Source organism: Camellia sinensis, chromosome 1, assembly GCF_055761805.1.
Source record: "Camellia sinensis isolate YWXY chromosome 1, ASM5576180v1, whole genome shotgun sequence".
Lineage (NCBI taxonomy): Eukaryota > Viridiplantae > Streptophyta > Magnoliopsida > Ericales > Theaceae > Camellia > Camellia sinensis.
In genome coordinates this window covers 220861540-221005718 of record NC_138961.1, presented here as the reverse complement: position 1 = coordinate 221005718, position 144179 = coordinate 220861540, and the positions used below count along the sequence as shown (strand labels likewise).

General features: G+C 38.5%; 1 protein-coding gene, 1 long non-coding RNA gene and 1 pseudogene across 2 annotated transcripts; all 3 read left to right on the top strand.

Moving 5' to 3' along the window:
• Positions 1 to 23062: 23062 nt before the first annotated feature.
• LOC114308969 (patatin-like protein 2) lies at positions 23063 to 32988 on the top strand. Its single transcript, XM_028254653.2, has 7 exons — positions 23063 to 23482; positions 23616 to 23797; positions 26162 to 26348; positions 26537 to 26698; positions 27892 to 28194; positions 30043 to 30218; positions 32688 to 32988. The coding sequence occupies exons 1-7, from the start codon at positions 23345 to 23347 to the stop codon at positions 32758 to 32760; spliced, it is 1221 nt and encodes a 406-aa protein (XP_028110454.2). The 5' UTR covers positions 23063 to 23344; the 3' UTR covers positions 32761 to 32988.
• Positions 32989 to 46168: 13180 nt separating this feature from the next.
• LOC114308957 (patatin-like protein 2) lies at positions 46169 to 131429 on the top strand (annotated as a pseudogene).
• Positions 78449 to 78932, top strand: LOC114311473 (uncharacterized). Its single transcript, XR_014344745.1, has 2 exons — positions 78449 to 78764; positions 78876 to 78932. It is a non-coding gene; the product is annotated as an uncharacterized LOC114311473 (long non-coding RNA).
• Positions 131430 to 144179: the final 12750 nt, after the last annotated feature.

Genomic DNA, 144179 nt, shown 5'->3' with positions numbered 1-144179 from the left:
GTCATCACCAAAGTTGCCTCGGCTCGGGAACTTGGGTACGATTGGGGAAGGTCACTTCGTGAGCACCCCCGTTCGCTCGATCAAAGATCGGCCTCTACTAACCATGATATCTATTTTTGAAAACATTACGTGTTCTTATTCCGGTTATTAGCCTAGATTTACTATGTGATGCTCACAGCATACAAGTATAGACTGGATCGCCTGAATTGGAACAAAACATTTCATGTTTGTTTGTTTGAAAATGGTTTGATGGTGCTACTCGTAAGTAGGCTAAGACATGGATTTGCCACCCTCGGGTGGGCTTAGAAAAACATGATTTTGCCATTATCTAGTGGGCTTTAAAACACACATTTGATTAATTGTTCTAATTCGAATAACCTAACCTTCACCCACAGGCATTCAGGCAGTTATATCACATAAGCAATTAGCCTCATGGTAAACATGCTATCATGGTAGTCACTCACACACATGCAAGGATGCTAAAGCATAAAACTTACCGAGTACTCCAAGCCAAAACAGAAACCAATTAGAAATCCATACATGATCCTAATTATACAGAGATGCCTAATGCAACACATGCAAAAACGCAACTATAGCAGGCTCGGCTGTTCTAAACATGGCATATGAAATGCTACAGCTAACATGTATTCAACTTGGAATTGAAAATACAATGCAGTTAGTATGATACGCCGAGCCCGGTGCATGCAAAACAGATGAATGAATGCAAACATGCTATCATACTGTATGCTAATTGAAATATGCCCTAATCTAACCATCATAAGCTGGTAAATAAAAGGGACAAAGACGTGGGGTTGGAAGACATACATCACACATACGCACACTTATTACAACATTGCCCTCGCGCAGAGGGTCCGAATAAATAGTACAGTCCAAATAATACAGATTCCTAATTAATTTACAAATTGACTAAGAAAAATAATAAACTGGCATGCAAGCCAGGGATTGCCTTGACTCTTCTTCAGATGATGAACGATGCATGTCCGGGTTGCTTTGTGCGGAAATCCACTGCGATGCCCCGGTTAGCCTCTGTTTTGCAATGATTCTTTGGAAAGCGCGCCAAGCCCCGGAAGACTGCTGATTCTTAATTTGTTGCAACAAAGAGCAGGAAAGGGGCATGGCAATGTATTTTCACAAATGTATGCATGCTTCGATCCTCGTGCCACCAATCACGCATCTCGATGCATGATGGTCGAGGAGTCGAATTGTGCAACTCAATATGAAATGAATGCACATATAAACACAGCAAAACCTAAACTCCATCATGGATAATCCGGAGTGTCAGTGACTGGGAATTGAGACACGTTCCGTCACTCGAAGTACGAAACGTCCCTCGTTTCCCATGCTCGGGCTAACTCCTATCCCAAGCACAATGTAATATGCATGACATGCATGAATGCAACTAATATACAACCTAGCATGCGCAATGCTATGAAATGGCATACACGATGCACGAGGTAACATGGCATACACAATGCGCTAACATACAACCTAGCATACGCAATGCTATGAAATGAAATGGCATACACAATGCATAATGGACTTACACCAACATGAGTGAACCTCAGCCACACTCACATAAGAGGCCATGAGATGAAAATGAGACACTCGAGATGCGTGCACGCATGCACGCAAACCGAGGACCGATCCTAAGGCACAAATGCCACTCTAACAAGGCATGGCAAGGCATGAAATATGATATGCAAACATACAAATTTCAGAAGCGAAATATGATGCAAAACAGCCCTGAATCATGGAAACATGGCACCCGATGCATGAAAGGTACCCGAAATGCAAAATTAGGCATACGCAATGACCTATAGCTATACAAAGCATGCATTATTTGAACATGAAATGTGAAGACAGATTCAAGGCAGCCCCAAAACAAGCATGTTTACAGTTTTAAGCAAGGCCAAACAATGAACACAAATGGGGCTAAGCTAGCATGCAAAAATGGCCCTAAATGTGAGATAAAGAAGAAAATCATGGCTGCTGGACCTAAATGGCCAAGAGCCCTTCAACAAAGTTGAAGAGGGGCTCAAAATGAATCACTTTACAATTTATGATCAAACCCAAAACAGTGCACAAGCATGCTCAAAATACTACGCAAAATAAGGTCAAAAAGAGAGCTATAACACAAAGTACAAAAAGGATGCCTCAAACAGTAAAAGACCCTTAATGAAACATGAAGAGGGGGTCAAAATACGGTCACTTATAGTTTAGACCAGAACCCAAAAACAGAAGCATAAGAGGCTAGCAAATCATGCAAAAATGGAGCCAAAAGAGAGATATAAAGGCAAGTGGTAAATGGAAGCCTCAAACAGTGATGAGCCCTTCAACAATGTTTAAGAAGGGCTCAAAATAAGCCACTTTATAGTTTATGACAGAGCTCAAAACAGTTTATATGTAGGCCAAAAATACTACACAAGAAATAGGCACACATGAGGGGTAATGAAGCAAGTGCAACAAGGAGGCCTCAAACAGTGAGAGGCCCTGAAACAAACATGAAAAATAGCTCAAAATAAGCCTAACTCCAGTTAGGGTCGGAGCCCAAAAATGTAAGCAAGCATGGCTTATAAATAAATCAAGAAAAGGCTAGAAAAGGGAAAAAGGAAGCTCACCCTTGAAGACTATGCCTTTGACAACTTTTGGACCAAAATGTAGCACTCCTAGGCTCTAAAGAACAACCTCAAACTGCTGGAATGGAGGATGGAAGGGTGGGGCTATGGGTTGATGAAGAAATGAGTGTAGGACTTGAGAGGTTTGGAGCTTGGAAGTATAGAGGGAGAGAGATACAACAAGGGAGCTCAAAGGGAAATTTTCTAACCCTCAGAACAAAGCTGGAGCTGCTGTTATATAAAAAAAGAAGGGTGGAAAAGAGGGGGGAAAACAATTCAAGTTTCCCCCCAAAAGGCCAAACCCTCGGACATAAGGCCTAGAGGAAAACAAAATTCACTTCTAGGACACTTGGGGAGGGGGCTATGGCCGGCTAGCTAAAAAGGGTAAAAAAATTCATTTCATCAGCTAGGTGGCCGGCCTGCTAGATTTTCTGGCCGGCCTGCTACTTTCAGGACAAAAAAAATGGGCTGCCGGAAAGAAAAGTGGCCGGTGGGTGATTGGGAAGTCCAATGGTGGCCGTTCAAGTGTCCAAATTGAATCCCCGGAAGTTATATTTCCAATGGCACAAACCTTGCATTAAAATTCCTCCTGTGGAAAAAGTTATGCCCTTTTTGGTGAAGCCGCGCAGATTTCGGTCCAACCGGAGTGATGCCCTACTTTAATCAACTATATCTCCCCCGTCCGGAATTGGATTTAGGAGATTCTTGAGTGCAAAGTATTATTTCAAATGGTGGTGGCCTCATAGCTTGATTCCAAGTATGCAAATGAATAGGCCCGATTCGGCGAGGGCTGTTCGACTCTTTCTTAACGGTTCATGCCCATTTTCTCTCCCAACTGGAATTCTTCCCTCTTCTCCTCTTTTCTTCTACTTCAAACCCCTAAGTAAGGTGTTTTGAAAGATTTTTCAAAGATTTCATCTCTCTTTCATTTATTTCCACTTTGCCCTTGCTCGGTTTACCGAAAAGCGCAACATTTGACAAAATGCGAGCCTCGGAACATCGTAAAAAACTTTATTTCAAAAATGTTTTGAAAGAGAGGGTTTTGAGGTCTAAAATCTTTTGATCAAAATTGTTTTGATCCAAAAAGGGGTATGAAGTTGAGCTTTGACTCTCTCATTGCCGAAGAAACTGAACCTTTCTCCTGCACACCTTTCTCCATCATGTAAACCATCAGTCGCGTCCAAGTCTTAAAGGCAGTCAAAAATGGGGTGTCTACATCAGCCCGGCGGAGTTCTTCGGTTAGTGCTGGATCCGGATGTAAAACCCTGGGAGTGGGCAAACCGACTTCTACTGGGATAACCGCCTCAGCGTCGTATGTTAAGCGGAAAGGGGTTTCTCCAGTGGGCGTCCAGGCTGTAGTTCGATAAGCCCAGAGTACATTTGGTAGCTCCTCAGCCTAAAGTCCCTTAGCAGCTTCTAGCTTAGTTTTGATGATCTTCAGGAGAGAGCGGTTGGTGACCTCGACTTGGCCATTGGCCTGGGGATGACCAGGGGATGAGAAACAAGGTTGAATCTAGAGGTCGGCGCAGAACTTCCTATACTTGGCGTTGTCAAATTGTTTACCGTTGTCGGAGATGATGGCCTGAGGAATGCCGAACCTGCAAACGATCGACTGCCAGATGAACTTGGTTGTGTTCCGCTCGGTAATGGTGGCGAGGGGTTCTGCCTCTACCCACTTGGTGAAGTAATCAATGGCGACGATCGCGAACTTGGTCTGGCCTCGGCCAGTAGGGAGTGGTCCGACCAAGTCGATCCCCCATTTGGCGAACGAATAAGGGCTGCAAAGTGTGATCAACTCTGTAGCGGGTGCATGGGGGATGTTGGCAAAACGCTGACACTTATTACATTTGAGCACGAAATCGGTCGCATCTCGATTTAGGGTGGGCCAGAAATAACCGGTACGGAGTATCTTGTGGGCTAGAGACTTACCGCCCGAGTGATTGCCGCAGATGCCCTCATGAATTTCTTGCATCACATAAGTTGCTTGAGTCGGATTGAGGCATCGCAGATAGGGGCGTGAGAAACCACATTTGTACAAGATGTAGTCGACGAGGATGTAATTGCACGATCGTGCCCTGACTTTGGCAGCGTGCTGGTGGTCATCCGGAAGTTCCCCCGCTGTCAGAAATCGAAGGATGTCCGACGCCTAAGGGATGGGCTCATTTTGGAGGAATTGTACTTCATGCTGGTCGGGGAAAATGGCGGGGTGGGATAAGTATTCGAGACGGACGCCACTGCTGAGGGCGGACTGGTCTGCGGAAGCCAGCTGGGCCATCTCATCTGCCTTGGAATTCTCCGCCCGAGGAATGTGCTTGATCTGGAAGGTGTTGAAAAGGCGAACCAGGGAAAGTGCAAGATCCCTGTAAGTCCGCATTGTGCCTTCCTTGGCGTCGAATTCGCCCGTGATCTGTCCGACGATAAGCTGAGAGTCGCTGAGCACTCGAATGTGGCTGACACCAATGTCCCTGGCTAGGCGAAGGCCTGCTATCAGTGCCTCATATTCAGCCTCGTTGTTACTGGCCTCAAACAAGAAACGGAGCGCACATTTGAAATAACCACCCTCAAGGCTGGTAAGAATGAGGCCAGCCCCGCTACCTTGCCTGCGGGATGATCCATCGACGTTGAGAGTCCAAGAGTGAGGGTCTTCTGGCTCGATGGGAGCTGACAGGGGTAGAGAGGCAGTGGTTGGGGTAGGATTAGTGAATTCCAAGATGAAGTGGGCGATAGCTTGTCCCTTAATTGCTGTTCGAGGGCGGTAAGAGATGTCAAACTGGCTGAGTTCCACAGACCACTGCATAAGTCTGCCGGAAAGTTCTGGTTGCTGCATGACCTTCTTCAAGGGTTGGTCGGTGAGGACCACTATGGAATGGGCTTGGAAGTAAGGACGGAGTCGTCTAGAGGCGGTGACCAAGGCTAAGGATAATTTTTCTAACAGGGGGTAATTCTGTTCTGCTCTCTTGAGAGTCCGACTGATGTAGTAGACCGGTCGTTGGACAGAGTCGTCTTCCCTCATAAGAGCTGCACTGACTGCGGTGCTTGAGACGGCCAAATAGAGGAAGAAGGACTCGCCCGTGATCGCTTGTGAAAGGAGGGGTGGATTGGCCATGCACTGTTTTAACTGCTGGAAAGCCTCTTCAGATTCAGTTGTCCATTCAAAAGTTTGCCGAAGCACTTTGAAGAACGGTAGGCACTTATCTGTTGCGCGGGAGATGAAACGGTTGAGGGCTGCAACTCGGCCAGTGAGTCTTTGGACCTCCTTGACCGTCCTGGGAGACTGCATCTCAATCAAGGCCTTGATCTTTTCAGGGTTAGCTTTAATGCCCCGCTGATTGATCATAAAACCCAGGAACTTCCCCGATCCTACGCCGAAGGCGCATTTCTCTGGGTTGAGCTTCATTTGGTACTTGCGTAACATGGCGAAGGTCTCCCGCAGGTCGGTCAGGTGATCAATGGAAAGTTTGCTCTTAACTAGCATGTCGTCAACGTATACTTCCATATTCCGACCTATTTGATGATGGAAGACGGCATTGACCAACCGTTGGTAGTTAGCCCCAACGTTCTTCAATCCGAATGGCATTACTTGGTAATGATAGGTACCTCGGTCGGTGATGAAAGATGTATGTTTCTGATCGGATGGGTGCATGAGAATTTGGTTGTAGCCAGAGAAAGCATCCATGAAGTTGAGCATTTGATGACCGGCCGTGGCATCGACCAGCAGATCTATGCGGGGCAGAGGATAGCTGTCTTTGGGGCAAGTTCGGTTTAGGTCAGAGTAATCGACACAAAGACGCCATTTGCCATTGTTCTTACGGACGAGGACCACGTTTGATAGCCATTTAGGGTAGTCGACATTTTTGATGAATTGGGCCTCAAGGAGTTTGTCGACCTCTGTGGTTATAAGAGTATTGCGCTCCGGATGAAAGATGCGCTGCTTTTGGCGGTAAGGTCGAAAATGAGGCTCAATGCTGAGGCGATGAGTTATAAAAGAAGGGCCGATGCCTAGCATATCTGAATGAGTCCAAGCGAATACATCATTGTGTTCGGTCAGAAGTACAGTAAGGTCGGCCTTGGCTTGGGGGGATAGCTGGCTGCCGATCTTAGCAGTTTTCATTGGGTTGGTGGGATCGATGGGAATCTCAACGAGCTCCTCCACCGGTTCGCCTCTGACCAGTTCATCCTCATCTCGGGCGTCACGTCCTTTAATGATAATGGCCTCCTTCAACTTGACTTCCTTGAGCGAGGCGACATAACATTCCCTGGCGATGGTCTGCTCTCCCCGTACTGTCCCGACCCCCTGGTCGGTGGGAAACTTTATGGCGAGGTGATAGGTTGAAGTGATAGCTTGGAAAGCGTTGAGGGCGGTGCGACCGAGGATGATGTTGTAGGCAGAGGGACAGTCGACCACAAGAAAGGTGAGTAACTTGGTAGTTTGCCATGGGTATTCGCCAATAGTGATGGGGAGGTCAATGGAGCCGATGGAGGTCACTCGATCGCCAGTGAAACCGACCAAGGGGCTTTGGAGAGGGGACATGCTTTCCTCCCCAATTTTGAGCTGGCGGAAGCAACTGAGGAATATGATGTCAGACGAACTACCGTTGTCGATGAGAACCCGCCTGACCTTATAGTTGGAGAGAAGGGCAGAAATGACGCGGGGGTCATCATGAGGATAACGGATGCCTGTACAATCGGCGTTCGTGAAGGTGATGGGCTCTGTCCACTTCTTGGGCTGCTTGGAAGGTCAGTCTACCGTGTCCACTGCTTTGTCCGAACCTTGCCTTATTTTCCTGAGCTCTGCTTTCTGAGCGGAGTGGGACGGTCTGCCGCAAGCAAGGCCACCAGAAATGACTCGGATTTCACCAACTGGCGGAGGGGGGTTACTTGGGGGCCGAGGCTGTTGTGGGAGGCGGTCATGGCCTTGGGCAAGTTGGGCTGGCTGCCGAGGTGGGGTACGTTGGCGGTTGTTTCTGAGGGGCTCGGTTCGTTGCCTCTGTTGTGGGCGGGTGTCCGTGAATCGGCTGAGACGCCCTTGACGAATGAGGGTCTCGACCTGATCCTTGAGGTTGATGCAATCATCAGTGTTGTGGCCGTGGTCCTGGTGAAAGTGACAATATTTGGACTGATCTTTCCGGTTGGAAGGGGTCCGTGAAAGTAGGGGCCATTTGAGGGGGTAATCCCGTTGGATTTGGTGGAGAACTTGTTCCATAGGAGAATTGAGGGGTGTGTACCGCTCAAACCGACCGGGGGGTCGTGCTGGTGCCGACCGGTCAGTGCGAGGAGGTCGGTCGGGATATTGGGGTGTTTGGCTGTTATACTGGGTGTTTCTTGGTTCCGAGTCTTTTCTCTTTTCTCTAGGGGGTGGGTTTTTGGATATTGGATCTTGGCGAGCGGCCAGTGAATCTTTCGCATTCATATATTTATGAGCTTTGGATAATAGGGCTGCCATAGAGGTCGGGGGTTTTTGGAGAGGGAGAAGAGGAAATCGGACGATCGCAGCCTGGCCATGAAAGCCGTAAGGATGACCTTATCGTCATTCTTCGCTACTTGTAGGGCTTCGGTGTTGAAGCGGGTAACGAAGCTACGTAGTGACTCCCCCTCGGTCTGACGGATGTTGAGGAGTTGGGTTGTAGGTCGGCGTTGGCGTTGGGCTCCAATGAAATGGCTGAGGAAGGAGTCGTTGAGATAATGGAAAGTGGAGACAGAGTCCGTTGGTAACTAACTGAACCACAGTCGGGTTGACCCTTTCAGTGTCACAGGGAAAGCCCGACACATAATCTCGTTGGGGAAGGCATGAAGGATCATGAGTGTACGATAGGTCTCCAGATGGTCGACTGGATCTGTCGTACCATCAAAGGAGTCAATGGTGGGCATCTTGAATTTGGCGAGCAAAGCTTTGTCCCGAATGGAGGCAACAAATGGTGAATTTGCCATGGTAAAGGGCTTATGCTGAATGTTCTGGATGACTCATTGGAGTTGGAGCTTCATTGCTTGGAGCTCGGCGTCCCAGAGTGGAACGTGGTCCCCCTGATCAGTCAGTAGAGGTTGGATGCTGCTGGCCTCCCCTTCAGGGGCTGGTGCTACGGCCGACGGGTGTGGGGGTAGTGGTGGCGGATTTATGTGTGGGTGGGGAGGTTGCAAACCTTCCAGGTTGGGTAGATGAAGTTGGGGGGCAGTATGGCTCGGGGTTCTTTCTTGGTTGAGGGGAATATCTAGAGGTGGTGGAGGGGGAATCGGAAGGTTCCTTTGAAGTAAGGCATTTATCAAGGCCTGGTTTTGTTCAGCCATGCGGTTGATGCTGTTGGTAAGCTCGATAAAGTACTATAGTGGGTTGTTTGGATTGGGGGGGTCGTCTTGATGGTCGGTAACATTATTGTGAGAAGCCATGGATCTAGTCGTGACCATGCACTTTGACGGGTAGAAGAGAGAGGTTGTTGGAACGGGGCCTCCGGTGATAGTGATCACAACTGGCGCGAGGAGCAAAGCGTTCCCACAGACAGCGCCAACTGTTGATGCTGCTCGTCCCAGTGAGTGGATCAGACAGGTCCAAGCTCCTCCAGCCCGTGTCCAAATGATCAAGCCCACCAGTTAACCTGCAGGCCAGTTCAACGGGGAACGGGGTAGTCCCCTAGCGAACTCTCCGACGAGCAAGTTAGGAAGAGAAGCAGAGTATATGTGAGAAGATTAGAGATAGAGAACTTAACCTTTTTCTTGTCTACAACATTTGCTTATATCCTTTTGCCATCATTTCGCTGTCCCTTTCGACCTGCTCTCCTTGCCGAAAGCCTATGCTGTAGCTTATCTTGCTCAGGGTAAGGGGGTCCTGTTCTGACGGAGATGTGTTGTCGTAATAAATGCTGTGATGGACTACATTAATGGTGATGTGTAGTAGTAATAACTTTGCAGATCTTTGTCTGCTGATGTGGCTCGTCCTCCACCCGCCGCGTGTCTGAATGCTGTTGGTTCTTGGTGCCATATTGGATTCCAGCTGTTCCAGACTCCATCTGCAGGGTTATGCATTGGGCCCCAAATGATGGGCTCGGGTTATTTATAGTGGTTCATAGCCTTTGTGGACCTGTCCATGTCATTAAACATCCTAACAAATAATAAATCCATGTCGCGTATCCTACTCACAATTGTCTTTGACTCTCTAAACATAAAATAAAATAAAATTAAGAAAACCCTAGCAGCCTTGTGCTCTCTTAATTTCAGAATGTTGAATTAACAATAAGGCTAGTTTGTTTGTTTGTTTTTTTTTTTTTTTTTTTAATGAAAAATACAGCTAGCTTGCAAATTGAGTAATAATACTACTGTGCCAAGCCAAGTCCTTTCATTGAAGTTTAGAATTAATTTTAATTTCCTAATGATAAATCAACATCCAATCAACCAAAATTTTCATAAGCATGTGGTTCACGTCACGTGAATCTCACCGACCCCCTTCACGTCAACAAATCTCAATCATTAATCCACTTTTATTTTTTAATAAATCAATTTCCTTCCACTCTCGCAGGTTCAAGGCAATGCTCTTCGTAGAGAGTTACCAGAATATTTTATTGTCCATTCTGAATAAGAGAATATAACTTAAGAACTTACCCAATTTCCAAAACAAGTTTTGCTTACGTGAGGACTTGCGTAGTGGGAGAGTATTGAATCCATACCAAATACTGTAGTAACAACAACTTGAGATTTAATTTCGTAACTAACTGTGCCAACTGCATTCAACCAAAAGGTTGACTTAGCCTCCGTTTGGGAAGTGGGTTGGCTTTTTGGCTTTTTGACTTTTTTGGCTATTTTAGCCTGGGGCTAAAAAGCCTGGTTTGGGAAGGGCTTTTTAGCTTTTTTGGCTTTTTGACTTTTTGGTGAGGTGGTCTCCTGTTAATTTACCAAAGTGCCCTTGATCCACATGTACCTGTAATTCAAAGATTTTGGCATCCACGTCAGCTTCCCAAACGGTCCACCAATGTTGTTTTTTTTTTATTATTTGTTTTTTATTTTTCTCTTATTTTCGATTTTGATTTGCCGTTTTTTGCTACTTTTTTTTTTTTTTTGGGTTTCGATTTGGGTATTCTGCTTAAATTTTTTTATTTTTTATTTTTTTATTTTGGGTTTTATTTTGGTGTAGTTTGGTAAAATATTTTTTTTTTAATTTTTTGCTTAAATTTTTTTTATTTTTTTTAAATTTATGTTTTTGTCATTTATATTTTTTTATACATTAACTAGTTCTTGTTCTTTAATTTACGTTCTTTAAATAATTTAAAATGTTAATATTTTTAATTTAAAAACAACTCGATACTCAAATCGTAACTAAATATATAAAACAAAACTTAATTAAAATTTTATTTTAATTTTATTTATATTTTTTTTTGTATTTTAAATATTTAAATAATGTAAATATTCTAAAAAATTTACCTTGGAAAAAATTTAAAATAAATATTCAAAAAATTTACATCGTAAAAATTTAAATAATTTAAATATTCAAAAAATTATTTTAACAAACAAATTTAAATAATTTAAATATTCAAAAAATAAAAATAATTTAAAATGTTAATATTTTAAATTTAAAAACAAGTTTACACTCAAATCGTAAACAAACACGTAAAATAAAACTCAATTAATAAATTATTGTTAATAATTTATGTATTTTAAGTTCCTTTTCTTTTTTTTTTGCAAATATTTTTTCATGCATTTTTTATTTTTATTTTTATTTTAATTTTCGGTGAAATGATAAAAAGTGAGGTTTTATTTTATTAGGATGTGTATTTTAAATAATTTAATTTTAATTTACTTTTAAATATTTAATTTAATTTGAATTTGAATTTTATTTTAATTTTTATTTTAACTTTAATGTTATTTTAAATATTTAAATAATGTAAATAATCTAACAAATTTATTTTGCAAAAAATTTAAATATTTAAAAAATTATTTTAACAAAAAGATTTAAATAATTTAAATATTCAAAAATTTTAAATAATTTAAAATGTTAATATTTTTAATTTAAAAACAACTCTACACTCAAATCGTAACCAAACACATAAAATAAAATTTTATTAGTAAATTATTTTTACAATTCATAACCAAATACATAACTCGAAACTCCATACTACTTTCATATCTCTACACTCAAATCATAACCAAACACATAATAAAAAAAATTTAAAATATTTACAAATATTTTTATAAATAGAGTTTAAATTTATTTTTATAAAATATTTTAACAAAAACCAAAAAAACGTTTTTAATTTTTTTTTTTTTGAACGTCCTGTGTATTTTTTTGAAAATAGGTGTTTTTTGGGAAGTGACTGTGAAGCTTTTGTGGTGATGCCCCTCTCTCATGTGGGGGTAGATTTATAAATTTACCTTGACAATGGTTGGTGGCAAGTGATTATGAAATTTTTGTCTCTACGTGGCTAAAATCAACTTTTTTATCTTTACATGACTAATTTAGCCCAAGAAATTCTTCCCAAACACCACCTTAAAAAGTTTCAAACATGAGACTTGGAGTGCTTATAGATCATATTATGACCATTACCTAACTGCATTTCACAAGAAAGATTACTTTATTGGAAGACGGGTTCTGATGTGTGGCTTGGAGGAGTTTGATATGTTTTTTCAATGATTCGTATCATTTGTATTATAGAATTTGTTAAGTAAATTATTCATAAAAGAATCATGTTAATTTATCATTTGTAACCACGTAACAATATTACATTTGTCTTTTAAAAAAGGTACAGTAAATATGATTTTAATAATAAATTATCTTTAAAAAAAAAAAGAAGCAATTAGGACCTAATTATATAGTTATAAATGTCTCATCAATTTGATTTTTTTTTTCGTGAATAAGTTGTTTGATGAATCTTATAATATGAACAATTCTAATTATCAAAGTAGGCTAAGAACAAGCCTCCATCCAGCGGTGACTGTAGCACAAGAGCAACTCCATCTCTTCTTTATTGGTCTTTTAATAATAATTATTATTATTTAATTAATCTAGCTAATTGGATTTTAATTTTTACTGCGCTTACTGTCATTAGATTTAGGCCAAGTTTGGTTACTACAAAATAATTCATCTTTTTATCTTTTTTTCATCACATCACCTTTCTACTTTTCTGCACATCTTTTCGTAAAAATACAAAAAGTATACTTATTTAAGTCATCCCAAATAACCCCTTAGTCATAGATTTCAAACACGGGAAATGGGTGAAATTGAAGTGTGCGGTTGTATTTTAATTTATGTTTTTTTAATAATATATATTTATTTATTTTTGTTTTTCAGGCTTTCGGAAACTAAAACAGTTAAACATTTCAAAACCCACTACATTTTGATTTTTGTGCAAAACTATTTTTTTTTAATTTTCTTTTGAAAAACTCTATTAATACATAAAATTATACAAAAATTCTATAAGAATAATGTAACAATACCATTTTCGAAAATAAATTCATCTTTGTAATTGTTTTGTTTTAAGGTAAATGGTGCACATTAAACTATATCATTATATATGAAAATTTTTATATGAATTTTTTCTATTTATATATCATTACTTGCATTTTTTCAAAATTTTCTAAAATGTAATTTTTTTCAATTATTAATATATATTTTTTTCAATTAATAAAAGAGTAATTAAAAATATATAACTACACTCTCCATAAGACGAAAACTCACAACTTCACCCAACAAAAGGTATTATATAACTATTACGCCAAATGGCTTGGTTCACACAAGTCCAATGTTAAATGAATAAAACCAATTAATCATATTCATAATGAGTGATGATCCTTTACAAATTTTTTTTTAAAGGATCCAATTAAAACTTGTTAAACAGTCGTGTTTGATACAGGGCAGCCATAAGGTTGATAATTACCAAAAAAAAAAAAAAGACATGACATGACAAAACATGTTTAAAGATTTAATTAATGTTAATAATATTGTAAAAACTACACAAGTCACATCTTATTTGTATTTTGAGTATTGTTAGAGATTTATACATTTGATCCACAAATGCATCTACATGTGGTAAGACGTTAGACCCTCAATCATTAGATGCGTAACAAATAAAAAATTAATACCTATCATAATATATCATTATGAGTAAAATTGTGAGATTTTTTTTAAGTCTCAAGCATTTTATTTTATTTTTATTTTTAAATATATGGCATGAACAAGACTGCCAACCAAAATATTCTATAATCTTATTTTATTTTCGTTGAGTCATTTGAATACGTTGTGTTCAATGAGAGAGTAAATGCGCATGTTTTAAATATATGGCATGAACAAGACTGCCGACCAAAATATTCTATAATCTTATTTTATTTTTGTTAAGTCAACGAGATACATGTGCATGTGCATATGCATGTGCATACATAACTGTTGGCTTATTTTTCCTACGAAGGAAAATATCATAAATGCGAGCGTGCCAGCAAGGATTGAAAAATCCTTACAGATTAAATTCAAGCCAATTATCAAGCGATTGTGTTGACGGTTCTTTTGCCTCAATGAAGAGGACTTCAAATTTGCCAAGTGTAGAGAAAAGAAAAAGTAAAAGAAGAAAGAGGGACGGAGAAAGACGATTGAGTGAACAATCAAAGTAATAATTACTTACCTCTACTCCTATGCTTCGAAAAGAAATTGCATGAAATGCTTCGAAATGGAAATACTGAAAATAAATGCTTCGAAATATAAATCTATGTTAAACTACTCCTAAGATAAGGAAAATGACAAGAAATATTGAAATCAATTGTCTTTGATTTATGAATTCTGGATCCTTTACAATGTAGCCATTAATGGCTATTTATAGAAGAAAAAATACAGCAATAACTACTTAGTAACTACCCATTTCTTCCATCTTCATTCTTGTCTTGCCATGTGTCATTCCACTCATCCACTTTGTCCTCCCACTCATCCACTTTGTCCTTCATATTCTCCATTATCTCTATAACTTCTTTTAACTTCCAAATGAATAAGAGGATGCCACGTGTCCTGCAATTATATAAATAATAAATAATAATAAAAATTACAGATTTATGGTGTTAACAATAACCAATAAAATCTACAAAATCATTATCACGTGTACATGTGTATTACCTAACCAGTTGTACTCTCACTGCTGTTCGTCACTTGACCATTCTGTGTATATTTTGAAAAAAAACCCCACTAATATGGTTACTTGTAATTCAGCCTTATCCTAACTTTGAATCAATAGTTTTGACAAAATCAAATAATTAGAAAGTCAAGCCTCTGTGGTGACATATGAAATTGACCCACAAACAAAAAAAAAATTTATACAAAATTTTGTATTAAAATAATGTGACATTGCTTTGATGAATTTTTATTTTTAAAATGAGATAGATCCCAAGACTGTTTGCAAACAGTTTTTGAAAACTGTCTGCAAAATAAAAAATGAAAAACGAAAACAAAAATGACCAAACTGGGTATTTTTCAAAAACTGAATGTTAGATAAATTGATATAGAGAGAAATTATATAAATTGATATAGAGAGAAATTGTATGTATTATAATTGATTGATGTATTGTGCTATGTTTACAATTCCTATATATAGAAGAGAATGTGGTAGTAGGTGTAGGTGGTAGGTGGAGTGAAGTGGAGGTGGTAGGTGGAGTGGGTGGTAGGTGGAGTGGATGGTATGTTTACATTTTACAATTTACATTTTACATTAACAGCCCCCCTCAAACTCAAGGAGGATAGGAACTAACCAACTTGAGTTTGAAGAGAGTAACAAAACAGAAAAATAGGCTGACAAGTAAAAATGGGATAGGAGACACTGTATGGTCGTGTCGGACCGTTGTAGCAGACAATTTACGGGGTCATGTCGGACCGTTGTAGCAGACACTGTGTGGTCGTGTCAGACCGATGTAGAAGACAGTTTATGGGGTCATGTCGGACCGTTGTAGCAGACAGTTTACGGGGTATGGTTGTGTCAGACCGTTGTAGAAGACACGGTATGGTCATGTCGGACCGTTGTAGCAGACAGTTTACGGGGTCATGTCGGACCGTTGTAGAAGACAGTTTACGGGGTCATGTCGGACCGGTGTAGCAGACAGTTTACGGGGTCATGTCGGACCGTTGTAGCAGGACAGTTTACGGGGTCATGTCGGACCGATGTAGAAGACAGTTTACGGGGTCATGTTGGACCGATGTAGCAGGACAGTTTACGAGGTCATGCCGGACCGATGTAGAAGACAGTTTACGGGGTCATGTCGGACCGATGTAGCAGGACAGTTTACGAGGTCATGCCGGACCGTTGTAGAAGCTGACCGGAATCAATGTTGGGACAGTTTATGGGGTCATGTCGGACCGTTGTAGCAGACACTGTGTGGTCGTGTCAGACCGATGTAGAAGACAGTTTATGGGGTCATGTCGGACCGTTGTAGAAGGTTGTGGTGGTGCACCAAGGGGGCGACTTAGGGAGTGCGCCATGAGCGACTTATACATGATACTGTGTATAACCCCCCCTCAAACTCAAATAGGGGTGAAGATAGAAACCTATTTGAGGTTGAAACAAAAGAATTGATAAAGCTGACCGGTGTAGAAGACACTGTATGAGTGTGTATATAGGCTGCCCAAAAGATATACATGGATATAGATATCGAGCCCTCAAAAGTCGTGCCCTCAAAAGGTGTGCCCGCACCCTCAAAAGGCGTGCCATCAAAAGGCGTGCCCAAATGCATCAAAAGGCGTGCCAGGTTGTCGGCGAGCGCCGAGCGGCGCAGGATGCGCGTGTCTGCCTTGGCTATATAACCAAGACGAAGGCAGAGGCTGAGGCAGAGACTGAGACAAAAAAAAAAAAAAACTGAGAGAAACATCTGAAAAACTCTTCGTGTTCTGAGAGAGAAACTCTGTAATATTCTGTAACACTCTGTTGCCCAGAAAATGGCCTCTTCGTCCCGCCCTCTGCTTACTCTCTTTCCCGACCTCAACGAGTCCACAAGAGAGAGAACTGGTGCGGTGTCCCGTGAACCTCAACCAAACACCACTGGGTTTGCTCCGTTGAACTTTCCGATGCAGTCGGTGGAGCAAAAAATGGCAGTGCAAACGGATGTGGAGGCTAATCAGTATACTTTGAAGGCATGTGTGGAGTCCATGACGGCGGTCACAAACTTGTCGCACCGGCTGCAGAGTAGGACAAATGAGGTGCAGCAATTAAACGCCCAACTGGCTCTGCTCCAACGCATGTATAAGGATGCGCGAGCAGAGATAAGTGTGCTAAAGGCGGAAAACAAGGAGCTGAAGCGGAAGGCCACCGTGATGTTCCGATTTGGAGGGCCGCCATATGCTGCAGTGGAGGAGCAGGGTGGAGTGATCGTGCCCAGTGGAGTGGGAAACACGGAGGCAGCACCGTCAAGGGCCGCCCAGGACGGAGGCAAAAAGAAAAGACCGGCGGCAGAGTAGAGAAGAAGTGAGGTCGATGTATGGCCGCTGCAGAAAAGAAAACAAAGCTTGTGTTGTTGTTTGTTTGTTTGTTTGTTTGTTTTTTTTTTTTTTTTTTTTTTTTTTTTTTTGTGTAGAAATGTGATGGGGGTTAATTCCCTGTCATGAATAAAACGATGTGTGGTGTGTTTTGGTTTATGATTTGTGTTTTTTTTTTTTTTTAAATAGATATGTGATAAAATAAATGAAATTATAAAATCAATGGGGAACAGGTTGGCAGAAGAAAAGTTTAAAAGAAATGATGGGAAATATTAAAAGAAATGTGGGAGAAATGATGAGTGTAATGTGATGATGATAAAAGAAAATAAAAATCAGGAAGAGACATGCCACGTGAGTTGAAGAATAAAAAATAAAAAAGGAAAAGGTTGAAAGATTAAAAAACCAGAGGTGCATGTGTGAGTGTGTGGGTCTCTTGTTTATATTAAAAAAACCAGAGGTGCATGTGTGAGTGTGTGGGTCTCTTGTTTATTTATTTATTCTTCCAAAACTGAAGAGAGAGGGATGTATGCCGTGTGTGTGAATGGTGTAGCAGTGTAGTGTGGGTCTGTTGAGTGGAATGTTAGAGAGAGAAGAGTGAGTGCCCCCCATGTGGTTCAGCCGAGAGAGAGAGATTTGTAAGTGTTGTCTGTGTATGGTGGTGCTACAAGATAGCCGAGGGAGAGAGATTTGTAAGTGTTGTCTGTGTATATATCAGAGAGAGAAAGAGGGCTGTTGTGTGTGTGCATGGAATGATGCATGTGTTGTATCTGTGTGTTTGTAGCTCAGATCAAGAGTATGGAGAAGAAGGATCCATCGGGCATTGTTCGGGGTCCAAGTCCAGTGACCGTCGCGAGTAGAGACACGGACGACGGGGTGAACAGCGTGGTGGCGGGTCGGGGCACAGGGGCGCTTTACAAGGCGGCGTCGGGGCCGAGGTCGACGGCAGTGGCTGCCGCGAGTGGCGGCGTGGTGGTTGGGAAGTGACACGTGCCGATCTGATAGAGGCCGAGGTTATGGTTTGTAGCGCTGGCGGCTGTTGCCGGCCGTGATGGGGAGGAGAGGCGGCGGATGTGAATGAGGAGGTGATGACGTTGTCGGCGAGAGAAGTGAAGGAGAGGAGGCCGGTGCGGACAGTAAGGGTTGAAGACGGCGATGGCGATGTATCACCACCAAGGAGCTTGGCACTGTGATGCGGTCTTTGGGACAGAACCCAACAGAAGCTGAGATTCAGGACATGATCAATGAGGTTGATGCTGATGGAAATGGGACAATTGATTTCCCAGAGTTCCTCAACCTGATGGCCCGGAAGATGAAGGATACTGACTCTGAGGAGGAGCGTAAGGAAGCTTTCCGGGTTTTTTGTTTTTGACAAGGACCAGAAAGGCTTCATTTCTGCTGCTGAGCTCCGCCCTGTTATGACAAATCTTGGTGAGAAGCTCACAGATGAGGAAGTGGACGAGATGGAAAGATATGTGTAGAAAATAAGCGGAATAGGTTGAGGTCCGGCGGGCGGCCAATGCGAGGCTGCCACCCGCCGGTGAAGCGAAATTACTAGGTTCTCAACCTCGCTCTGATACCATGTTAGATAAATTGATATAGAGAGAAATTATATAAATTGATATAGAGAGAAATTGTATGTATTATAATTGATTGATGTATTGTGCTATGTTTACAATTCCTATATATAAAAGAGAATGTGGTAGTAGGTGTAGGTGGTAGGTGGAGTGGGTGGTATGTTTACATTTTACAATTTACATTTAACATTAACACTGAAAATGAAAAACACAGCCATAGATACATATTATATACTTCAATTGAAAGAGTCTAAGACCAGTGTGTACTAGATTTGTTTGTGCTCAGCTCATATGACTTCAGCTGTTTTGATAATTGATTTTTTAGTAATTTTTTTGACTTTTTGTAAAATGATAAATAAATAAAAATTAATTTTTTGGTAATGATTTTTTAATTTTTTAACCGAATTTTCAACTTTCCAAAACAACCCTTCACAGCAAAGTAAGACCATTGTATAGTTTTTCTTTGAAAACTTTTTCCCAAATGCATGCACTTTTTTCTCTCCCTCTCTCTTTTTTTTTATTTTTATTTTTTTTTATTACAAAAATCACGTTGAAATCGATTTTAATGAATTATACAATAAATTAATTAAAATCATATTTTTTAAAACATAAATTTACAAAAACATTAGTTTGGAAAATAAATTCAAAAGAAATTCACAACTGCATACTATACTACAGAACATGTGTAAATCAATTTCCTTCAAAATTAACCCCAACACAGAGGACCTTTTACCAAGGCTGCTACTATTTAGTCCCGAGTAAAAATAAATGTGCGAACCGATTAAAGCCACGAAAACATATCTTGAATTAGATCAGAAATCTAGGTCTTTTTTGACATTGGACTAATATAGTTAAAAAAATTATTATAAATTATCATATCATTCTCTCTACTTTTCTATATATTTTTTTGTAAAAAACCAATTAAAATGATCAATTATCCCATAAAAAAGACCGATTTTAAATGATCAAGGTATGATTATTCTTGTTGAGCTGCTCTTCACACGAAAGGAAATTGGCAAAACTTCTTTCTCACTTAATTGTGTAAACCACTCGTGCAAGTTTTATGACTTTCAGCCTACCAAAAAATTTAGAAAAAAACAAAAAAAGTTTGGATACATACGTTTCAAAATGAATTGTGACATAGATTAACATATCATGTTGTATACTTTATTTCGGGTAGTTTTTCCTAGGTTTTTTCATTCGGTATATCGCATTGTTATTGTTAAATATAGAAATTACATATTTTGTCTATCATACATATTATATTATATACATTATCATATTTAGATTTCTTTCCTCCTATATAAAGAAGTCTTATATACATTGTTACATCATTTAATATAATACAGATTTCTCTTTCTCTCTCTCTCTTTTAAATATTGTAATATAGTATCAAAACTATAGGTTAAGCTCTTGGTGTTCTTCACCTTACCGACGGGCAGCAACCTTGCCTTGGCCGCCTTCCGGACCTCAACCCATTCTGTTGCCATATTTTCCTTACGGTGATAAAACTCTCCAATCACCGCCTTACATTGCCGACTTCTTTTTGGCCATTGTCTTCTTTTTCGCCAACTCCACTCTCGGCCACCATCTTCTCCTCTGTTAGCTATCAATTTGCATAGTTTTTTCCATTGTTGCCTCGGTTTTTAGCTCTCTCCGGAGTATAAATTTTTATTTATCTTTTCTTCTTTTAGCTCTGTCTTTCCCACTACTTCAATTTCTAATAGGTTTCTATTTTTAAACTTATTTGAGTTTGAGAGGAGGATTATACCTATATTATAGTGTGCATGGTTATACACCATGCAAACCACCCAAGCCGTCCTCTTGGTGCACTACCTAAGATTTCTTCCTTGGCGCACTACCTAAGCCGCCTCTTGGGGCATTTTTTGTTTTTTTCAATCTGCCTCTTGGTGCACATGGTTCTTTTCCAAGCTGCCCCTTGGCGCACTTGTTTATCTGTTGCCATCATCATTCAACACCACGTCGTAAGTTATGTTTGTGCCATATTTGCTGGTTTAACACCCATTCTTCTTCTACAATGGTTCAACATGACCATAAACTGTTTCCTTGCATTAGCTCTGTTAGCTTCAGCCCTGTTCCTATAACGGTCCGAACCAACCATAAATTGTCTCCCGAGATCTCCGATAGTGGAGGAGGGAGTGAAAGCCCAAGAGGGTCACGTGGCCCCCTTGGATTTTGAGATTTTTTTTTAAAATTTTGCAAACATAAAAAAAAATATTTTAAATAAAAAAATATTATTAGAGTGAAATGTTAATGACATTTTAAAAATTATGAGAACAATAATGGTTATTTTAATTGAAAATGAAGCGACTACTATGAATCATATTATTTATGAAATTTTTTGAATGTAACGATGATGTCATTATTATTGACATGCAAGTATAAGTAATCTCACTACAAAGATATGGAATTTATTGGATTGTTAGTTACATTTGACATGTAAGATTCACTCTCTATGTGTTTATGTACTATTACTTGGTGATATCGCATATCAATGATGACGTGGTATTACTATTATATTGAATTTTTAATCAAATTTTATATAAAAAAAAATTATCATTATATAATTTATTTTAAGTCTTATATCCATATTTTTTTTTGTATTATCCATGATATACCAGTTACAAATAACATTATTTTTATGATGTTTCTCGAAATTAATCGTAAAAACTTGTGTGAAATATTTTTGTAAAACTTTTTGATATTGTAATTACTAAAGGTGTGTTTGGTAACGTTTACGTTTTCAGTTTATATTTACAAAAATTTTATAAACTGGTTTTTGTTTATTTTTTGTTTATTTTTAGAAAAATATAAACTACAAACGTGTTTGGTAATTGACAAAATGTTTAAAAAAATTTAAAAATATAAAAAAAAGTGAGATATGGCAAGTAGTGGCAAGTGGTGGCAAGTGGCGGCGAAAGACGGTGGTGGAAAGTGGTGACGGTGGGTGGTGGGTAACTGGTGGTGGTGGGTGGTGGCGGGTTAGTGGTGGTGATGGGTGGGTGGGTGACGGTGGCGGGTGGTGGGTGGTAGCGAGTGGGTGGTGGTGGCGGTGGGTGGTGGTGGCAGGTGGGTGGCGGATGGCCGGTGGTGGTGGCAGGTAGGTGGCGGGTGGTGGTGGTGGGTAGGTGGGTGACAGTGGCGGGTAGTGGGTGGTAGCGAGTAGGTGGCGGATGGCGGGTGGTGGTTGGTGGTAGCGAGTGGTGATGGTGGGTAGATGGATGATGGTGACGGGTGGTGGGTGGTAGCGAGTGGGTGGTTGTGGTGGTGGGTGGTAGCGAGTGGGTGGTTATGGTGGTGGTGGTGGCGGGTGGTGGGTGGTGGTGGTAGGTGGGTGGCGGGTGGTGGGTGGTGTTGCCGGATAGGTGGCGGGTGGTGGTGGTGGTGGGTGGGTGGGTGGGTGACGGTGGCGGGTGGTAAGTGGTAGCGAGTGGGTGGTAGCGAGTGGGTGGTGCGTGGTGGTGGTGGTGGGTGGCGGGTAGGTGGTGGGTGATGGTGGTGGTGGTGGTGTTAGGTAATAGTGGCGAGTGAGTGGCAGGTGGCTGGTGGTGATGGGTGGCTGGTGGAAGCAGGTGGCGGATGATGGTGCCAGATAGGTGGTGGATGGTGGTGGCAGATAGGTGGCGGGTGGTGGTGGCGGGCGGTGGATGGTAGTGGCAGGTGGTGGGTGGATGGTAAGTGGGTGGTGGTAGCGAGGGGTGGGTGGTGGTGGCGAGTGAGTGGTGGTGGCGGGTGGGTGGTGGTGGCAGGTGGTGGTGGGTGGTGGTGGCGGAAGACGGTGGTGGAAAATGGTGGCAGGTGGTGGTTAGTGTTGGGTGGTAAAAAAAAAAAAACTGAAAACTCAAAATGGAAACACATTTTTTGTGTTTTCATTTTTTGGCTAAATTTATAAACTGAGACCACTGATTTATAAATCAAAAATTTTACCAAACAAGTTTTTATTTGAGTTTTTAAAATTTTCGTAAATATAAACAGAAAACTGAAAACGTAAGTGTTACCAAACAGTACCTAAGTACCTCTTTAATTTAACTTTCTGGCTTCGCCACTGAGCTCCAGCCTCTGATCTATCTCAAGTGCCCATATGCTCCTATCTGGACTTTGCAGTCTATTTGTCTTGGATCTATCTGTTTTATTTTATTTTAAGTTTTATTTCATGTTTAAGTTTCTTTTTTCAAATTCAAGTTGATATCTCTACTTGAGTTTGAGAGAATGTTAAATATAGTAAATATATATATTCTGTCTATCATATATACCATATTATATTCATTACTATACTTAAGTTTCTCTCATTTTATATAAAAAATTGTTATATATACATTGTTACAACATTTAATATAAGATTTTTATTTTCTCTCTTACATATTGTAACAGTTATTATCTTATTATAGACCAAACTATTATTCCGAGAAAGACTCAAATCCAAGCCACCATTCCACCTACTCAAATCAAATTCTTTTACGTCTGCTGCCCAATAATTATAATAATTAGATAAAGACATTTACCAATCAAATCGATTGATTTTCCTAACATGTACCCATAAAAAAAACATGTTTTACTTCTGTGGATCAACTTGATTATAAATTTAACGCGGTCTTCTTGAAACATTAGTTCTCTCCATTGGCATTCCAAGTCATCAACCTCTCAAGCTTCACTCATCATATTCTTGTTTTGAATTTTTCCAATTAAAATAAACCACAATGGAAAAAGCAACATCGCACTGTCAAATTCGTCCGCCCACTTATGGCAAACTCATTACGGTTCTTAGCATTGACGGAGGAGGAATTAGAGGCATAATCCCCGGAGTTATTCTCGCAAACCTAGAATCACAACTTCAGGTAGTGTCAATATTTTCAAGGTCATACATAAATGAGTTTGTAATTTGGTTGTTTTAATTTTGAAATTGACACTCTGTGATAATTTTCTAATTTGGTTGTTTTAATTTTGAAATTTGTACTTTGTGATAATTAGGAACTAGATGGCATGGATGCAAGGCTTGCGGATTACTTTGATGTAATTGCGGGAACAAGTACTGGTGGTCTAATAACTGCCATGTTAACTGCACCAAACAATGATAAACGACCTTTATATGCTGCAAAAGATATAGTGCCCTTTTATCTTGAGAACTGTCCAAAAATTTTCCCCCAAACAAGGTAAGAAATAAATAACATGAAACTTAGATATGTAGAGGCTTGATGGTCCGGTGGATGAGACAATCTCTTACCATTTGTGCTTTCCCTATTCCCTTTCTACGGTTATACAAAAAAGGGCAAAAAAAGAAAGAGAAGATACTTGATGGGTTTATATTCAATATCATGATACCGACTGTATATTCATACATATAGATTTTGTACAACTTTAATAATTATTTCTAAGTTTCACCACTATTTGAGCAAACATGGATTTTTAGTATGAGTAAAGCATTTGTTTCTTTATTGGAAACAACTGGAAGTGTCATGCTTTTTGTAAATTAATCTGAAAAGTTACGTATCTTGAAAAGTATGCCAAAAATAATTAATTAAAAGGGAAAGTAACTTGAAAGTGGTTGTTAGGGAAATTAATTACAAAAAAATAATAAATATTAACAATAAAAATCATAATTTTTTTAGGATAAATTACACTTACACCCCTAAGACTTGGGTTTAATACACATCATCCTCTGATGTTGTCATTGTAATTATTTAGACGGAATGAAAATATTAAATTCATACACTCTCTCTTTTCTTACTTTGCTTTACTTTTTCATTTTTTTTCTTTCCTTTCTTTTACTTTTTTTTTTTCAATATAATTTTTTCTATTAGTAGTTGTTATATAAGAAGGGGATTGTGAAATGAAATTATTAACCACAAGGGTAAGAATGTAATTTTCAAAACATTAGGGGATGAGATATAATTGGACCAAGTCTAAAGAGATGTTAGTGTAATTTACTTTTTTTTTAATTAATGTGTAATAATTTTTAAAAATTACCACTGATTGGTAATTGTCCCTAATTAAAAGGGGGTGCGGGTGCAACACTTTTTATGAATTTTTTGCACAGAAAGAATTGCACCCCCATGTTTATGTAATTGATTTTGATATCTTACCTTGCATAGCAATTTCCCCAAAAAGTATTCAAAAAATAAAATTATGATATAAATTCAAATTTAGCGTAGCCAAGGCAATAAATAGAAAAAATTTAATTCACACATTTCATTTTCAAGGTATTGTTTGAAATGGGATCCATGCTGTGACTCTAAGTGGGACCTGTTCTGTGTGCATTTTCATGATCTAAACCTTTTATGTTGAAAGATTTGTTGAGCAGATCAGTAAGGTAAAAAATCAATTTTATAATTCATTGATGGATATATAATTATAACACATTTGTTTTAAAATAAATAAATGACAAATATGATTTTTAAAATACATTATCAATTTATTTTAAGATAAATATATTCTAATCATGAATATGATTTAAAATTATTTTTTTACATGAATAACAAGTTAAATGACTAAAACCATGAAAATGTTTATAGGACAACATGGACCCACTCATGGCAGGGACCTTGGTTTAGATGCACTGTCGGTTTGAGTTGAGTGAAACTAAAAAATGGCTTACATTTTGGGTGTGTTTGATTGGAGGAATAAGAAGGAGATTATTTATTGTGCGAATTGTAATTTATTGGAAGTATCTAATTCAGTGTTTGTTTTTTTTTAGTCTGTTAGACATGGAATCTGGTCAAACTTCATATCCCTCGTATGAGGGACTATTGCATCCTAGGGAGAGGGTAAAATTATTTTCATGGGACTATTTACTGTTCGAATTAGGTGGTGAAATACTATTTTGACCATCTACTATTTAATCATGTCTTATATTTAGTAAAATTTAATAAAATTTAAATGTCTCAATTTAAAAATAAAATAATTTTATTCAACTTTTTATTGATGTTTTATTTATTTAATTTTTTGAAATAATTTTTTATTGATGTTTTATTTTAAAATTTTGTTTATATTTTATTTAATTTCATTATTTAAATTTTAATAGATGTTTTATTTAACTTCAAAATTTCATTATTATTATTTTTTAAAATAAATTTATTTAAAATTTTAATTAAAAAAAATAACATATATTTTTATTGATATTTTATTTATTTAAAAAAAATAAATTTATTTAATTGTGTAAAAAATTAAATTTGTTTATATTTAATCTAGCTAAAAATAATTAAAATATTAAAAATATGTTTAATATTGCTATTATTTAGTAAACAATTGAAAAAGTGGTAAAAAAGTCTTTTGCTTATTTATCCTATCCAGTCCGTCTAACCAAACATTAGATTTACTAAAACTAGTCCTACATCTAATTCCATGAGAAAACAAACACGGTATACACATTCAAATCCGATGAATTTTAATCCCTCCTTATCTAGCCCGTCTAATCAAACACACCTTTTCTGTATAGTTCATCTCGTGTAGCTTAAACTAATACTTATATATGTTTTTTTTTTGTTTTTTTTTCATTCCTGGATCTTGGAAAAACACAGAGGGCCTTTTGCTTGGATGGTGAATATATTTAAAGCCATGATAGGACCTAAGTATAATGGGAAGTATCTCCACAAACTGATAAAGGATATATTAGGAGACACAAGGTTGCACAACACCCTAACAAGTGTTGTCATTCCTACTTTTGACATCCAGAATCTCCAGCCTACTATCTTTAGCTCATATCAGGTCAGTTTCTATTTTTAAATGTTTTTGTTTTATGTCCCAATACTCTTGTAATGATTTGAATTATAAATTTTTACATGGTTCAACAATTAAAAATGTATTGAAATTAAAAAACAAAAATTCCTTAACCCATTTTGACAATTGAATTTGTCAATGACCAACCCTAACAATATTATTATTTCCTTATGCAGGTGACAAGCAAACCGATAATTGATGCCCTACTATCAGATATATGCATTAGCACCTCCGCAGCACCTACTTATTTTCCTGCCTATTATTTTAAAAATCAAGACGAACAAGGCAATGAGAAAGAATTTAACCTTATTGATGGTGGTGTAGCTGCCAATAACCCGGTATGAGGTGCTTTATATATCATGATTTTTGAATTTTGATAACCTATTACAATCTTATGAAAAAAATGGATGTGTTTCCATTCCATTAATGAAATTGAGACATTTTCTTTGGAGTGTAAATAATATTTAAAAAATAATAATAATAATTAAGGATGTTTAGGCTCTGTTTAGTTTTGGCTTTAAATAGATAGATCTGTTTTTACAATTAAAGCTAAAAAAAAAAATTGTTTGATTTTGAGGGAAAAAAAAAATATAACAAAACAAAAATTTTAACAAGATCCATCCTATTTCACAAGTGATAATTAAAAAAATATTTTTTCAAATATTTTTAGTCTTTATTATTATTATTATTATTATCATTATTTTTTCCTTTTCAGGTCTTTCTAGTTTAAAAAGATTTAAAAAGTAAGAATAATTCAAAAATGATTCACTAAAAACAAAAAATAAAAATTCCAACCTAAGCCAAACTTTTCAAACAAATTTTTTTTTTTTTTTTGAAAACATTTGCCACATCAATTGTTTTAGCAACAACCTTGTTCTTTTAAAAAAATTAATTTCAAAAACATTTGTCAAACCATCCTTAGTGTGTGTGTTAATTTTCGACCACACTGCGAACTAAGTATTCAGCTGGAGAATACCGGCAAAATAAGTTAATTCCGAACAACCTGCAACATAAAGAAGAGATTCCGGTGGTAGTTCGTCCACCCGGGACACTCCGACGATCAAGTCAGTTATCTCTCAAAGATAACAAAAGTGCTTAGCTCACTATTCAGAACATAAAAAGCATACCTTAGACCTATGAGTGTGCCTCTATTTTATAGCCAACACAAACCTAGTCCCAATAGAAGCCTAACTTAAATAGACTTAGGATTACTGCTAATCTTGGACTTCCAGTAGGATTAGGATAAACTCTCTAAGAGTCTTATCTTTACCCAAACTGAAGTCTTCTCCCATTCTAGGACTCTTGTCCCTTATCCGCTTATGCCAAATTCCGATATTTTTGCAGATAACCTCGCCCTAGCCGAGATTATCTCGGCATCATGACCAAGACACGTAACACCTTGGCTGACATTTCGGTGTCACTTCGGCCACGTGTTGTCATTCAAAAATTATGTCCCCACACTTAGTATGAAAGTATCCAAAACTAATGGGAACCTGTTGGTTCTGCATGTATTGTGTCATAATATTTGCAGGCTTTGGTTGCCATTAGTGAAGTGACCAAACAAGTTTTCAAGCAAAACACAGATTTCTTTCCAATCAAGCCTATGGATTATGGCCGTTTTCTGGTAATCTCAATAGGGACAGGCTCGGAGAAGACAGACCACAAATACAATGCTAAAATGGCGGCTAAATGGGGGGTTCTGGGCTGGTTGTCTAACAATGGTTCTACTCCACTAGTTGATGTGTTCAACCAGGCAAGTGCAGATATGGTTGATGTCCACCTCTCTGTGGTCTTTCAAGCTCTTCATTCTGAAAATAACTACCTTCGTATCCAAGTAAGCTTCAAGCCATAAAATGTTTTGTCTACGCTTTTGCTTTTATGATAAAGAAAAATGTTACTCTGAATTTTTATGAACAATATTCATGAGCATATGCTTGAGTCAAGGTTTATGCTATAATACTTGTGTTGTGTTTAATTCATAAATTTAGATCGAGATTTGAAAATAAAAAGTGAAAAAATAAGTGAATTATGAATGAATTCACACATTTTTTTCTTTTTATTTTTTGAATCCCTACTCAAATTCATAAATCAAGTCTTTATGGAATTAATGGTGAATCGTGGCATATTAGATGGTATTCAAATTTGGTAATCAAAATTATGTTTTTGTCAGTAACGGTTGAAGAAACAAGAGTTTTTTTTTTTAAAGCAAAAATACTTTGGCTAGTGTTGATTTAGGTGACAAAAAAAAAAAAAAAAAAAAAAAAAAAGCCATTGTTTTAACAAGACCCACCTTTTCAGATAAGTGTTAAAAATGTCATATTTTTTAAATTAAAAAATTATTTTGTCAGATATTTTTAATCTAGAATGATCTGGAAAGTAAAATAATTTTTTTTTAAAAATCATTAAAACCAAAAATATTTCAAACCCATATGATTCTTTCCAATAACAAACTTTTTTAGCAATAATTTTTTTCTAAAAAATTAAAAAAGTAAAAAAAACACTAGACAAATAATTATCAAAACAGTACTAATCCTTAGTCATGACGACTTTATTTTAAAAATATATATATAATTAACACACGTAAACTCTTGAAAAATTAATTTTTAAATCTTTGTGACGATTTGGTTGATAGGACGCAAAAATGACACCTTGGTTTGCTTATTAAAATTAGCGAAGAAAGAGAGAAAAACTTGTGAACAAGAGCTTCCTCTCGACCAAGAATGCCAAAAGAAATTAAACAAATAATCTAGCTTATTAGATAGAGACAAAAGACAAAATAAATTATTTTAGTCATAACAAACAAAACATCACATCCAACCCATAATCATTACACTCTTTTCTCACAAAAAAAGTCAAAAAAGTTAAAAAGTCCTTCACAAATCAAGTTAAGTAAAAAAGCCAAAAAGCTAACCCACTTCCCAAACAGAAGCAAATTGTGTTTGTCAGTGTCACCTCCAAGCTCAAATTCTTCCATTTTTATTTTTATTTTTTTATTTTTTTATCATCATGCACTTAAATATTGGTTAAAATTACCACCAAACCAAACTTTTGTGATGAACCAAGCCGCTCTAACTTAGTTGGTTAGCTCTTTGACTACCAAGTCTCTTTTAAAGGGAGGTCTTGAGTTCCATTTTTAGAAGTAAAATGTGAGGATAAGATTTTCTTGCAAGATGTATGCGTTTGAGTTTTAATTCCATTGAAGTGCTAATCTAACAACTAATAATTGATTTTCGTTAAAAAAAAAAAAAAAAAAACCAAACTCTTGTGATGTGATTGATTCTCAACTATCTCTTCAAAATTCCAAAAATACCATTTAATTTTTTTTTTTTGATTTCATGTAAACATAAATAAATATTCGAAGGGTAATAATACAGGTGTGTGTGATCGTTAAACTTTTCAAATTAAAACATTCTAGACTTCTAAAAAATAACAACCCACGGAGAGAGAATTTATGAAAGAATTTGCAAACTATAATTATTTATAAGAAAATTTTTGATACACACCCCTCTCTACGTATTTTTTTGTTAACATGCATGCCAATCTCTTTTAGCTGAAATTTCACACTAAAGTGTCCTGATAATGAGGCATAAAAATTAAATAATTAAGCCAGTCATCTTATATGCAGTTTGTCAAGATTACATGGCATGACTTGATATATTTGTGTTGTTGTATATGAATTTAGGATGATTCGTTAAGTGGGACGGTGTCATCCGTTGATGTATCTACAAAAGAAAACATGAAAAATCTCGTACAAGTTGGTGAAACTTTGTTAAAAAAACCAGTTTCACAAGTCAATATAGACACCGGTGACTCTGAACCACTCCAAAATGGTGGCACTAATGAGGAAGCCATTAAAAGGTATGTATATTTCCTTCTATACCATACTTATTACCAAGGACAGAACTATTTAGAGGGTCCATGGCGCTCCTGTCCAAAACAAACAATGCTACTATGATGATAGGCTATGTTGCCCAAATCTTTCTCGTTATTACAAATGGCCCTTCCTTGCCTAATTTATGAATATTGGAAACTTCATATTTCGTAATAAACAAGTTTCTATGTACAAAAGAATTGGAACACCAAAAAAAACATACCTCTAATTTTTTTAAATTATTTAGTACAATCATAATTTAACAGCAATAATACATTACTTATATTTCTTTTATCACATTTTGTTTATAACTTGATGAAGCATACTCATGATGATGATAAAATATTAATGAGATTCATATGAGATCCATTGAAAACTTTCGAAATTTGAACCTACAAAAAACGCAGTGACTTTTAGTTTAATAAATAATTGAGTTGGCATATACAAAAAAAATCAATTAACTTATGATTTCTCTTTTATTTATTTGTTTAAGTTGAATATATATGACTTCACTTTTGATCGCGTTAAGACTAAATACAAAATATTTTTTATGTATTATTTTAGTATCATATCTTAGTTATTTCCCATTCTTGAATTGAAAGATAACAATACATAACTATTGATATAAAAAAGAAAAAAATTATTCATACCTTGGTTCCTCCGAAGTAAAATTCTGGTTCCTTACTTATCACAATACATATCATTTGTATTATTTGGATATCAATTTCAAAATAAAATATAAATGTTCCAATATCAACTTTCCAAAACAAAAGTCTATTGTTTGAACAAAAATTATGTTCAATAGTTGATATCCGAATAAAAATCTTGAAATTAAAACATTGGTATGTTTGGTAACGTTTACATTTTCAGTTTATATTTACAAAAATTTTATAAACTGGTTTTTGTTTATTTTTTATTTATTTTTAGAAAAACATAAACTACAAACGCGCTTGGTAATTGACAAAATGGTTTAAAAATATAAAAAAGAGTGAGAAATGACAAGTGGTGGCAAGTGGCGGCGGAAGACAGTGATGGAAAGTGGTGACGGTGGATGGTGGGTAGCTAGTGGTAGTAGGTGGTCGCGGGTGGATGTGGGTGGGTGGGTAGGTGGGTGGATGACGGTGGCGGGTGGTGGGTGATAGCGAGTGGGTGGTGGTGGTGGATGGTGGTGGTGGCGGGTGGTGGTGGTAAGTGGGTGGCGGATAGCGGGTGGTGGCGGTCAGGTGGCGAGTGGTGGTGGTTGTGGGTGGGTGGGTGGGTGACGGTGGCGGGTGGCTGGCGGTGGCTGGTAGCGAGTGGGTGGTGGTGGTGGTGGCGGCGGGTGGTGGTGGCGGATGGCGGGTGGTGGTGGGTGGTGACGGGTGGGTGGTGGGTGGTGATGATGGGTGACGGTGGCGGGTGGTAGGTGGTAGCGAGTGGGTGGTGGTGGTGGCGGGTGGGTGGCTGGTGGTAGGTGGTGGCGGGTAGGTGGTGGTGGTAGTGGGTGACGGTGACGGTGACGGGTGGTAGGTGGTAGCGATTGGGTGGTGGTGGGTGGTGGTGGCAGGTGGGTGGTGGGTGGTGGTGGCGGGTGGGTGGCAGGTGGCTGGTGGTGGATGGTAGTGGCAGGTGGGTGGTGAGTGGTGGTGGCAAGTAGGTGGCGGGCGGTAGATGGTAATGGCGGGTGGCGGGTGGTGGGTGGTGGCGGGTAGATGGCAGGTGGGCGTAGTGGTGGCGGCGGCGGTGGCGGCGAGGGGTGGATGGTGGTGGCGAGTGGGTGGATGGTGGTGGCAGGTGGTGGGTGGTGGTGGTGGAAAATGGTGGCAGGTGGTGGTTAGTGTTGGATGGTAAAAAAAAAAAAACTGAAAACTCAAAATGGAAACACATTTTTTGTGTTTTCATTTTTTGGCCAAATTTATAAATTGAGACCACTGATTTATAAATCAAAAATTTTACCAAACAAGTTTTTATTTAAATTTTTGTAAATATAAATAGAAAACTGAAAACGTAAGCGTTACCAAACAGCTTTATATTTTATTCACAATTTGGTATTTGAACGGTATAAATATTGTGCACCAAAATTAGATGTGCAAATAAAATGACCTATATGCATTAGTCATTGTTTGAAAATTATTTTTTTAGTGCCATTGATTTTTTATTTTTTAAGTCTTGTTTGGCTAAGATTTTTTTAGCTAACAACTGTGAAAAAAAATTAACTTTTTAAACAAAATTCATCTCCTTTAGCTGAAAATAAACAAATTTTTTTGTTAGACTTAAATAGCCAAAAAAGAAAAGAAAATAATTTAATCAAAACCAAACATAGCATAAGCTAAGTAGCTAGTCATCTTTCTATACTTTTAATTTCATGCTGTTAATGAAATTTTTCTTTATTGATCCAAAAAAAAAAAAAAAATGCTGGGTTGTAAGTTTTCACACCCTGTGCAAAGTCAAACTGATAATTATTTTGATAATTACAGGTTCGCGAAGTTGCTTTCAGATGAGAAGAAATTCCGGGAGTCAAAATACATTGACATGAAAGAATCTAAGTAACTTAGAGAGTTTGTGGTTTTGGTTATTTATTTATTTACTTTTATTTTTTTGAGACAAGTAATTTGTGTATTTGTGTTTGTGTTGTGGTCTGTCTTTAGATTCAAAGTTGATGTTCGTTGAGAATAATAAGAACTCATTATGAGAATAGCCAATATCAAACTCATGTAAAAGGCCATTATATAAGACATTTGAAGGACAATGCTTATACAAAGTGAGATTTTTATTTTATTTTTTTGGAAGTGCCAAATCAAATTTGTCATCAGTTAAAAAAATCAAATATTATATTAATTTTTTAGGGTAAATTATAAATACATCTCCTGAGATTTGTTTAAAGTACAAATTACCCCTTGTGGTTTAGAAAATTATAAATATCTCACTGTTAGCATTTTTTATTTAACAGAATTAACTAAAAAAATAAAATTCATAATTGCTCTCCTATACAATAATAAAATTGCCTAAATTATTCATTGAAACATATTTATAATATCATTAAAAACTATTAATTGACTTGATGATTTATTAATAAAAGGGCGATTTGTTATCAAATTAGAAATCTCAGGGGATGGAATATAATTTTCAAAACCACAGGGGCGATTCGTACTTTAATCAAATCTCAAGGGGTGTATTTGTAATTTATCTAATTTTTTACTTAAAATTAATAACTTTTTAAACAATTTCTTATATACATTAGTTTTTTTAACTACTAACAAAATATAATAAAAAAAAAAAATCATGCCCAAAAAAAAAAAAAAAAAAAGAAAAAGCTAACCCGAAACCAACCCTATATATAGGCTTCGTTTGGGAAGTTCCTATTTTAGTAGGCTATTTTAGTCTTTGACTATTCTAGTAGGCTAAAATTTTTGTGTTTGGAAAGATGATTATATTTTTTTATGGTTGGATGTGATGTTTGTGAGATAAAAAGTGAAATGATTATGGGTTTGATGTGATATTTTGTCTTATTAGCTATTTTAGCCTATTTTGTCTTTTTGTGAATTTTAATCTAAATTAAGTTATTTTTTTTCTTCCCAAACACTCTCATAGTGTGTATATATATATATATACATAAATTAGTAACATTTAGGAAAATTTTGGAGGGACCCCTAGTGCCCTCCCTCCGCCCCTGGAAATGGTAATGTGGCACTGGCAGTGACTAGATTGCTTGGGAATATGTACAAGTACATGCGTTGTTGCTGCCTTTGGGAGAGAACACATTGATTTGGAAACGTGTAAATGGTGTTTTTCAACTTATTTGTGACTCATACAAAGTGGGATTTCAAAAAAATTTGAGAGTGCATAATCGGCTTTCGGGATCATTACATGAGATATAAAAAAGAAAATTGAGATTAGATACATGGGTAATGCTAACAAGTGTCTCTTGAGCACTAATAAAATGCATTTAATGTTGTTTTAATTCGTCTTGATAATTTTTATTTTAACCACTCATTAAATTGAATGTATTTATTATTACATGTTTCACTGACTTGAATTTTAATATAACTACTTTGTAATTAATAATACTTTACATTATCATGCATAATAATAATAATAATAATAATTATTTAATATTTAAAAACTCTAAAACTCATTAAATATAATAAAATATTATTAATTATTTCATAACAACAATTGTTAGCATGACCCCTTCCTTCAAACCTGGAAATGGTTAATGTACGGGAAACAAATATTCCGCAGAGCCTGTACTTCTTTCCACCAAACTCCTTATCCGTTTGATCGACCTACGAACACAACGGCGGTGAGCTACCCGGAGGTGTGTGGCCGAAAAATCTCTCCGACGGTCAAGTTAGCACACACTCAGATCTAGAGAGAGAGTTGAGTGTTTAGGTTGTTCTCACCAAATTATGTTCCATCCCAACATGGGGGGCGCAGACTCGCTTATATACTTTCTGCGCCCAGGTCTGCTCCCATTAGTCTCTTGACACGTGGTGCTACTCTCCTATCTATCAGCACAAATCCTGCAGTCACCACCTAACCAAACCGTCAGGCTATGCTAGCGGAGCCCGGCAGACCGGCAGAACCACCTCGGCCTTTCACGACCGCTGTGCAGCGTACCCGAGTGCTCCATTCGCCGAACTCCATACAGCCGAGCTCGGTAGCATTCCGGCATAACCGAGCTAATCGTGCTCCCACAAAACCTGGGTAGCTGAAGCCTGTCTCGGCAAAGGTGGACCTCGGGGATGGGCCTCGATCGAGCAAGTTCCAATCCGGGGAAGCTCGGTCCAAAACATGAGACCGTCCTCAGGCCCTGGCCACGACCGAGCGAGATTAGCCCCAGGTAAGCCCAAGTTAGCTAGGCCCAAACTTACTCGACCCCATCCTATCCGGCTTCTTCCACGGCCTAAAGCCAGACTATAAATCTCCCTCTCAATTGCCCCTTAATTCTGTCCGCAAAAGCGTGACTGGGATTACATGATCCGACCGGGGTAGATTCTTCCTTGGTCCATAACTTGCAAAGCCTCAACCGTGCTAAATCCTGATCTCGATTTATCAGTTTGCTCAGCTTCCGCCTCGACTCGCCTTCCTGTCTCTTCAATTCTGACGCCGCCGTCGATTGGGACACGCGTCAATCATTTACTGGCCCTCGAGCAGCCAACCCAACTGTCCCTTCATATTCAAATTTGGGCGGCCTTTTCACTCCTATAAACATGCCAACCCTGCCTTCACTTTGTTCTTACTAACTCTCCTTCATTCCAGGCGTCTTTGAGCTACAGTGCTTGACCTCTATTCTTGTTCTTTTTCTTCGTTCGTGCTTGAAGGGGTAGCCTCTGCCTCCAACCTGGTAAGTTCTTCAAATCCTCTTTGTTGCTCTCTTTTTTATTTGGTATTTCACATTCTAGGGCATAAAGTCCATAGGTTTTAGGATATCCCCCCCCAAAGACCCTCTCCAGCCCCTGTTCTTTTCACTGTTCTTCAATTCCAGTGATGAACACAAGAAGATCTGGAACGGACCGGGCTCCAAGTCTTCTTTTGATCCCAAAAAACATCAAAATCGCGCAAATTGCAAGTTTGCAAAAACCCCTGTAGAAACCGAGGTAGGCAGAGGACTTGACCGCTCGACCGGGCTAACATCTGGTCCGCTTGAGCGGCCGAGCTCCTATGTTTACCTTCGTGACCGAGGTGGTCTGGCACTCTACCTAACCGAGCTAAAGTTAAGCTCGTTTTGCGCGACCGTGTTCCCACTTACACTTACCCTCCTTTTCCTGCAGAGTCCAAGGGGACCACACACCAATATCAAGGCTCTCAAAGACCGAGCAGCCACCAAACCAGAGTTTGTGCCAAACCACCTCAGCCGCGCTAAAGCCAGCCGGCCACACATGGGGCGCTACCGTTTCTTGGTCGACACGCCAGTCGCTTTAGCCGCGTTCCGGGAAGAATATGTTTTCCCGGACGATGTTCACCTAGAGCTCGGTGCCGAGGACCCGACCCTGTGGGGCAGATTAGACCAGTGCCCCTTCACCGTGCTTTCCATCATAGAAGGTGGCTTCCGCTTCCTGGTTAACTCGTTGATCTGCGAATTCTTGCGGCGCACCGGGCTAGCTCCAACCTAGGTCTCAACCAACACCTACCGCATAATTAACGGAATCCACGAGCTGAACAATCGGCTAGGAACCAACTTAGGAATGGCCAAGATACTTCGCCAGTATACCCTCGGGCATACAGGCGATGGTCTTGCCTATTACTTAAAGATAAGACCGGGCAAGGAGAAAATAGTGACCGGTACCCCAGACAAGGACTTACATGACGACGACTTTTTCTGGATATCTGGTAATTATGAAATAGCCAACGTGCCGGGCTGGTTTATCAGCAAGAATTTCGACGAAAGATGTAAGCCATGCTAACTGCTCGGTTAGATTACTTTCCTTAACCATTTTGTACTAATGTGCTTTGTTCCTTTCCTCTTTGTAGCGATCGAAGCTTTGCAAGCCAACTACCGTTATCCCAACGAAGCATCCATCAGAACCGTGCTTCGCTATTGCAACCGGGATTGCCACGAACTCCTCGGTTACGTGCCAACTTACAGGTACTCAGCTCCACACCGGAGTAAGGTTACAGACTTCCTCTGTGCACCATCTCCCCCTCCCGATCCCACATTGCCAGACGTGCCACTTATCCGGTTGACCGAGGTAGAAGAGATGGCCAAAAGAAGTCGCATCAAAAACCTCATCATTGCTACCTCCACCGAGCTATCGATCATCCCCCCCCGCACTGCCGCTGTCGGTCAATCGAGCGGGACCGTGCTTGCACTGACATCTCCTGCCGCCGGGTAGGCAAGCAAAGAAAACCGCTGAGCTGGGAAAAGGCCATGTACTGACCCTTCTTCTGAGCTAGTTGCGAAGTTGAACACCGAGCAACCAGTGGTGACAACTGACCCAACACCGCCATGGAAGCCACAGCTCAAGCACTGGGGTAACGAGATCCCGGCGACTGCCTCGGTCAAAGGTGACAAGGAGCATCTACTCGCCTTTGACCTAACCAAAGCCTTGCTATTACCGAGCGACGTGGTAGGCAGTGACTACGTACCGGACACCCGGCTAGTGAAGTCCTCGGTCAAGTCCATGACCCGGGTAAGGACTCTGCGTACTTTGGTCAAATTTTTCCAAGTGTTTGCTCGGTTTTCTTCCTCTGATAAAGTTTTCTTCTTGCAGGCCATCCAAAAACAACACTTGGTGCTGGAGAGGATCCACCGACTCCAGCAGAAGGCAACCAACACTGCCAGCCAGGTTGAACACCTTCAAGCCAAGCTCGGACGATCCAAGGCTTCGCTGGAAATAGCGAATTCTGACAACTCCAAGTTGCTCGGCCAGCTTGGTGTCGCCGAGCAAGAAAGGGACGCCATCCGGACCGAGCTGGAGGCGTTGAAGCAGTTAAGGAAGGAGGAGCTGGAGGACGCCAACAATGCCGGTTTCAAGGAGGCCGAGGAGAACTACACAAAGCAAGTCCATGCCACCCAAGACATCTTCTTCAAGGCAGGCTGGAAGGCTACTTGTGAACAACTCGGTCAAGGATCTGGGACCGACGTGTTTGCCTCTCTCCCAACTGCCTTCCTGCCGACGTACATTGTGCCATATGCCAACGACATCTTCAGCGCTTTGCAGGCTAAGGCCGAGGAAGAAGAAGCGGAAGATGCTGAGGAAAATGCCGAGGGTGACAATCGCCTAAAGCAGGCTGGCCAAAAGCAGACCGGTGTCCAAGAGACCATAACCACGGTCGACTTGGAGGCGACCACGACCGGGGATGAATTCACAGACCTTTCCCCTTTAGTTTAGTTTTCTTTGTCTTCTTTCTTTTTCGTTTGAAAATGTAACCGAGCTAGTACCCCACCTTTTGTAATGTTATTCCTCATCAATGAAAAGTTCTATTTTCGTCAAGTGTTTGCACAGTGTTTAAGCTAAACAACTTCAGCCGGGCAAACGACCTCGGCTAGACAAACCATCGACTCACCCTTGACCAAATTACCAACTTATTCAACCGGAATAAAACATCTCGGTTGCAATCACAAAGTTGCAATCACAAAGTTGCAATCACAAAGTTGTAAAACATCAACTTTTTCAACCGGAGTGAAACATCTTGGTTGAAATCTCGAAGTTGAGTAGAACATCAACTTATTCAACCGGAGTAAAAACATCTCGGTTTCAATATCAAAGTTGAGCAAGCCATTAACTCAATCAACCAAAATAAAACATCTCGGTTTGAATCTAAAAGTTGAGTATATCATCCACTCGACTAACCAGACTAGAACATCTCGGTTGGAATCTAAAAGTTGAGTAAATCATCAACTTTACCAACCGGAGTAAAACATCTCGGTTTCAATATCAAGTTGAGCAAGTCATCAACTCAATCCACCGGAATAAAACATCTCGGTTGGAATCTAAAAAAGTTGAGTATATCATCAACTCAACCAACCAGACTAGAACATCTCGGTTAGAATACCAAAGTTGAGCAAGTCATCAACTCAATCAACCGGAATAAAACATCTCGGTTAAAATCACGAAATAAGCATCGAAAACAACATATTGCTTCAACAAAGGTAAGTCACTTCTATTATATTGACAAAAAGAGTATTACATTCTGAAATGTAAGGCAAACAAGTCATCGCTCAAAAGAATAACATAAAAACTATGAAAACTAAAAATAGTACAATTTGAGGTTGGCTACATTCCATGGCCGGGGTATGCCTTTGCCGTCCAAATCTTCCAAGTGGTATGCCCCATTGCCTGCCAGACCAGTTATCCTGTAAGGTCCTTCCCAGTTTGCTCCTAGCTTGCCTTTTCCTGGCACCAGGGTGTTGTCCATGACCTTCCTTAAAACCCAGTCGCCAACTTTAAACGGTATGGGGTGCACTGTTTTGTTGTACTTCCTGGACAATTCTTGTTAGTATGCAGCCACGTGAATCAAAGCATTTTCGCGGCGCTCTTTAGTAAGGTCCAATTCTAGGGCGACTGCTTCAGAATTCAGCTCGGGCTCAAAATTTTCACTGCGGATGGTAGGCATGCCAATTTTCAATGGGATGACAGCCTCCATGCCATACGCCAGGGCAAAAGGAGTCTCCCCGGTAAATCGCCTCGGGGTCATCCGGTATGCCCAAAGGACACTTGGGAGTTCCTCGGCCCATTTGCCTTTGGCCTGCTCAAGTCTTTTCTTCAATCCGTTAAGAATGGTCTTATTTGATGCTTCGGCTTGGCCGTTGGACTGCGGGTAAGCCGGGGTGGAGTTGTAGAATTCAATCTTCAATTCTTCACAAAATCCTCTGAATAAGCAGCCATCAAATTGGGTACCATTATCAGAGATCAGAATCTTGGGGACGCCAAACCGTGTTACCTGCCAGACAAACCATTTGACGTCCTTCTCTTTGATAGTTGCTAGGGGCTCAGCTTCAACCCACTTGGTGAAGTAGTCCGTAGCGGCAATGAAGAACTTCCGGTTGCCCGGTGCCGTTGGGAGTGGTCCCACTATGTCTAGTCCCCACATCGCAAAAGGCCAAGGGCTTGTGAGGGGAAGGAGTTCTCTGGTCGGTTAGTGAATTTGGTGGGCGAACTTCTGGCACTTCTCACATTTGCGAACATATTGTCATCTTTCAGGAAGAGGACAATAGGGTCCATCCAAGAAGGGCCAAGCTCGATGCAGAGTACTTCTGTCTGCTCCGGTTCCTTTATACTAGGCCTTGGAAGAAACTCAATCAGGAGAGGACTGGGAGAGGTTCGGTCGACCATGGAAGCCAGACCGGCCAGCTCATTCGCGCGGCCGTTGTCTTCCCGTCCAATTTGTTAGACCCTAATCGGCTGGAATCGCTTGATGTGGTCCCTTACCAGGGCTTAGTACTTCGCCATTCTGTCATCCTTAGCTTCGTAAACCCCAGATACTTAGTTGACAACCAGTTGGAAATCGCTGTAGACCATCAGCTCGGACGCCCGCACCTGGAGCGCGCTCTTAAGTTCGGCCAATAGCGCCTCGTACTCGGCCTCATTGTTTGATGCAGGGAATCCGAGGGTGATAGAATGCTCAATGGTCAGACCATCTGGTGAGACCAAGACTATGCCTAGCCCAGCACCTTGACGATTCGAGGCCCCATCTACAAAAAGTTTCCACATTTCGCCAACAAAGAACTTTCAACATTCTGAGGGGCCCTGGGAGGCTTGAAGGTTGATGGGATCACGGTCGCTCGGCTGTTCAACTTCAAGTTCAATGCTGATCGGTTCCACTTCCTCCTCCCTCGGCGATGCGGCATCGGACCCAACAAGTTGGTCTGTTATGCCCAAGTCCGTCATTGTATCGCCGTGCTACGGTGACATGCCAGTTGGAGGTTCTATGGCGGGGCGCGCAAGTTCCGCGTCGCCAACACCGCCCTGCTGTACAATTTCGGTGGATTCTTCGTTGGCCTCCTCGGCGACCGTGGTGAGATCCACCGGACATACTTGGTGAATCCCGGGTGAGAACTCGGCAACAAAATCTGCCAATGCTTGACCTTTTATGGCCGTTCGGGGTTGAAACTTAACGTCAAATTGTCCCAACTTGACTGCCCACTTTAGAATTCAACCAGAGAAGTCAGCCCGTTCGAACAAGGCTTTGAGGGGAAACTCGATCAAAACGATGATTGTGTGGGCGTGAAAATAGTGTGCCAATTTTCTGGAGGCCATCTTCAATGCTAAGGCAAGTTTTTCCAGCGGCAAGTATCTCGACTCTGCCGGTAGCAAGGTTTTGCTCACGTAGAAGATGGGTAAATGCTAGATACCTGCTGACTGGACAAGCACTGCGCTAACTGCATGCTGGGATACGGCCAAATAAAGGTAAAGTTCTTCGCCGGGCTTGGGCGTTACCACTAGTGGTGCAGAAGACAAATACTCTTTGAGTTCGGCCAGAACCCGGGCACACTCCTCGTCCCACGAAAACTTGGATTTCAAGGCTCGAAAGAAAGGGCGGCATCGATCTGATGACCGACTTATGAATCGGTTAAGCGTGGCGGCCATCCCGGCCAGATGCTGCACGTCCTTAGTCGAGTTGGGCTGCTTCAATTCTTGTACGACTCTGATCTGTGTGGGGTCTGCCTCGATGCCTCATTTTGTGACTAGGAAACCCAAGAATTTTTCGGATCCCATGCCAAAGGCACATTTAGACGCATTCAGGCGTAGTTTATGCTGTTTGAGGATGGAAAACATCTCCACTAGGTCGGACAAGTGGTCTGCTTGATGCCGGCTTTTAACCACCATGTCATCGATATGAGCCTTCATCGTCCGGCTTAGCAGAGCAACAAACATTTTGGTCACCATCATTTGGAAAGTTGCCCCGGTGTTCTTCAAACCAAAAGGCATGACTCGGTAGCAGAAAAGTCCCTGTGGAGTAGTGAAAGAGGTGATCTCATGGTCGGGGCCATGCATGGCAATCTGATGATATCCGCGGTAGGCATCCAAGAAACTGAGCCTGTTATGTCCGGCCGTTAGATCCACCAACTGGTCTATTCTGGGCAGAGGAAAGCTGTCTTTAGGGCATGCTCGGTTGACGGTTTTGTAGTCAACGCAAACTCGCCACTTCCCATTCTTCTTGGGCACTACGACCGTATTTGAAATCCACCGAGGGTAGTGCACTTCCTGAATAGCCCGAGCTTCAAGCAAGTTTTTTACCTCCTCTACGACTACCTCGGCGTGGTACCGCACCGATCTCCTGGTTCTCTGAATGATCGGCCTTGCACCGGGGAAAAGATTGAGATGATGACAAATAAAGCTCGGGTCGATACCGAGCATGTCGTAGGGCGACCATGCGAAGACTTCGATATTTGCCATCAAGAATTCTACCATCTCGGTCCTTTCTTGGGCGGTAAGGCTTGAGCCGAGCAAGAAGAACTTGTTCGGGCTTTCGGTGTCAATCCATACTTCTACCAACTCCTCAACAGCTTTGTCCTCAGCCTTGGTGCCCACATCTTCAAGGACTCCGCGGTCTTCCGGTCCTTCAATCATTTGGACGAAACCTTTGGCAGCTCGGCTCCCGTTCACTGCCACGAAGCATTGTTTCGACATGACTTGATCGCCTCAAACTTCCTCAGCCGAGGGGAATCTCATAACTTGGTGGTAGGTCGACGCCACAGCCTGCATAGCGTGAAGCCATCTTCTACCGAGGATCAAATTATACGTAGACGGGACCTGCAATACCCAGAACTCCACTTGCTTGACCACGGATCCGGCTTTGACCGGTAAAATTATCTTTTCCAAAGGCCACTCTGATTGCGAGTTGAAACCAACTAGTAGACAAGTTGCCAGAGCCAAGTCTGTATCTCAGAGTTTGAGTTGTTTGAACGCGTCGTAGTAAATGATCTCGACCGAGCTTCCCTGGTCGATCAGGATGCGCTTGACATCAAACTCTTTGATGCGGAGTGTGACCACTAAGGCATCGTTGTGTGGCGTTTGAATGCGCTCTAGGTCCCTTGTGGAGAAGCTAATCACGTCTTTTTCCTCGGTCTTTCCCCTTTTGATCGCGGGCTGGACTGATAGAACTTCCCTCATGTGTTCTGCCTTTTTTATCATTCCTCGGAGCTCGCATACACGTGCCAGCTCCACTATGCCGTGGATCCAATTGACCACTCCCTGAGGGGGCACCTCCAAGTCATCTGGTCCATGCTGATCAGTCGGGGTGAGATGTGCGGCCTTAACACCTCGTCAATGTAAAGATCCAAGTGTCCGGCAGCGACTAACTCCTCTAGGTGTTGCTTTAGAGGCAAACAGTCCTCTGTCCGGTGTCCTTGCTCCCGGTGATATGTGCAGCGGTACCGCGGATTGAAACCCTTTTGTGCGTCGCCTAACTTAGCAGGAAACCGGATGTAATCCTCGTCACGGATTTCACTAAGTATGCGATTGACTGGAATCTTAAAGACCATGGTGATGCCTATCCGAGCTTTCAACCTTCTGTTGGCATCAGCTACGTCATCGCGGGGGTAGTCATCTCGGTCATTACGACGACCCCTTCCCCGGTTTCGATGATTTGAGCCTCGATCAGTGTCCTTTGCGTGATCATTTGGACGGTTAATCTCCTGTCCGACCGCGTGTACGTTGCCAGCCGACCTCTTGTCTGTTGCCATCAAAGTTGTCTTCGCGGTGGATGCTGCCGCATCATCCTCTACCTGGATGTGCTCGTTGATGCGCTGCATTAGTTGGCCCATGGATGTCGGCTGGCTCATAGTAAGCGAGTCCCGCAATCTATGTCCAACCGGGAGACCGCGCTTATATTGAGTGATTGCCAGGTTGATCGGGCAATCTAAAATCTCATTGAAGGTTTCCTAGTATCTGGAGTTGTATGCCTTGAGTGTGTCGCTCGACTCCATTTTGACACTGAGAAAGTGGTCCACCTCCTTCGGCGTTTTAGTGTTTGTTTTGAAACGAGTTACAAAGGCTTCCGCCAACTGCTGCCACCTTTCGATACTTCCCTCCGGCAGCCTCTCAAACCATTTCAAGCCCAGCTCACCCAAACTCGACGGGAAGATTAGGCACATAAGAGCGTCATTCCGCCTATGTCCGGCTATGATCTGTCGGAAATGGCTTACATGCATGTATGGATCGGTTTTCTCGTCGTAGAGCGTAAACTTGGGCTGGTGAAAGCCCGCGGGGAGCGACGTTGTTTCTATCTCTAGGGAAAAGGGAGTGGCACTCAGTCTCGCCAAATCTGTGTCTAGAAGGAGGGGCACGCTCACTGTGGCATTATGACTTCTTCACTGGCATGACCCCCGTAAGATAGACGTTTGAGCGCCGGCACCCGCTAAGTCTCTCGCCGGCGAGCCCACTTCTTCAAGACTGCCCGCAAGTCCTCTGAGCAAGCGAAATAGGAATACCTCGACGTCGTCGCCGGATGTGAGGGCTGATAGGTACTGTCTTACGCGCTAGACCTCTTTTTAGGCGCGGCGGACTCTCCAACCCTGTAGCTTCTAGTGATAGAAAGGGAGGGAGTGTGCCGTTGGCTCTGACTGCCTAAACGGCGTGGTTAGGTACGCTCACTGTGGTCTCCCACCCTAGCAACACCCTTCCCTTTGACGTGCCGTTTGAGATCTTCCATCTCCGTCACCATTCTTCGGATGACGGCGTCTTGGTCCCTTAACTTGTGCTCCAGACGTCGGGCGTGTGATTCTCTCCGCCGTCAGTGTCCGTCTGGGCTCCGAGAGTAACCAAAACTCCTTCCGCGCTTATCCCGCGCGTCTCTTGAATGTCCTCCTAGGGAAGTCTCCAAGTCCGCCATGGGTAGAATGGCGGGGAGTCCGTCTCTCCGTCTGGCTGACTTCGGGGTAACTCCATCGATGGCGAACAACGGTGTCCCGTCGTTGTTCGCCATGGAAGGTGATCAGATGAGCTTGGAAGACAAGGTTTTGTCTATCAAGTTCCCACAGACTGTGCCAATTGTACGGGGAGCAAATATTCCGCAGAGCCCATACTCCTTTCCACCAAGCTCCTTGTCTGTCCGATCGACCTGCGAACACAACGGCGGTGTGTGGCCGGAAAACCCCTCTGACGGTTAAGTTAACACACACTCAGGGATCTAGAGAGAGAGATGAGAGAGTTGAGTGTTTAGGTTGTTCTCACCAAATTATGTTTCATCCCAACATGGGGGGCGCAGACTCGCTTATATACTTTCTGCGCCCAGGTCTGTTCCCATTAGTCTCTTGACACGTGGTGCTGCTCTCCCATCTGTCAGCACAAATCCTGCAATCACCACCTAACCAAACCGTCAGGCTATGCTAGCGGAGCCTGGCAGACCGGCGGAACCACCTCAGCCTTTCAGGACCGCACTGCGCAATGTACCCGAGTGCTCCATTCGCCGAACTCCATACAGCCAAGCTCGGTAGCATTCCGACATAACCGAGCTAATCGTGCTCCCACAAAACCTGGGTAGCTGAAGCTTGTCTCGGCAAAGGTGGACCTCGGGGATGGGCCTCGAACGAGCAAGTTCTAATCTGGGGAAGCTCGGTCCAAAACATGTGATCGTCCTCAGGCCCTGGCCACGACTGAGCGAGATCAGCCCCGAGTAAGCCCAAGTTAGCTAGGCCCAAACTTGTTCGGCCCCATCCTATTCGGCTTCTTCCACGGCCCAAAGCCAGACTATAAATCTCCCTCTCAGTTAATATGGCAGTTGGAGAATGCTTGTGAGTAAATCTAAGTACATGTGTTGTTTATTGGCTTTGGGAGATGATAATATATATTGGGTTTGGAAAAGTGTAAAGATGGTTTGGCTCATTAATTAATTAGTGTGTTTTGGAAAATTGTAATGCTGGCTACACGTACTCAAATTGAATTATATTACGTGTGCCCAATAAATCTAATAATTAAATGAAGAATAGATAGTTTTGAAAAACATATTTTTTGAGGACAAAATTACACTAGTATGCTGTTATACTTTGGTTGTCATGTCATTTTAGTTTCTATAATTTGAATTAATTTGATTTTGACTATAAATTTATGATTTTATCTCAGTTTAATCTAATTAATTACGATTATTAGCATTTTTTATTAAAAAAATAATAACACGAAGGGGCGTATATATCATGCTTTTATTTGAAATAAAAGTTTAAATTTACTCGATTGAGTGATAACCAATTGAACGATCATTTTACGACAAAATCTTAATGGACTTTATTGATTGTACCAAATTAATACAAAAATCAAAATTGAATATCAAAATCAAAACAGTTGAAAGTGTGTAAACTTAACATGTACACATAAAAAAAAATAAAAACCATTACGTTTTAGTTGTGTTGATGAACTTAACAATTATAAAAATTAACTCGGTGTTCTTGAAACATTATATATAAAGTTTTTCTCTCCACCGGCATACCATAGCCAATAAAAGTTTCTTCAATCAACGCATTCTTGTTTTGCTTTTTTTTTTTTCCATTAAATTCAATAAAATCACAAACAATTAAATGGAGGGAACAACAACAATAACAACAACAACAACAACAACAACAACAACATCGTACTGTAAAAATCGTCGACCACCCACTTACGGAAATCTCATTACAATTCTTAGCATTGATGGGGAAGGAGTAAAAGGATTAATATCTGGAGTCATTCTCGCAAACCTAGAATCACAACTTCAGGTATAACCTGATTATAGCATCAATCTGTGTTTGTAATTTGGTTGTTTTTCATAATTTTCGGTGATGATGATAATTAGGAACTAGATGGCACGGAAGCAAGGCCTGCAGATTATTTTGATGTAATTGCAGGAATAAGCAGTGCCGGTCTTTCAACAGCCTTGCCAACTGCACCAAACAATGATTAACGACCTTTATTTGCTGCAAAAAATTTAGTGTCTTTTTCTCTTGACACCTCACCAAAAAATTTTCCCCAAACAAAGTAGGAAGCAACATTAAACTTGAATGTACGGTTGATAGTCTAATGAACAAAGTAAGAAGCAACATCACTCCTCTGTGCCTCTCAAATTCTGGTTTGAGGCTGTAGCTACAGCCAATTACTTGATTAACAGACTTCCTTCCACTCAGTTGCATCACAAATCCCCTTTTGAAGTCTTGTTTCATCATGTTCCTGATTATTCTTTCCTGAAGGTGTTTGGTTGTCTTTGCTAACTTTGGCTCCAACCATACTCCTCAACTAAACTTCAGCATAAATCTCTTCCTTGTATATATCTTTCTTGGCTATCATCCGTTTGCTAAAGGATACAGATGTTTTGACTCCACTTCAGGTAAAATTTTTCTTTCCAGACATGTCATCTTCAATAAGTCTGTTTTTCCTTTTGCTACTGTTTTTTCTACTTCTTCTTCTCCTCTTATTTCCTTACCTCAGATTCAGTCCTTCTTTTTGTTCGCTGTTTCTCCATCTCTCTTATATCAGTCTTCTTCTTCTTCTACATCTGTTTCCTCTATGAGCCCTACTTCCTCCAATCCTGGTTCTGCTACTATCTCTCAATCTACTACTCATATTCAACATATCACACAGTCTGCTACTGCTATTCAGTCTCCTCCTATCCTTCATACTCCTTTTACTCCTCTTGTTTCCTCTCATGTACCTGTTCAATCTTTTTCTATTCATTTACCTCTTTCTCCTCCTTCTACCTCTACTTCTAATGTGCATCCTATGCTTACTCGATCCAAGTCTTCTTCTCAGTGTTTACTTTACACTCATCCCCAGCCTCCTCATTTTTATGCTGATATTGAACCCCTTTCTCATAAGGAAGCCCTTCTTTCCCTTATTTGGCATAAAGCTATGCAAGAAGAATTTGATGCTTTGTAAAAGCAGCATACCTGGTCATTGGCTTATTTACCTTCAGATAAAAATGTCTTTGGTTGCAAATAGGTTTTCAGAGTTAAGAGGAATTCAGATGGGTCAATAACTAGGCATAAAGCTCGACTTGTTGCCAAGGGATATCTTCAACAAGACAGGGTGAACTTTCAAGAAACTTTTAGTCCAGTGGCAAAGCTTCCCACCATCAGAATTTTGCTTTGCTTGGCTCTTCACCATAACTGGTCATTAAAGCAGTTAGACATTTCTAATGCTTTTCTTCATGGTATTCTAGAAAAATAAGTGTTTATGTTCCAGGCACTTGGTTTTGTTAATTCAGTTTAGCCTCAACATGTCTGTCATCTTAAGAAAGCTTTGTATGGTTTGAAACAGGCTCCCAGAGCTTGGTACTCCACGTTTTCAGCCTATCTTTTGTTTCAGGCCTTTCATAACAGCAAGTGTGATTCTTCCTTGTTCATTCAGAGATTAGGCACTACATTTACTATTCTTTTAGTCTATATTGATAATACATTGCTTACAGGAAATAATCCTTCCCATATTCAGTCCCTTATCTCTCATATGCACACAACTTTTTCTATGAAAGAATTGGGTGACCTGTCTTACTTTCTTGGCATTTTTATTTCTACCACACCTACAACCTATGTCTTATCTCAAACCAAATATGCTCAAGACATTCTTAAAAAGGCTAGTTTAGCTGAGTGTAAACCTTGTTCATCTCCTATTTCTGTCAAGCCGAGTGTTCCTCCCGATGCAGATCTTTTGTTTCCTGATCCTGCTCTTTATCGCAGTCTAGTTGGTGCTCTCCAATACCTAACTATCACTCAGCCAGACATTTCTTTAGCTGTCAATCAATCTTGTCAACATATGCATTCTCCCATAGTTGGCCAGTTTGCTGCAGTCAAAAGATTACTTCGATTTGTCAAGGCCACCATTGCACATGGTCTGACTTATTCTCCTAGTACTTTTGATGTTCATGCTTTCTCAGATTCTAACTGGGCTGGTGATATCATTGACAGAAAATCTACATCAGGTTACTACATTTTTCTTGGCTCTAATCTTGTCTCTTAGTCAGCTAAAAAGCAAGCTACAGTTTCCAGATCTTCTATTGAGGCAGAGTACAAGTCTCTAGCTCATACTGCAGTTGAATTACCTTGGATTGGTATGCTTCTTCAAGATCTATCTGTTTCTTCTCCTGTGCCTCCTACTCTCTGGTGTGACAATGTCTCTACTATATGAGTTTATTAGCTTTCTTGATTGCTCAATGATACAGAGTATCTTATTTATATTACTCACTAAATCTATACAACAAATATGTATATAATATTCTAACTAACTAATCTAACAAACTAGCATGTGTGCTAATGACTTGGAACAGAACCCCTAACAAACTTTCTAACCACCATAGGTGTTGATAACAAAGCAGCTAAACTGCATCCAGGGCTGCTTTGACTCTGAACTGATATTGAGGGACTACTCTGACACTGTAAGAGAATCTGTGAGGAGCTGGTAGAGCTACTCTTGAGCTGTGGAAAGCTAGTGTGATCTAATGGAGGAGAGGCAACTGATTGAACTGATTTAATATCCTCAACATAAACTAAATTTTTGTTCTATTTTTAAAACATTTTCTTCTTTTTTTTCACAAATCCCTGTCTGATCCCAAATCCTAATTTTTTCCAATGTCAAATTCTAAATTCAAATAAACCTAAATGAATTTTTAGTGACAACTTCAACGTGTCACTAAAATGGGAGATTAGGTTATAACACATTTTTAGTGACGATTTTTTTTTAAAAAAAAAATTAGTGACAAATTATATACTTTTGTTGACAATTTTTTTTGTCACAATAGCTCAATTTGACTTGATTAATTTTTTATGTAAAAAATATAAACAAATTATTTAGTTGTAACTTGTAAACGATGGAACAAGGAGCAACAACAAATAAAAAAATCTAGAAAGAAAATCCTAACCCTAACAAGAGTTAACAAAGGCTGGTCAGTTAATTGTTTGGGTTCCACTATGACAATAGAATTTGTCCAAGCATTTGTTTGTGAAGTGACTTTTTTAATGATTTTTTTGTTAAAATATGAGATAAAAAAAAAATTGATTTGTTTGGAAATGACTTTTTTTATTTTTTACAGAAAAACATACAAAAACTAGAACAAATGATAAGAAATTTTGAATTTTTTTGTATAATTTTTTGACTATTTTAATCACTTTTTTAAATAGACAATCCCAACCCTAACCGGAGTTGGTTGGTTGTTTGGCTACATTTTGATGGTTAGGATCCGTTGTTTTCAAATTTCTTTTTTTTTTTTTTTATCCCAATGCTCTTGTAACTATCAAATCAATGATTCACATATATTTAATTTTTACATGAACTAATGATTAAAAATGTATTGTGACAAGAAAACAAAGAATACACAACCCATTATGACAATTCAATTTGTTAATGACCAACCTAACAATATATTTTTTTTCTCGTGTAGGTGACAAGCAAACCAATCATTAATGCCCTACTATCAGATATATGCATTGGCACCTCCACAATACCTACTTATTTCTCCCTCTATTATTTTAAAAACCATGACGAATAAGGGAATGACAGAGAATTTAACCTAATTGACGGTGGTATCGCTGGCGATTACCCAGTATGATGTGATAATTATACATCATTGATTTTGAATTTTGAAAACTTAACAATCTTATGAAATAACATAAAGATTATCAAAATTTCTTTGTCAATTATTTTCTTGGGTACGTACATAACATTTTTGTAAATAAAAAACAACAAACATTTGTTGGTTTCAACTTAAATTGCCAATTTTGTTTTGCTATTTAAGCCAAAAATATTTTAGTTGTTTCATTACTACTAATTTAGCTAACCATTGACCCAAAAACAAAAAAATTTTTTGTTATCACAATCCATTATGCCTGACTAGTTCTAAAAACTACATTTTTTCCCCTTGTTTTTTAATTATCTTTATTTTTTTTTCTTTTCAGATCTTTCTAATTTAGAAGGATAAAAAGGAAAAAAAATTCAACCCCTACCTAAACTTTTCTAATAACAAAAATCAACCTTCTTTTAACAATAACTTTATTTAATTAAAAAAGAACTACAAAAAAAGAGAGCATTTGTTAAGGATTAGAACAAGGTCTCAAAAACTAATTGGAACTTGGTGGCTATGGATGTAAATAACAAATATTGTGCCATAATATTTGTAGGCGTTGGTTGCGATTAGTGAGGTGACGAAACAAGTGTTGAAGCAAAACCCGAATTTCTTTCCGATGGAGTCCATGGATTATGGCCGTTTTCTGGTAATCTTGGTAGGGGTGATAAGATACAAGAGGTAGAGGACTCTAAGGTGCTGGCACTGTGTCAACTACAGCAGTAGATGCCTCAAGCGCGCTTGTTAGCTCAACATCAGACTGTGATGCTGGCTAAGTCACACCATTGTAATATTAGTACTTTAGCACAATACAGTTGTGCTAGTATGGTTAGTTAGTTAAAGAGTTTGTGCTAGTATAGTTAGTCAGTTAGAGAGTTTGTTAGTGAATTTAGTTATAGCATTTTCTATATATACAAGTTCTGTAATACAATCATTTTGAGATATGAAATAATACAATCACTTTTTCTTCATGGTATCGGAGCTACAATAAAGCTCCAACGAGCAAGGTTCATCAATGGAAAATTCATCTCCTTTACCATCAAATCTCAATCTTCTCATCTCAAATTTTGGATCGTTGGTCACTGTCAAGCTTGATTCTACCAATTTCTTGATATGGAAGAATCAAATGCAAAACATGCTACGTGCTATGAATCTCTTAGGCTTTGTAACAGGATTGATTCAAAGTCCTACTTCGGAGATCATGGATTCATCTGGAAAATCAATTCCAAATCCAGATTATGCAAACTGGCAAACAATCGATGGACATCTCTTGAGCTGTTTGACTACTACACTATCTCATATTGTTTTTTCATCCATTCTCCATCTTCAACACAGTTTTGAGGTATAGAAAGCTCTTGAAAAACGATTTACATCTTTGTCTAGATCACATATTCATCAATTGAAAAAGAAGCTTCAAAATATCTCCAAGAAAACCTCATCAATGAAAGAATATCTTTTCAAAATCAAATAAATTTTAGATCAATTATCACTAGCCTCTGCACAAGTCGATGATGAGGGTTTGGTTTTAATGACTTTGAATGGCCTTCCTAGTGAATATAATGTATTCACTATTGCTATTCGCGCCAGATCTGAAGCTATTTCTATGGATGAACTATGATCATTATTATGTTCAGAATCAGTTCATATTGAGGCTAAGATGAAAGGTTCTAACACCAGTAACGATCTCAATGTTGCCTACACGACAGCTAAGGATAAATCAACACTATTCGCACTCTGGATTTGATTCTCAATCTTCCCACTCTGGATTTGGAAAAGGTGGTTTTTCACAATCTAAAGGTCGCAATTCTTATCAAGGACGAGGAGGCAGATATATGTAATCTTGAGGAATGTTCAACAATCAAAATAGAGGCAGATATGTTTCATCTTTAGGTTGTCAGATCTGTGGTGGTCTCAATCATTCAGTTTTTGACTGCTGGTATCGTATGGACCCAAATTTTCAACCTATAGCATCACAGACTTCTTAGTCCTATCAGTCCTCAAGCTTTGGTCCTCCTAAAGCCTATATTGCCTCTGCAACTCATATTCTTGCATCTAAATTAACTTCACACAAATCAAGAGTGCCTTGGTACATTGATTCTGCAACCACCAACCACATGACAAATGATCTTGCAAATTTATCCTTGTATCAAGCCTGTCTAGGACATGATCAAGTCACTGTAGGTAATGGTACTTCCTTACCTATTCATCATATTGGACAAGGTCTTTTACCTACTCCTACTTATTCTTTTCATCGTAACAATCTTTTTCATGTTCCTTCCATTTCTTCTAATATTCTCTCTGTGCACCAGTTGACCAAAGATCACAATTGCATTGTTATTTTTGATGCTCAGTCTTTTGTGGTTCAGGAAAAAGTCACAAAATAGGTTCTGCATAAAGGAGTTAATAACAATGGTCTCTATTAGTTCAGTGGTTCTTCTTCTTCTTGTTCACCACATGCTTATCAATCTTGCTTTTCTACTTCTGATCTGCTATGGCATAAAAGGCTAGGACATATTTCTCATGAAAAATTTCAATGTTTAGCTCCTCATTTACTTGTTTCTTCTTTTGGGAAAAATAAAGCTATGCGTTGCATTGATTGTAATATGTCCAAAACACATAGATTGCCTTTCAAATTGTCCAATTCTTCTGTGAATTCTTCTTTTTCTTTAGTTCATAGTGATGTATGGGGACCATTTGTTACTGAGAATGCCAAAATTTGGTTCTATGTTTTATTTGTTAATGATTACACTAGATTCACTTGGATATATCCTTTACTTTACAAGAGTGAAGTTTATGTTAAGTTTCTTGATTTCAAAAGCTATGTTGAAAATCAATTTCACACTTCACTCAAAATTTTGAGAACAGATAATGGGTCTGAGTTTGTGAATAAAAGAATGGATTCGTGTTTGTCTTCTGAAGGCATCATTCATCAAACTAGTTGTCCCTATACACGGGCTCATAATGGTATTGCTGAAAGAAAACACAGACATGTTACTGAAACTTCCATTGCTCTTTTTCACCATTCTTCTTTACCTTTGTCTTTCTGGTTTGATGCAATTGCCACAACTGTGTTTCTTATTAATCGCATACCCAGTTGTAACTTGCTTTTCGTGCTCCTTTTGGATACAATAGCCCTGCAGTTTGGACTCTCGTGGTTCTAAATATGATCTCACAAGTGCAATTTGAAATAGATAAACACAAAAGAGTCCAAATCTAGCAAATCTTTTTGAAAAATCAATTTTGAATCAAAATGTAAAAAATGGACTACTTTGCCAGATTACAGAGTCGCCATCTAAATATTTTGGAAAAATTTAGGAAACCCGAGACTCGTGCCAAAGGCCACTTATCCGTCATCACCAAAGTGTCTCGGCTCGGGAACGTAGGTATGAGAGAGGAAGGTCATGAATTGAGCACCCCACTCGCACGATCAAAGATCGGCTTCTACTAATCATAATGTGATTCTTATTTACATTATATGCTCTTGTTCAGATTTATTAGGCTATTGTTTCTATGCGACGCACACAAGTATAGACTAATTTGCAAAAATTGGAACACTTTGATTTCATGTTTGTTTGAAAATTGTTTTATATATGTACCACTTGAAAAAGTGATATCATATATACAGTATCAAATTATCCCAATTAGCTTTCATCTACAGGCATTCAAATAGGTATAACACTTAAGCACTTAGCCTCATGGTATTCATGCCTTGACGTGGCAATAATCACACGCATGCGATATGCTAAAGTAAGAAATGCTCACCTAGTACTCTAAGGCGAGCCAAAAGAAAAGAGTTAGAGAAATGCATGCTCTAACTATAATGACTAATGCAACATATGCAATATGCAATCAATAGGCTCAGCTACTAACATGGCATGTTAATTGATTTGATAGCATGTGGTTTAAACACCTATTTAAAAAAGGAATAAATACAATGCTTTGTTAGAATGATGCGTCGAGCCTCATGCATGCAAGACAATGAATGCAAATCATGAGAAATGCTAAGTAAATATGATGCTCTATACTATCCAATATAAGCGGGTAAGTAAAAGGGAGAAAGACATGGGGTTGGATGACATACACATTATTACATTGTTGCTATCGCGTAGGAGGGTTCGAATAAATGGACTAGCTAATTAATTACCTAATTAACTAACTATTACAATACCCAAAATAAATTATTTACTAATTATTACAACGCTACAAATTAACTAATTATTCTAGCTAATTAATTAAATACAACACATAACTAACTATTCTAGCTAATTATTACAATACCAAAATTAGGGAATTGAACTAATTAATTACAAATCTACCATTTAGGGGGTCCTGGGGATCAATGAAAAGACTTATGCATGCAATCGGATCTTCCACCCGAAAATGCCTCTGTTTTGCTGCCAAGAGGGTTCTGTTTTGTAGCCAGAAACTTGCACTGTTTTGCCTCAACCTCTGCTCTGTTCTATAAAAAAAACAAGGTACTGCCTGGTGGACAAAAGTGGTCGACAGGCCAGAAAAAGTGGCTAATCGCCCACTAATAATGGCCTGCCACCCAGAAATAGGCCACTAATGTTAGGTTTCTCCTACTATAACAGAAAACAAACAGAGCACAAACAGAGCATTCTCAGGGGATGTCTATCCACCCTACCTCTCCTTGTCATCAGACAGGTCAAAGAAGGAGTAGGCTTGGTTCGCAAGCCATCAATTAGCGTAAATTCATTGCATGATGACTTATGAACCAAGGGACAAAAGCTTAATAAATGACAATAGAAGACCCACAAACCTCCTCCCTATCATGGGACTTGATCAAGGGAAATGGTTGACCTTGGAAACTTGAACCATTTCATCACTAACAAGTATGAAATGACTCAAGTCTCCATGTGCTTAATTAACGTTCAATTGAACACCAATTTATGTTATTATCTTGTTACCTCTTTTAAGCCATTGATTACCTCTCTTAGTTACCTTTCCATCCATTAGCCATTTTAGTCCAAAATGAGCATTAAGTCCACTAAAAAATGGAAATGTCAAACCAAGTGTTTTTTTATGCATGAGAAGGAGATCATGCTATTAGTAATGAACCTCCGAAGAGATTAAACCATTAGGCACAGCAAGCTCTATCTCAAGCTTAAACAAACAATCGGTTTGAAACGACTCTCAAAACAAAGGAAAAGCCAAGAAATAAGGGAGGTTGCAGAGATGATTAGAGATCAACACAAGTATGGAAAGCTTGAAATGAATGCTATAAACTCAAATAGGTTGGTGTTTAATGCCTAACCACCAAACCTATGAGGACTATTACGCTAAAAGCATGCTATACAACGCATAAATGAAACTAACATATAAAAATAGTCCCATATTAGCTCAAAAAAATGCTAGAATTAAAGTAAAAATAGTTGAAAGAGTAAGCTAAAATAATGGAGCAATTAAGTTAGTAAACAAGCCAAATGAGAGGTGGCTAACCCCTCCATTTTTTGGGACTCCAAAACCACTTTTTTAGTCTCTGAAAACCTCTGAAAATCAATGGTAAAAAGCTAAAAAAAAGTTGATGAAAAGATGGGAAACACAAGGGTAAAAGCCTAGGAAGTAAGGTTCAAAGAAGGCTAGTCAACCCCTCTACCTTTAATGGCCTTAAACCACAAGCTTCAGCCCATAAAAATAATTGAAAAATAGTTCAAAAATAGCAAGAACATATAGGAGGGAAGTAGTGTAGAGATGCTCAAAATTATACCTCTTGAAGCAAGGTAACTCTTTTGTTAACAAACCCACAAGTTCTCACTCTCAAGGGCTGATATTTGAGCTCAAGAACTCAGCAAGAAGAGCTAAATTTTTGGTTTAGGAAGTGTAGAGAGAGAGTGTGTAGGTTACAAGATAGAGAGAGAGAGTGCTATGCGAGTTTTAGAGTTTTTGGAATTTTTTCTAACCTAATTTCAAGAGGGGAGGTCATCTATATATAGAAAAACATGTTACTATCTCCAAAATATTTGTATATAGACAGCTGGTGCTGTGCATGCACCTATGGGAGACAGCTGGCACAAATATATGTAAAAATATATTTTTTGACACAAGTGGCCGGGCAGACAAAAATTTGCTTTTAGGCCCGACTTTAAACGGGCATATCTCCCTCATCTGGACTTGGTTTTAGGTCATTCTTGAGTCTAAATTGAAACCCTGGAAGTCTAATTTCTAATGGTGGTGGCCTCACATCTAAAGTATAAGTGTGCAAAGAGATATGTCTATTTTAGTGAAGGTTGCTCATTTCTATCCTAACGGATTGATGCCCAACTTCTTCCCCAACTAGTTTTCTTCCCTCCCCTCCTATTTTCTTCAACTCCAAACCTATAAATAAGATGTTTGTAAATATTTTTGAAAGAGTTCACCTCCCTTTCATTTATTTCCACTTTTTCCTTACTCGGTTTACCTAAAAGTGCAATATTTAAAAGAAATGCGAGCCTCGGAACATCGTAGAAACATTTGGAAAAATATTTTTAAAAAGAGGGTGTTAAGGTCTAAAATAGTTTTGGTCAAAAATGTGGTGTAAGGTTGGGATTTAGAAGCTCTTCTTTTTGAAGAAATCGAATGCTTGTACAACATAACTTTCATCATCGAGTGATCAACCTGAGGCGCCCAAGTCTTAAGGACAGTCGAAAATGGGGTGTCTACACCAATTCTGTTCTTGAAAATGTGTCTCCAGTTGAATCATTATTTCATTATGTTGCTGATTACTCTTATTTTAAGGTCTTTGGTTGTCAATGCTTTCCATGGCTTAAGCCATATGTTTCTTATAAACTCCAGCCAAAGTCTATTCCATGTGTCTTCATTGGATATCATCCTACCATCAAAGGTTATAGGTGTCTTGACCCCATTTCTGGTAAAATCTACATCTCTAGGCATGTTCTCTTTAATGAGTCATGTTTTCCCTTTTCTTTATCATCTTATTCATCTCTTTCTTGTTCTATTTCTTTATCTTCTTCTATTCCTTCTTTCTTTTGGTCTTCCTCATCTTCTCTATCCTCTTCTCTTCCTACTCCCTCTAATTCCTCTGTGTCAACAAATTCTGCTTCTCCTTCTTCTAGCTCTTCATCTATTCACCATTCTCCCACTTTTGTTCCCATCAATTCTATTACCATTGATCTTTTACCTGTCTCCTAGCCACCTGCTCCTCCACTCTCATAGCCAACTGCAACTCCCGTCTCCACTATCTCTCTTAATTCTCATCCTATGACAACTCAGTCTAAGGCCAGAGTTCCTGTTTGTTTAAAGGCTACATCTGGTTTTGATCTCTCTATTAAGCTTCTTAGTACTGAACCTAGTACTGTTAAGGAAGCTCTTCAATCTGACGTCTGGCTTAAAGCTATGCAAGAAGAGTATGATGCTCTTCAAGTTCAGGGTATCTGGGATATTGTTTCCTTGCCTTCTTCTAAATTGGCAATCGGCTGTAAATGGGTCTTTTGCATTAAACGTCATTCTGATGGTCGTATTGCACGGTACAAGGCCAGACTTGTAGCAAAAGGCTATTTGCAACAGGAAGGGATAGACTTTCATGAGACCTTTAGTCCTATTGCTAAGAAGCCTACAATTCGCATCTTTATCTGCATTGTTCTTCATTATAACTGGCCTATTACTCAGCTCAATATCTCCAATGCATTTCTCCATGGCTCACTTGAAGAGGAAGTATTTATGGCTCAACCTCAAGAATATGTGGATCCTTCTTATCCTACTCATGTGTACAAACTCAAGAAAGCTCTTTATGGCCTTAAACAGGCTCCTCGAGCCTAGTATTCTACTTTCTCAGGTTTTCTTCTCTCTCAAGGGTTTCATAACAGTTTGTCAGAGACTTCCTTGTTTGTTAAAACGACTCCCACTAGTCTTACCCTGTTGGTTGTGTATGTTGATGACATACTCTTAACTGGTAGTGATTCTGTTATTCTTACTCAGTTTCTTCAAAAGATGTACTCAGTATTTTCTATGAAAGAACTTGGGTCTTTATCTTATTTTCTGGGCATCAATGTCATTGCTCAAGATTCTGGTTATTTTATGTGTCAACAAAAGTATGCTACTGACCTTCTTCTTAAAGCTAGTATGGTGGATTGCAAGCCTTGGTCTACGCCTTTGGCTATGAAGTCATCTACCTCTCCTTTAGATGTTATTCCTTTTGCTCAACCTTCCCTCTATCGCAGTTTAGTTGGAGGTTTTTCAATATTTTACCATTACTAGGTTGGATTTGTCTTTGGCTGTTAATCAAGCATGCCAACATTTGCATGCTCCTACCAATGCCCATTTTCAGAATGTTAAACATCTTCTTCGTTATGTTAAAGGCACTGTTTCTCATGGGTTGAGTTTCTCTTTTGGTCCGTTCCCTCTTGATGCCTTTTCTGACTCAAATTGGGTAGGTGATGTTCTGGATAGACATTCTACCTCAGGGTACTGTATCTTTTTAGGCCCAAATCTGATTTCTTAGTCTGCCAAGAAGCAGCCTACTGTCTCTCGTTCCTCCACTGAGGCTGAATACAGGTCCTTAGCCAATACTACTGCTGAACTCAGTTGGCTTCAGCAGTTGTTTAAGGATTTTTCACTTCCTACTTCTCCTATTCCAACTTTATGGTGTGACAACTTATTGGCTATGACTTTTGCTTCCAATCCAAACTTTCATGCCTGGTCTAAACATGTTGAAATAGACTGTCATTTTATTCGCGAGCGAGTTGTTTCCAAACAAATTGTTCTCAAATATGTTCCTACGTCTGATCAATTAGCTGATTTGTTCACCAAACCGTTGTCTGGTTCTCGGTTTCATTATCTCAAAGACAAGCTTATGCTCCTTCCTTCTCCCATCAGCTTGAGGGGGGCTAATAAGATACAAAAGGCAAAGGACTCTAAGGCACTGACATTGTGTCAACTGCAGCAGCAGATGCCTCAAGCACACTTGTTAGCTTAGCATCAAACTATGATGCTGGCTAAGTAACACCATTGTAATATTAGTACTTCAGCACAATACAGTTGTGCTAGTATGGTTAGTTAGTTAGAGAGTTTGTGCTAGTATAGTTAGTCAGTTAGAGAGTATGTTAGTGAGTTTAGTTATAGCATTTTCTATATATACAAGTTCTGTAATACAATCAATTTAAGATGTGAAATAATATAATCTCTTTTTCTTCAAGGGGCAGGGTGGGCGAAGGATGCCCACAAGTACAATGCTAAGTTCCGTTTAAGTTAGGACTTGCGCAGCGGGGGAGTATTGAACCCACACTAAGTATTGTGGTACCAACAACTTAAGACTTAGCCCCCTAACTAACTGCATTACACCCATGAGATTGGTTCAAGGAGTTTCAAACTTGAGACTTGCGGTGCATTATAGATCATATCATGACCATTACCTAACTACATTTCATAAGAAAAGTTATTTTATTGGAAGACGAATTCTGATGTTTGTTATATTTTTTCAATGATTTGAATCGTTTATATTGTAGGATTTGTTAAGTAAATCATTCATAAAAAAACCATATTCATTTGCCATTTGTAACCACATAACAAGATTACATTTGTTTTTGAAAAAAGAAAAGGCAAACATGATTTTGATAATAAATTATCTTTTGAAAAAAAAAAAAACAATTAGGAGTTGATCATATAGTTATAAATGTCTCATCAATTTGATTTTTTTCGTGAATAAGTTGCTTCAAGAATCTTATAATATAAACAATTCAAATTATCAAAATAAGCTCGGGATAAGCCTCCATCAAGCGATGACTGTAGCACAACAACAACTCCATCTCTTCTTTATTGGTCTTTTAATAATAATCATTATTATTATTTGATTAATCTAGCTAACTGGATTTTGATTGTTACTGCGCTTAATGTCATTAGATTTAGTCATAGATTTCAAACACGGGAAATGGGTGAAATTGAAGTGTTTGGTTGTGTTTTAATTTATGTTTTTTTTAATAATATATATATATATATATATATATATATATATATATTTGTTTTTCATGCTTTCGGAAACTAAAACAATTAAACATTTCAAAACACACTACGTTTTGATTTTTGTGCAAAACTAAATTTTTAGTTGTTTTTTGAAAAACGCTATTAATATATAAAATTCATACAAAAAACTCTATAAGAATAATGTGACAATACCATTCTCGAAAATAAATTCATCTTTGTAATTGTTTTGTTTTAAGGTAAATGGTGCACGTTGAACCATATCATTATATATGAAAATTTTTATATGAATTTTTTCTATTTGTATATCATTACTTGCATTTTTTCAAAATTTTCTAAAATGTGGCTTTTTTTCAATTATTAATATATATTTTTTCAATTGATAGAAGAGTAATTACAAATATGAAATTGCTCTCCATAAGAGGAAAACTCACAACCTCACATAACAAAAAGTATTACATAAGCATTACGCCAAATGCCTTGGCTCACAAGTCCAACAAGTTAAATGGATAAAACCAATTAATCATATTCATAATGAGTGATGATCCTTTACAAAAAAAAAATTAAAGGATCCGATTAAAACTTTTCTAACAGTCGTGTTTGATACAGGGCAGCCATAAGGTTGATAATTAAAAATATAAAAAAAAAAGACGTGACAAAACATGTTTAAAGATTTAATTAACATTAATAAAATTGTAAAAACTACACAAGTCACCTAACACCTATCATAATAAATCATTATGAGTAAAATTATGGCTTCTTGGAAGAGAAGGTTCTTATCATTTGCTAGTAGATTGACACTGATAAAATCTATGCTTTCTAATTTACCAATTTACTACTTATCTTTGTTTAAGATGCCAGCGGGAGTTACAAAGGACATAGATAAAACTCAATCTAGATTCTTATGGAGAGGTGATGAGCTTAGAAGGAAAATTCATCTGATCAATTGGGAGGAGATTTCATAGAGTAAAAGCCAATGAGGCTTAGGAATCAAGAGGCTTACACTTATGAATGATTGTTTTCTTTTGAAGTGGTGGTGGAGGTTTGGTTCTAAAGATGGTGCCTTGTAGAAGCAAGTGATTTGTAATAAATACAGTGAGGTTGGTAGGGGTTGGTGGCCTTTACCTGTGATTAATTCCAGATCTTCCCAGATTTGGAAAGGTATTATGGGTGTTGCCTGGTTTAGGCTTGAACTGGTCGACTTCTTCAAGAGCAAGATAAGTATAGTTATTGGGGATGAAAGGAGAACTCAATTTTGGGAGGATCACTGGATTGGCAATGTCTGATTGAAAGAGGAATTTCCTAGACTGTATTCCTTATCAGTGGACAAAGCTGAATTTGTGAATTTGGCACTCAGTAGGAGGATTGGTTTTGAGGAGGGCAATCTTTGTTTCAGAAGAGTTCTATACCAATGGGAGGGTGAGGATTTGAGGAGGTTATGTGAGATGGTTTACAATACACCTGCTCTTAGGGTAGGGGCTTCTAATAGGTTGAGATGGGCTGCAGATACGTCAGGGCTCTTCTCTGTTGCCTCTGTGTATGAGGGGGTGTGAGTTGAGTCCTGTTAGAAATAGTAGAATTGCATATTTCATTTGGAAAAACGTCTCTCCACCCAAAGTTCAGTTCTTTGGTTGGTTAGCTTGGAAAGGTAGGATTAAGACTTCCACCTATCTCCCAGAATTGGAATTCTTAGTGGTGGTATTGATCTTAGATGTATTTTCTGGAAAGATGAGGAGGAGAGTGTCAATCATGTGTTATTATTTTGCCTCTTTATTTGGAGGATTTGGTCTAGAATTTTACACCGGTGGGTATACAGTAGGTAATGCCTAGGTCTGTCAGTTGTCTGTTAAACTGGTGCACTGGTATTAAGCTCAAAAAACAAAAGAAGATGATCTAGAGAGCAATTCTCCTGGCAGTGCTTTGGTTGATCTGGAAACAGAGAAATGACAGTACTTTCAACAATGCTTAGGTGGATCTTCATGGGTTGTGTGAATCCATTAAGGTTAGGATTACTTTGTGGGTTAAATTTTCTTGCCCTTCTATCAAGTACTTTGTTAATGACTTAGTTCATAACCTTCAACAAGTTAGAGGCTGCATTAGGGATAGATCTTGACTTGTTTGGGAGTTTTCTTTCATTCTTTTAGTGGAGCATGTTGTAGCTGCTTGGTGCTAGTTGGTTTGCTAGTGTGCTCACAGATGGTTGTGATGCCTTTGGTTTTTTTTTTTTGTTTTTTTTTTTTCTCTCTCTCTTTCTCTCTTGTTGGTTTCTCATCAACTCTTTGATTGTGCTAGCAAATGATTGGGTGTCCTTCTTGGTGCTAACTTAATTGGGATTGAGAGGTGTACTTTGATGCTTTCTGTACTTCCTTTTCTTTATTAATGTTTTTTCATATGTAATGTATGTCTTTTTATTAATAAAGTTATTTTTTTGCTGATAAAAAAAAGAATAAAATTATGATTTTTTTTTTAAGTCTCGAGCATTTTTCTTGTATTATTTTTTTTTTTTTTGTTAAAAATATGGCGTAAACAAGACTGCCAACCAAAATATTCTATAATCTTATTTTATTGGGCAAATTACATATACACCCCTCGAGGTTTGGTTAAATTACAGATACCCCCTGAGGTTTCGGAAATTACATCCCGCCCCCTAAGGTTTGTATTTTCATAACAATTTGCCCCCTGAGGTTTATATTTCATAACAAATTACCCCCTAATTTCTTATGCAAATATAGCATTCAGGGGGGAATTCGTAATTTCTCAAACCTCAGGAAGACATCTGTAATTTAACCAAACCTCAAGGAGTGTATATGTAATTTGCCCTATTTTATTTTTGTTAAGTCATTTGAATACTTCGTGTTCAACGAGCATACCTAACCAATATTAAATCATTATAATGTGTACATGTGCATACCTAACTATTAAGTTATCATTGCTGTGACTTGTACTCTCACTGTTGTTCATCAGTTGACCATTCTGTGTATCTTTTTAAAAAACCCCACTAATATGGCACTTGTAATACAACCTTCTCCTAACTTTTGTTTTTGATCAAGACCTTATCCTAAACTTTGAATCACTAGTTTTGACAAAAGTAAATACTTCCTCCGTCCCATAATATTAGTCCCTTATTTCATTTTTTATTGTTCCAAAATATTAGTCCCTCTTCAAAAATCAAGTACAAAAATAATATAAATTTCCAATTTTGCCCTTCTTTTAAATTCATAAATAATATAAAAAGTACAATTATGACATTGATATTCTCAAAAAAGTGTACTATCGAAGGGTAATTTTGGAAAACCAACTTTTCAAAAGTACAATAATTGTACTACCAAAAAAAGTTAGATTCCCCAAAAGGGACCATTATTTTGGGACGGAGGGAGTAATTAGAAAGTCAAGCCTGTGTGGTGACATATGAAATTGATCCACAAAAAAAAAAAAAAAAAAAATTATACAAAATTTTGTATTAAAATAATGTGACATTGCTTTCTTAGAATAATAAGTCCTGTTGATGAATTTTTATTTTTAAAATGAGATAGATTGCAAAATAGAAAATGAAAAAACGAAAACAAAAATGGCCAAACGGGGCTGAATTCACAAAGTCTCTTTCTGTATTTTTGAAAAACTGAAAATGAAAAACACAACAGTAGACAGTGGCGGAGCCAAAAATTAGCACTTATTAATTACAATAATTTTTACAAAAATATTTCAGTAAGTGTTTACGATTGATTTCAAGAAACGTAAAAAATAAATAAATAATAATAATCAGTGTGTTTGGTTTTAATTTTCTGAATTCAGTTTTTTGAAAATTGAGTTTTTTTATTTTTCGTATTTTTTTGTTTTTAGTGAATATTTTTTGAATTTTAAGTAATTTTTTTACTTTTTTAGATGCACCTTACTTAGATATGTCTACATAATAAAATATTTGTGAAAAAGTATTTTAAAAAATTAATAAATACACAAAAAATATAAAAAATATACTGAATTTTTGTATATTTTTTTTGGTATTTTTTGGTATTTAATTTATTTTTTAAATATTTTTTTCATAAATATTATATTTTTTAATTGTAATTATGTTAGGTGTGTCTAAAAATTAAAAAAAAAATTGCTTAAAGTATTAAAAAAATTCATTCAAAACATTAAAATACGAAAAATAAAAAAGTAAAATTTTCTGAAAACTGAAAACAAACAAGGTGAATGTTATTTGTAACTAGTGTATCATGGACAATACAAAAAAATATATGGATATAAGCCTTAAAATAAATTATATAATGATAAATTATTTTTTGATATAAAATTTGATTAAAAATTCAATATAATAGTAACACCACGTCATCATTGATATGTGATATCACCTACTAATGGTAAATAAGCACATACAGAGTGAACTTTACATGTCAAATGTAACTAATAATCCAATAAATTTCATATATTTATAGTAAAATTATTTATACTTGCATATCACTAATAATGACATCGCCCTTACATTAAAAAAATTTCATAACTAATATGATTATTTATAGTAGTCTTTTTATTTTCAATCAAAATAACCATTATTGTTCTCATAATTTTTAAAATTTTATTGACATTTCACTCTAATAATATTTTTATAATTTTTTATTTAAAATATTTTCTCTATATTTATAAAAAAAAAAAAATTCAAAATCCAAAAGGACACGTGACCGCCTCCGGTTCCATGCTCCCTCCGACACTGACCATAGATACATATAACTCCAATTGAAAGAGTCTAAGACCAACCAGTGTATACTATGTAGATTTGTGCTCATATGACTTCGGCTGTTTTGATAATTGAATTTTTAGCGACTGTTTTGATTTTTTTTTTAATAGAAAAATATATAAATAAATAAACAAATAAAAATTAATTTATTTGTAATAACATTTTAATTTGTTTTACTAAAATTTCTACTTTCTAAAACCACCCTTCATATCAAAGTAAGACCATAGTTATTTTCTTTGAAAACTTTTTCCCAAATGCATGCACTTTTTCTCTTTTTTACAAAAATCACGTTGAAATTGATTTTAATGAATTATACAATAAATTAATTAAAATCATGTTTTCTAAAACATAAATTTACAAAAACTTAAGTTCAGAAAATAAATTCAAAAGAAATTCGCAACTGCATACTGTACTACAGAATATGTGTAGATCAATTTCCTTCAAAATTAACCCCAACACAAAGGACCTTGTACCGAGGCTGCTGGTAGTCTCCGAGTAAAAACAAACGTGCGAAACGATTAAAGCGACGAAAACATACCTTGAATTAGACCAAAAATTTAGGTCTTGTTTGACATTGGATTAATACAGTCAAAAAGTCACTATAAATAGCCACATCATGCTCTCTATTTTTCTGTATATTTTTTTGTAAAACGTCCCCCCCCCCCCCCTCAAAAAAAAAAAAAGACTGATTTTAGATGATCAACATATGATTTTTCTTGTTGAGCTACGCTTTACACGAAAGGAAATTCGCAAAACTTATTTCTCACTTATTAATTGTGTAAACCACTCGTGCAAGTTTTATGACCTTTTCAGTCTACCAAAAAATTTAAAAAAAAAATAAAGATTGAATGTATACTTTTCAAAATGAAATGTGACATAGAATAACATATCATATCGTATACCTTATTTAACGTAGTTTTTCCTAGGTTTTTTCATTCGGTATATAGCATTGTTATTATTAAATATAGAAATTGTACATTTTATCTATTATACATACTATATTATATATATTATCATACTTAAATTTCTTTCCTCCTGTATAAAAGAGTCTTGTACACATTAATACATCATTCAATATAATACAGATCTCTCTCTCTCTCTCTCTCTCTCTTAAATATTGTAACATGGTATCAGAGTTATAGGTTAAGCTCTTAATATTTTTGGCCTTATCAGCGGGCAGTAACCTTGCCTTGGCCGTCTATCAGACCTCAAATATGGTCTCTCCATCCGGTTTCGCTCTGTCTTTCCCTCTGCTTCAACCTTAAATATGTTTCTATCTTTAAACCTATTTGAATTTGAGGGGAGTATTATACCTATATCATAGTGAGTATAGTTATATACTATGCAAACCACCCAAGCAGCCCTCTTGGCACACTATCTAAGCTAACTTAAGCCACCTCTGTGGCGCACTACCTAAGTCACCTCCTTGGCGCACTACCTAAGCCACCCCTTACAGCATTTTTTTGTTTCTTTCCAAACCGCCTATTGGCGCACATGATTTTTTTCCAAGATGCCCCCTTGGCGCACATGGTTCCCTTCCAAGCCGCCTCTTGGCAAACTTGTTCATCTGTTGCCATTATTGTTCAGCACCATATCATAAGTTATGTGTGTGCCACGCTTGTTAGTTTAACACGTGTTCTTCTTCTACGATGGTTTGACACGGCTATAAACTGTTTCCTAGCATTAGCTCTATTAGTTTCGGCCATGTTCCTACAATAGTCTAACACGATCATAAACTGTCTCCCGACATTGGCCCCAGCCTCTGATCTATCTCAAGCACCCATGTGCTCTCATCTAAACTTTGTAATTTATTTGCCTCAGATCTAATCCATATTTTATTTTATTTTCAATTTTATTTCATGTTTAAGTTTCTCTCTCCAAACTCAAATTGGTATCCCTATGAGTTTGAGGGGGGGTGTTAAATATAGTAACTATATATTTTGTCTATCATACGTACCATATTATATTCATTATCATACTTAGGTTTCTCTCATCTTATATAAAGAAGTATTGTATACATTGTTACATCATTCAACAGAATATTCCCATTCTCTCTCTTAGATATTGTAACAATTATTATCTTATTATAGACCAGAATGTTATTCCCAGAAAGTCTCAAATCCGAGCCACCATTCCACCTATTCAAATCAAATTCTTTTACTTGCACCGCCTTATAATTAAAGAGAATGAATATCTTTTGTATTGGATGAATAGAATTGTTACAGAGAGAAGATTTATTTATACACTCAATGAAATCTAACCATAACTACCTAACCTTGAATCTAACTATTTAACCCAACTGCAGTTAACCTATAACAGTTAACTTGTAACAAACTACCAACTTATGTACAGCTGTAGATTATTACACAAGTGTGACTTTCTCTGCAGGTGCAACTGCTAGAGCTTGAACTGTATCAGTTGGAGCTCAAGCTTAAGCTAAAGACTCTGATGGCTACTGCTGTAGTTGTTGTGGCTGTGTGAGCTGTTGTTATCATGCCCCCTCAAGCTCAGTGGACTGGGAAGGACATTAAGTTGGTCTTGAAGATATTGAAATCGTGCCATAGATAAGGGTTTAGTAAACACATCAGCAATTTGATAAAAAGTGGGAATATGATAGATCTGAAGCTTCTTGGAGGCAACCCTTTCCCGAACAAAGTGATTATCTACTTCAATATGTTTAGTACGAGCATGAAAAACAAGGTTGTTACTCATAGCAATTGCAGATAAGTTGTCACACCATAAAGTAGGCACAAGAACAGAGATATGAAGCTCAGTAAGTAGCATCCCAAGCCAGCTGAGTTCAGCTGAAGTTTGAGCTAGAGCTTGATATTCAACCTCAGAAGATTATCTAGACACAGTTGGTTGTTTCTTGGTAGACCAAGATATGAGGTTAAGACCAAGATATACACAGTAACAAGTGGTGGACCTTCGATCAAGCACATTACCTGCCCAATCTAAGTCGGAGTATGCATTGACAATAAGAGGTCCAAGAAAGAAATGAAGGCCATGAGATAAGGTGCCTTTAAGATACCTTAGTAACTGTTTGACTAAGCTAAAATGACTAGTCAAGGGTGAGTGCATGAACTGATAAAGATGATTAACCACAGAGGCTAAATCTGGTCTGGTAAGAGTAAGATATTGAAGTGCACCTACCAAACTTCTGTACAAAGCTGGCTGACAAAAGGGATAATCATCTGCTGTAGTAAGAGAAGTGGAAGTGAACTTAGTAGCCATGGGAGAAGAATAAGATTTGCAGTCACTCATACCATCTTTGGCCAATAATTCTGAGGCATACTTTTGTTGAAAAAGGACATAACCAGAAGCAGTTTTGATGACAGAGATTCCCAAGAAATAATTGACAAAGCAAAGCTCTTTCATGGAAAAGGTTGTATGCAAGTAGGTGATGAGAGAGTTAATATAAAGGGGATCACTTCCTATAAGAAGAATGTCATTTACATAGATGAGAATAATGGTGACAGCAATAAAAGTTTTCTTCATAAAAAGAGAAGAGTCACAATGGTTTTGAACAAATTGATGAGTGAGAAGAAAATTGGAGAAAGTAGAGAACCAAGCTCTAGGAGCTTGCTTTTAAACCATAGAGGGCTTTGTGTTACTTGTAAACAAGCTGAGGCTGATTAGATTGCACAAAACCTTAAGGTTGAACCATGTAAACTTCTTCTTCAAGAACACCATGGAGAAAGGCATTAAATATGTCAAGCTGCTTGATTGGCCAATCAAAGTGAAGAGCAAGACATAAAAGAATTCTGATAGTTGGTTGCTTAGCCATAGGACTAAAGGTCTCATGATAGTCCACCCCTTCAGTTTGAAGAAAGCCCTTGGCAACTAGCCGAGCCTTATACCTAGCTATAGTACCATATGAATTCTTCTTGATTCTATAAACCCATTTGCAGCCTATGCCCTGCTTGCCAACTGGAAGAACAACCAAAGAATAAGTGCCTTGTTTTTGTAAGGCTTGAAATTCTTCAAGCATAGCAGATTTCCAAACAGAGGAAGAAACTATTTACTGATAATTTTGTGGCTCAGACTGATCAAGAGAAGAAGGAAGACTAGCAGTGAGAGAAGAATGAGGAAAAGTTGATTTGGATCTGGTAATCATGGGATGAGCATTAGAAGGAATACAAGGAAGATCAATAGAAATTTTAGAAATAGGAATCTGATCAGAAGGAGCTCTGGATAGTAGAGGAACAGAAACAGGGAAAGAAGATACTGGCTGAGCTACTGAGTGAGTTTTAACAGTAGAGGAAGAAACTGGCTGGGCTGCTGAGTGAGGGACAGCAGCAGGAGAGGAAGATGGTTGAGCTGCTGAGTGAGTGACAGCAGTAGGAGAAGAAGCTGGCTGGGCTGCTGAGTGAGGGACAGCAGCAGGAGAGGAAGATGGTTGAGCTGCTGAGTGAGTGACAGCAGTAGGAGAAGAAGTTGGCTGGGCTGCTGAGGTAGCTGTAGTATGGGATGAGGAGAAATGAGGAGGCCAAAAAAATTGTTGTAAAGAAGCAGATGTTGCAGAAGAAGACAACTTAGAAGAAGACTGGAAAGGAAAAGAAGACTCATTAAACACCACATGTCTGGAAATGTAGATTTTGCCTGTGATGGGATCAAGACACCTATAACCTTTGATTGAAGTTTGATAACCAAGAAAGGCACATGCAATAAATCTAGGCTGGAGCTTATTAGTGGTGTATGGTTTGAGCCAAGGATAGCACCTATACCCAAAGGATCTCAAGAGCATATAATCAGGTTTGTGTTTGAACAAAACCTCATAGGGAGTAAGATTATTAAGCTTGAGAGTAGGATGTCTATTGATCAAATAGACAGCAGTGGGAAGAGCATCAAACCAATAAATCAAAGGAAGAGAAGAATGATGCATGAGAGTAATAGTAGTTTCAATGAGATGCCTATGTTTCCTTTCAGCTACACCATTTTGTGAAGGTGTATGTAGACAAGTTAATTGGTGATTAGTGCCTTTACTTTTGAGAAAAGTTTGAAATAGTGTACTTAGATATTCTCCCCCATTATCATTTCTAAGAATCTGAAGAGTAATGTGAAATTGTGTCTAAACAAATGCTTTAAATTCGAAGAATTTAGTGAAAACTTCACTCTTATAATGAAAAGGAAAGAGCCAAGTAAATTTGCTAAAATCATCAATGAAGAGTACATAGTACTTAAAGCCTGAAACAGAGGAAGCAAAAGGGCCCCAAACATCTGTATGGATAAGAGCTAAAGGCTTATTAATAGATGAAGGCACAACAATGTTCGCATAAACTAGAGCCTTTATTAGACAAAAGTCTAGAACCTAAATGATTATGAGAAAGAATATGATAAAGCTTCTTAGATGAAGGATGACCAAGTCTGAAATGCCAATTAGGTGAAGCTGCAGATGATGAAGAACAAGAAAAGCAAGCTTGAGAAGATTGAGAAGATGTAGATGTAGCAGATGTGAATGCAGCAGAAGGAAATGCACTTAATGGATAAAGTCCATTTGAGTAGCAGCCTTTATACAAGATTTTCTGAGTGATCTTGTCTTGAATAACAAAAGAGCTCTCATCAAAGGTGATAGTACAGTGATTATCCACAGCCAATTGGTGAACAGAGAGTAAATTGGAAGATAATATAGGCACATAACGTAGTTTTGTAAGATGAAAAGGAAAAGAAGGGGTTGAAAGAAGACCTGTTCCAGTGTGAGCAATGAAATGAGTACAACCATCACCAACTACAACCTGATCTTGGCTATACTATGGCTGTGGAAAAGATAGCTGACTTAGATCAGGTGTCATGTGACTGGTGGCTCCGGAGTCAAGAAATCATTTATCAGACTATGACTGATTTGAAAATGATACAACATAAGCTTTGGATTGTGACTGAGTGAGAGAAAGCTGCTGAAAAGTTGTGTCTAACTTGTACCAGTAGTCTAGAGCAATGTGATTGCCTTTTCCACAGATTTGACGGATCACATTTGAAGAATTAGTATTAGTAGTAGCTTGAGGATTGTAAGTATTGTAGATGGATCTGCCTTTCTGAGACTGTGAGCCTCTTTGATAATGACTCATCTGTCCTCTAGGCCTACCTCCATCTCTACCCCTGAAAGAACTTCTGCCTCTATAATAGCCTCTAGAACCTCCTTGATTAGAGTGATTTCCTCTGTGTGTAGTATAAGCAATGGAACCTGGAAGATCTGAGGCATGAGTATGTTTAAGAGAGGACTCCACATGAATAGACTCTGAACAGAGTAAAGAACATAGTTGATCTAAGGAAATAGGATCTGATCTTGTGCGTATAGCAGTTTTTGCAGCATTGTACTTATCTGGCAATCCATTCAAAATCAAGAGAACTAGGTCTTCATCATGAACAGGAGATGATGCTAGAGCAAGTTGATCAGATAAGATCTTGAATTGATTCAGATATTCTTCCATTGTTGTTCATTTCTTAACAATCTTACTCAATTTGTTCTTTAACAGATGTATGTGAGATCTGGAAAGTGAAGTAAACCGTTTGGCAAGAACAGTCCAAACTTCATGACTGGTTTGGCAATGAATGACAGTAGTGAAAATAGATGGAGACAGAGTTGCAGTGATGCAGCTTAATAGATGAGCATCAACAGTAGTCCATACGACATGATTTGGATTAGAAATTTCAAGGTTATTGGAATTTAACACAACTGCAGGATGACAAACCTCTAATTTGTCTGCATAGCCAAGAAGCTTTGTGGCTCTCAAGATGTTCTACAACTGATTCTTCCAAACTATGTAATTGGATGAATCAAGCTTTGTAAAAACAAAAGTACTAAGATTGAAAATCAATAATGTGAGATTAGAAGGTAAGACAGTAGATGAACGCATCAAGGAAGAAGAAGCAGCAGTTGCAAGTGTGGAGTTTGGAGAAGCCATTGATGAAGCTCTGAAACTTTCTTACTCGTAAGAGCCTAGGGCTCTGATACCATAAAGAGAATGAATATCTTTTGTATTGAATGAATAGAATTGTTACAGAGAGAAGATTTATTTATACACTCAATGAAATCTAACCATAACTATCTAACCTTGAATCTAGCTACTTAACCCAACTGCAGTTAACCTGTAACAGCTAACTTGTAACAAACTAACAACTTATGTACAGCTGTAGATTATTACACAAGTGTGACTTTCGCTGCAGGTGCAACTGCTGAAGCTTGAGCTGTATCAGTTGGAGCTCGAGCTTGAACTGAAGACTCTGATGGCTACTACTGCTGCTGCTGTGGCTGTGTGAGCTGTGGCTCTGTGAGCTGTTGCTTATCAATAATTACTCCCTCCGTCCAAAAATAATAGTTCTTTTGAAAAATTTAACTTTTTTTAATAGCATAGTTATTGCATTTTAAAAAAATTAATTTTCTAAAATTACCCTTTAATAGTACATTTTTTGAAAAATATTTATTGTCATAATTATTCTTTTTGTGTTGTTAATGAATTTAAAAGAATGGCAAAATAAAAAATTTATATTATTTTAGTTCTTGATTTTAAAAAAGAGACTAATATTTTGTGACAATGAAAAATGAAATAAATTATTAATATTTTGGACAAAAGGAATATAATAATTAGATGAAGACGTTTGCCAATCAAATCGATTGATTTTCCTAACATGTACCCATAAAAAATAAAAAAAATAATAAAAAAAAAGAGACATGTTTTACTTCTGTGGATCGACTTGATTATAAATTGAACTCGGTCTTCTTGAAACATTAGCTCGTTCCATTGGCATTCCAAGTCATCAACCTCTCAAGCTTCACTCATCGCATTCTTGTTTTGAATTTTTCCAATCAAAATAAACCACAATGGAAACTCATTACGGTTCTTAGCATTGACGGAGGAGGAATTAGAGGAATAATCCCTGGAGTTATTCTCGTAAACCTAGAATCACAACTTCAGGTAGTATAAATATTTTCAAGGTTGTACATAAATATGAGTTTGTAATTTGGTTGTTTTAATTTTGAAATTCGTACTTTGTGATAATTAGGAACTAGATGGCATGGACGCAAGGCTTGCGGATTACTTTGATGTAATTGCGGGAACAAGTACTGGTGGTCTAATAACTGCCATGTTAACTGCACCGAACAATTATAAATGACCTTTATATGCTGCAAAAGATATAGTGCCCTTTTATCTTGAGAACTCTCCAAAAATTTTCCCCCAAACACTACAAGAAATGAGGTTTTATAACACAGAAGCATTTGCGACGGCATCACTTACCGTCGCAAAAAGTGATTTTTTGAGATGGCACCACATGCCGTCGCCAATAAATGGGTTTTTAGCGACGACACCCCTTCCTGTCACAAAAAAAAATGACTTTTTGAGACGATAACAACTGCTGTCACAAATAATGTGCATTTTTTGCGATGGTAACCTATGCTGTCACAAATAAAGCTATTTTTTGTGACGGCATGAACTGCAGTCGCAAATAAGAGAGTTTTTGCTACAGTAATAGGTGCTGTCGCAAAAAAAAAAAAAACGGTTTTGATGAGACGGCATTAGAAGTATTAGGGACAGTATTTTGCCATCGCAAAAGACTAAAAATTTTGTAGTGTAAGCAGAAATTTTGCTCAATTTTCTTTGCCTTTTTTTTTTATATTCCAAACTCCTACTTTAATCCATGATTTAAATATAATAATTGAGATAATAACTTGTTAAGTATTTTTGTTAAAATTATTTCTCTGGTAGAGATTGAATTACATGGGACTTGGATCTCCCCAGTGAAAATGAAATGCCACCTCTCTTTGTTTGAAGCCACCTAAAAGGAAACTAACCATTTAAATTGGGGCATCATTTTAGGTCCCAAACATTAAACACTTTGCCATATTTGATTTATAAGACTAATAGTGAGGTATTAAAAATCCTATTAAATTAGTGTGGTATTCACTATCCTACCCATACCCCATTACTAATAATCCTACAAATTTGTTGGATTAATTATTCATTAGATTAATAATCCTAGACCAAAATGTCAAAACAAACATAGGATAATTGGATTGACGGATTAATAATCTCAATCCCATGCTTTAATCCTTCCAATCAAACATGCCCTTTAATCTAGTGTTCATGGCAATGACATGAGTGCCATGGCCAAAATCAACTTCATAAAATGAGAATTATGTCCTTGCTTGTTTTTGTCCATACCTATTTTTTCATCTTCTTGTCTTTCTGTCTCTCTCTATCTTTCGCTCATCTCTCTTCTCTTTCTCTTCTCTCTCTCACTCATCACTCTTTCTCTGTTTGTCTGTGTCTTTCTCTCTCTCTGCGACATTGTGCTCGCATTGCTCACTCTCTTATTCCCCTCTTCTCAATTTACTGATCTCCCTCTCAATTATCGATCTCTTTTCTCTCTTTTCTCTCTCTCTCACTCTCTTCTTTCAATCGCTCAGCTCTCATTTCTCTTAATCACTTGTCGAAAGAGAAAAAAAGTCAAAAAATAAAATGGGTCTCTCTCTCGCTCATCTCTCTTCTCTCTCTCTCTCTCTCACTCATCACTCTTCTCTCTAGCTCTCTCATCTGTCACCACTCTCTATCTCTCTTGCTCATCTTTCTTTTCTTTCTATCTCTCTATATATATCTTGCTTATCTCTTTTTGCTGTCTCTCTTTCTCTCTCTTTGTCTATCTCTCGCTCATTTTGTTTCTCTCTCTCTCTCACTCTCTCTCTTTTTCTCTCTCTTACTCACTCATTGCTCTTCTCTCTGGCTTTCTCATCTCTCTTCGCTCTCTATTTCTCTTGCTCATATTTTTTTTCTCTCTCTATCTCTCTATATATCTCTTGCTCATCTCTTTTTGCTGTCTCTCTCTCTCTCTATCTATCTATCGCTCATCTTGTTTCTCTCTATGTCTTTCTCTCACTCATCTCTCTTCTCTCTCAATCATTCATTTCTCTCAATCACACTCATCTCTTTCTTTGAGCCCATTGTTGTTGAAAGAGGAAAAAGTCAAAAAATGAAATGGGTCTTATAGCGATCCCGGGTTTACCCTTGTTGAACAGTGATCCGGACATGTGTCCGTGGATGTTGGTAGTTGTTTATTATCTTGTTTGCATCCTTTTCTTCGTATTTGAGTTATAGGATGTGTTGGGCAGGTTTGTTACAGGTTGGTTGTGTTTGGGAGCCTAGTATTGCTGCCCAGATTTTTGGTCCTTCGCTCGAGCGAGGAGTTTGTCGCTCGAGCGAGAGTTGAGTTGTGTCTGGTGGGTCGAGCCAGAGTGGCTTCGCTCGAGCGAGCGATGGCGTTTGGTTCTGGACCTGAGAGTTGCGTTTCTTGGCTCAAGCGAGCTTTTCTTGGCTCGAGCGGTCTGGTTTGTTCTTCGCTCGAGCGAGAGGTCTGTCGCTCGAGCGTGCTTGTGGTTGCAGACCTGAGGGTTCGAGTTGTTGGCTCGAGCGAGCATTCCTTCGCTCGAGCGCACTTTTGAGTTTTTTGGCTCGAGCAAGAGTTTCTTGGCTCGAGCGAGAGTTTTCTGTGTCTGGTCGCTCGAGCGACAAAGGCTTCGCTCGAGCGAGCGTGTTTTATATCAGCGGACAGTAGCGATTTTAAACATCACTTTTTCACTTTCTTTTTGATCCAAAACCTAGATCCGAGACCCTCTCTCTCTATACTTATTTTCTCTCTAAGATTTGATCTCCCTAGAGTGTGAATCTAGCCTAGGGCCTTTGTTAAAAAGATAGAGGGTGTTGAGAGCTTTGTTTTAATCTGAAAAAGTTTGGATTTGGAGTGCGTTGGTCTTCGAGTCTTCATCTCCTTTGTGGCTCAAACTTCGAGGTAGGGATATCCTACTCCTCTCTATGGGTTTTGTCTTTAAATTTTGGTATTTTGAGATGTTGGGCTTGGTTTGGTAATTTTGTGAAAGTTTGGGGCTTTTGTGTAATTTTACAAAAGTTGGGGTTTTGTTCATAATAAACCTAGATGCATGTTTGGAATAGAGAAATGGAATAAATGTTAAATCATTGATGAGAATGGGACCTAAGGGTTGGAATGTTAATTATGGGAATTGACCTAATTACATTGTTTGATTAATTGGGATAATTAATGGTGAGAAATGAGGAAATGAAATGTTGATTGAATATCCATTTGTGCATTTATTTTCTGTTTAGAAATAACTGCTTTGGGCTATCGGTGGAGGATAGTCGTGATTATTGTAGACAATGCATGATGATTAGGCAAACTGAAACTAATCAATGAAATGTGTCATGGAACTTGACGGTTGATAGAATACATTAACTGTATGTATTGGGTGATTGTGTATAGAACCATTGTGTTTGTATACGTTATGTGTAGAGGAGGAGATAGGGGATGTACTCCGCGGTTTAGGGGAAGATAGGGGATGTACCTCTAAACCGGATAGTGTTGGGAGAAGATAGGGGATGAACTCCGTAGATACAGCTCATATGCTTGTCTAGAGAAGTGAAGATAGAGCTTATATGCTTATCTTGGTAAAGTGTGGATACAGCTTATATGCTTATCTGAATGTGAGATATAGTTTTTATACATATCTGTGGAAATGATGATAGAGCTAGCATGCTTATCTGTTGAAAAAGGGAAAATGAAAGGAAACTTGGACTCATAAGTCGTATGACATAAATATGTGATTTATGTGATTGTATCAGAGTTGGCCATCTATCAATTGCTAATATTTTAGTCATTGTTCATGGTTGGTTTAGTGTATTTCTACTGGGCTGTGGCTCACCCTATATGGGAATATCATTTTCAGGTGCAGGAAGCATGCCACCTCCAAGGACATAGCTGGGAGGCTAGAGGCGGACATATTTTTGTCGCTTAACTTTTGATGTATTACATGTAACTTCGAGCCAAGGGCTTAATGTGTAAACGAGTTAGTACCCTTTTGTTGTAACCAAGTGTTAACTTGGAAAGCTGTAAGCCCGTAGGGCATTTTGTTTTGATGTTAACATGTAATACATATGTGTATGGAACTCTAATGAATAAAAGAATGTGGTTGGTTTGTATGTAAATGCATGTCTTATCTGATGGGTTAATGTTGTTATTTTGAGGGCGTTACAGGTCTCTCTCTCTGTCTCTTTCTTTCTTTGTCTCTCGCTCATTTCTCTTCTTTATCTCTCTCATCTCTCTCTGTCTCTCTTGATCATCTTTTTTTTTATGTCTCTCTATATATATCTATCTCGTTTATCTCTTTTTTCCCTCTCTCTCTCTCTCTCTCTCTCTCTCTCTCTTGCTGATCATCTCTTATTTTTCTCTCTCTTTCTAGCTTTCATTACGCAGCAAAATGAACACGGGGGTTTTTGGCAAAAAAATGAGTTTTTTTTTTGTTGTTACGACAACCTTCCCTCGACGCAAATATAGGTTTTCGGCGACGGCAATACCCTTGTCGCAAATAAAAAAAATTATTAAACGAGCCATGAATTCATTGTTTAGAGCCTGTTTAGTAAACATTTCGTTTTTAGTTTTCAATTTATATTTACAAAAATTTACAAAACTATCATAAAAGCGTGTTTGATAATTTTTTTGGTTTATAAATGGTTGTCTCGGTTTATAAATTTGAGAAAAAATTGTAAACTCAAAAAATGAGTTTACGTTGATTTTGAAACTAAAATTTAAAATTTTGACTAACAAATTTTTTTTAATTAATTTTTTTTTCAAATATATTTTTTTTCAATTAATTTTTTTCCAATTATAATGTGTATGATCCCATTGTCATAAATAATAAAAAAAATATATAAATATTTTAAGCCTAGACAAACATGTTTTTTTTTTTATGTTTTAAATTTTTTTTAAATATTTTGTTCAAACTAAGCGCATGTGTAATTTATGTTTTTCTAAAAATAAACAAAAACTAATTTATAAAAATTTTATAAACATAAACTAAAAAGGTAAACGTTATCAAAAAGCTACCTCAAATTTTCATTTGTGACCAGAAAAACCAAGGCACCAAAATGACAATTAATAAGCGCCAAATAAGAAGATAAGAAATTTTCAATACCTAAAGAAGTTAAAATATTAGAATAGGAAAACCCTCCCTCTTTCTCTCAATCGCCAATCGTTGCACCAGTTTCTGGGGTTCCAATCTCCACACTCATACTTGCGCACACACAAATGGAGCATCAGTTTTCACAGATTAGACACGGCCTTTAATCGATCTCAGCCTCGGCTTGGAATCTAAAGACAGAAAGTATGGCGGAGGATGGATCGGAGAGAGAGAACGGGAGGCTATCGACAATGGATTCGATTGAATCTCAATTGGTATTTCAGGACGAGGACAAGTCAGAGATCGAGGACGAGGAGGATGATGAAGATTTGACACCTCGAATAGGCATGGATTCGGACAATGATGATAATTCCGAGCAAAGACTCATTCGGCAGGCCCTCGGATCGATTCCTTCGATATCAAAGCACTTGAGGTCTCCGAAACACAACGGAAAGACTTTGAGGTACAAATTTTTCTTTATTAGCAAATTTTTTCTGATATTTCACCGAAGTTCATAGCACGTTATGGTAGGATTGATGATTGCACATCTACTAATTAAATGTCTGGTTGGGCCTCATAGTTACCGTGCAAAACTATCTAATTTTTTCTTTGAACTTCATTGTCTGTTTATCATGTTTAGCAGATATGCATGCACCATTTCAAATATGTAATTACTAATGGAGACTCTAGACTAGGTTCTTACTTCATTGTTTAGGAAATCTGGCTGGTAATGGAGCCTATCAAGTAGATTTTTTTAGCTATTTATATTGTGAACAATATTTTTAGGTCAATTTTTGGAGTTTTTTTTTTAATAAAATTTTATTCAAAATTGTTCTTCTTAGGCAATTGAAGTTTTTATTTTTATTTAAATTTTTCTTTATGTTGGTGATAAGCTAGGCAATTGAAGATGATCCCAAATACTGGAAAGCAATATCATCACCATTGGCAGTTGGTTGGCTAGATATTGCGGTTAGTAGTCTTATCCACAATATTTATTGATGTTTTGCTTGCTATTGTGAGAAATAACGAAAGATGTTCAGTTTGTGGAATATGCCTAAAATTTCTAGTTCTTAATTCTAGGTGAAAATGTTGCCCTTGCATGGATCGTATCAGCTTGATCAGCTTGGTAACCGTGAGGTTCGTAAGAGAATACTAGTTCATTGAATGTGGGAAATATGAACTTGAGTATTAACTCATGCCATATAGTCTCAACAACGTAATTTTAGCGTTGATGTTTTATTTACTAGTTTTAGGTTGACTATGCAAATTCTTCTTGCTTGATCATTTACATTAGGTTGTATATTCCACTTATCATATTTCATATACTATTTTATTATTATTCTCCCAGATTTGGATTGTGCAAATTTTTTACCTTTTAGCCTTAGATTCTTTATTTATTTTAAAAAAAATTCTGTTTTGTCAGGCAAGATTTTCTTTGAGTTCACCTTTGTACTAGAGTCCTAACTCATTAATGGTTTGTTGATCTTCAATTATTCGAGTTGGGTTTCAATTTTCACTCTCTTTTTATTAATCCTTGAAAATCTTGGTCCCAAAGGAATAGCTTGACAGTAATAGCTAAAGTGAAATTTTGATTATTCTTTCCATTCAATTTTTCCCAGAAAATAGTGATCAAGATTATCAACTTCTCTCTGCTACCTTGCTTTGAATTTATAGTCTTGTATTTGATTCTGCAAAAATGGATTTGAAGATTGGTGGAGGAGATAGTAGCACACAAAATGGGGGAGTTGGGGTTGAAGGAAAAGGATGTGGGAAGTATTAGTAGTAAAGATATGTTTTTCAAAGCAGATAAGATTCATTTCAAGAGTTGGGATTTACAATTAGAGAAACACTTGAGTCGAGTCTGGTCGAGGGATAAGGAAGTTCATTCAAAGAGAGAAGAGTGGGAAATTGATTGTAACGCCCTCAAAATAATAACATTAAACCCATTAAAAGAGACATGCATTGATATCCAAACGTTCCATATTCTTTCATTTATCAGAGTTTCATTACAATAAGTATTACATGTTAACAACAAAAGCAAATGCCCTATGGGCTTACAGCTTTCCAAGCTAACACTTGGTTACAACAAAGGAGTACTAACTCATACACATTAAGCCCTTGGCTTGAATTTACATGTAATACATCAAAAAGTAAAACGACAAAAGTATGTCCACCTCTAGCCTCTCATGCTATGTCCTTGGAGGTGGCATGCTACCAGTACCTGAAAATGATGTTCCCATATAGGGTGAGCCACAGCCCAGTAGAAATACACTAAACCAACCATGAACAATGACTAAAAGATTAGCAATTGATAGATGGCCAACACTGATACATTCACATAAATCACATATTTATGTCATACGACTTATGAGTCCAAGTACCTTTTCATTTTCCCTTTTTCAACAGACAGGCGTATAAGCACTACCCACATCCTCAACAGATATGTATAAAAACAATATCCCATATTCACAGATAAGCATATAAGCTATATCCACATTCTCAACAGATATGTATAACAACAATATCCCATATTCACAGATAAGCATATAAGCTATATCCACACTTCACAAAGATAAGCATATAAGCTCTATCTTCACTTCTCTGGACAAGCATATGAGCTGTATCTACGGAGTTCATCCCCTATCTTCTCCCAATACTATCCGGTTTAGAGGTACATCCCCCATCTTCCCCTAAACCGCGGAGTACATCCCCCATCTCCTCCTCTACACATAACGTATACAAACACAATGGTTCTATATACAATCACTCAATACATACAATTAATGTATTCTATCAACCGTCAAATTCCATGACATATTCCATTGATTAGTTTCCGTTTGCCTAATCATCATGCATTGTCTACAACAATCACGACTATCCTCCACCGATAACCCAAAGCAGTTATTTCTAAACAGAAAATAAATGCACAATGGATATTCAATCAACATTTCATTTCCTCATTCCTCACAATTAATTATCCCAATTAATTAAACAATGTAATTAGGTCAATTCCCATAATTAACATTTCAACCCTTAGGTCCCATTTTCATCAATGATTTAACATTTATTCCATTTCTCTATGCCAAACATGCATCTAGGTTTATTATGAATAAAACCCCAACTTTTGTAAAATTGCACAAAAGCCCCAAACTCTCACAAAATTACCAAACCAACCCCAACATCTCAAAATACCAAAATTTAAAGACAAAATCCATAGAGAGGAGTAGGATATCCCTACCTCGAAGTTTGAGCCAAAAAGGAGATGAAGACTCGAAGATCAACGTGTTCCAAATCCCAACTTTTTCAGATTAAAACAAAGCTCTCAACGCTCTCTATCTTTTTAACAAAGGCCCTAGGCTAGATTCACACTCTAGGGAGATCAATTCTTAGAGAGAGTATAAGTTTAGAGAGAGAGGGTCTCGGATCTAGGGTTTGATCAAAAAAGAAAGTGAAAAAGTGAAGTTCAAAATCGCTACTGTCCGCTGATATAAAACACGCTCGCTCGAGCGAAGACTTTGTCGCTCGAGCGACCAGACATAGAAAACTCTCGCTCGAGCCAAGAAGTTCTCGCTCGAGCCAAAAACTCAGAAGTGCGCTCAAGCGAAAGAATGCTCGCTCGAGCCAACAACTCAAACCCTCAGGTCTGCAACCAGAAGCACGCTCGAGCGACAAACCTCTCGCTCGAGCGAAGAACAAACCAGACCGCTCGAGCCAAGAAAAGCTCGCTCGAGCCAAGAAATGCAACTCTCAGGTCCAGAACCAGACGCAATCGCTCGCTCGAGCGAAGCCACTCTGGCTCGATCCACCAGACACAAACTCAACTCTCGCTCGAGCGACCAACTCCTCGCTCGAGCGAAGGTCCAAAAATCTGGGCAGCAACACTAGGCTCCCAAACACAACCAACCTGTAACAAACCTGCCCAATGCATCCTATAACTCAATATACAAAGTAAAGAGGATGCAAACAAGATAATAAACAACTACCAACATCCACGGACACATGACCGGATTACCGTACAACAAGGGTAAACCCGGGATCGCTATATTGATTTAGCTAAATTGGATATAAGAAATGTCATAGCTCATAGGACATATGGTACCGTGTACCGGGGGACTTATGATGGCCAGGATGTTGCAGGTGATTCAACAATTACCTATGCTTCATTTTGTTTAGTCAAGCTGGAATTAATTTCATTCTCATCAGATTAAAAGATGTGTTAAATTCACAACCTATACTCTAGCTACTTAATGCTTTCAATTTTGAAGAGGTTGTGATATGCTTATTTTCGTCGTAATTTCTTGAATTAGTCTACTTTTTGGTTGGTTTCTTTTTAGTAGGATCATTGAATTGATAATTTCATTCTCCATGATTGCAATTTTTATTTGGTTTCCCCCCTGCTTTTCTTCAATGATTTCCATGTGAAAACGTTATTTTGTAATAGGTCAAATGATACTTGATTTTTGTTTTTTGTTTGAATAATAATGATATTGTATATTTTTTTCTTCTTTGAATAGCAATCAAAATGGAACAAAATAAGAAATTGCCTTCCTTACTTCATTAGAGATTTTGTCTAGAATGTGTTCTCCTACGATCCCCTCAATCCTTTTCTTTTAATGCTAGATTAGCCATTCAAGTAAAAGGGTGTTCAGATTTATCTATCTTTTTTATATATAAAAATCACACTTCAATATTTTATGCTTTGTGATCTAAAATATATGAGCACTACTACTAGAAAATGTTAGAGGGAGTTCAATCTTTTGAATGCATAACAATGATAACATCGCTTATCTATTGCTCTACTTACACTCAGTTCCTGTTTCGATAAATGGATTTCAAATGAAGCATTTGAGGTTATTAAACTTTGTAAAAATCAATAAGAGATTGACCAACTAAATGGAAGATAGAATAGAGCAAGAAGGCAAATATTTTGCCATTATAATCATTAGCATGAAGGATTTCAGATAACTAATTTGATATTGTCATTTCAAATCCATCATAATAAAGCTCTCAAATTCAATCTTGAAATCCATATCTAAGTTCAAGTTACTATTATTTTTAGTTACGCCATATTGAATATGTCTAATGATTAGTTTTACATCATCTTTATGTAGATGTATCTATAACATATGTTTATACTTATGTTCATGCCTGTTAGGTATATATAATCTATTGTAAATTTTTTTATGTGTATGTAATCTGTTGTAAATAACAATGTACTGTTGATTATCAACATGTTTAATTCTTTCAGATTTAACCTTGAAATTGCATTTATCTAGTTATTATCACACATTTTTGTTTATATCAATATTCTCACAACTATGTCTTTCATAATATAATAGGGAAGGTATTGGATTAGGGTGAGGATGGTATTGCCACAGCTGCTGAAACTGCTGCTCTTCGAGCATCGTTTCGGCAAGAGGTGGTTGTTTGGCATAAACTTGACCATCCAAATGTTACAAAGGTAAACCTTTTTCTTTTTTCTTCATCTTCTCTTCCTCCTCATCTTTTTGTAACATGCATGCGAAGCCTGGTGGTTCTATATTGCAATACCACTTTATTCTTCCATATAACCTAATGACTTTGCCTACTAATTTGTAGTCATCATACACTTAAATTTTATTTATTTTTTCTCTCTCTTTTGATAAATACATTTAAATTGCTTTGTTGTCTGAGACTGTTCCTCATCTTCTTCCTTTTTAAGGCTTGTGTGAAATGATTTGTTTTCTCTCCTATATGTTTTTATATTATGCTTAGTCATTTTCTTTATAGTTCATTGGAGCTTCTATGGGAACATCAAATCTTAAGATTCCTTCCCACAACACTTCAAGTGATGCTCATAATTCCCTTCCCTCCCGAGCTTGTTGTGCCGTTGAATACCTTCCGGGTGGAACACTAAAGAAATACTTAATTAGGAATTGGAGAAAGAAACTTGCCTTTAGGGTTGTGATTCAACTTGCTTTGGACCTTTCTAGAGGGTGAGGCTAGTTTCTCTTATGATTGGATTGAAATCCAAATGGAAATTTTGTTTACATATGTTTTGAATACTCTCTTTTTTTCTTTTTTATAGCTTGAGCTATCTTCACTCGAGCAGGACCCTCCTAGAGCCTTATTTTGTTGATTTAAAATAATTATGGTTTGTTAAATAGTGATAAAGTTCTGGTTTGGAAGATGCTCAGTGTGTTTGTTCTGGTTTCCCTCTTTCCCATAATGGCTGATTCTTTCGAAATAGTATTTTTGTAATATCGTTCTTCATTCAGTTGCCATTAATCATGAAGAAATAGATGATTTTACTGTGGCACGAATGATTTTATCTGGAGAGTTAAATAGTGATGAAGTTTGTGTTATCCTATAAGGGCTCGTTTGTTTTGAAGGATAACTCATGGGATTGGACTATTAATCCGGAGGGATTAATAGTCCGTTGTTTGGTATAGATTTTTTGGTCCGGATTAATAATCCCCTCGGATTATTAATCCGGGATTCATTGGCTTATTCTATCCGGGGGGGGCCTGGAACAGAATTCATGGGACAATGTATCCCATGGGATTAGCCAGGTTTATTACATCTTTGACCCTATCTCTTTCTTTTAGCTTTTCTCATATTGCTTTCATTGCAGGAGCTTCATTTCACTGCAGGAGCAGGAGCAAGAGCAGGAGCTTCATTTCATCTTGAATCTCCGATTTGTTGAACCTTTGCATCCGATCTTCATTCAGGTTTGAAACTTATTCTATTATTTTTTGCTAAGCTTCATTCTATTTGTTTTCAGCAACTTCATGCTATTTATTTTTAGCAGATTTTTTCTATATTTTTTCCAAATTTTCCGATCTTCTATTTATTCCAGATTTTTTTTTCCAGATCTGTAACCTTTATCTTTGTTGGTTGATTTTTTTGTTTTATTGATTTATGTATCTTTACCTTGGATCTATGGTAGATGGCAAATATACAAAAGAGAAATCCATTCAGTTTAGATCTGTAACATTTCATCTTTTTTTTGCTTTGTTTTTTGTTTATACAAAGAAAATCCATGCTCTGTTTTGAAAAATCCATGCTCTGTTTTTTCCCACATTTGATATGCAGCAACACCAGCCATTCTTTTCTGCAAATTCCACATGTTAAACAAATCTAGCATGAGTCCAAGTATAGTGAGAATTAGTGGGTTAGGATTGGTTAATTCTTTGCACAAATCTAAGCCTGAGTCCAAGTTTAGCTTAAAGAATTTTTTTTTTTTAATAATAATTTTTGTTGTGGCACGGATTGTCCAAATTCAAATATAAAAAAATTTATATTTGATTTTTATTAGGCTCTTTTTTTTCCCTAATTTTTATTACATTGGTTCACATTTGAGGACTAGTGTTTGTAGTCAATTCACATTTGCTCTATTTTATTACATTGCTTCAAACACTAAAAATGGAAATGTAATTTTTAAAGCCCACTCTTTTTGTTGGAGCATCTATAGAAATGCTCAAAGCCCACTCAAAGTCTATCCTTCAAAGCCCTCTTTTTTTTTTCCCTAATTTTTTATGGTGAGTAAAAAGTTATGCATTTTATAGTGAGAAAAGTTATGCCATCTTATAATTAATTTTATGAATTTTTGTAATATAATTATGAAAAAATATATCATTTGCATTTTTTTGGGGTGTGTGATTAGGCTATGCTTGGATGTTGGATTCATCAAGTAAAAGGGAAATGTTAGAGAAATGAAATTACTTATACAATTTCAAGATCCAAACACTGCATTAGTGCACCCAAAAAAAAATTGAGATGATGTACAGAAGTAATGATCTCATGGTAGCAAAATACAAATATTGTTAAAAGGACATGGCAAAATGTAATCCATTCTTCCAATTACATATTTCAAATCCACTAGAAAAAAGCTCATCTGAACCACAAAAAGAGAGCTAAAACATAATACCCATTTCTCATTTATAAGATACAAAAAAATTAAATAAAAATAACTTTCCTCTTAGAAAATAATTAAGCCTCTAAGCTGTGGCCTGGGGCAACAAAATCAATCTTCTATGTAGTATTTAATTATCAATAGATTCTCTGCAACCAGGCTTTAAAGGTCCATTTTTAGTGTAATAGCTATCATCCTATTATAGTGGTGGCCAAGAAGTTCATTACCTCCCCAATGTAACCACACAGGCTGCATCAAACCACGAAAAGACCAATAATATAAAACATTAATTTTGTTTATTTTCCAATAAAATAATCTATTTATTTTCAGCAACTTCATTCTATTTATTTTTCGATCTTCTATTTATTCTCCGATCTATTTAGTAAATTGTTTATGATTTGCCGTTATGTTTTCTCCTTTACTTAATTTATTTGTAATTTTAAATATTTTCTTCTATATAAAGGTGGATCAAAATATCAATGATTTTGATGATGAGAGTAACGATGAGCTTGAATTATACGTAATGTTGCAAGCAGTAATGCAAGAACTACATGCCTTATGCGTCGTAGCTTTTGTTGTCATTGAGGTTGTCTTGAAAAGGTATTTATCTAAGTATCGCCATAACCTTATTAGAGAGCCCAATCGATTGCAAAAACAAATGGACTATATTAACCGTTTAGTGAGAGAAAGTGACATAACATGTGTTGAACAACTCCGTATGGATCGGCGTGCTTTTATGACCTTGTGCAATATGGTTCATATGATAGGTGGGTTAGAGCATTCAAAATATGTCACTTTAGAAGAGAAGGTGGCCTTTTTCCTCTTCATCTTGGCACAACACTTGAAAATACGAAATGTTAAGTTCAATTTCTATAGGTCTGGAGAGACTGTTAGTCGGTATTTCAATGATGTCTTAAAGGCTGTGTTACGTCTGCAAGCCAATTTACTCGTCACACCAAATCCTATAAGTGAAGCAAGCACCGATTCAAGGTAGAATTGCTTCCAGGTAATGGATTTGTAAAATTTTGGTAACACTGCATTACTTTTTTTTTTCTTATTTCTTTTATTAAATCTTTTTTACCAAAAATAAAAATCATAACTATTATAATGTCTATTGAATTGTTTTGTTTAGAATTGTCTTGGAGCACTCGATGGCACCTATATTAAAGTTCGTGTACCTGTGGCTCATCAAGCAAGGTATAGGACAAGAAAATGAGATATTGCTACTAATGTTTTGGGAGTTGTCTCCCAAGACATGAGTTTCATATATGTGTTGCCGGGGTGGGAAGGGTCAGCGGCCGACTCTAGGGTTTTGAGAGATGCAATCAATCAACCTGTAATAACCCTCACCACTGCTTACCGAATGAACACTGATTACCATTGAACTAAACTGATTATGACTGATAATTGAACGGATTAAAGCACTGAACTGACTGATTGAAAACTGGAACTGAATTGACTAAGTATGTATGTTAATTTGGATTCTATCTGTTTGATTGTTTATTTGATCTGTTCATGTTTTATGTTCAAACTGCTAATTGGAGGCCTTATCGGCGGCCGAACCGGGAATTGATTGATGTTTTATGACCCTCCTAATTAATGTGATTTTATGGTGTAATTATCTAAAAACTGATTAGGTATGATTAAATTAGATTAAATATTGATGGATTGCAAGTTTTGGACTTAATTACCAAACTAACCCTCACTGGACCTCTATCTCACACATATTTGAGCCTTATACTTGATATGAACATTTGCTCAGCCATTTCTTTTGAGCACATCACCGACTAGAGAGAGGGAAATAGAGAGTGAGAAATTAAATTGGATTCATCTTGAAGAATTGCTTAGTAATTGAAGCATAGATTGCATATTTGAGCTCTTAGTCTCCTAATTCAAGACTTAGGTAAGGATTTCATCTTCTCATTCTTGTGTTTGAGCTAATTCTTGCATGGTCCATGTTAAATTGTAGAACTAAGTCATGTTTTAGTTCATACATGTTAATATAGAGCATAATCCATGCATGCATGTTTGAATTGTTGGATTTTGAGTTGAGTTCATGGCAAATTGTCGCATGCATGTCCATGATTTTGTAATGGTCCATGTTTTCATCTTGTTTTTGGATCAATTGGCTCCTTAGAGCATCAAATTGAGCTTTGAGTTGTTTAAAATTCATGCATGTTTGCATGTTCATCCTGTTCTTGAAATTGGTTTGAAATTGGGTTTGAATTAAACACCCTTGGGCTTTGATTTCTCAAATTGAGTTTTGAATCATGTTATTCTATGTGTTTACAAATGTTTTCTGGAAATTCAGCCCAAGAGGTCGAGTTTTGAGTTGTTAAAACTTGGTTTTGGCTTGGAGGTGCAATCTGGGTTTTCCAGATTTTGCACTTCCGCTCGAACGGGGACTAGTGACGCTCGAGCATGGAATCCGAGCATCCAGTATTTTCTCGGCACTGTTTTACAGTCTGCTCGAGCGGAGGATTGGGAGCTCGAGCGGAGGCATGTGTCTCACGATCGAGCGGGTGTCGAGCGTCCGTCGAGCGGAGATTTCACCCATCCAGTACTTTTACAGTATGCTCGAGCGGGAAAGTTGACGCTCGAGCGTGTACCTTTGTTGCATGACCGCTCGAGCGGGGAAACCTGAGCTTGAGCGGGACTCTGTTTTTCTGAAACTTCTGAAACTGCTTTTTGAGTACATCTTTGCATCCTCATCCCATTCTAGGCATTCTTAGGCCTAGTTTAAGGCATCTTACTGAGGATATAGATGTAGAACACACCGAGGCAAATTAGGGATTAAGTTATTATCTTTCCCAGCTGTGTAGCTTAGTGTGTTCAATCTGTTAACTGTGTAGGGTTGGCGGCTGGGAAGACACGCTCTAGCATACTGTAGCCCAAACTCTGTGAGTAACGATTGTGTAAAGATATGTTCACAAATGATTGTTTTCTGAACAACTAAACTGTACTGCTTTCTGAACTGACTACTGTTAATTGAATGAATGTATGTCCTATATTCTGAACTGTATTGTGGCATCCTTAGCACCTACTGTTTACTGTTACTGTTACAGAGATCTCTGTCGGTTCCCTTGTTGAAACCACTACTGTTACTGACTGATGGCCATCATTTACTACTCGGTCTTTTAAGACCTACTGTTTACTGTACTATTATGCTAATGGATGTACCACATATGACTGTACTGACTGAATGACTGAAATACTGTTTAATGAACTGTTTTCATACTGTAAGGACATTCATTCTTAACCTCTTTACGCATTATGTTATTCACTGGGCTTTAGCTCACTGCTCATATATATATGTAGGTGTACAGGCACCAGACCGCGGCTAGGAGCGTCAGGGTTACTCCAGTTTTGTCAAGCCAGCCTATGTGCCTCACTGCGAGGTTCCGAGCCTATCATGTTAAGGCTTAGGGGTGTTTTACAATTCCCCCTTCTGTACTGTCTTACTGTTTTGTATAGACTGAATGTTTGCTGTACTGTGATGTATAGGGATTAAGTCCCTATTCTGAATGATTGTATATATTGTGCATACTGTTCTGTACTGTTTGTGTATATATGTATGAAAAGTCTTTTTGCATACAAACTGTCACAGCTCATTGGACATTGTTTCTTTACTGTATTGGCTTCCGCCAGGCCCTGTACTCTGTTTTACTGTTCTACTGTTCTGCAGGCCTTCGGTAATCTCGGATTACTGGCCGGTTACGGTGCTAAACCCATAGGGCCGGGTTTGGGTCATGACACAACCCAATGGCTTAAGGATCCCAAATGGTAATACAAAAGTACTTAATTTTTTTTAAATTCATGAATAAAAATTTAATCTAATGTATAACATTCCACGCACAGGTTACTATTACCTAGTGGATGCGGGGTATACGAATGGGAAAGGATTCTTAGCACCTTACCATGGTCAGCGATACCATTTGTCTGTTTGGAGAGAAGGAGCAATGCCAAATAATTACCAAGAATATTTCAACATGAAACATGCATCAGCCAAGAATATCATAGAAAGGTCTTTTGGAATGTTGAAAATGAGATGGGCTATACTTCGCAGTGCATCATTCTATCCCATTAGAACCCAAAATCGAATTATCACAGCATGTTGCTTGTTACACAACTTCATTCGATGAGAGATGGTAGTTGACCCTCTAGAGGATGATCCAGACTTAGCGGATGCCTTAGAAAATCAACCCCCAATGGGAGATGATTTTATTGAGACTGTTGAGACATCTAATGAGTAGACTGAATGGCGGGATACATTTGCAATGCAATTGTACAATAATTGGTTGGCTAATGGAGGGGCTGGATAAAGATAGCTTTGTGTTTCTACTTTGCTTTGTTGTTAAACCATTTAAATTTGTGATGTGTCATTGCTATGTACGTTTATGAATAATTGACATTGTGGATGTTGAATTATATTTGCAATGGTTGGTATTATGATATATACGTTTGTGAGTTATTTATATTTTATGGTAATGCATATGAAATGTTCAATTATTACTGTAGGCATGGATAATGAGGTATCCAGTTCTCGTAAGAAAAAGAATGACAAGGTTGATTCATTAAAACAAAGGCGAATATGGAGCCCACGTGAAGAGGACTGTCTAATTTCAGCCTTGTTGTTCATTGTGAATAATGGAATGAAAGTTGACAATTCTTTCAAGGCAGGCTATCTTATGAAATTGGAGAATAAAATGGCGGAGTTGTCACCTGGGACAGATTTACGTGGCTCTCACCATATTGAATCAAAGATTAAAATATGGAAGAAACAATACAATTCTGTGTCTGGTATGCTTGCTACTAGTGGATTTGGATGGAATGATACTGAAAAAAGAATTGACGTAGAGAGTGATAGTGTATGGGAGGCATATGTTCGGGTAAAGTTATCTCTTTTTGTTATTTACGTACTATTTCATATATGTATTTTAACCTTATGTTGAAGATATTAATTGGGATTAGTTGGTCATTGTAGAGGGACAATGATGCAAAACACCTGAGGAACAAAACTTTCTTACATTTCGATGAATGGATTCAAATATTTGGCAAAGATCGAGCTACAAGAGAGTTTGCTGAAGACCTTGCTGATGCAGTTGAGGCTATGAATGCTGAGCAAGATGTGTTGTTGCATGGCCTTGCAGATAATGACACTTTTTTGGAACAAATGGGATTAAATAGTCAGACTGGTGAAGTAATGGACTATTCAAACTCAGCAACTCAACGGCCTTCTGATGGTTCTACCAAAAAGAAAGACAAGAAAAGACCTAGAGCCAATGATGAAGTAGTTAAAGGGCTGACCATGTTTGCTGACAAGTTGGTGGATGTCTTGGGAACAACCAATGATAAGCTAGAATTCATTGGAAAAAGAATAGGGTATTCACATGATCTTGCATCTAAACAGGCATCACTAAACGATGAACTTACGAAGTTGCCAATTACTGTAGATGAAAGGTTAGATGCTTGTGAAATCATATCCCATGATGTCCAAAAGCTTGACATGTTCTTCAGCTTGACACATGATGATAGGCTACGGTGGGTGATGAGGTTGCTAAGTAGGCATGCTCCATAATAAACTTGTTGCATTTCATTGGAGTATTTTCTTTTTGGCCATGATTTGATATGCATGGTAGGGAATGCTTTTTATTAAGTCTATTATAAACTTGTTGATAGACTTAATTATTGCTTCTTTTGTGTACAAGCACCCGTATTTTGTTAACTATAATTGGGATGCTTTATTATATATTGTTTTTGTGGTTGGCTTTATATAGTATCTTTGCTTTAGACTTCGGATCATAATAGAAATTGTGAAGTGTCCTTATTAGCTCTTTTCCTTTATGGTGTTTATATTGCCACCTGATTGAATAATTGAATAATTGAAATTGTATATATTGCCTTTATGGTATTTATAATTGAATAATTGAAATTTAAATTGTATACATTTTATGGTGTTTAATTGAAATTAGCTTTGTATTGTGTTTCCAGATTTCTGGTTATGACAAAGCAAAAAAAATCTGATAATAACATGACAAAGCAATATATATCACAATTTTTTTATGTAAGGGTGTTCACAAATTGTGTTTTCAGATTTTTTTGCTTTGAGGTTATCATTTGATTTTTTATGATAATAAAATTGTGATTTTTTATATCAAGGGTTGTGATATATATTCTTTTTATACAAAAATCTAGCTACACTAAAAATCTAGCTAGATGTTTAGTTGAACACTTGAAAAAATTAGCATGACAAGGTAGAATTAGGCATGAAGTCAAAAAAATCTGTGACGCATGAAGTGTAACGCCCTCAAAATAATACATAAAATTCATCTCTTTAGACATGAATTAATACAAAGAAATGAACCATCTTTCCATTTATCAGAGTAGTTCTTACAAAAGTGTTACATGTTAACAACAAAAGCAAATGCCCTACGGGCTTACAGCTTTCCAAGTTAACACTTGGTTACAAAAAGAAGAGTACTAACTCAATACATATTAAGCCCTAGGCTTGAATTTACATGTAATACATCAAAAGAAAGCAAACAACAAAAGGAGTTTGTCTGCCCCTAGCCTCCCAAGTTATGTCCTTGGAGGTGGCATGCTACTTGTACCTGAAAATGATATCTCATAAAGGGTGAACCACAGCCCAGCAGGAATACGCTAAACCAGCTATGAACAATGACTAAAAGGTTAGCAGTTGATAGATGGTCAACACCAATACACTCACTTATATCACATCCCGGTTTCATGACATTTAAGTCCATGTTATATTTCATTTCTCATTTCTTTTTCAACTTTGAGTTTGAAAACAAGGCTCAAAACTTAGCCAAATAATTTGATGAGAATAAAGCTCATCTTAAAACACTTTCGAATTTCACGGTGGATACACATTTTGATGCTGTATCAATAACACATAAATCACTTCCATACTATACGAACGATACACATTTTGGTGCTGTATCAACATAACATAGAAACACTTCTATATCTCACAATTGATAACGATATACATTTTAGTGCTATATCAAATCAATATAAACACTTCCATAATCAACACTTGATACACATGGTAGTGTTGTATCAATGTCACACACAATTCGGCTTAGAGGTCCATCCCCTATCTTCTCCTAAACCGTGGAGTACATCCCCTATCTCTTCCCACACACACAATGTATATAAACATAGATCATATACACAAACAATCAATACATAAAGTCGATGTATTATTCTAACCGCTATATTCAATAGCATACTCAATCGATTAGTTTTAGTTTGCCTAATCATCATGCATTGTCTACAACAATCAAGACTATCCTCCACGATAGCCCAAAACAGTTATTTCTAAACAGGAAATAAATGCACCAAATGGATAAAATATCGACATTCAACCTAGGTGAGCGATTAAATGAATCCAACTACACCCTTTAATCCCATAATCTTTCAATTTGAATATTCTCAATTCAATTTCCCATTTCTCAAAATTAATTATACAAATTAATTTATCCAACTAATTAGGGCATTTTTCCATAATTAACATAACAACCCCAAGGTTCCACTTTTATCCATAGTTCATCATCTATATCATTTCTCTATGCCAAGCATGCATATAGGTTTAATCATAAATAAAACCCCATCTTTTGTAAAATTACACAAAGACCCAAGCTTTCTCAAAATTACCCAACAACCCCCAACATATCAAAATGCTAAAATTCAAAGACAAAGCTCATAAAGAGGAGTAGGATATCCCTACCTCGAAGTTAGAGCTCAAACGGGGAAGTTGAAGAAAACCAAAATGCTCCAAACTCATGGATCCACGGATCAAAATGGAGCCCTCAACGATCAACACACTTTTTACAAAGGCCGAAGGATGGAAAGACACCCTAACTAGATCAAACCCTAGAGAGAAGGGAGTTTCTAGAAAGAGGAGCTCTCAAAATATCATTTTAGAAAGTAAGAGAGAGAGAGAGAGAATGTAAAAAGTGATTTTAAAACACTCAGCTGCTAACTAATATACGACATTCCCGCTCGAGCGGAGAACACAACGCTCGAGCATCAAGAACAAAAAAAACTAGGTCCGCTCGAGCGCAAGAAGACCCACTCGAGCGCCAAGACACAAGAATAAAGTACATCCGCTCGAGCGCGAAAACCAGTCCGCTCGAGCGTAAATTTCCCCCTCCCAGAACTTACACCAAAAAGTACTACCCGTTCGAGCGCCAGAGTACCCGTTCGAGCGTAAAGAAACCCGCTCGAGCGTAGAAATCACACCTGCAGAAGTTTTGCAGGGACACGAAATACTGGGAGTGTGCAATCTCCGCTCGAGCGTAATAAGGCCCGCTCAAGTGGAATGACCAAAAACCTGGCAACAAGATTTTAGACTAAGGTTCAATCCACCTGCTCGAAACATGCCCAACACATCCTAAAACTCAAACAAATGGAATTAAAGAACGACAACAAAATAGATACAACTACTGACTCCACGGAACTGAGTCCGGAATACAATAGAACAGTAAAGGGGCAACCGGGATCGCTATATGAAGTCAAAAATTTTGTCATGTTATTATCACAATTGCTACCTTGTCCTCATCTACTAGAATTAGGCATGAAGTCAAAAAAATTTCATATTTGGTGCATTCATGGTATTAATTATACTTAATAAAGTAAAAAATAAAAAAATAAAAAATCTCAATTACAAATTAAAATAAATTTATGTAATATTTATTAATATTCTATTTATTTAATATTTTAAAATTTCTAGTAAACAAATTAAATAACATTTATAATTCAGATTTAATATTCTTTTTATTTAGTAAATAATTCAAAAGGGCAAAATAGTCTTTTGAACATTTATCATTCTCCATAATATCCCAAACAAACATGGGATTCAATAGAATAGTCCAATTTAGACCTCTAATCCCATAACTAAACAAACATAGGATACAAATTTAGTCCGGCCAAATAGTTCAGGGACAATGTATTCAAAGACTAACAGTCCGATGGATTACAATCTCCCCTTATTCAGTCCGTCCAAACAAACGCACCCTAAGTATATTCATTGTCAAGATGTTTATAATATCTAACTGTTACTTAGTTGAGCAAATTATTTGATGGTAACAAGAAGTTAAATGTTGCAAATTTAGTTAATAAGTGATTGGATTTAGTTATACATATGAGAATTTTTGTCACCATTTCATTCTTACCTTGGTTATTATGGGATCTTAAATGTTATATATAATTGTTTAATTTGACTTGGCACACACGACCGCCTAGGTACAAGAGACTTGTAGGAGATAACGAGACTCGAATCGGGTTTCCGATTTAGGAGTAGGGTCGGATTTCACTCTAGGCAAACTAATTTCTTAAAAAACTTAGAATTCAAGATGTTAACGCCCCAAAATCACCAAACGACATTGGAGTAGCATGAAACTTGGCACACACGATCGCCTAGGCACGAGAGACTTGTGGGAGAAAACGAGACTCAAATCAGGTTGTCAGTTTGGGAGTTAGAGTCGGATTTCACTCTTAAGAAACAAACTAATTTCTTAAGAAACTTAGAATTTAAGGTGTTAATGCCCCAAAATCACCAAATGGCGTCGAAATACCACTAAACTTGGCACACACGATCGCCTAGGCATGAGAGACTTGTGGGAGAAGACGGGGCTCGAATCGGGTTCCCGGTTTGGGAGTTAAAGCCGGATTTCACTCTACGCAAACTAGTTCCTTAAGAAACTTAAATTTGAGGTGTTGACGGCCCAAAATCACCAAATGGCGTCGGAATAGCACGAAACTCAACACACACGACCGCCTAGGCACGAGAGACTTGTGGGGGAAGACGAGACTTGAATCGGGTTCCCGGTTTGGGAGTTAGAGCCGAATTTCTATCTAGCCAAAATTATTTACTTAATTATCTTTGTAATTATATAGTAGTTAAATTTTTATGTTTTTTTATAATTAAAATATTAACATATAATTATATTGTCATTAATTTTATTTTTTTTTTTCCAGATATTTCCTAAGTAGGAGTTTGCTTCTTGTGGAGTGCAGGCGTGTGAAGAATGTGACTAATTTTTATTTTTGTTACCCACAGAATAATCATGAGGAAAACTTTTGTTGATTTACGTTATTTTGAATTGTGAACAATATTATGTATTTAAACATTATATTTGTATTATGCAACATTATTCAGTGGGGTAATTTGCTGATGTATTGTTATGAATACAAGAATATTTTTATTATGGATGAATTGTTATTTTTATACTGGAACTTTCATATTATTATGCAATTATTGGTTTCTTTTTTGGTTATTTTTCATTTAATACAGGTAATTTTCATATTTTTAATAATTTTATTGCAGTTTTTTTTTTTTTTTTTTTTGGCGACAGCACCACACCGTCTCAAAAAACATTAGAACCAAAAGTATTTTGTTGAAACAAAAAACCTTTTGCGACGGCATTTTTTACCGTCTCAAATAATCTTTAGCGACGGCATGTATCCCATCGCAATAAAAACCCTTTAGCGACGGCATTGTTTGCCATGTCAAATAACACTTTTGGCGATGGTAAAATAGTGCTGTTGCAAAAAATTTCAAGTTTTTAAATATTATTGGCGACACTAGAATTCCGTCGCAAAAGGCAACTTTTGCCATCTCAAAAAAAAAGGTGACGGCAAAGTGTCGTCGCTAAAGGGTTTTAGCAAAGCTCTTTGTTGTGACCCCTCATTTTCCGTCACTAAAAGTCAATTGCCGTCACAAAAAAGTATTTGAGGCGGCATTATGAACATTTGCGATGGCATTTTACTGTCGCAAAAAGTCAAGTTTTTTTGTGGTGAAACAAGGTAAGAAATAAATAACATGAAACTTGGATATAGAGAGGCTTGATGGTCCGGTGGATGAGACAATCTCTCACCATTGCGCGCTCAACCTGTGCTTTCCCTATGCCCTTTCTACGGTTACACAAAAAAGAAAAAGAAGAAAGAAGATACTTGATGGGTTTATATGCAATATCATGATATCGACTGTATATTCATACATATGGATTTTGTACAACTTTAATAATTATCTTTTCAAAGTTTCACCACTATTTGAGCAAACATGGATTTCTATTTTCTGGTATGAGTTAAGCATTTGTTTCTTTATTGGAAACAACTGGAACTGTCATGCTTTTTGCAAATTAATCTGAAAAGTTACGTATCTTGAAAAAGTATGCAAAAAATAATTAATTAAAAGGGAAAGTAACTTGAAAGTGGTTGTTAGGGTAATTAATTACAAAAAATAATAAATATTAATAATTAAAATCATAATTATTTTAGGATAAATTACACTTACTCCCCTGAGACTTGAGTTTAATATATATTACCGTCTGACGTTTGAAAAATTATACTAACTCCCCTGTCATTGTAATTATTTAGACATAATGAAAATATTAAACTCATACGCGCTATTTTTTATCTTGCTTTACTTTCCCTGTTTTTTTCCTTTGCTTTGCTTTATCCTTTTTTTTCAATATAATTTTCTTTATTTTTTTTACTAGGAGTTATTATATAAGTAAGGGGTTTGTTAAATAAGACTATTAACCACAAGGATAGGAATCTAATTTTCAGAACGTCAAGAGATAAGATATAATTGGATCAAATCTAAGGAGATGTCAATGTAATTTACCCTTTTTTTATTATTATTAATGTGTAATACTTTTTAAAGATTACCACTGATTGGTAATTGTCCCTAATTAAAAGGGTGCACAGAAAAAATTGCACCCCATGTTTATGTAATTAATTTTGGTCTCGTACCTTGCATAGCAATTCCCCCAAAAAGTATTAAAAAAATAAAATTATGATATAAATTCAAATTTAGCGTAGCCTAGGCAATAATTAGAAAAAATTTAATTAACACATTTCATTTTCAAGGTATTAGAAGTCATGGATGAACAGTGTTTGAGATGGGATCCATGTCGTGACTCTCAGTGGGACCTGTTCTGGGTGCATTTTCATGATCTAAATCTTTCATATTGAAAGAATTGTTGAGGAAATCATTAATGTCAATTTCATAACACATTGGTAGATATATAATTAGAACACATTTGTTTTAAAATAAATAGATGATAAATATGATTTTTAAGATGTGCTGTCCATTTATTTTAAGATAAATATATTCTGATCAAGAATGTGATTTAATATTAATTTTTTTGACATGAATAATATGTTCTACTCGACAAGTTAAATGATTCAAACTACGAAAATGTGTATAGGACAACATGGACCCACTCATGGCAAGGACCTTGGTTTGGATAAGTGTCGGTTTGAGTTGAGTGAAACTAAATGGGCCACATTTTGTGTATAGTTCATCTCATGTAGCTGAAACTAATATATATGTTTTTTTTATTTTTATTTTTTCATTCCTGGATCTTGGAAAAACACAGAGGGCCTTTTGCTTGGATGGTGAATATATTTAAAGCCATGACAGGACCTAAGTATAATGGGGAGTATCTCCATAAACTGATAAAGGATATATTAGGAGACACAAGGTTCTACTTTTGACATCCAGAATCTCCAGCCTGCTATCTTTAGCTCATATCAGGTCAGTTTCTATTTTTAAATGTTTTGTTTTATGTCCCAATACTCTTGTAATGATTTGAATTATAAATTTTTACATGGTTCAACAATTAAAAATGACATGGATAGGCCCACAAGGCACACGGCCCACGGTAAACCACCCCGAACCCAGTGCTTGGGGCCAATGGCACAACCCGGTTGCTTGGGTGACAAGGCCCAGAACAGCTGGAGGCCACCTAGACATGAAGGGCCAACGGCATTTAGGCACACGGCAGGTGGGGCACGGGCCACATCAGCAGACAAAGATCTGCAGAGTTATTATCACAACACATCACCATTAATGCAACCCATCACAGCATTTATTACAACAGCACTCCCCGCCGGAACAGAGCCTCCATCACCCTAAACAAGATGAGCTATGGCACAGGCTTTCGGCGGAAAAAGCACGTCACAAGAGACAGGAAAAATGATGACCAAAGGATATAAGCAAGGATAAGAGAAAAAAAAGGAGGTTAGGTTGCTCTCTCTCTTGATCTCTCGATATACAGTCTTTTCATACTCTGCTCTTCTAATTCTTGCACCGGAGGGTTCACTGGGGGACTACCCCGTTCCCCCCCTGAACTTGCTTGCAGGTCATCTGACGGAGCCAGCCTTCCTGAGCCGGAGTCTGGAGAACCTGGGCCGGTCCGACCCATCCACCCGGGAATCAATTACATCATCAGTTGGCGCCGTCTGTGGGAAGTTACTGGTTTATTCGCGCGGTAGTTGTGTTCACTACCGCCGGAGCCCTCCCTTCTCACTATCACCTCTCCTTTTTGCCCATCTAGGTGCATGGTCACGACTAGGTCCATGGCTTCTCACCACAATGCCTCCGGCCACCAAACAGACCCCTCCCACCCAATCAATCCACCACAATACATCATCGAGCTCACCAACAGCATTAACCGCATGGCCGAGCAAAACCAGGCCCTGATCAATGCGTTACTCCAAAGAAACCCCCCCGTTCCACCTCCAAACGTTCCCCCCAACCAAGGAACAGCCCCAGACCATCCCGCTCCACAGCCCCCTCCACCTAACCCAGAAGGTTCGCAGCACCTTCCTCCCCAACATGAAAACATACCACCTCCACGCCCGCCGGTTGCAGTACTGACCCCTGAGGGGGAAGCTAGCAGCGTCCAGCCTCCATTGGCCGACCATGGCGACACCACCCCCCTCTGGGACGCTGAAATCCGAGCTATGAAACTCCAACTACAAGGGGTCATGCAGAACATCCAGCACAAGCCCTCGGCCACCGCCAACTCACCTTTTGTTGCCTCCATCCGCGACAAACCATTGCCTGCCAAATTCAAGATGCCTACCATTGACTCCTTCGATGGCACGACGGACCCAGTCGACCATCTGGAAACCTACCGCACCCTCATGGTCCTCCATGCCTTTCCTGATGAGATCATGTGCCGAGCTTTTCCAGTGACACTAAAGGGATCAGCTCGGCTGTGGTTTAGCCAGCTACCAGCGGAGTCCGTCTCCGCCTTTCAACACCTCAGTGACTCCTTCCTGAGCCATTTTATTGGAGCCCAGCGTCAGAGGCGCCCGGCCACCCAGCTCCTTAACATTCGTCAGACGGAGGGGGAGTCGCTCCGCAGCTTTGTCACCCGTTTCAATACCGAAGCCCTTCAAGTAGCAGAAAATGACGACAAGGTCATCCTCACCGCCTTTATGGCCGGCCTGCGGTCGTCTGACTTCCTCTTCTCCCTCTCCAAAAACCCCCCAACCACCATGGCAACCCTACTATCCAAAGCTCAGAAATACATGAATGCTGAAGATTCCCTGGCCGCTCGACAAGAGCCAACCCCTAAAAATCCGACTCCCAGAGAGAAGAGGAAAGACTCCGAGCCCAGAACCGCCCAGTATAATGACCACCCCCCCCGAACTGACCGATCGATTCCGACCCGACCGCCCGGTCGGTTCGAGCGGTACACCCCTCTCAACTCCCCTATGGATCACGTCCTAAACCAGATCCAGCGGGATTACCCCCTCAAATGGCCCCTACCGTCCCGAAGCCCTTCCACCCGGAAAGATCAGTCCAAATACTGCCGTTTCCACCAAGACCATGGCCATACCACCGACGAGTGCATTAACCTCAAAGACCAGATCGAGACCTTCATCCGCCAGGGCCGTCTCAGCCGATTCACAGACCCCCGTCCCCCACAGCGACAAAGAACTGACCATCCCAGGAACAATCGCCGACGCACACCGCCCCGCAATCCAGACCCACCAAACGAAGGCCGCGATCGCCCCCCACCACAGCCTCGACCTCCGGGCAATCCCCCCCCACCAGTCGGCGAAATTAGAGTCATTTCAGGAGGCCTTGCTTGCGGGGGGCCATCCCGCTCCGCCCAGAAGGCAGAACTCAGAAAAATCAGACAAGGCTCAGACAAAGCAGTAATGACGGTGGACCGACCTCCCAAACAGTCAAAACAATGGATCGAACCCATCACCTTCACTGATACCGACTGTGCCGGAGTCCGTTACCCACACGATGACCCCCTTGTCATTTCCGCCATCCTCTCCAACTACAAAGTCAGACGAGTCCTCATAGACAACGGCAGCTCTTCGGACATCATCTTCCTCAATTGCTTCCGCCAACTCAAGGTTGGGGAAGAGAGCCTGTCCCCTCTCCAAACCCCTCTGGTCGGCTTCACCGGAGACCGAGTGACCTCCATCGGCTCCATCGATCTGCCTATCACCATCGGTGAGCACCCGCGGCAGACCACTAAGCTGCTCACCTTCCTCGTGGTCGACTGCCCCTCCGCTTACAACATCATCCTTGGCCGCACAGCCCTAAATACCTTCCAAGCCATCACTTCCACATACCATCTGGCCATGAAATTTCCCACCGACCTCGGCGTCGGAACCGTCAAAGGCGAACAAACCACAGCCAGGGAGTGTTATGTCGCCTCACTCAAAGAAGTCAAGCTAAAAGAGGCCATGATCATCGAAGGGCTTGACGTCCGAGACGAGGACGAGCTGGTCAGAGGTGAACCTGTAGAGGAACTTGTTGAAGTCAACATTGATCCCACCAATTCAATCAGAACCGCCAAGATCGGCAGCCAATTACCCGCTCAAGCCAAGGCCGACCTTACTGCCCTCTTAACCGAGCACAGAGATGTATTCGCCTGGACTCATTCTGACATGCCAGGCATCGACCCCTCCTTCATAACCCATCGCCTCAGCATCGAACCCCATTTTCGACCCCACCGCCAGAAACAGCGCATCTTCCATCCGGAGCGCAACACCCTCATAGCCGCCGAAGTTAACAAGCTCCTCGAGGCCCAATTCATCAGAAATGTGGACTATCCTAGGTGGTTGTCCAATGTGGTCCTCGTCCGAAAACACAATGGCAAATGGCGGCTTTGTGTCGACTACTCGGACTTGAACCGAGCATGTCCTAAAGACAGTTACCCCCTCCCTCGCATAGATCTGTTGGTCGACGCCACCGCCGGTCATCAAATGCTCAGCTTCATGGATGCCTTCTCTGGGTACAACCAAATCCTAATGCACACATCCGACCAGGAGCACACATCATTTATTACCGACCGCGGTACTTACCATTATCGGGTAATGCCGTTCGGATTGAAGAATGCTGGGGCCACTTATCAGCGGCTGGTTAACACCATCTTCCATCACCAAATAGGCCGGAATATGGAAGTCTACGTCGACGACATGCTAGTCAAAAGCAAATACTCCTCCGACCACCTCACTGATTTACGAGAAACCTTCACCACCCTGCGTAAGTACCAGATGAAGCTCAACCCAGAGAAGTGCGCGTTCGGTGTAGGATCTGGCAAATTTTTGGGCTTTATGGTCAGCCAACGCGGCATCGAAGCTAACCCTGAGAAGATCAAAGCCTTGGTCGAGATGCAGTCACCTCGGACGGTCAAAGAAGTTCAGAGGCTCACCGGCCGAGTGGCAGCCCTTAACCGCTTCATATCCCGCGCGACAGATAAGTGCTTGCCCTTCTTCAAAGTCCTTCGGCAGACCTTTGAATGGACAGCTGAGTCCGAAGAGGCCTTCCAACAGTTAAAGCAATGCATGGCTAACCCCCCCCTTCTCTCTCAAGCAATCACGGGAGAGCCTCTCTTTCTCTACCTAGCAGTATCAGAAACCGCAGTCAGTGCGGCTCTCCTCCGAGAAGATGGCTCAGTCCAACGACCGGTCTATTACATTAGCCGAGCTCTCAGGGGCGCGGAACAGAACTACCCCTTGCTGGAAAAACTATCCCTGGCCTTGGTCATTGCCTCTAGACGACTCCGCCCATACTTCCAAGCCCACTCCATAGTGGTCCTCACCGACCAGCCCCTGAAGAAGGTAATGCAGCAACCGGAACTCTCAGGCAGATTGATGCAGTGGTCAGTAGAACTCAGCCAGTTTGACATCTCTTACCGACCTCGGACAGCAATCAAAGGGCAAGCTATAGCTGATTTCATCATGGAATTCACTAAACCGACCCCGACCACCACACCCCCGCCCTTACCAACTCTAACAGAGCCAGAAGACCCTCATTCCTGGACCCTCAATGTCGATGGGTCGTCCCGAAGAGAAGGAAGCGGTGCCGGCATCATCCTCACCTCTCCTGAAGGCGGTCACTTCAAATGTGCCCTCCGTTTCCTGTTTGAAGCAAGCAACAATGAAGCCGAATATGAGGCATTATTAGCAGGACTCCGCCTCGCCAAGGACATAGGGGTCAGCCACCTCCGAGTCTTCAGCGACTCCCAACTCGTCGTCGGTCAAATGACGGGGGATTTTGACGCCAAGGACGATACGATGCGAGCCTACAGAGACCTGGCACTCCCTCTTGCTCGCCTCTTCAATACCTTCCACATCAAACATATTCCTCGGGCAGACAACTCCAAAGCAGACGAAATGGCTCAGCTGGCTTCAGCTGACCATCCTACTCTCAGCCATGACGTCCGCATAGAATACCTACACCACCCGGCCGTTTCACCGAGTCTACAAGCTATACAACACATTCAAAATGAACCTATCCCATGGGCATCCGACATCCTCCTATTCCTGACCACAGGAGCACTCCCAGAGGACCAGCAGCAGGCTTCCAAAGTCCGATCCCGAGCGTCCAATTACGTCATCATCGACGACATATTGTACAAACGCGGTTTCTCCCGGCCATACCTACGCTGCCTCAATCCAGCGCAAGCAACTTACGTAATGCAGGAAATCCATGAGGGGATTTGTGGCAATCACTCAGGAGGCAGGTCCCTTGCCCAGAAGGTACTCCGTACTGGGTATTTTTGGCCAACGCTCAGTCAGGATACGACTGATTTCGTGCTCAAATGCGACAAATGCCAACGCTTCGCCAACATCCCTCATGCTCCTCCTACAGAGTTAATCACACTCTGCAGTCCTTACCCGTTTGCCAAATGGGGGATTGACCTGGTCGGTCCATTTCCCACCGGTCGAGGTCAGACCAAATTCGCAATCGTTGCCATCGATTACTTCACCAAGTGGGTCGAAGCTGAACCCCTTGCCACAATCACCGAGCGGAACACAACCAGGTTTATCTGGCAATCGATCATTTGCCGATTTGGCATCCCTCAAGCCATCATCTCTGACAATGGCAAACAATTCGATAACGCGAAGTACAGAAAATTTTGTGCAGATCTCCAGATCCAACCGTGCTTCTCCTCCCCCGGTCACCCCCAGGCAAACGGCCAAGTTGAAGTCACCAACCGTTCCCTTCTCAAAATCATCAAAACCAAGCTCGAAGCTGCTAAAGGCCTTTGGGCCGAGGAACTGCCCAATGTACTCTGGGCTTACCGAACCACTGCTCGCACCCCCACCGGCGAAACCCCTTTTCGTTTAACATATGGCGCTGAGGCGGTTATCCCGGTAGAGGTCGGCCTCCCCACTCCTAGGGTTTTACACCCGGATCTGGCCTCAGCCGAAGAGCTCCATCGAACACACCTCGATCTAATCGAAGAGCTCAGAGAAACCGCTGCTGTCAGATTGGCTTCTTACCAGCAGAAAATGAGAACACACTACAACCGCCGAGTCCGACCTCGGGAATTCTCCGTCGGGGATCTTGTCTTACGAGAAGTGACTCTCGCCACAAAGAATCCAGCCGAGGGCAAACTAGCAGCCAAATGGGAGGGCCCCTACATCGTCAAAGCCCGACCACGACCAGGCACTTACCGACTCCAAGACATGGAAGGCCGAGACCTGCCCCATCCCTGGAATGCAGAACATCTGAAGCGTTACTATCAATAAGTTCATATTTTTATATTACCAATATTGTTGTATTCCCCTTTTCTTTATATATAAAGCAAATTCCGATTGCAGATCTACACTGTCATAATTCAAATGTTTGTATGACGATCCCAGCAACTCAAAACTTCACAACCTCGGCCAACCTCAGCACTTCAAAGCCTCGGCCAGACCGAACACTCAAAGCCTCGGCCAGACCGAGCACTCAAAGTCTCGGCCAGTCCGAGCACTTCAAAGCCTCGGCCAGTCCGAGCACCTCAAAGCCTCGGCCAGTCCGAGCACTCAAAGCCTCGGCCAGTCCGAGCACTTCAAAGCCTCGGCCAGTCCGAGCACCTCAAAGCCTCGGCCAGTCCGAGCACTTCAAAGCCTCGGCCAGTCCGACCACTTCAAAGCCTCGGTCCTCGGCCAGACCGAGCACTCAAAGCCTCGGCCAGTCCGAGCACTTCAAAGCCTCGGCCAGTCCGAGCACCTCAAAGCCTCGGCCAGTCCGAGCACTCAAAGCCTCGGCCAGTCCGAGCACTTCAAAGCCTCGGCCAGTCCGAGCACCTCAAAGCCTCGGCCAGTCCGAGCACTTCAAAGCCTCGGCCAGTCCGACCACTTCAAAGCCTCGGTCCTCGGCCAGACCGAGCACTCAAAGCCTCGGCCAGTCCGAGCACTTCAAAGCCTCGGCCAGTCCGAGCACCTCAAAGCCTCGGCCAGTCCGAGCACTCAAAGCCTCGGCCAGTCCGAGCACTTCAAAGCCTCGGCCAGTCCGAGCACCTCAAAGCCTCGGCCAGTCCGAGCACTTCAAAGCCTCGGCCAGTCCGACCACTTCAAAGCCTCGGTCCTCGGCCAGACCGAGCACTCAAAGCCTCGGCCAGACCGAGCACGTCAGAGCCTCGGCCAGACCAAGCACTTCAAAGCCCCAGCTAGACTGAACACTCGACCAAGCACTCCAAAACCAAACAAGGCTACATCTTTTCACACTTGGTCACATTTTTAAACTTCCCCACAACACTTACTTACTCTTACCTTCATGTTTACACTCTCACTCGTCCGTTTTGAAACCTCCTCATAACACTTACCTTTTTCACATTCACTTTCAAATTTACACTTAACTGTCTAGCTACTACTTGTAACTTACCCTTTACCCTCATTTGTGGACTTTTACTGCACAAAATTTCTTACTCATTTTTACCGCACAAGGTTTTTATTCACTTTTGCTGCACAAATAGTCAGCTGCCAACAGACACAAAATAACATTCGTACACAAATTCATCTTAACCAAACTCTTCACGTATTTATTCATTCACTCATAGAATTACAATGTAAAAAAAAAAAAAAAAAAAAAAAAAAAAAAAAAAAACAAACAATGCACAAAAATTACAATGTATACACTTAACCAAACCCCACAGAACACGCCCAGCTCTTCTTCTTCTTGGTTACTCTTCCTCGCTGGACGCTAAATCCTCTTCTTCAACGCCTTCGTCCAGGGGGGTCTGGGCCACATCATCTTCGCCGATTGTCACACTACTCAGGTCCAAGTCTGGAAACAGCTCCTCAGCTCTACGCTTGAACATTTTCCAACCACTGTCCCAGTACTCGGCCATTTCATGCTTATAGCAGTCGGACTGCTGGAAGCTTTCAATCACCTCTGATTCTGTCCTACCTCCAGCAGTCTTCCTTGACGGGCCCAACCCCCCAGGCTCTTGACCAGCCAGACTCCTGGCGACAGCAGCATCCACCTCCATTTGAAATTCGGAGGACCCTTTATACTGCTCCACTGCTGCGACGCATAGATCAGGGTAGGCCGCCTTTTCAGACGCCGCCTTCGCCCTCTCCTCGTCCAGCTCCCTTTGCAGAGCCACCCTTCCAGCGGCTGCCGTCATCCTCTCCTCTTCCATCCCCTTCCTCAGACCCTCTAGCTCCGCCGCCATCTTCACCTTCTCCATCTCCCATTCCCTCAGAAGCCTCCCCTTGTCCTCCTCTGCTCTGGTGCGCTCCTCCCCCAGCTCCTTCAGCAGGTCTCCAATTCTGGAGTCCGCTTCATCCTTCTGCCTGACCAGCTCTTCATTGCTGGTCATAGCCTCCTCATGCCTCTCGACCGCCACCGCGCAGGCCTTCTCGGACTCTTCCAATTTTTTGTGCTCACCAGCCAGTTGGAACTCCAGTGACACAACCTTACGGCGTGTGTCCTCCAGTTCCAACTTGACTGCTGGCAGGTCGGCATAGGCAGTCTCCCAGTCGGCACTATCCTCCCTCAACTTGGCCAGCTGGACCCTGACCTCCTCAGCCTTCAATTTGGCGGCCCCAGCTTTCCTGAGAAGAGCCCCCGCTAAGGTAGTCACCTCCATTTGGGCGGAGCATAACCCCCTCAGCAGGTCGGCCTCACTATACCCAGATGCCGCGCGCAGAGCTCCTTCGTCCACAATCCTCACCAGGCGGTCGGCTCCCGCCCTGGCTGGGCCTTCTTCTCCCTCCATCCTCCCAGCTACCGCGCGCGCATGATAAATAGCCGTGGCCACACGAACCCCCCCTTCCTGGGGGTCGGGCCTCCCCTGAACCTGTTCCCTCCCGCTCAGCGCCGCCTCCCCCACCCCAGCCTCCGCTTGTACTGGTGGACCCACCTCCACAACCTCCACCGTTGGGATGATCTCCACTTCCTCTGGGGCGTCCTTTGCCGCAGACTCCTCTGCATCCGTTGGGGCCACCTTCGCCCTCTTGGCCCCAGACTCCTCTGCAGCCTCCTCTGGAGCCCCCCTCTTCTTCTTCTCCTTCTTTTTCTTCATGACCGTCACAACCCCTCTGGCCTTTTCCTTTATAGGGTCTACAGGCGGCGGAAGCGGCTCAAAGCTACCCAAGTCTTTTTCCCCCAAAGGCCTAGGGCGCGGTCGGATCCTCTCCCGCGAGAGCGGTTCAGCCGGTCGGCCCCTCTGCGCCTCTATCAACTTCGCGGCCTTGGCCATAATGGCTCGATCCTCCATCTCCTGTGCTCTTCTCCTCTCTTCCAACTCCCCCCGGTCGAGGTCTCCACCTTTCGGCTGCGGTCCCAACCCCGCCTCAAACAGTGCTGACGGCTGGACAAGATCGTCCCATCTGGCTTTCTCTCTCTCTCTCCACTCCCTCACTTTCTTCACCCTCTCTTCCGCCACCACCCCTAGCCTAGACTCCATCGACCGATTTGGCACCTTCCACATGGTGCGCACCCCCATCCCCCCATTAACTGACACGAAAAACCACCGTGGCCGCCACCCCTTGATCGACGTAGGCAGCCCCGACACCAACCCCCTGCCCATCACTGCTTGTAGGGTGACCCACGTTTCTTGCTGCCCCGACGCTTTGTAACATGAGAAGAACTCGTCGATCGTCATGGCCTCTCCTCCATTCGCCTTAGGCCACGCACTCGCACAAGCCATCAGAATCTTCCACGCATTGGGCATCAACTGCCCCGGCGCTACCTCCAGGCGATTTAGCACATCAACCACCACTTGAGGCAATGGCAGCCTCAGCCCCCCTTTCAGCGCCTCCTCGTACAGGGAAAACTCCCCTGGCTTCACCATAGACGGCCTTTCCTCTGACGTCGGCAACCGTAAATCTACCTCCGCCGGAATCTGGTATCGCCCCCTAATCGCCTCCAAATCCGCCACCGTGAGCGTGGATCTGTCCGCCTTAGTGTGCCACTGCCCCGACTCCACCTGGTTTAATGGCTTTGGGGCCAATATCAAGTCCGATGCCTCTGCCCTGTACTGCGCTGCTAACTCCTCCCCATCATCGTCCCCCAACGGGTCTACCCTCACGTTAACTACTCCTTCTTGTGCCATTTCTAGGGCTTGCTCACAAAACACTTCTGACGCAACCACAAGAAAGTTGAGAGAATGCTACACAGATATGTCGCACACCGTGCAAGAGTTGGATATTTTGAGTTCTTGTCCCACGGTAGGTAAAACGCATTATACCTAAAACCTACGGTTTTGCCCGTATTCCACGGATCCACATTAATTTTCACCCGTTTCAAAACCTTTCAAATCAACCGCCAAAACCGCCTTTTTCAAAACCCCCCCTGACCTATCGCTTCATTTCCTGCCCCAACGCTTCATCTTCCCCCACGACACTGCCACGTGTATGGCCACGATGCACTGTCCCCTACCCTTACCCTGTCTTTTCCATTTTCACTTCAGCACATTTTAGAACCCCACGCCCCCCTGGTCGGCACACCTCACGGTCGACCCCCGCCGCTCGGCCACCCTCGTGGTCGGCCCACCTCACGGCCGACCCCTCCCGCTCGGCTACCCTCATGATCGGCACGTCTCACGGTCGACCCCTGCCGCTCGGCCACCCTCGTGGTCGCCCCGCCTCACGGCCGACCTCTCCCGCTCGGCCACCTTCCAGTCGGCCTCTCCACCCGTTTCACACTTCTCTCCCTTCTCACTATTCCCTTCGTTGGTCTAAAGCTGCACTCGGAAATGGGGGACTACTGACATGGATAGGCCCACAAGGCACACGGCCCACGGTAAACCACCCCGAACCCAGTGCTTGGGGCCAATGGCACAACCCGGTTGCTTGGGTGACAAGGCCCAGAACAGCTGGAGGCCACCTAGACATGAAGGGCCAACGGCATTTAGGCACACGGCAGGTGGGGCACGGGCCACATCAGCAGACAAAGATCTGCAGAGTTATTATCACAACACATCACCATTAATGCAACCCATCACAGCATTTATTACAACAGCACTCCCCGCCGGAACAGAGCCTCCATCACCCTAAACAAGATGAGCTATGGCACAGGCTTTCGGCGGAAAAAGCACGTCACAAGAGACAGGAAAAATGATGACCAAAGGATATAAGCAAGGATAAGAGAAAAAAAAGGAGGTTAGGTTGCTCTCTCTCTTGATCTCTCGATATACAGTCTTTTCATACTCTGCTCTTCTAATTCTTGCACCGGAGGGTTCACTGGGGGACTACCCCGTTCCCCCCCTGAACTTGCTTGCAGGTCATCTGACGGAGCCAGCCTTCCTGAGCCGGAGTCTGGAGAACCTGGGCCGGTCCGACCCATCCACCCGGGAATCAATTACATCAAAAAATGCATTGTAATAGAAAAACAAAAATTCCTTAACCCATTTTGACAATTGAATTTGTCAATGACCAACCCTAACAATATTATTATTTCCTCATGTAGGTGACAAGCAAACCGATAATTGATGCCCTACTATCAGATATATGCATCAGCACCTCCGCAACACCTATTTATTTTCCTGCCTATTATTTTAAAAACCAAGACGAACAAGGCAATGAGAAAGAATTTAACCTTATTGATGGTGGTGTAGCTGCCAATAACCCAGTATGACGTGCTAGTTATATATCATGATTTTTGAATTTTGATAACCTATTGCAATCTTATGAATAAATGGATGTGTTTCGATTCTGTTAATGAAATTGAGACATTTTCTTTGGAGTGTAAATAATATTTAAATAATAATAATAATTAAGGATGTTCAGGCTCTGTTTAGTTTTGGCTTAAATAGATAGCCCTGTTTTTACAATTAAAGCTAAAAAAAATTGTTTGATTTTGAGGGGGGAAAAAATAAAACAAAACAAAAAATTTAACAAGATTCACCCTATTTTCGCAAGTGATAATTAAAAAAATATTTTTTCAAATATTTTTAGTCTTTATTACTTTTTAATATTTATTATTATTATTATTATTATTATTATTATTATTATTATTTTCAATTTACCTTTTCAGATCTTTCTAGTTTAAAAAGATTCAAAAAGTAAGAATAATTCAAAAATGATTTACTAAAAACAAAAAATAAAAATTCCAACCTAACCCAAACTTTTCAATCAAATTTTTTTGTTAAACATTTGCCACATCAATTGTTTTAGCAACAACCGAATTCTTTAAAAAAATTTAATTACAAAAACATTTGTCAAACCATCCTTGGTATGAAAGTATCAAAAACTAATGGGAACCTGTTGGTTCTGCATGTATTGTGTCATAATATTTGCAGGCTTTGGTTGCCATTAGTGAAGTGACCGAACAAGTTTTCAAGCAAAACACAGATTTCTTTCCAATCAAGCCTATGGATTATGGCCGTTTTCTGGTAATCTCAATAGGGACAGGCTCGGCGAAGACAGACCACAAGTACAATGCTACAATGGCGGCTAAATGGGGGGTTCTGGGCTGGTTGTCTAACAATGGTTCTACTCCACTAGTTGATGTGTTCAACCAGGCAAGTGCAGATATGGTTGATGTCCACCTCTCTGTGGTCTTTCAAGCTCTTCATTCTGAAAATAACTACCTTCGTATCCAAGTAAGCTTCAAGCCTTGAAATGTTTTGTCTACTCTTTAGCTTTTCTGATAAAGAATAATGTTACTCTGAATTTTTATGAACAATATTTGTTGGCTACATATTTTGTAAAAGCCAGTTACAGTTCGACACGTGGCAAAGTAAGGGTAATAAAGGAAGGTTATTCAAGCTTTTAATCCTGATCGTACACGTGGCAATAAATATTGGTCCTCACATGATCTGAGTAACACTAGATCAATAACGGGATGCAAGATGACATATCTTCAACGGTTACTCATATTCAAATTCAAGTACAAGAGGGAAGCTCAACTGCCAGTAATGGCGTAATGGAGCTACTTGTAAGGAAGCATGATCAGCGATCATGGAGGAGCAGTTCGACGGTTCGAAGTGCAGTTCGAAGGTCATCACTGACGAGTATAAATAGCAGGGCAGCCCCCAGAAAAAAAGGACGGACTCAGATCATACAAATCAGTCATTTACTTCATATATTTTCTTTTCCAGTCTTTTATATTTCCAGTCTTTAAATACCTGTTCTTTAAATACCTGCACTTTAAATACCCGCACTGCACTTCGATTCATAGGAGTAGCTTCAAGTAGATTCAAGTAGATTGCTGTTGTAAACCTCTCTGAGGCTGAGTTCGGACCATTGTAAGTGTTCATTTTTATGAAATACTTCAATTGTTCTTCATATTACTGTTATTTCTATTAACTTCTCCTAAGTCAAGCCACCAGTAAAAGTCCTCTTCATTGAGGCTGAAAAGAACTAAAACACAATCGTCTGATAATTGGTTGGCAATCACAATTTCTGTAAGGACTGATTGATCCTTGCTGGCACGCTCACATTCACAAAAATACCCTTCGAAAAGCCAAAAAGCCAACATATATTTTTGGCACGCCCAGTGGGACATAATTAAAAATGGCTAGAAGAAGACGACAAGGAGAAAATGAACGCTTGGAAGAAGGCGTGGAAGGAGAGGTAGAAATACCAAATCCAGAGGATAATGTGGTAACACATCCTGTGAAAACTCCTATATTGTCAGAACCTATGGTCGAACAGACCAGTACTTCTGGACAAGAACCATATGTTCATATTACTGGACGAAACCAAGGAATTGGACCATCCACTGTACCATTTACTCAACCAACAAATCCATGGGATGGTTTAGTAAATGCCATGGGACAACAATTAATGAACACAATGGAAAGGTGGGCAACATCCTTTTTGGATCGAATGAATAACCACCAACCCACAAACACAAGACACACGGAGGAAGTTGTAAATGTCCCCCAACAAAGATTGGCTAGAGAAAAACAGCCTATGCAAGTTAATGGACATTCTAACGGTCAAACTAGTACCCAAAACTTTGAAAGACCATCACCTCAGTCTTGGTATGAACCCATTTCAAGGCCTATAACAGGCCAAAATGCCTCAGTACTTAATAATGAAGCCACACAAGTTGGTGGATCTGGCCAAATACAAGAAACTGGCATAAGAATGGTTACGAATCCCATGTTCGAAGCCATACCTGGCACAAGGGGGTACACTAATCCCTTATTCGAATTTACACCCGGGGGGTTGGAGGGTTTTCCTACAAATGGCAGAGACACAACACCTGTTCCAGCACCTTTTGCAGGTCCTTTCGCAGGTCATGCTCAAAGAGGTTACCCATACCCTCAACAGCAACCTGCACCGCAAGGACAACCAGCCCCAAATTTACCACCTTATGGACCAAGAGGACCACAAGCACAAGTTTGTCCACCAAATCCTGTGTTTGCCCCTCCAGTAGTGGTTCAGCAGGCACAAAATATGGTCCCTAGAGACCAGATTGCTGATATTGTTAGGGAGATATGTGGACCAATGGCTCGGGGGGTCCAGACTCCTATATACAGAAAACCATACCCAGAATGGGTGGATAGGGTACATGAATACCCAAGGGGATTCAGGATACCAGATTTTACCCTTTTTTATGGGACTGGAAATCAATCAACGATAGAACATATTGCTAGGTTTGCTGCTCAATGCGGTGAATTTACTAACCATGACTATATGAAACTGAGATTATTTCCAAATTCCCTAACAGGGGGAGCATTTGTATGGTACATCAACCTTACACCTGGCTCCATTCAAAATTGGCAACAAATGGAAGAGGCATTTCATGCCTAATTCTTTCAATCAGAGCCAGAAGTATCTATGGCAGATTTGGCTAGATTGAGTCAAAGGCCTGAAGAAAAGGCTACTCAGTTTATTGCCAGATTTAAAAGGGCTCGAAATAAATGTAGAGTCATCCTGCCAGAGCCAGAATTCGTCAGATTGGCTCAAAATGGCTTAGAATTCAGGCTTCGAAAGAAATTTGATTCAACTGAATTCAGAGATTTGGTCGAACTGACCTATAAGGTGTCTCGATATGAAGCATTATTAGAAGAGGAACAAGATCGAAATAATGCATCATATAAGACATATTATAGAGATCCTAATTATGAAATAGATGCAGCAGAGATTGTAGGCAAAGAACCTGTAATCTGTGAAGCATTAATTCATAAGGATACAACTATAGACCAGCAGTTTAAAAAGAAAGACTTTCACAGAAAATACTCTTTCGATTTAACAAAAGCAGATGACATCTTTGATCATTTGCTCGCGGCTAATTTCCTTAAGTTACCTAAAGGAGTAAAACTACCATCTCCAGATGAACTGAAAGGAAAAGTATACTGTAAATGGCATAATTCTTGGTCTCACTCGACTAAAAACTGCATTGTTTTTCGAGACAGGATCCAAGAACATATTCGAAAAGGAAGTTTGAAGTTCTCAGCTAAAACAGAAAAAGCCATGGGAATTGACAGTGATCCCTTTCCAGAAGTTGGAGAGGCAGCAGCTAATGTCATTACATCAGACTTCCAGAACTTGTCCTTGACAGAATTGGAGGAAGTCAATGTGCAGATGCATGTTGCTAATCAAACCAATATTAAGAAGAATACTAGAAGCCCACCAGTTATTGAACAGGGTTTCTCGCACCAGATGGAACGTTCTGATGAAGAATCACTGGATGATGATTCTTTAGAAGCAGCGGTGATGCAGAGAATGTGCCCCAGGTGCAGACTCAGTTACAAGTGGTTGAAGGGGCTTCCAACTGATGGGAAGCAATACTACAGGGATGTTCAGAGACGTCCTAAGTCAACCAATGCTTACAACAAAAGGCCGTATCCGGCTAGTGATAGGCAGAGACCACCAGTGGTTGAGCCTGTGGTGAACAGAATGCATGACAAAGGCAAGAAGCTCTTGCATGAATCCAGGCCACATAACTATTATAGAATGGAGAGTAGCCATTCTCAAAGAAAACTGGAGAGAGGTTCAGTTCATGGAATCAAAGCCAGAGATTGGCCCCCTAGACCAGCTTCATGCAGGACAGAAAATGGTCACCCTTATCAAAGGTCTGAATCAGATTCAAAACATGAGGACAAAACCAAGCACTTACCTTCACGGCCAGTTTCGAAGATGGCTTCGAAGGTGGAAAAAGGCAGGTCAGCATCTGAATCAGCAAGTTCATGGGTACCTGGAGTCCCAGACTAGTTTGTAATGCAAAACAAACCTAGAGAATTGCCTGTTCGAAGAGATGTTGTGAACCAAGGCAGGATGATCAGGCCTCCTATGGTGGCTCCGAATAACTGGGTGCTGCTTAAACACCCAAAGACAAGGGAACCAGACATGGTCCCAGTCATCTCAAGATCACAGAGAAGAAAAATTCAGCGCAGGTACACCCAGTATCAGAAAGATCTGAAGGAAAGTGGAGAAAATTCTTCACCAGTCAAAACGGAAGGAAGGAAGAACCCAAAGTCAGACTATGCTCCAAAGCCAGTTCCACAGAGCAAAGTGGTCTGCAGCCGAGAACAGTTGGCTGAGGTCCATTCTGAACTGAAAACCAGAGAGAAGGCTAGTTTGGTAGGGTTGGAGAAAGCTCTGATGGAGACAGATAGCGAGACCGAAGAAGAGATTAGCATAAGCCAGAAGAAAGAGGTCGTGGAGGAAGAGATGTTCGAAGCCTTCATGGCTGAGCAAACATTTCTGACTGAAGAGCCAGTTGAGAAAGATCCTTCGAAGGGATCAGTTAGCAATGAAATACCAGAATGCATCATGCAGGATGTTTCTGAGGGAGTCAACCAAAGTAACCAAGAGGGGGAACAAGTACAGCTAGCCATCCAGTTTAGCTCGTTTCCCCCAGTATCAGTGAACATGGTACACATACTACCACAGGAATTCCAAGCTGGAGATAAGAATCAAGAGGGGCAGGAAGCTGATCCAGTTCAGATCTCTAGTGAAGACTCGCAAGCAAGTATGGTGCAAGATAATTTCGAAATGGTTACCCCGATGGAAGATGAATATGAAAGTGAGGAAGTGGTAAGCATCAATCTATCGTATCCATTTGAGTACCCTTCGGATTCGATGACGCAGCACGTCAGGCCTTTGTACATCAAGGCTTTCTTTGATGGGATACAGCTGAACCGAGTCCTGATAGACAATGGGGCAGCAATAAACCTACTCCCGAAATCTTCTTTGAAGAAACTAGGAAAAAAGAATCCCAGGTTGATACCAACCAGCACAACCATTGCTGGTTTTGCTGGAGATAAGCAAATGGCTCAGGGGATTCTACCCATTAATTTAAGTGTGGGAACCAGGGATTGTATGACAGCATTCTTCGTAATCGACAGTAATGCTAAATACAATGCTTTGCTTGGAAGGGATTGGATCCACACTAACAAATGTGTGCCTTCTTCTTTACATCAGAAAATCATGATGGCTTTAGGCAATGGAGAGACAGAGGAAATCGATGCAGATCCTCAACCCTTCATAGCCTGTGCAGACTTTGCGGAGGCTAAATTGTATATTGAGGGAGTGACACCACTCAGTATACTGATGAAAGATGACAGTTCAGCCGAAGTAACGGCTGATGAGGAGGTGACACACCTGAAGCACTTAGTCCAAGAAAGTGCTGATGAAGAGGTTGTCCTTAGAGATGACAATGATGCCTGGTTATAGGCAAAGAGAGGAACCACAAGAAGCCAAGTCCTTGGCTTTGATAAAATTTTCAGCATTGGATATAAAAGCAATAGTCCAGAAAGTTCAGGAGCAAGAGAGAGAGGCCATGATAATTGGCTGCAAACAGCAGAAGCAACAGGCTAGAGTCTTGACTCTTGGTAAGTACTGTGCCTTGGACATTGAAACAAAAGTCCAGGAGACACAGGAAGAGGAAGCCTTATGGACAGATTTTGTCTATGAAGAGGAGGGCAGAGATATTGAATTGAAGAACCTGGGGGCAGAACCAAGCTTGAAGATCACTTCAAAGGTAGAAGAAACCAGAGGGAGTTCTCATGCACAAGACCCTTTAGAAGAAGTAAATCTAGGGGAAGGTTCTGTACAACAGCCCACTTATATAAGTGCTTGTTTGAATGCTCTGGACAGAAACCAGCTATTGGTTGTTCTGAAAAAATACAAAGATTGCTTTGCATGGTCTTATAATGAACTACCAGGATTGGATAGGTCATTAGTGGAACATAGGCTCCCCATGAAGCCTAATTTCAAGCCTTACAAGCAGAAACCAAGGAGGATGAGTCCAGAAGTAATTCAGAAGGTCAAGGAAGAGATCCTTAGACTCCTCAAGGCAGGTTTTATTAGAACAGCCAGGTATGTCGAGTGGCTATCTAATATTGTGCCTGTAGTCAAGAAGAATAGCAAAATGAGGGTATGTATCGATTTCAGAAATTTAAATCTGGCAACTCCCAAAGATGAGTACCCTATGCCTATAGTGGACTTGCTGGTGGACAGTTCAGTAGGTCACCAAGTCTTGTCAATGATGGATGGGCATTCCGGCTATAACCAAATCTGCATTGCAGAGGAAGATATCCACAAGACAGCATTCAGATGTCCTGGGAATATTGGCACCTTTGAATGGGTTAAAATGCTACATATCAAAGAGCCATGAACACTATCTTTCATGATCTTATTGGAGGATATTTGGAATGTTATATTGATGACATTGTGGTTAAATCCCAATCCATGGAAGAGCACCTGTTTCACTTAGAAGCAGCTTTTGAAAGGATGAGGAAGTTCAAGTTAAAGCTCAATCCTCTTAAATGTGCTTTTGGTGTATCATCTGGAAATTTCTTGGGCTATGTTGTTCACAAGAAAGGAATACAGATTGATCAGAATAAAGCCAAAGCAATCATTGAAGCCAAACCCCCATCAAGTAAGAAAGAATTACAAAGGTTCCTTGGGCAGGTTAACTTTCTTCGAAGGTTCATTTCTAACACTGCAGGGAAAACTAAAGTATTTTCTTCCTTGTTAAGGCTGAAAGATGAAGAGGAATTTGTGTGGACAGCAGAGCATCAAATTGCTTTCGAAGGTATCAAGGCCTACTTGGCTAACCCTCCAGTGCTGATGCCACCAACGGGGAACAAGCCCTTGAAGTTGTACATAGCCGCAGCAGAGGATTCATTGGGAGCTTTCTTAGCCCAAGACAATGAAGGAGGCAAGGAGCAAGCTATTTATTACCTTAGTAGGTTTTTAAATTCTTGTGAATGTAAATATTCAGCTGTTGAAAAGCTGTGTCTTGCTTTGTATTTTGCTGCAATAAAATTAAGATATTATCTTTTGCCTACAACTGTCTTGGTAATTGCAACCACAGATTTGGTTAAATATATGTTATCTAGACCAATGTTGAGGGGAAGAATTGGCAAATGGATGCTTGCCTTATCAGAATTTCATCTAGAATATGTCCCTCAAAGGGCAGTAAAAGGGCAGGTTTTAGCCAATTTCTTGGCAGATCATCCATCTCAAACAGAGAGCCAGGAGATAATGGAACTTGGTATGGCCAGTGTTGAGCCATGGCAAATGTGGTTCGATGGGTCGAAAGCAAATGGGTTAATTGGAATTGGTATTGTAATCAAGTCTCCACAGGGGACAGAAACTACCCATGGTTTTAGAGTAGATGAAGCTACCTGTTCCAATAACCAGGCTGAATATGAAGCCTTAATTGTGGGATTAGAGATTCTTATTGGATTACAAGTACATGCAGTTGACATATTTGGAGATTCTCAATTGGTGGTTAACCAAGTGAAAGGAATTTTCAAGTGTCAAAGCATAAGTATCCTGCCATATTATGTTGTTGCATTACATTTGCTTTTTCAGTTTCAAATAGCAAATGTAACCCATGTTCCAAGATTCTTGAACACTAGAGCCAATGATGTGGCTCAAAAGGCTTCGAACTTCAAGAGAAGGGATAATACCCAAAGGGACATAAGCCAAACAACATATCAGAGATTAATACAACCTTTGAATAAAAGGAATGTGATCTTGGAAGTCAATCATAATGACTTACAAGAACAAGATTGGAGGCATCCAATAAAGCAGTACTTGACTGGTCCATCTTCGAAGGCCAGTAGAAAAGTTAAATTGCAGTCTATGCAATATATGATATATGGTAATGCTCTCTACAAAAGGGGGGGAGATGGCTTATTGTTAGAATGTCTAGGCCCGAAAGAAGCATTAACAGCCATGGCTGAGGTTCATGAAGGCATCTGTGGTGCTCATCAACCTGGTGTAAAAATGAGGTGGTTGCTTCGAAGGCATTCCTATTATTGGCCAACCATCCTTAAAGACTGCATAGAATATGCAAAGGGGTGTCAAGCATGTCAAAAGCATGGCACAATAAGGCACGTGCCCATAACTGACCTACATGCAGTAGTGAAGCCTTGGCCATTCAGAGGGTGGGCCATGGATATGATGGGAAAAATACACCCACCTTCTTCGAAGCATCATTGTTTCATTCTAGTGGCCACTGACTACTTCACTAAATGGGTCGAAGCTAAGCCATACAAGGCTGTAGACCAAACAGAGGTTATTGGTTTTATTAAAGATTTGATCCATAGATTTGGCATCCCGCAAACCATAACAGTTGATAATGGAACTGTGTTTGATGGGAAGATGGTGAAGGCTTTTGTGGCAGAATTTGGAATTAGCCTTGTTAATTCCACACCCTATTATGCACAAGCTAATGGTCAAGCTGAGTCATCCAATAAGTCCTTGAAAAAAGGAATACAGAAGGTTGTGGATGACAATCCCAGGGATTGGCATAACCTATTATTGGATGTTTTGTGGGCATATAGAACCTCACCGAGGTCAAGCACAGGAGTCACTCCCTATGCCTTGGTGTATGGACATGATGCAGTCTTACCAGTAGAGATTAATGTTAAATCTTTGAGAGTAAGATGTCAAGATCAATTGAATCCTGAACAATACCATCAAAGTATGTGCTTAGAATTAGAAGGCATAGATGAAGCCAGAATTTTGGCATTAAATAGCATTCTTTTCCAAAAGAAGAAAGCAGCCAAGAATTATAATAAGAAAGTCAAACACATTGGCTTTGATGAAGGTGATTTGGTATGGAAGACAATACTCCCAATTGGGATTAAAAGCCATAAGTTTGGCAAATGGTCACCTAACTGGGAAGGACCATATCAAATTCATAGGGTTCTGCCTTTTGGAGCATACCATTTAAGAAATTTGAATGGTTATGTATATCCCAAAAAGATTAATGGCAGATATTTAAAACCTTATTTTCCAACCATTTGGGAAACACAAGGGATAGAGTAAACATCATATGCAAGCATCATATGCAAAAACACAAGCTTGCTCAAATGATATACAAAATATTGTGCTTTCATAAAGAATCAAGTACATTGTGCCACAAATTGGCCCAAAAATCATTACAATGCTTTAGTTGTTTTTGTACAATAGTTTTCCTATTGCTAAGGGAAGGAAATAATTGGATAGCCACAGCCATGTCTTCTTTTCGATTAGCCAGCCCTTGATTGGTGATGTGCAGTTTCTTATCAGTTCGAACCAAGGCTTGGTTTACTGCGGCTAACTCTTCTTCAAGCTGAGCTTTCTTCTCCAGAAGTTGGACTCGAAAGTGGGAGGCAGAAGAGTGTTGTTCTTTCAGAGTCGATACTTCAGTATGCACTTGAGAAACAAAACTCTGGTCCTTAGCCAGCTTCTCATCCGCAGTCTTAGCAGCATGACAAATATTGAGATAAAAATCAATAGTTGCTGCAGCCTAAGATAGATGACTTGAGACACTCATGGCAGACTGCTCAGCAATGTTACAGCATTGAAGGAACCCATTCCTGATGATAGGCCTTTGTAGAGCCTCGAAGGAGATCCTTGAAAAAGAAGTCAACAGTTGCAAGCATGTGTCCAAATCTACTGAAGGTGCAAAAGGCTTGTTGCTGGAGGAAGGAGAACTCTTGAAGATTTCCAGTAGGGAGTCAGCCAAGGCTAATGGTTCAGCTTCAGCAATAGAGGTGGGAGAGGTAGAAGGTATGTCAAAGAGACTAGCTAGTCTTCCTTCGAAGATGTCTACCTCGTCCCTTGACATGAAGGGCATAGAGAGTGTTGTGGTGGAAGACACAAAGGGCTGCATGGGGATGGGAGAAACGGATGGAGCATCTTTGGCAGCCTCTATGGTCTTGGCCACCAGCAAATCAAGTGAAGAAGGGCTGGAAGCTGGCATTGGTGATGAGCCACGAATTGAAGAGCTACCAGTGTCCTCTGTGGAAGAATCAACTGCCACTAGGAATGGAGCAGCAGTTGGAGTTTCTGTAAAGGATGGAAAAAGAGCATGGCTCGAAGGAAAAGTAGACTGAGGTAGGTCACGAGCCAAAAAAGGGAGGTATGGCTTTAATCCAAGAAAAGGAGATGCAGGAATACTGGGACTTAAGGAAGGTACTTCAAATATAGGTTTTGGAAGTGGAAGTACGATTCGAACAACCCTGACATTCTGCATTTGGTCAACCTCAACCGAAATTGAGGAAGGTCTCATTGGAAAGGTGAGTGCAGTAGTTGTCACTGCAAAAGGAAGAAATGCAGAACAATGTTAAACTTCAATACCACGAGCTGACAAAGTAAAAAACAGCAGAGGTATGAAAGAAATTACTTGTTCCAGAGGCGCTAGTACTGATGGGAGAACTGCGGAGAGAGTAATGTCCAGCAGTCTGCTGCCTTCTTACCATTTCCCCTTGTGTTGCATCGGCAGTAGCAGCTTCCTCTCTTAGCATTTGCTCTTGCCATCTTTTCTTGGCCTTCTCAAATACAACGATTGCCTTGGAATGTTCTTGTTCGACTGCCTTGGCAGCTGCTTTATGAGTAGAGTCCTCAACATGGTCAATGACAGGAACAGTCATTTTCTTTCTCTTCTCCCTTGGCAGAGATACAACCAATTCTTTTCCAACCTCCCCTTCTTCAGATCGGGGTTCAGACTCTCCAGAGATAAGTTCTTTCTCCGCTATTATGGTGGTTGCATCGCTAACAAGATTTTCAATGGCATCAGATGAAGAAACAGCTACCTTTTGTCTCTTTGTTCTTTGTAAGGGCACTTCCTTCTCTGGCTCAACCTCTCTTTCTTCTTCAAGAGATTCAGGTACTTCAGGAGGAAGGACTAGTCTCCTTTTTGTTTTTTGTTGTTGTTTCTTCTTGAGAATAGCTAAAGTCTCGGCTCTCTTGGGAGATTCTTCTTGTGGAGACCCTACACCAAAAGCATGAGTATAAGGAAACCAACAAAAGATTCAGAAATAAAAGGGGAGGAAAAGAACTTGAAGATACTCACCCTTCTTCGAAGCAGCTCTAGTAACCCTGGCTGGAAGGGGTAAAGTGGCAGGAGTGGTGGTGACAACTTCAGGAGGGGGAGAAGTGTTCTAGGCTGTTGTTGACTTATCCTTCGAAGGCAATCCCAACCCCACCAACAAGTCATGAGGGTGTACAGAGAGGCGCACTTCCATATTGGTTGTCCACCAGTTCTTAAACCTTTTTAAAACTGAGCCAAAGGGGCGAAAGGGGATAAATTGGAATTCACTCAATTCCTTCAGCAGTCTGAGTACTGCTGCCTCTGGCTTGGATTTGGGTATTCTCAAATCCCTGGCAGTAAGATGGACATTTGAGAGACTGCAAAGAGGAACAGGTATCCCTTGAGAGAGCCCAAATTGCCTTGCAAATTGAGAAGGGCAGTATACCTCAGATATGCATTTATAGGCTCGAGGGTTCAGAGTGCCAATGAACAGCTCCCTTGGTAATAATATAGAGGCCCACATATCTTTGTGGGGAGAAGTGGAACATTCCTTATCAGCCAGAAAAGATTGTAGCCAGGTTGGCCCTCTATTGGCTTCGAAAGGGCAAAAGAAGGAAGCAGATGGAGAGATAGGAAGTTGATAAAAGAAGGTAAAGTAATAAGCAAAGGAAGCAGGGTAAAGGGCAATCCTGGCATATTTTTCCTCGTAAGTACTAGGATCCTGAACAAGGAATCCTAAACACTTGGGATGTAGGTCAGTGAAATAAGCAAAGAGCCAGAGTTGGAGCACCCAGAGGGGACCTCATTGGTTAGCATCGAGGGGTTTTTCGCAAAATTGGGAGCAGGTTCTGTAGACATGACCTAGAAGATAAGGAGCAAAAGCGATATGTTTCTTCAAGACGAGTGCCTTCGCAAGTGGAGCAAACTCAGGCATAATCCTCTGAGATGAGGTACAAAAGAGGAATTTGCATAACCAGTATAATATGAAGGAGAAGAGTTCTCTGTCCCGCACAGGACCTTCTCTCTTATTTTCAGCCTTTACGAAGTCACTATAAGAAGAGCTTAGGGCTGGAAGAGAAAATTTGACAGGAAGGTCTGGATAGTTGGGAGTAAAAGGAGAACCATGGGGTGAAAGCCCTAGGAGATGGCAAATATCAAGAACGGTGGGGGCCATCATACCGCACCGAAACTGGAAGAAATTGAAAGCCATATTCCAAAAACATAAGGCAGCAGGAATCAAAAAGGGGTCTTCAGGAATAATGAACCTGGAAAGTCGAAGGGCATCGAGGATATAAAGCTCTTGCAGGTCATCTTCTCTCGCAGGCACCACTCTGTCATACCATTCCTCCCATTCAGTCCTCAATGTCGGCCAGCAACGATGAGGACGATTTACTTTCCAATTTCCCCAATCAAGCCTTCCTTCGTAGAGAAGGAAATGGTCCTCCAAACGAGGGTACAGAGCTGGGAGTTGAGCAGGAGCCTCCCGGAAGATAGGACCTAGGACGTACTCCTGTTTGTTGCTGTGGCGAGGAACGAAAAGACGACCATCGATGTTACTTGACTCACCAGATGTCAGCTTGCTGATTTCTTCATCGATACAATATTTCAAAGCCATGGTAGGGCTGATATGGTCGCCAGCAAGTACTTTTAAAGAGGAGGGATCCATTGGTAGTAAGCAAAAGAAGAGCAAAAAAGATCAGAAGAACCAGTAGAGAGAAGGGTTTGTAAAAGGCAAGAGATTTCAGAACACGAAACGAGAGGGTTTTAAAACCTTTGTGTCCGAAATTATACCCCGTAAGTCGTTAAGTACTAAAAGTACGAATGCGAGGAATTTCTTCCAATATTGATAGTTTTGGAGGGAAGAGCATATTCCGGGGATTGGGGCCAGCTTCGAAATGAAATATTTGGCTTCGAAAACAAGATCTTGGCGTCAAAAAATCAAATAACAACGGCTTCGAAATACATAAGTCAGTTTCGAAGCCTAGTATATGCTTAAAGGTGCTAAATTGCTTGATTATGGGTCTGTTTAGGGGTTATAAATCAAAGTAACGACCTTCGGAGCAAACCCTAGTATTCTCTGAGTATGAGAAACGCTGTTCGGAGCATACTACATGCTTAAAAATGCTTGAATACTCAAAGTATTGGTCTACTTCAAAAATCCAAAGACCTGTTTGAAGGTTATCAGTCAAAATGACAACATTCGAAGCAAACCCTAGGACTCTTTAAGGAAGAGGGGCACTGTTCAAAACATCCAAGACCAATCATTGGTTTCTATATGAGCAAGAAGGAATTGCCATAGGTTGCCCTTCGAAGCCAAAAGAGATCAGTTTAAAATTGATTGGCTTTATCAACCATGACCATATATTGGTTACAGTTAGTGTTGAAGAGTAAAGTCATTGAAATCGAAGTACTAAAATAATATCTGCCAGAATTGTCAATTTTACTCCATGAATTGGAAAAAGACATGATTGGTTCTTTTAGTACTTCATTAAACAATTGATTCGAAGGGTGAGATTGTTCAAATTCGAAGTTACGAGTTAGCTGTTAAAGATAAAAGGAAACAAAGTCAAACAGTGTTAAATACAGAAAGACTTTGTTTATATTAAAGCCAAGACGATTACATTAAGTAACCCTATCTGGGTACAAATTCAAGTTCATAAAAATAAGGAATAGAATAAATAACGAGGTCATGAAATTTTGTCCAGCAATGGTCAATAAATTTCTGTTCTTTCTTTATTATTTCTTCTATCTCTTCTAAAGTTGGCTGCATAAGCTGATGAGCTCTCACTTCATAATAGAGTTCTTCAGCCTTTGTTTCGAAAGCCTCTTCCCTCGATTTTTGTTCCGATTCATCTATAACCAAATCGTCCCAGTACGCAGAATCTTTATTCTTGAAGTCATCGAACTCTTCGATAAAATTTTCTGCTTCATACTGGGCATGAATTCGGAGAGATAAAAGTTGATCCAGATTTTGGATGGTGATCTTAGAATTCTGATGCCAGTAGAGGAGCACTGGGAGTTGGTCCAAAAACAAATGAAGCTCTGCTTGGGCAAGAGGGTTGAGGACATGACCCCTAGTCAGGACATCACAAGCCCATTGAAAGTTCTTAAGAGGAATGTCATCCTCAAGAACATTGAAGGGCAGGTAAGAGAAAGCCGCGAGCAAAAGTTGAGCTTGCTTTCGCTCGGCTGGAGAAGGGGGTGACGGAGGTTGGTAAGGTGGAAAAACTTTGTCCATTGGAAGGGCAAGTCTTAGTTTCTCTGTCCAGGAAAGAATGGGAGAAGGAGAAGGAGAAGATGACCCTGCTTCGGAAGATGGGAAGAGAGTAGATGGCTCTGCATCAGAAGACAAATGGGAGGGAGTAGATGTTTCTATCTCAGAAGATGCAGAAGAGGGTGTGGATGCCTCTATCATGGGAGATGGCACGGGAGCAGAAGGAACAAAGGCATTAATGTAATCAAGCCAATCAGAAGAACAAATCTTCGCCTTCTTGGCTAAGAATGAAGGGGTGTACCCTTGTGCTTCTTCTGGACGCCGGGCAGGGTGCATTATCTTTGTAGGCATGGAAGAAGTATACCAAGCCACAAGCAGAGTCTCTTCCAAGCTACGTCGAAGGTCAATGGGCACGGAAGGGTAGACTACTGAGCTTCGAGCGTAGGAGGGAAACTCCAAGGGGTCAGTGAACTCAACAAAATGGTGATTGATTCGCTCCCTTAAATCATAAGTCTCAGGAGTTGACCAGCTTGTCCAACCAGAAGCCCCAGAGGGTGAAGAGGTTACAGTTTCATCCCATGCAGAGGTCTGTGAAGAAGAGTTTCCTAAGTCCATATTTGCAACTTGTCGAAGCAAAGGCTTGAGAGTAGTTCGGTCAAAATACAAAGGGAGTTTAGGGGAAGAACTCTTTGTATCTGTAAGTTTATAAACCAAGGGATTAAAGGTAATGTGTTCGTAGTCCAAAGGTTTATAATCTGCAAAAGCCTCCATTACCTGAATAGAGAAGGGCGGGTAAAGGTGGCTAATGAATGCGTGGAGGTTCTTTCGAGGGGGAATAACATCACTCAAAGGCTCTTCATATGCTTGATCAGTAGTAAGGGAAGTTGATGCAGCCATAGCCTATTCGAATACTAAGGTATTGGGATGTTCGACGAGTTAATGCAAATGATCACCAAATGGATGACGGTTGTGTTTCCAGAATTTGGACTCCATACACGTTCTAGAGACGCGGGAAAATTGTAATCCACTAATATCACCAAGTATTGGGTATATTAGTGCGGGGGGTAATGTTGGCTACATATTTTGTAAAAGCCAGTTACAGTTCGACACGTGGCAGAGTAAGGGTAATAAAGGAAGGTTATTCAAGCCTTTAATCCTGATCGTACACGTGGCAATAAATATTGGTCCTCACATGATCTGAGTAACACTAGATCAATAACGGGATGCAAGATGACATATCTTCAACGGTTACTCATATTCAAATTCAAGTACAAGAGGGAAGCTCAACTGCCAGTAATGGCGTAATGGAGCTACTTGTAAGGAAGCATGATCAGCGATCATGGAGGAGCAGTTCGACGGTTCGAAGTGCAGTTCGAAGGTCATCACTGACGAGTATAAATAGCAGGGCAGCCCCTAGAAAAAAAGGACGGACTCAGATCATACAAATCAGTCATTTACTTCATATATTTTCTTTTCCAGTCTTTTATATTTCCAGTCTTTAAATACCTGTTCTTTAAATACCTGCACTTTAAATACCCGCACTGCACTTCGATTCATAGGAGTAGCTTCAAGTAGATTCAAGTAGATTGCTGTTGTAAACCTCTCTGAGGCTGAGTTCGGACCATTGTAAGTGTTCATTTTTATGAAATACTTCAATTGTTCTTCATATTACTGTTATTTCTATTAACTTCTCCTATGTCAAGCCACCAGTAAAAGTCCTCTTCATTGAGGCTGAAAAGAACTAAAACACAATCGTCTGATAATTGGTTGGCAATCACAATTTCTGTAAGGACTGATTGATCCTTGCTGGCACGCTCACATTCACAAAAATACCCTTCGAAAAGCCAAAAAGCCAACAATATTCATGAGCATATGCTTGAGTTAGGGTTTATGCTATGATACATATGTTGTATTTAATTTATGAATTTAGATTGAGATTTGAAAATGAAAAGTAAAAAAATAGGTGAAATATGAATGAAATATAATTATATTTCACACATTTTTTTTTCCTTTCATTTTCTGAATCTCTACTCAAATTTATGAATCAAATATTGTCTTGACAGCACTACAAAAAATTAAGATTTTAGAGACCAAAATTTAAGGACAATTATTTTTTAGAGACCAAATATTTTTGTTGTGAAAAGTGTCGTCATTATATTTTTAGCAACGAAAATTGGACATTAGTGATGAATTATTATCATTTTGAGACCAAATTATTTTGTTCCTAAAAGTCTATTTATTAGTGACATTTTCAAAATTTTGTTACTAATTAAAAGCCTTGTTTTTTCCTTTTCAGAACAATCTTTTAGCGACTATTCTTACGACAATAGAAATTGGTTCCTAAATATCTTTTGTTACAAAATGTTCACTTTTAGAGACAAAAAAAATTAATTTCTAAAACTCTTATATATTGTAGTGTAGGATCAATGGTGAATCATGACATATTAGATGGTACTCAAATTTGTTAATCAAAATTATGTTTTTGTCAGTAACGGTTGAAGAAACTAGTTTTTTTGGGCTATTTAAGCAAAAATACTTTGGCTAGTGTTGATTTACGCGACCAAAAAAAAAAAAAAAAGGGTCCATTGTTTTAACAAGACACACCTTGGCAGATAAGTGTTAAAAATGTCATATTTTTTAAATTAAAAAAATTATTTTGTCAGATATTTTAACCTAGAATGATCTGTAAAGTAAAATAATTTTTTTTTTAAAAATCAAAATAAAATTCATTAAAACCAAAAATATATCAAACCCATATGATTTTTTCCAATAACAAATTTTTTTAGCGCTAATTTTATTCTAAAAAATTAAAAAGTAAAAAAATATTGCTAGACAAATAATTATCAAAACAGTACTAGTCCTTAGTCATGACGACTTTATTTAAAAAATATATATATATATATATATAATTAACACACGTGAACTCTTAAAAAATTAATTTTTAAATCTTTGTTACGATTTGGTTGATAGGACACAAAAATGACACCTTGCTTTACTTATCAACACTATATATTAAGTAAAATGAAATTTTAAACCCATAAATCTTGTGAGAATTTTAATATTTTAATTCTAATTTTTTAATTTTTTGATTTAAAAAAAAATTCAGCATTTATTAATTTCTCTTAATCCCATTGTTTTTTGGGAGATTTGATTAAAACCCCCTCATAATTATTTAATCGTTTTATTTACTATTTTAGTGGTTCTTCTTTACAATTATTATTTTTATTATGAAAAAAATATTATTGTAATTAGATAGTATAAAAATATTTGTGATTTTTATGATTGAAGTTATCTCATTTTTTGATGTATTTAGTCTAGCCAAAAAAAAAAAAATTATAATTTGTATTTGGTTTAGCAATTTCTTCTTTTGTGTACTATTTTAATGGTTCTTTTAATGGTTCTTTTGATTGAAGTTATCTCCTTTTGTGATTTGTAAAAAAAAATTATTATTTGATTTTTTAATATGATTGAAGTTAGATAAATATAAAAACTCACAAAGAGAAAAATGTGCTTGTAATTAGTTCAACAATTTTTTTTTTAATGTGATTGTAGTTAGTTCCATGATTCTTTTTTTTAATGAGATTGTATTGTAATTAGTTTAATGGTTCTTCTTTTTTTTATTTGTTTTTTTTTTATTATGAGAAAAATGTGATGTGATTGTAGTTTGTTTAATGGTTCTATTTTTTAATGTGATTGTATTATAGTTAGTTCAATGGTTCTTTTTTTTTCATTTACTTTTTTTTATTATGAGAAAAATGTGATGTGATTGTAGTTTGTTCAATGGTTTTTTTTTAATGTGATTTAATTGTTTTATTTACTGTTTTTAATGGTTCTTCTTTACAATTATTTTTTTTTATTATGAAAAAAATATGATTGTAGTTAGATAGCATAAAAATATTTGTGATTTGTATGATTGAAGTTATCTTCTTTTTTTATTTGTATTTGGTCTAGCTAAAAAAAAATTATAATTTGATTTTTTAATATGATTGAAGTTAGATAAATATAAACATTCATAAAGAGAAAAATGTGATTGTAGTTAGTTTAACGTTTCTTTTTTTTAAAGTGATTATAGTTAGTTCAATAGTTCTTTTTTTTTAGTGTGATTGTATTGTGATTAGTTTAATGGTTCTTTTTTTTCATTTATTTTTTTTATTATGGGAAAAATGTAATATCATTATAGTTTGTTCAATGGTTCTTTTTTTTAATGCGATTGTATTGTAGTTAGTTCAATGGTTTTTTTTTTCATTTATTTTTTTTATTATGAGAAAAATGTGATGTGATTGTAGTTTGTTCTTTTTTTTAACGTGATTTAATCGTTTTATTTACTGCTTTAATGGTTCTTTTTTATAATTATTTTTTATTATGAAAAAATATGATTGTAGTTAGATAGCATAAAAATATTTGTGATTTGTATGATTGATGTTGTCTCATTTTTTTTTTTTTTGTATTTGGTCTAGCCAAAAAAAAAATTATAATTTGATTATTTAATATGATTGAAGTTAGATAAATATAAATACTCACAAAGAGAAAAATGTGATTGTAGTTAGTTCAACGGTTATTTTTTTAAAATGTAGATTGGTCAGAAGAATGTCTATACATTTCAGAAGGTTAAAAAAAATGTAAGTATAACATTTTTACTTTATAACATTTTATAAATACATAATATATGTATTGGATCCTCGGCCGCCCATCCCAGCAGCCCCCCAAAACGACGTCGTTTTGGGGGATTTTTCGTTTTTTTTTTTTCTTTTTCGCAGAACCAGAACGAGAGCAGAGGGGAGGGGAGGGGAGCTCGCAGGAGGGGAGGGGAGGGGAGGGGAGCTCGCCGGATTTTGGGGTCCGGATTCGCCGTCGCAGGTCGTCGAGCTCGCCGTCGAGCTCGCTAGCCATCCGATCGTCGCCCGATCTGCCGTCGCCTCCGCGTCCGGCCCACCCCCGCCTCCGCCTCCTCCTCCTCCTCCTCCTCCCCCGGTGATTATGGCCCCCTCCAGTCCGGTGCTCCCTCTTCTTCTCCCTTCCTCTCTCTCTCCTTCCCCTCCCCCCTCTCTCTCTCTCTCCCTCCCCTCCCCTCCCTCTGGTTCTGTCTTCCAACGAGGAAGAAGAAAGAAAAAAAAAAAAATCAAAAAAACCCCCAAAACGACGTCGTTTTGGGGGGCTGCTAGAACGGCCGCCGGGAAGGGCGGCCGAGAATTCGGACTCATAACATTAAACCTTTATTTGGCAATGACTTTTTTAGTTGGCTTTTTGGCCTTTTTGACTTTTTTAACCTGAGACTTTTTTGTTTGTTTGGTATTCTTGATTGAATTTTTGGCTTTTTAACTTTGGAATGGTGGATTTTTTTTTTTTTTTTTTTTGTCTTTTTGTGATTTTTGGCTTTCTGTGATTTTTTTGAATTTTTTTTGTCTTTTTGTGATTATTTAGCCAAATATGATAACTAAACACCACCTAACTATCATGTTGACAATGCAGGAATGCTGATAGAATGCTCACAATAATTTAGATTTTAGTTATTTAATTGTTTTACTTATTCAGTGAATTTCGAACAAATGTAATAAATTCTTATTTTTATTATTATAATTATGCAATGTCAACATTTTCTTTTAAAATTACATATATTTTATGCTAATAATTTATAAATATGTTTGACATAATATAAATATTTTTTTTTTAATATTTAATTCCGTACATAACACGGGTGATATACTAGTTAGAATTAGCGAAGAAAAAGAAAAAAAACTTGTGAACAAGAACTTCCTCGACCAAGAAAGGAAATTAAACAAATAATCCAGCTTATTAGATAGAGACAAACTGTGTTTGTCGTGTCACCTCCAAGCTCAAATTCTTTTTTTTTTTTAATATATATTTATATATATATATATATATATATATTATCATCATGCACTTAAATATTGGTTAAAATTACCACCAAACCAAAATCTTCTCATGAACCAAGCCCCTCTAACTTAGCTCTTTCGTTACCAAGTCTCTCTCAAGGGGAAGTCTTAGATTTCATTCTTAGAAGTAGAATGGGAGGGTAAGAATTTCTTACAAGGGATATGTGTGTATGTTTTAACTCCCTCGAAGTGCTAATCTAACAACTAACTATTGACTTTCGCTGAAACAAAAAAATATATATATATATATATATCAAACTCTTTTGATGTCATTGATTCTCAACTATCTCTTCAAAATTCCAAAAATACCATTTTTAAATTTTTTTTTATTTCATTTAAACATAAATAAATATTAAAAGAGTAATAATATAAGCGTGTGTAATCATTAAACTTTTGAAATTAAAAAAATTCTAGACTTCCAAAAAATAACACGGGAAAAAGTACTGCATTATGAAAGAATTTGCAAACTACAATTATTTATAAGAAAATTTTATGATACACACCCCTCTCTACATATTTTTTTGTTAACATGCAGGCCAATCTCTTTATAGACTTAAACCTGAGATTTCACACCAACACTAGTGTACTAATAATGAGGCACAAAAATTAAATAATTAAGCCAGTTATTTTATATGCAGTTTGTCAAGATTATATGGCATGACTTGATATATTTTGTTGTTGTATATGAATTCAGGATGATTCGTTAAGTGGGACGGTGTTATCGGTTGATGTATCTACAAAAAAAAACATGAAAAATCTCGTACAAATTGGTGAAACTTCGTTGAAAAAACCAGTTTCACAGGTCAATGCAGACACGGGTCACTCTGAACCACTCCAAAATGGTGGCACTAATGAGGAAGCCATTAAAAGGTATGTCTATTCCAAGGACGGAACTATTAGGAGTTAGAAACAATGCTATAGACTCTCAAAAAACACAATTTTTACTTACTTGTGATTGGTCCAAGAAAGAAGAAAAAAAAATACATCATCGATCCACATCATTTTGAGGGTTATGGGAGTCCCCAACTTTGGGATCCCAAGCATTTTTGTAAGAGTCAGTGAGGGTCCATGGCCCCCTGCCCAAAACAAACAATGCTACCACGATGATAGACTATGTTGCGCAAATCTTTGTCATTATTACAAATGACCCTTCCTTGCCTAATTTATGAATATTGAAAACTTCATATTTCTTAATAAAACAAGTTTCTATGTATAAAAGAATTGGAACACCCAAAAAAACATACCTCTAATTTTTTTAAATTATATAATACAAGCATAATTTAACACTAATAATACGTTACTTATATTTCTTTTATCACATTTCACTACAAGAAAAGTGGGCTTAAAAGATGGAACTATTTGCGACGGCACATTTACCGTCTCAAAAAGTCACTTTTTGCGACGGCAGAAAATGCCGTCTCAAGTCGTCGCAAATACTATCCTTTTTTGAGAAGGCAAATTGTGCCGTTGTAAATACTCTGCTTTTTTGAGACGGCAAATGATGTCGTCACAAATACTCAGCTTTTTTGAGACGGCATTTTCTGCCGTCGCAAAAAGTGACTTTCGTGTTTTTTTTAGTGAATATTTTTAAAATTTTAAATATTTTTTTTAGATGCACCTTACTTAGATGTATCTAAAAAATAAAAAAATTATCAAAAAATATTTTTAAAAATTAATAAATACATAAAAATAATAATAAAATGTATTGAATTATTGTATTTTTTATATTTAGTGAATTTTTAAAAGATTTTTTTTACAATTTTTTTACTTTTTAGGTGTATTTATGTTAGGTGTGTCTAAAAATTAAAAAAAAATTACTTAAAATATTAAAAGAATTCAGTAAAAACAATATAACACGGAAAACAAGAAAGTATAATTTTCTCAAAAGAGTTTTTGGAAAACTCTAACCTAGCATAGTGATTGTGGTTTTGAGACAGCTTCATATATATACAGTCACAAAATGGTATGAATAAATGCAACGGTATTTTTCTGTTGCAAAAAAAAAAAAAAAAAAAAAAAAAAAAAAAAAAAAGACGATGTCGTCTTACTCTTTTGATATAGCATTTCTCTTTTCATTCATTTTTTCATCTTCCTGTCTCTCTATCTCTATCTCTCTCCCTTCTCTTTATCTCGTTCACTCATCACTCTTCTTTCTCTGTCTGTCTGTTTATCTCTCTCCTTTTCTCTTTGTGTCTCTCTCATATTTCTATTCTCTCTATCTCGCTCATCTCTCTTCTCTCTGTCTCTCTCATTTCTTTTATCTCTCTCTCTCTTATCTTTCTATCTCTCTCGTCCATCTCTCTTCTCCCTCTGTTTCTCTCTTTTTCTGTGTCTCTCTCTCGCTCATCTCTTTTTGCTCTATTTCTCTCTCCTTTTGTCTATCTCTCGCTCATCTCTTGTTTCTTTCTCTTTTTCTATCTCTCCCTCTCTCTCTTTCTCTCTCTATCTCTTTTTCTGTCTATCTCTCTCTCCATGTCTCTTTCTCACTCTCACTCTCACTCTCTCTCATTCATCACTCTTCTCTTTCTCTCTCTCTCTCTCTCTGTCTGCTTATCTATTTGTCTATTTCTCTCTCACTATGTTCGCCTTGCTCACTCTCTCTCTCCCATCTTCTCTATTTATCGAGTTCCTTCTCGATTTATCGATCCACTATAAGAAAATACACTTTTAGCAACCACTTTGTCTCTCTCTCACTTATCACTCTGTCTTTATCTCTCTCTCTATCTCTCTTCTTTATCTGTCTCTCACAAAATTAAAATATTTTTAAAACATTTAAATATTTAAAATATTTAAAAATTTGATTTGAATTAAGTTTTGAAAAGAATTTTGAATTATGTGTTTGGTTATGAGTTTTAAAAAGTAATGATTATATTTTGAATTGAGTTTTGAAAAATGGATGTAAAATTATGATTTGAATGCTCAAAACAAACACCATACTTAAATCAATGGGTGGAACTATGACCACCACCACTATCTCTTTTTCTGTCTCTCACTCTCACTCTCTATCTCTTTCTCTCTTTGTCTCTCTCTTCTCTCTCTCACTCATCACTCTTCTCTGTCTGTTGGTCTTCGTCTCTGTCTCTTTCTCTCTTTGTCTCTCGCTCATCTCTCTATCTCTCTTCTCTCTCGCTCATTTCTCTTCTCTCTATCTCTCTCTTTTTCTATGTCTTTCTATCGATCATCTTTTTTCGCTCTCTTTCTCTCTCTCTCTCTCTTTGTCTATCTCTCGCTCATCTCTTGTTTCTCTCTATTTTTTTGTCTGTCTCTCTCTTGTCTCTTTCTCTCTCTCACTCATCACTCTTCTCTCTCTCTCTGTCTCTCTTTGTCTATTTGTCTGTCTCTGACTCTTCTCTCTCTCTCTTTATTTATATGTGTCTGTCTGTCTCTCTCCCCAATTGTGTTCACCTTGCTCACTCTCTCATTCATCTCTTCTCTATTTACCAAGCTCTCCACTACAAGAAAATGTACTTTTAGCGACCACTTTGTCTCTCTCTCGCTCATCATTCTATCTCTCTCTTGCTCATCACTATGTCTCTCTCTCTCTCTCTCTATCTCTCTTCTCTATCTGTCTCTCACTCATCTCTCTCTCACCACCCATCTCATCTACCATATTCACCACTACTGCAAATGTCATTCCACTATTACCACTTCTACCATTGTTACCACTCTACCTCTACGACTATCATTACTACCATCATCGCTACCACTCCACTACCACCACTACTACTACCATTACCTCTCCTCCACCACCGCTACTCTATCTCCTCTACTACTACCACAACTTCACCACTAATCTCATTCGCCATCACTACCACCACCACTATCACCTCTTATCCACCACCTTCACCACTACTGCCACTCCTTATCCTCTACCACAAAAAATTAGTTCTTGATTTTTAGTAACAAAAAAAAAAAAAGGATCTCAAAAAAATATTTTTCATTGACCACAAAAAATTAACTTTATTTTAATAGAAAGTATTATCCCTACTTCTACCAAATAAAAAAAAATTATTCATTAAAATAAATATGAAACAAATCAGCTTGCTTGTTTTCATTTTTCAAAAAACACTTTTCAGAAAATTCTACTTTCTTATTTTTCGTGTTTTTTTTTATTTTTACTGAATTTTTTTAATATTTTAAGCAATTTTTTTACTTTTTAGACACACCTAACTTAAATATACCTAAAAAGTAAAAAAAAAAACTGTAAAAAAAATCTTTTAAAAATTCACTAAATACCAAAAATACAAAAAAAAAAATACAAGAATTCAGTATATTTTTTGTATTTTTATGTATTTATTAATTTTTTAAAATATTTTTTCACAAATTTTTTACTTTTTAGATACATCTAAGTGAATTGCATCTAAAAAAGTAAAAAAAAAAAAACGTTTAAAATTTTAAAAATATTCACTAAAAAAAATATGAAAACCAAAAAACTCAGTTTTCAAAAAACTTAATCCAGAAAACTCAAACCAAACACACTGAATAAATTTTCAACCTTACTAAATGAAAAAAAAATAAAATAAAATTCATTAACTATAAAAAAAATTATTTTAATAAAAATTTTTTTTTTTTTGGCGACGGCATCCTCCGTTGTGGAAAAAAGAAAGAGCCATTTTATTATTTAAATATTCATTTGTAATGAAAATAAAAATTAAAAAAAAAATTCCATTCCCGCTCCCCCTCCCGTCCCCTTTTCCATTCCCGCTCGGATTCCCCCCACCCCAAACCCAAAATCCCCAATCTCAAAAATCCCTAATCTCTTCCCCCTCTCCTCCTCCCCTCCTTTTTTCCATTCCCGCTCGGGTTCCCCCCCCACCCCAAACCCAAAATCCCTAATCTCTTGAACCAAAATCCCCAATCTCAAAAATCCCTAATCTCTTCTTACGTGTCTCTCTCTCTCTCTCTCTCTCTCTCTCTCTAGCGAGCGGCAGACCCTTCGAAGTTCCTCATTTCTTCTCTCTCCTTGCTGGGTTGTTCGAACGAGCTGGAAATGTGGAGATGGTTGAGGTATGAATTTACATTTTCGTCTATCTATGAAATATATATATATGGGTTTAGGGTTTACTGAGATTTTAATTTTCTAGATAATGTTATTTGGACGTCAGTGGAAGAATCTTTGATGGCATGGCCATGCAAGCTCATCAGAGGGGAGGTGCATCTGGCAGTTTCATTTTGCCAGATGCTTGTTTTCTTCCTAGTAAAGGAGAGAGGTATGATATTTAGCATAGATAAGCTTCTGGACGCGTTCTGTTTTTGGGTAGTGGGTGCTGTCTTTTTTATCATATTGTTCGGGAGCACTGTACACTACATGCACTCTTAAATTTCTTTGGGAATTTACATTTTTATGAAGATCTTACCTTTATGCATACCTGTAAGTTCTGCGATGTGCTTCTGATGATTTAGTGCATAAGTTTCTACCTTCAAACTTAATGTTGAGCATGGTATGATGGAGCTTTCTACCACCATGATAGTGGAATGGCTCAGTTTATTTCCCATAGGCATTGCATGCTAGAATCCTTTCTTAAAAATGGGTAACAATGAAATATAAATTTCAAACATGCAAACCATGACATAAAAAGGACAAGGAAAGAAATTTCTATAGAATACATATGTCTATTCATTTGTATTGTAATAATTAATAATATAAGAGGACATTTCAAAACCATATTAATTATTATCTAACAAAATTATTAATTATGCACCAAGGAATGAAGTTAGTTTCTTAAAAGACTCTTGACTAATAGAGATTGTTATGTTATAGAATATTAATTATATAAGAGGCTCAATAATACATGGACTTTTGTCAATGCTATAAAAAAAAAAATTCTTTTCTAATTTTTGCATTTATCATTACATGTTACATGAATTAGATTGTAATTCAATACATCTCTTATATATTTGTAAACTAGGTCACGTCATGTGGTTAAAAAAACTAAATTCAAATGGCCACCAAAATATAGCACTGCAATCAAGTTTTCCAAGAATGTTACATGGGTTCAAGAGATAAATAAATTAAAATTAAAAAGAAGCACAAATGGTGTCATAGTAAGCTGTCAAACCCATACTATAATAGGACATTGCTCAATGTGGTGAAAGGTTGGGTTGACAAGCAAGATAAATGTGGGTTTCCAAAGGCTACAACTTTATGCCCAAAAGTTTTGCCAAAAAAATAAAGCAGAGTTTGAGCCTATATGCAATTAAGATGAATCAAAGGGAAAATCACTAGTTATAGTGGCATTCTTTATGTAAATGTGAGTGAGTGAGTGAGTGGATAATTTGAAAGATATGCCTAATATTTCATGACTAACAAGATGAAGGATCATAATGATATTTGTAATGAAGGCTCGGGAGGGTGATGTTGATGTTTATTTCTTTATTATTATTTTTTGCTTAAATTATTCAAACACTTCAATATGTCTTTCTGACAAGGAAACAATAATGAAAGTTTTTAAAACACACAAACCAACTTTATCAAAAGACACTAATACCGAAATGATTTACATTTTGGAATCTGTATTATGAAATATAGTACACTTTTGTTCCAAAACAGTGAATTTAGTTATTCAAAGCAATCTTAACATGTTTTTTTTTTTAGGAGAAAAAATTAAAATGTAAAAAAGTATGCCCAGTTGAATGGGTAATGGATCAGGAGGGGTAGATTGGAACAAACCTAACCTTTTGCATTATTTGCACTAAGTGGCCAAGTTTGAACCCCTGCCCCCCCTAAAATAAATCAAATGTAATAAATTAAAATCCTGAGAGTGGAGTTTTAATGGGATAAATTTAAGAAAATGGACTGTAATCGTACTAGAATTATGTTTTTGCCTAATTAATTTGAATAACAAAAGAGTACATTTTGTTGGATGCCTAAGTGTAAGAAAAAATTGCTCTCATGCTTAGATATACTTAAATTTTAGTACATGTGGAATACCATGGTCATTTTCATATTTATCATGAATGAATGATTTGTGTATCAGGTAACATTGGTATAGAGATATGGTATTCATCAACAAGGTTGATCATGTTATTCTTGAAGTTGAGCTTGTTTCTTCATCTAATGAGTATTTTGGGTCACTTGTGGTCATTGGCTTTAGGAAACTCCCATAATTTAACATTTAGGTTGTGTTTGGATCTTTGATTTGTGGAGTAAAAGAAAAGGAAAGGGAAGCTGATTTTCCACCCTTTTTTTTAGCTGGGAAATGAGAATAACATGAACAGATATTTGTCAAAACATCACTATTTTGTTTAGTTTGAGCTTCTCCAATGGTATGACGAAAGGCTTGTTCTCAAAAAATAGCATGGAACTCAAATTTGAGTTCTCCAATGGCTATCTAAACCTTGTGCTATCATTGCTAAACTTTGTGCAAATTTGGTGTGAGGTTTAGCTATAGCTAAAATTTGACAACCCCTAGGTTCCGTTTGGATAGATGTGGATTTCAAATCATGGGATTTGACCTTAATCATCGAAGGACAATAACTCAAATTTAGATATAATAGTTTATTTGTGAATTTCAAGATTGAGTTAGCTTTTATCACGATGGTTTTGAAATAATTATATAAAACTAGTTATTTGAAATTATGCTAAGAATTTTCTTTTTAGCTACAAGGATCCTACTATAATATATATATATATATATATATATATATATATATATATATTCTATTTCAACTTATCTTCTTCCATTGTTTTTTTGATTTGAAATACATAAGGTAGTTTGTTTTGTGTGCGTTTGTTGTTTGGTTGCAGCTAGAGGCGGCTCACGATAGGGAGAAGGAACTACTTCAGGAAATAACTGATTTGCAATGGAGGTTTTTATAATCATAAACACACGACATTATACATCACAATGTTATAAAAAATCTCATAGCTTTTGAACATTGTTTTTCTTTTAAAATTTTCTTTTAATTTTTTATGCAAGCTAATATGTGCCCAAGAGGAGCTTCAGAAATATAAAACTGACAATGCTCATGTTGATTTCTTACCCTATTCTTGTTTCATATAAATTATGGCATATTTGTTTTGTTTTTTGTTTTTTGGTTTTAATTTTTGCTGAACAAATTACAGACTACTATTATATCTCTGTTTCAGGTATGATCTTATTCCCCAACTGGCATTGAAGAAAAATATAGTCGATTCCACTACACTGACTAAAATGGAAAAAATAAAAGAAAAGAAAACAGTAAGGTGATTTCAATGACCAACGGACTTTATTAAACATTTAGCGGTTCAGTATGTTGTGTAGGAATGTTTCAAGCTTGCTACATAGCTCCAATACGTGCAAACCCTTGGTAAAATTATTCTTGTACATGATTTTATTATTATCTTCTCACTTTGCTTGTATTATATTATTATCATTGGACCTTTTGTATTTAGCGTTCTGTCAAGTATATAGCAAGGACCTGTTTCTTTTAGTTTGTAAATAGATAAGTATATGTTTTCTTTTTCGTTCATGATTCTCCCTAGTATTCATTTTAATATATTCCAACATTTCATGTGTTAATGCTATTGAAGACGGCTATAATGTTTTGTATACGAGTTCTCAGAACTATGGGAGTAGCTTGCAGTCAACTTCTCATACTATTTTGTTAGGATATGAGTTAAAATTTTAAACTGTGTGTCAACGTGTATTACTTGAAGCTTCCAGAGATTACCGTGCCTAACCTATCCTGTTAAATTATTTGTGCTTGTTCGACAACCATTGTGTATTAATCAGTAATGCAGCGTTGAATTAGAAAAGGGAGCCCTTATAGAGATCCTCATTTTATGGAGCTGAAAGATACACCAACAATCTAAGATCAATCTGGGCTTTTGATCATTTTTTTCACTACCTAGCTTTTTTTTTTTTTTTTTGATCAGCAAAAAAGATACTTCATTGATGTAAAGACTAGTACAAGGTACGAAATTACACCAATAAAGAAAAGAGGAGTGCAGGAGCATCACGATGAGCTAAATGATCCCAACTAGGTTGGCACCAAAAAACTCATCCTATCATTTGCTAGCACCCCAACGTTGGTGAGAAACCAACGAGAGAGACAGACCAAAAACCAAACCAAAGCTGCAATGCTGCTAAACATCATCTGCTAGACACTACCAGGCAGAGAACCAACCAGGCTGCACAAACCAGCAGAGCTACCAGATCAGAATACACCACCCAAACAGATCAGAATCTGTTTTAGCCATCAGTCCACCCGTGGTAAACAAACCAGTAGCAAACAGATTGCAGGAGTAGAAAAATCAGAAGCAAACAAACCAGAAGCAAACAAACCAGTAGCAACAGCACAGCAGAAGTATAAAAATCTGCAGAATTAGCAAACAAACCAGAAGCTCATCCAGCAAACAAACCACCATCTTGGTGCCTTCCCACACAACAAGCATAACATAGCATAGCAACCAATCCACAAACAGATTGCAGGAGACCCACAAGAAAATTCAGAGCAGCATTGTAAAGCATCAAAACTCCTGTTTTTTGGGTACTACTGCAAACCAGGTAGCCTGCAACCTTGCAGCAAAACAGAACCAACAAGCCCAGCAGACCAAGGCAGATCAGAGCCAGCATGCCCAGCAGACCAAATAGAACAAGCCAACTCCTCTGCACTAGCCAAAATCCTATGACAGAGCAGCACTGTTAAGCAGAACAGGCCAGCATGCCCATCTAAACTCCTCTGCCCAAGCCAGCCCTCCTTAATGCATACCTAAGCATGATTCAGAACAATCACTATACCAGCAAGACAAAATACAGATTCAGAGCTTCAATCCACACCAGCCCAGACAACACCGATCCACAACAGATCAACCCCATCCCTCTACAACCCACTCCAGCCCCCTTCAACCCACACCAAGCAGCACAAACATTCACACTACCAGATCAACTTCAGCCACACAAATCCGAACCAAACTCCCACCAGAGCTCCAGCAAACCACCAGAGCAGCCTCCTACTAATTGCAGAATGAGGATATTTAATTTCTTGGGTCATTTCAGGACTGCAGCAAAACAGAAACTTCAGCTGGGCATACATCAGGCTAGAACCAAACCACCTCTACTAATCTGAACCATACTGCTCTGAGCTACTACAACCAGGTGCACAACCAGCAAATAGACCTCAACCTACTACTGCTTTGAACCTTATTGCCATCTGATCTGGTGGAGGTTGGACACTAAATCATACACTAAATCTAGTAGAGGTTTCACTACCTAGCTTTTTGATTTGATGTCGTCGATATGGGTTAGTGGTGGTGGTTGTGGGGTTGGCTTGAAATGATTTAATATTCCACTTTCAGCTAAAAACCATTCATAGTAACATATTCTATACTGCTATTGATTAGAATGAAGAAAACTATATTTCATTGTGCCTATAAATAGAAACCTTCACTTAACTAACTACTCTAACAAACTAAAAATAGTTAATTTTTTATATTTTTTTGTAATTAAAATATTAACACCATTATATTGTCATTAATTATTTTTATTTTGTTATTTTCAGATATTTTCTGAGTAGCAGTTTGCTTCTTGTGAAATGTGGGGGTATAAAGATTATGACCAACTTTTGTTTTTGTAACCCACGGAAGAATCAAGACGAAAACTTTTAGTTTTGATTTACGTTATTTAGATTTGTGAACAACATTATGTATGTATTATGCAACATTATGTAGTGGGAGAATTTTTATCGTTATGAATTTTTATTTATGTATTGTTATGAATGGAACAACATTATAAATTTTCATTATGTGCCAACTTTTGTTTATGTATGTATTTATATTATTATGTAATTATCGATTTTTTTTTTAGTTATTTTTCATTTAATATAGGTTATTTTCATATTTTTAATAAGTTTAATACAATTTTTTTTTTTTGAGACGGCAGCACACATTGTCTCAAAAAAAAATTGAACTAGGGTGTTTTGCGACGGCACCTTTACTGTCGCAAAAGATAGGGAATTGGTTGAAACGTAAGGCCTTTAGCGATGGTGTTATTGCCGTCGCCAATAATCCTTTAGCGACGGCTCAAGTGCTGTCTCATATAAACCTTTAGCGATGGTATTTTTTGCCGTCGCAAAAGACCTTTTTAGCGACAACAACACAGTGCCATCTCAAAAAATTCAGATATTTACGCGTTAATTGCGACGGAATTTTTCCGTCGCAAAAAATGCATTTTGCCGTTGCAAAAAAAAAGGCAACGGCGTTATGCCGTCGCTAAAACTCTTTTGCAACCCCCTTTGTGGTGACCCCCTACTTGCCGTCGCAAAAAGTCACTTACCATCGCAAAAAACCTTTTGAGACGGCATTTGGGGTATTTGCGACGGCGTTTTGCCGTCGCAAAAAATCAATTTTTTTGTAGTGTTTTGTTTATCACTTGATGAAGCATACTCATAATGATGATATAATATTAATGAGATTCATATGAGATCCATTGAAAACTTTGAAATTTGAACCCACAAAAAGCGCAGTGACTTTTAGTTTAATAGATAATTGAGTTGGTATATACAAAAAAATCAATTAACTTGTGATTTCTCTTTTATTTATTTGTTTAAGTTGAATATATATGACTTCAATTTGGATTGTGTTAAGACTAAACACAAAATATTTTTTATGTATTATTTTGATATCATATCTTAGTTATTTCCCATTCTTGAATTTAAAGATAACAATTGATATACAAAAGAAAAAAATTATTTATACCTTGGCCCCTCCAAAGTAAAATTTTGGTTCCGTCCCTACTTATCACAATACATATCATTGTATTATTTGGATATCAATTTCCAAATAAAATATAAATGTTCCAATATCAACTTTCCAAAACAAAAGTCTATTGTTTGAACAAAAATTATGTTCAATAGTTGATATCCAAATAAAAATCTTGAAATTAAAACATTTATATTTTATTCAAAATTTGGTATTTGAATGGTACAAATATTATGCACTGAGATAAAATAAGATGTGCAAATAAAATTGCCTATATACATTAGTCATTGTTTGAAAATTATTTTTTTGGTAACATTCAGTGTGTTTGATTTCAATTTTCTAAATTCAGCTTTTTTGAAAGTTGTGTTTTTTTTTTAGTTTTTCGTATTTTTTTATTTTTAGTGAATATTTTTTAAATTTAAAGTAATTTTTTTTTAGATGCACTTTACTTAGATGTGTCTAAAAAACAAAATATTTGTAAAAAATTATTTTAAAAAATTAATAAATACACAAAAATATAAAAAAAAAAGTACTGAATTTTTTTTTTTTTTTGTATTTTTGGTATTTAGTGAATTTTTTTAAGATTTTTTTTCACAAATATTATATTTTTTAAGTGTATTTATGTTAGGTGTGTTTAAAAATTTTAAAAAAAATTGCTTAAATATTAAAAAAATCAGGGAAAATTAAAAAAAAATACAAAAAATGAAAAAGTAGAATTTTTTGAAAAGTAAATTCTGAAAACTGAAACCAAAGAGAGTGAATCAATTTTTTATTTTTAAAGTCTTGATTGGCTAAGAATTTTTTAGCTAACAATTGTGAAAAAAAATTTACTTTTTAAACAAAATTTATCTCCTTTAGCTGAAAATAAACAAAAAAAAAAAAAGAATTTAATCAAAACCAAACATAGCATAAGCCATGTAGCTAGTAGGGTTGTGAGTTTCCACATCCTATGCAAAGAAAAACTGATAATTATTTTGATAATTACAGGCACTACAACAAAAAGTAGTTTTGGCAACCAAAAATGTAAATTTCGTCGCTGAAAGTAGGACAATTGGCGACTAAAATTGAATTAGTAGCCAAAAGTGAAGACTTTTGGCGACTAAAACAGTTTAGTAGCCAAATGTGTACTTATTGGCGACTAAAAATCATATTAGTCATTGATTACATGGGTTTTAGCGACTAAAACAATTTTAGTAGCCAAAGGTGAAGGTTTTTGGCGACTAAAAAAGATTAGTAGCCAAAAGTATAGGCTTTGGGGACTGAAAAATGGTTTGGTCGCCGATTGTAGGTGTTTTACCGACAAAAAAAATGTTGTAGCCAAATGTAAAGGTTTTTGGCTACTAAAAGATTTTTAGTAGCTAAAAGTGGACAATTGTCGACTAAAATTGAGTTTAGTCGGCAAAAGTGGCAGTTTTGGCGACTAAAAATTAGTTTAGTCGTCGAAAGTGGTTATTTTTAGATGGAAATTAATTTTTTTAGCGACTAAATTATTGGTAGTAGCCAAAACTAAAGTTTTTGGCGACTAAAAAAAACTTTAGTCGCCAAAAGTGGCTCCCTTTTTTTTTAATAATTAATTTATTTTTTACATAAATTAATATTTGAATAAAAATAATTATATTTATATATATAGTTTTAAATTAATACGGGTCAATATACTATATAAATAATATATATTGCATATATATTCATGTGATCTTGTGGTGGCATAGTGGAGGGAGTGTGTTGCTAAAGGTGTACAAAGTAGAAGGTCTGTGGTTCGAATCTCAAAAAAAGCAAAAAAGTTGGTAATTTTTTTTTTCACGGAAACACCTTTGGCGACTAAAATTATTAGTTGCCAAAAGTCTTTATTTTGGCGACTAAATGGATTAGTCGGCGATTCAGTGAGTATTGGCGACTAAAGGATTAGTCGCTAAATGTATGATTTTGAAAAGTGTAAATCACTATTGGCGACTAAAATGTTGGTCGCGAAAGAACTGC

Coding starts and splice junctions, on each gene's coding strand:
- LOC114308969 (XM_028254653.2), top strand. CDS start 23,345: ATGGAAAAAGCAACATCGCACTGTCAAATTCGTCCGCCCACTTATGGC. Junction 23,798..26,161: donor AAAATTTTCCCCCAAACAAG/GTAAGAAATAAA, acceptor GGAAAAACACAG/AGGGCCTTTTGCTTGGATGG. Junction 30,219..32,687: donor AATGAGGAAGCCATTAAAAG/GTATGTATATTT, acceptor TGATAATTACAG/GTTCGCGAAGTTGCTTTCAG.